Source organism: Anomaloglossus baeobatrachus, unplaced genomic scaffold (genome assembly GCF_048569485.1).
Source record: "Anomaloglossus baeobatrachus isolate aAnoBae1 unplaced genomic scaffold, aAnoBae1.hap1 Scaffold_133, whole genome shotgun sequence".
NCBI lineage: Eukaryota > Metazoa > Chordata > Amphibia > Anura > Aromobatidae > Anomaloglossus > Anomaloglossus baeobatrachus.
Window position 1 is genome coordinate 217419 of NW_027441903.1, and position 144179 is coordinate 361597.

Here is a 144179-nt window from a genome sequence, read left to right on the forward strand (position 1 = left end):
TATTGAAATATTAAGTGTTATTCACTTTAACTTTAATTTTAAAAGTGATGTGTGTATTGTCTATGCTTTGGAATATAACAATTAAGAAGTGGTTGTTCCAAATAGTGAATAGCCCCTTTAAGGAGTCCTTTCACATTTGAATTTGGTCGTTAATTATTTGTTTATTTTTTTTTTACGAAATCACAAAATAAAATTTGTACTGATTCTATATCTATGTTCCCCATAATAAATACCTATCTTATACATAGGCATATTGAAGATAAGAGCACTGTGTTTGGCACGGCGCTCAGTTACACCTCTTTGCGACTTCTCGGAGTGTCACAGGATGACCCAGATATGACCCGCGCCCGCAACAATCTTCATAGTAAGGGTAAGTTCACATCAGCTTTTAGCATCAATCCAGCGCATCTCACAACTGACAATCGTTTGCAGATAATATGTCAGTATATTTTTTCCATGCTTGATCCGATGTATCCAACTTTCGTTGCAGGAGGTGCCATTGGTATTCCTTCTTGGGGGAAATTTTGGCTATCTGTGCTGAATGTGTACAGTTGGGAGGGAATGAACACTCTATTCCCAGAGATGTGGTGAGTTTCTTTTTGGATTATTCAGACTTGATATGACTTTATTGGTGGCTGTGACCGTGAGATAATTATCTGTATCAATATTAGTAGCATTTACTAAAAATCAATTGTCTGTGGACCCAGTCCCCTGACACCGCGCTTAGAAACATTGGATTTCTACCTTCAAATGCTCTTTTTACTCCAGATTCTCTCTTCTAAAAATGCTAGTTAGTGTGGAAGTCAGGAACATCGCATCCTTCGTGGATAGTGAGAGTCTTTGAAGCCGGCTACACATACACCCGGCGTCAAAGAAGCTCAATGCTAATGGGTACAAAGCAGTGCGCATGCGCCCACTGGGGTGTGATACCAGGCTGAGTCGGCCGACTAGCCAGGGAACTAACGTCCCTGCAACTAGTCACTGACCTTATTAGCATGTCATAAACGATCTTAAGAAATACTTTTTCTAAAGATGTGTTTATGTATGCTACCGTGTTTTTCCTAAAATAAGACCTCCCCCAAAAATAAGCCCTAGCAGGGATTTTAAGCATTTTCATAGCAAGGCTTAAATATAAGCCCTCCCCCGAAAATAAGCCTTAGTCGCGGTTCAATAATGAAGTGTCAGTGCAGAAAGATACTACAGGACACTTCATTATAGAAAGCGGACACCCTGCAATTATACTGACCAGACGCTGAGCGGCAGAACCTGTAGTGATCGCACCCCCGCACACATCACACACACAATCACACACCATACACACAATCTCCCTTCAGATCGCTCACACACACTCACCACATCCAGCGATACCGATCCTGAGAAGCCGTACGGTGGAGCGCAAGGACCTGGGACACATGACTTACTCCCATCCCTTAGGCTGGGGTAGAGGCTAGAATGTACGGGCTTCTGACAGGTATAACCTGACGGACGCACTCTGTACCACTGGATGGAGTGTGTGTGTGTGTGTGTGTGTGTGTGTGTGTGTGTGTATGAGTGTTTGGGTTATGAGTATGTGTGTGTGTGTGTGTGTGTGTCCGTCCAGCAGCAGGAGGCAGCGTGCAGCATACTTGCTGGCAGCGGCTGCCGGAGATCACAGGGAAGATTTCGGAATTACTCAGCCTTCCAGGGTCTGGTAAGTATGAGTCTCCTGGGAAGTGGGGGGGTCTGTTTTTTTGGAAACCGTGTTTCTCCAAAAATAAGACCGCCCCCAAAAATAAGCCCTAGCGCTTTTTGGGGGGCAAAAAAAAGTATAAGACAGTGTCTTACTTTTGGAAAAACATGGTACTACATGAAGGGACAGTTAGTGAGGGATTCTAGATAAGCACCAGAACTACTAGTGGTTCTGGGGGCACTGGAAATCTGACAGAGCCCTTTAAAGGGAACCACTCAGCAGATTTGTCCCCTAAAAGCTGCGGCCACCACCAATGAGCTCTTATATACAGAATTCTACAATATTGTATATAAAAGCCCAGACCAATCTGAATAACGTAAAAAACAGCTTTTATTGTACTCACCTGCAGGGTGGTCTGGTCGGATGGGCATTGCTGGCCTTGATCCAGTGTCTCCTGTCTTCTTGCGATCGCTGTCTTCCTTCTTGCTTAGTGTGGATGACGCGTCTGACATCATCCACAAAGAGTCCTCAATTGCGTTTCTGTGCACGCGTACTGCTCTCTGAGGGCAGATCAAAGTATAGTGGGCGCATGCGTGGGCGGTCTTAATATTTCCTTGCGCACTACAATACTTTGCTCTGCCTGCAGCAGGGCAGAGAGAATTGCGAAGGAGCACAATGGAGGACTCTTTGTGGATGATGTAGGATGTGTCATCCACACAAAGCAAGAAGGAGGACGGCGATCACAAGAAGAGAGGAGGCATTGGCTCAAGGTCAAAGCACACTACAATACTTTGCTCTGCCCTCAGCATGGTATAGAGAAGTGCGCCTGTGCAGGAACACAGTGGAGGACTCTGTGTGCATGATTTAGGATGCGTCATCCACATGGAGCAGATAAGGAGGAAGGTGATGGAGAGAGGAGGCAATAGACTAAGAGCAGCGACGCCCATCGGACCATACCGCCCCCCAGACGAGTGTAATAAAAGCTGTTTTTTTACTTTATGCAGTGCGGCCTGGGGTCTTATATACAGTATTCTGGAATACTGTATGTAAGGGCTCACTGTTCGTTGCTGAAGTTTATAGGGGACAAATCTAGTGACAGGTTCCCTTTAATCAGCACCGCTCTGCGTTACATATAGTCTCCGCATATCTTCAGGTATTTTTCTAATAATCTTGCTGGGAAAGTAATGTGAATTATCCTTTCCCACTCTTCTCTAAAGCGGGCTTTACACGCTACGATATTTCTAGCAATTGCTATCAATATCGTACGCAAAAGCACCCGCCCCCATCACACATGCGATATCGCGTGATCGCTGCCGCAGCGAACATTATCGCTACGGCATCGTCACACGCACTTACCTGGTCGGCGGCGGTGCTATGACTTCCGAACAATCCCTCCTTCAAGGGGGAGGTGCGTTCGGCGTCACGGCGACGTCACCGCGACGTCACTAAGCGGCCGGCCAATCAAAGCGGAGGGGCGGAGATGAGCGGGACGAACATCCCGCCCACCTCCTTCCTTCCTCATTGCTGGTGGACGCAGGTAAGGAGACGTTCCTCGCTCCTGCGGTGTCACACACAGCGATGTATGCTGCCGCAGGAACGAGGAACAACATCTACTAACAACCATTAACAATTTTTGGTTTTAGGACGACCCCTCCATGGTGAACGATTTTCACCACTTTGGAGGACGTTTAAGGTCGCTGGTAAGTGTCACACGCCGCGATACTGTTAATGACGCCGGATGTGCGGCACTAACGACGTGACCCTGACGATAAAACATTAACGATATCGTAGCGTGTAAAGCCCCCTTAACATCTAGTGTTGTCTTGTAGGCTTCTTCCCCAGTGGTTCCCTGCTCACCCCAGCACCATATGGTGTCACTGCCGTCAGGTTTACTTACCCATGAGTTACTGCTATGCTACACGTCTGAGTGCCCGTGAGGATAACTTGATCCGCAGCTTGAGACAAGTAAGGGGCAGAACACGTATTTTATCACTTGTATTTTATCAAGTGGGACATGTATTTACACATTTGCTTCTCATGCAGGAGCTGTACGTGCAGGAATATAGCAGTATAAATTGGCCGGCACAGAGGAACTGTGTTGCTGCTTGTGACCTGTATACACCGCACAGTATCTTACTGGACTTTGCCTATGGTAGGAGGCATTGATTATCGTCAGTGCAGCATTTGTACCTATACAATTATGCAGATTTTTATGTGTGTTGTTTCTCTTAGAATTCAAAATTTAAATAAATTAAATTTAATGAGATTTTCACTTTTTATGATTTTAAAGGGAATCTGTCAGCAGGTTTTTGCTCCCCCATCTGAGAGCAGCATAATGTAAAGACAAAGACCCTGATTCCAGCGATGTGTCACTTACTGAGCTGCTTGCTGTCATTTTGATAAAATCAATGCTTTCTCTGCTGCAGATCTAGCAGTTATACAGAGTTCAGGAATATGCTGGACTACCTGCAGCATGCCAAGTAGTCCTGTAATGATAACCTACTGATGATTAATCAGTGATTTAATCAAAACTACACTGAGCAGCTCAGTAATTGACACATCGCTGCAATCAGGATCTCTGCCCCTACATTAGATTAGGTGGCAAAAACCTGGTGACAGATTCCCTTTAACTTTTCAGTTGAAGTATTTTATTCCCATAAGTCATTTTGTACTTTTCTTCTCAGTCCTGTTGAATGCATACGAGGCGTACCACATTCCTGCTCTTCGCCGGCGTGCTGTGCATGAATTATATGACCATGTAACAGCAGATGACCGCTTTACCAAGTGTATCAGCATTGGTCCAGTAAGTCTCCTGGAAACATGAATTATTTATTGATTTTTTTTATTTTTTTTTTAAAGAAAAATTCTAATTTTGAAATAAATCTTCTTCTGTAACAGATCTCTAAAGTGATTAATATGATGGTCCGTTGGCATGTAGATGGACCAGAATCTCCATCATTCCGGGAACATGTAGATCGCATCCCTGATTACCTTTGGTAAGTAGTGATCACATCCTGTGCAGAAATACAGTTCGTAGGATTAGTTTTCTTATCTGATTTGTTGCAACTTAACTTTTAAAATGTACCACTAATGAGCCACTTAAAAAATCTGATGATATTCGTCCAAAGGTGTTAATTAAAGTTTATGTTCTAAAAAGAAAGTGGGCGAACAATGCTGTTTATTGGCTTCATTCCCTTACTATATGCCCATTCTATTCTTTCCAATATCGGGCATAGTACAAGGAGCTCTGTACTTTCTCCCTGCAAAAGAATGCTCCAAGAATTGATAAATATGAGAGATAGGTAGATTATAAATACTTGCCCAATATAATGAAGTAGAATATATTTACCCAAACATGGGATTACAAGCTTTTTCTATGTCTCTAGAAGAAGCCTGCGAGATAATAGAATCCTGTGATTACAGCAGCCTCTGCATTATGTCAGACGGCAGGAAGGAGAAGTGTAATGGAAGTCTATGTGCCCACGGGGACAGTGTACTACGGATATATCCACAGGAGCTCCCAGAAATCCGCAGCACAACTTTTGTCTGTTTACATGCTGTGAATGTACAGCGGAACGTCCTGCGGATATGCTGCGGGCATTCTGCATTGAGGATACAGTACTATGGCTTTGGCACTGCATCCTCAATGCAGAACAAGTGCTGAGTGATCGGGGAGTTTATATTTACCTCCATCACGCAGCACTTCACTTTCCGGCATCTATCAGCGTCTGCACTGTGCAGGAGAAGGTGGGCGGGCCTGAACGAGCTCTGGCTGTCACATGACCGGAGATCGTGCAGGCCCCGCCCACCTCCTCCTTCCTGTTCCTAGCTCCACCGCGCTCCTGTGCTCCGGAAGAAAGTGACGGGCGTCTGCTATCAAGGCAGGTAAGTATGGGACCAAGGCAGATTTCCGCAGGTAAATCCGCAGGAATAATTGACATGCAGTTATGTGCGGCTGCGGGACATCTGCAGTATATTCCGCAACTGCACATTCCACAACGTGGACACAGACACTCCCCATGTCCCATAGGATAACATGGGGAGTGTCTGTACATTTTGAAACCTGCAGATTTATCTGGAAAATCCAGATAAATCCGCAGGTTTTCCGCAGAAAAATCCGCAGAAGCAAGCGGGACATGGGGAGTGTCTGTGTCCACGCTGCGGTATGTGCGGTTGCGGGATTTGCTGCGGATGTCCCGCAGCCGCGCGTAACTGCATGTCAATTATTCCTGTGGATTTACCTGCGGAAATCCTGGCGCTCCACTATGGAGATAGAGGCTTACCTGCCTTGGTCCCATACTTACCTGCCTTGACAACAGACACGCGAGTCAGGACGGCAGTGGAGCTAGGAGCAGGAAGGAGGTGGGCGGGGCCTGCACGAGCTCCGGTCATGTGACAGCCAGAGCTAGTTCAGGCCCGCCCACCTTCTCCTGCACAGTGCAGACGCTGACAGAGTGACACGGCCGGAGAGAAGTGCTGTGTGATGGAGGCAAGTATGAACGCCCCGATCACTCAGCACTTGTTCTTCATAGAGGATGCAGTGCCGAAGCCATGGCACTGTATACTCAATGCAGAAGGCCCGCAGCATATCCGCACGACATTCCGCAGCATGGAAACAGACAAAAGTTGTGGTACGGTTTTCGGGGAGCTCCTGCGGATATAACCGCAGGACACTTTCCCCGTGGGCACATAGCCTTAGGCTGCAGTTGTATTGTAACTTGACAATCACATACTTTACTAAGATGTGAATTGGGAAGAAGAGAAAGTGCAACATCCAATGCTCCATGCACACGCTGCAGTTTTTGACGCGTTTTTTGGTGCAGTTTGTGATGAACTTTTAGTCACCACAAGCTGCATTCCCCACTAAAGTTTATGAGATTTCAGATTTGCTGTGCGTACATTGCTTTTTATTATTTGGCTACAGTTTTGTGGTGACCACAAAATTGCAGCATGTCAGTTCTTTTTGCGTTTTTACCTGTGATTTTCACCCATTGGTGCTAAAACACGCATGGTCAAAAACGCACCAAAGCGCATGCTTTTTTTGGCCACAAGGTGCATTTTCTTTGTCTCTCCATTGGGAGACCCAGACAATTGGGGTGTATAGCTTCTGCCTCCGGAGGCCACACAAAGTATTACACTTTAAAAAGTGTAACCCCTCCCCTCTGCCTATACACCCTCCCGTGCATCACGGGCCCATCAGTTTTATGCTTTGTGTTGAAGGAGGCACACATTCACGCAAGCTCCACATTTTAGTCAGCAGCAGCTGCTGATTTTTATCGGATGGAAGAAAAGAGGGCCCCTCACAGGGCCCCCGGCATGCTCCCTTCTCACCCCACTAATGTCGGCGGTGCTGTTAAGGTTGAGGTACCCATTGCGGGTACACAGGCTGGAGCCACATGCCGTTTTCCTTCCCCATCCCTTAGAGGCTCTGGGAGAAGTGGGATCCAAACCGGTCACCAGGCACTGGAACCGGGCTCCCTCCGCAGCCCCTGGGGGAATCTGACGGACAGGAGACTGAGTCTTATCAGGGACAGGCCCTGCATCTAAATAGGTACTCTGTGTCCCCTTGGGGTCGGCGCTGGAGCGCCTGTGTAACAAACGCTGCAGCGGCTGCTGTGTTTTGTTGTGGCGCCGGGACTACCGCGCCGACCGCACCTGTTTGCCGGCCGCGGCTATTAAATTTAGTCCCCGGCTTCTGCGGCCTAGTACGATAACTCCCGCCCCCGGGCCTGCCAGTCAGGGGTAAGGGCGGGACGCTCGACTGCACGTCGGGAGTGAGGGCTGGAGCATACTTTGATATCCTCCTCCCCCCTCACTGAGCACTGTGGGGCATCAGATTCCCGCACTTTTTAGGTCACGCCCACGGCTCCCTCCTCCTCTCGGAACGCTGGCAGCCATTGTTATAACACTGCTGCCGGTGGAGGAATACAGAGCAAGCTCTGGGAGGCCCAGGCAGGGAATCTGGTGGTCACACAACCGCTTTGGGCGGTCGGTAAGCAGCACCGTTAGGTGCTGGCCCCCTTGGGTGCCGAAGTGTATATATATATATAGTTATACTGTATACATTTTCTCTGTTCGGCCGCATTATTGCCTGTGGCTATATACCCTCACTGATTACTCTAAGGGGAGACAACAGCATGTCGTCCGCAAAGAGCAAGGGTGCCAAGGCACAGGCTTATTTTGCAACCTGTACCTCTTGTGCGGCAATGTTACCTGCAGGTTCCACCTACCCTCATTGTGTGCAATGCTCGGCCCCTGTGGCACTCACTCAGCCGGAGCCCCGGGCACTGGTGGGACCCTCGGCTCAGGTAGAACAGACGGCTTCCACTGGCCAGGTGACAGGAACAGAGTTTGCAGTTTTGGCTGACAAACTCTCTGCGTCACTTTCACAATCCATGGCTCAGTCTATGGATAAATGGTCTGCTAAGATATTAGAAGCCTTGCAGTCCAGACCGGTAACACAGGCCCAGGACGCTGTGCGTTCATCGCCCCCAGGCCCATCTCGGTCGGCGCAGCAAAGTGCTCCTGAGGTGACACCTAGGTCCCACGGTGAAGACTCCGACTCGGACCACAGTACCAGACCGGCTAAGCGGGCTCGCTGGAGACCTTCCTCGACTTCGTCACGCTGCTCAGGGTCTCAGCATGAGGACTCCCTGGAGGATGAAGCGGAGGTCGCAGCTCAGGGCTCTGACCCTGACGTTGCTCTCAATCTTGATACACCTGAAGGGGACGCCATAGTAAATGACCTTATAGCGTCCATCAACCAGGTGCTAGAACTTTCTCCTCCAACTCCACCTATAGAGGAGTCGGCTTCACAGCAGGAGAAACACCAGTTTAGGTTTCCCAAACGTTCAAGGAGTGCGTTTTTCGATCACTCTAACTTCAGAGATGCTGTCCAGAAGCACAGAGCATTTCCGGACAAGCGCTTTACTAAGCGCCTTAATGACACACGTTACCCCTTCCCCCCTGACGTAGTTAAGGGGTGGGCTCAGTGTCCCAAAGTGGATCCTCCAGTCTCTAGACTGGCGGCTAGATCAGTAGTATCAGTGGCAGACGGCTCATCGCTCAAGGATGCCACTGACAGGCAAATAGAGCTCCTGATGAAATCCATCTACGAAGCCATAGGCGCGTCTTTTGCTCCGGCATTCGCAGCCGTGTGGGCACTCCAAGCTATCTCAGCTTGTCTGTCTGAGATTAATGCGGTCGCACATACCTCGACCCCGCAGGTTGGGTCTTTGACTTCTCAGGCGTTGGTTTTTTCGTCCTACGCCATGAACGCCGTCCTGGACTCTGCAAGCCGCACGGCGGTAGCATCCGCCAATTCGGTGGCAGTCCGCAGGGCCATGTGGCTACGCGAATGGAAGGCAGACTCTGCTTCCAAGAAATTCTTAACCGGTTTGCCATTTTCTGGCGACCGTTTGTTTGGCGAGCAATTGGACGAAATTATTAAACAATCCAAGGGAAAGGACTCGTCCTTACCCCAGTCTAAACCAAACAGACCTCAGCAGCGAAAGATTCAACCGAGGTTTCGGTCCTTTCGGCCCTCAGCCGGACCCCATTCCTCCACGTCCAACAGGTCACAGAAGGGCCAGAGGAACTCTTCTGCATGGCGGTCTAAGTCACGTCCTAAAAAGACCGCCGGAGGAACCGCCCCCAAGGCGGCATCCTCATGACTTTCGGCCTCCCCAAACCGCATCCTCGGTCGGTGGCAGGCTCTCCCGCTTTTGTGACGCCTGGTGGCCACATGTCCAAGACCGATGGGTGAGAGACATTCTGTCTCACGGTTACAGGATAGAGCTCAGTTCTCATCCTCCGACTCGTTTCTTCAGAACATCTCCGCCCCCCGAGCGAGCCGATGCTCTGATTCAGGCGGTGAATACTCTGAAGGCAGAAAGAGTGGTGATTCCCGTTCCCCCTCAGGAACATGGTCACGGCTTCTACTCCAACTTGTTCGTGGTGCCAAAAAAGGACGGATCATTCCGTCCCGTTCTGGACCTCAAACTCCTCAACAAACATGTCAGAACCAGACGGTTCCGGATGGAATCTCTCCGCTCTGTCATCGCCTCGATGTCCCAGGGAGACTTCCTAGCTTCAATCGACATCAGGGATGCTTATCTCCATGTGCCGATTGCACCAGAGCATCAACGCTTCCTGCGTTTTGCCATCAAAGACGAACACCTTCAATTCGTAGCACTGCCTTTCGGACTGGCGACAGCCCCACGGGTCTTCACCAAGGTCATGGCAGCAGTAGGGGCGGTCCTGCACTCTCAGGGCCACTCGGTGATCCCTTACTTAGACGATCTTCTAGTCAAGGCACCCTCCCGGGGGGCATGCCAACACAGCCTGACCATTGCCCTGGAGACTCTCCAGAGGTTTGGGTGGATCATCAATTTCCAAAAGTCAAAATTGACGCCGACCCAAACGCTAACTTACCTCGGGATGGAGTTTCATACTCTCTCGGCGATAGTGAAGCTACCGCTGGACAAACAGCGTTCACTACAGACAGGGGTGCACTCTCTCCTTCGAGCCCAGTCACACCCCCTGAGGCGACTCATGCACTTCCTAGGGAAAATGGTGGCAGCAATGGAAGCAGTGCCCTTTGCGCAGTTTCATCTGCGTCCACTTCAATGGGACATTCTCCGCAAATGGGACAGGAGGTCGACGTCCCTAGACAGGAGCGTCTCCCTTTCACGGGCAGCCAAAACCTCTCTTCAGTGGTGGCTTCTTCCCACTTCTTTGTCGAAGGGAAAATCATTCCTGCCCCCATCCTGGGCTGTGGTCACGACGGACGCGAGTCTGTCAGGGTGGGGGAAGTGGTCTTCCTCCACCACAGGGCTCAGGGAACCTGGACTCCGACAGAGTCCTCCCTTCAGATCAATGTCCTGGAGATAAGGGCAGTGTATCTAGCCCTAAAGGCGTTCCAGCGGTGGCTGGAGGGCAGGCAGATCCGAATACAGTCGGACAACGCCACGGCGGTTGCGTACATCAACCACCAGGGCGGCACACGCAGTCGTCAAGCCTTCCAAGAAGTTCGGCGGATTCTGCTGTGGGCGGAAGCCACAGACTCCACCATCTCCGCGGTTCACATCCCGGGCGTAGAAAACTGGGAAGCAGACTTTCTCAGTCGCCAGGGCATGGACGCAGGGGAATGGTCTCTTCACCCGGACGTGTTTCAAGAGATCTGTTGCCGCTGGGGAACGCCGGACGTCGATCTAATGGCGTCTCGGCACAACAACAAGGTCCCGGCATTCATGGCACGGTCTCAAGATCACAGAGCTCTGGCGGCAGACGCCTTAGTTCAGGATTGGTCGCAGTTTCGACTGCCTTATGTATTTCCTCCTCTGGCACTGCTGCCCAGAGTGTTACGCAAGATCAGGTCCGACTGCCGCCGCGCCATCCTCATCGCTCCAGACTGGCCGAGGCGGTCGTGGTACCCGGATCTGTGGCATCTCACGGTGGGTCAACCGTGGGTACTGCCAGACCGGCCAGACTTGCTGTCTCAAGGGCCATTTTTCCATCTGAATTCTGCGGCCCTCAACCTGACTGTGTGGCCATTGAGTCCTGGCTCCTAGCGTCCTCAGGGTTATCTCAAGATGTCATTGCCACTATGAGACAGGCCAGGAAACTAACGTCCGCCAAGATCTACCACAGGACTTGGAGGATCTTCTTATCCTGGTGCTCTGATCGGAGTTTTACTCCCTGGCCGTTTACCTTGCCCACGTTTCTTTCCTTCCTTCAATCCGGAATGGACAAGGGTTTGTCTCTCGGCTCCCTCAAGGGACAAGTATCGGCGCTTTCCATGTTCTTTCAAAAGCGTCTAGCCAGGCTTCCGCAGGTCCGCATGTTCCTGCAGGGGGTGGCCCACATAGTCCCACCTTACAAGCGTCCGCTAGAACCCTGGGATCTTAACAGGGTGCTCACGGCTCTCCAGAAGCCACCTTTCGAGCCGATGCGTGATGTCTCTCTATCACGCCTTTCACAGAAGGTGGCCTTCCTAGTGGCAGTCACTTCACTTAGGAGAGTGTCTGAGTTAGCAGCGCTGTCATGCAAAGCCCCCTTCCTGGTGTTTCACCAGGATAAGGTGGTTCTGCGTCCGGTCCCGGAATTTCTCCCTAAGGTGGTATCCCCTTTTCATCTCAATCAGGATATCTCCTTACCTTCCTTTTGCCCTCATCCAGTTCACCAAGGTGAAAAGGATCTGCACTTGTTGGATCTCGTGAGAGCACTCAGGCTCTACATTTCTCGCACGGCGCCCCTGCGCCGTTCGGATGCGCTCTTTGTCCTGGTCGCTGGCCAGCGTAAGGGGTCGCAGGCTTCCAAGTCAACCTTGGCTCGGTGGATCAAGGAACCGATTCTTGAAGCCTACCGTTCATCTGGACTTACGATTCCTTGAGGGCTGAAAGCCCATTCTACCAGAGCCGTAGGTGCGTCCTGGGCATTGCGGCACCAGGCTACGGCTCAGCAGGTGTGTCAGGCGGCTACCTGGTCGAGTCTGCACACTTTCACAAAACACTATCAGGTGCATGCCTATGCTTCGGCAGATGCCAGCCTAGGTAGGCGAGTCCTTCAGGCGGCGATTGCCCACCTGTAAGAAGGGGCCGTTTTTCGGCTCTTTTTATCGAGGTATTCTTTTACCCAACCCAGGGATTGCTTTTGGACGTCCCAATTGTCTGGGTCTCCCAATGGAGCGACAAAGAAGAAGGGAATTTTGTTTACTTACCGTAAATTCCTTTTCTTCTAGCTCCAATTGGGAGACCCAGCACCCGCCCCTGTTCCCTTCGGGCTTTTGTTCTTTTGTGTACACATGTTGTTCATGTTGAATTGTTCTTTTGGTTCATGGTTTTAGTTCTCCGAACATCCTTCGGATTGAATTTACCTTAGACCAATTTATAAGTTTCCTCCTTCCTGCTTTGGCACCAAAACTGATGGGCCCGTGATGCACGGGAGGGTGTATAGGCAGAGGGGAGGGGTTACACTTTTTAAAGTGTAATACTTTGTGTGGCCTCCGGAGGCAGAAGCTATACACCCAATTGTCTGGGTCTCCCAATTGGAGCTAGAAGAAAAGGAATTTACGGTAAGTAAACAAAATTCCCTTCATTTTTAGTTGTAAAGTTGATTGCTTGTTGCCTTGGTTACCGACCACTTTAGTGGCTTTTCCCTAGGCAAGAAGCAGGTGATTAAAGGCTTTTTACTATACAGTTTGTAAATGCCACTCTGAAGTTGTCTGGGTCCGGCCAGCTTCAGTGTCCTTGCACTTCTTCCATGCTGCAGAGGCAGAACTGCCCCTACTAGCCAGAAGGGAAAGAAGACGGTTTAGACCAGTAGTGCAACCATACTGGAGGTGTTAACTGTCATTGTACATTCCATCTGGCAAGCAGAAATCCTGGAGTCAGAGGCACGGTGCGCATCAGAAGACAGAAGATGTGCATACACATTTAAAGGGGTTGTCCACTACTAGGACAACCCCTTCTGTTTCACATTTCCCCCAGGTAAAATAATAAAGACTATACTTGTATCCCTTACTGGCGCCCTTCTAACAGTGCCGTGGTTCGCGTTCCCATTGCTCATGTGGGGTTTTGACATCATGAGAGCCCCGCATCCAATCTGTGCCAGCTTCCTTCTCCCCACCTTCGGACCAAACGAATAATCAACAGGAAGTGAGCTCACTTCCTGTTGATTAACTCATTTGGTCCTAAGGCGTTGAGAAGGAAGCTGGCGCTGATTGGATGCGGGGCTCGCATGACGTCACAACTCCATGTGATCTCCAGCACCTCGAGCCCGTACATAGCTAGAAGGGCGCCGGTATGGGAGGTAATTATATTCTTTATTATTTTACCTTCGAGAAATATGTGGAATTAAAGAGGTTGTCCTAGTAGTGGATAACCCCTTTAAGTACAGCCACAAATGGGATGTCTATAAGAAATGCCCCTCCTTATTTCCTACGAATGGGTGACCAAGCCATATTATATGTATTCCAGGAGACTGTGGTCCACAGAGAACCCCATTTACATGTTGATTATGTTTCTGCTCTGGATTTGAGGGCATATAATCAGCAACCTGTTATGTTGTGTATTTCTCATTTCATCCCTGGCGATCAGGCAAAATTTGTGCTGCTGCTCCCCAATACTGCTTTTATTTTTCATCTGTTGTAGAAAGGTCTTCTGGCCTCTGGGGACACCGCTAGTCTCTATGCTCCATAGAGTATACGTTTTTTTTTTTATAAAGGAACACTAATATAAAAGTTAACCCAAGATTTTATATATTTAGTATTAATGAATATTAATAAATTCTAGTTATTTTCATATCGTTTGTTCACTCTCACAGATGTTTGAGAAGGAAAGTGAAGTTCTAATGGAGATAAACCGAGCGACTGGATCTGCACTTAGCCCACTGACGTCAGAGCATTACGACCAAGAATAATATCACTTCCATGTCATGAGCTGCACGGAGAACAGAGAAAGCGGCGTCTGAGAAACGGGAATTATATACATACGTCATGCATCAATTATAGGACATGATGGTTAGCGATAATTGTAGGATTTTGCACTTTATACTATCCCAGATGATTCCCTAATCCATCATTACCAGCTGATTGCAATATTAGAATCACTATCCTGGGGATGAGTTCCATTATTAGGAGAGCCAAGAAACAAGGGAGGATTCTGATATTGCCGTGACTGTACATTATCCAGTTTGCAAATCTAATGGTGAATTTTTTTTACATTGGATAACAATTTTTCTTAGCCCAATTATACGTTGTCATGAAGAATGACATCGGCAAAAATGAGTTACATGATCTCAGTAGATTTAGACAAAAAGTTCTAAAAGTCTGATCAGAAGAGAAAGAAGACTGAGGCCGGGTCACTCGAGCGTATGAATATTCATCCGATTTTCATCCAGAAAGCTTTAACTCATGTTGTCGTCAATGTGTCCGTTTTTTATGTCCATGTGCAATCCCTTTTCAGACATCTACATTAAAAAATGTACAGGATCAAATAGAGTTTCCTTAGTTCATATTGGAGATTTAATATATTAAGCTGAATGTATGTATGAATGTGTACATGTATTGGAGTGTGTGTGTGTGTGTGTGTGTGTGTGTGTGTGTCTCCGCTAAAGGAATCCGCACAGTCTCATTTACAATCATGACATTTTTCACAGCCACCTCATGTGACTTAGGGAACGTCATAGATTATGTTTTGAGGGGAAAATTTAACCTCGTGTTTAAAATAAATAGAAATAGATGGACAGAGAGAGAGAGAAAGACAGACACAGAGAGACAGACAGACAGAGACAGCCAGGCAAGGAAAGAGGCAGGGAGAGAGTGAGAGAGAAACAGAAAGACACTTAGTTACTAACACTGGGTACTACAGCTAGTGTATTCATAAAAATCAGATTAAATCAACATGTGTGTGGAATCAGGGTTTTTTCTTTAGATCCATAGACTTCTATGGGTGAGTTTCATTCGGCATTCAGATAAGCATAGTGCATGCTGCAATTACTGAGCGTCTGTGTAAAAAAATGTCATCTGAAAAGCCCTATTGAGTCACACTGATTTTACTCAGATAGCACGCATCTGCATAATACTCAGGTCTGAACAGGCCTTTAGACTGAGGTCACACAGTACAGACGAGGGGCAGCACAAACAGTTTCCATGAACAAATTATTTGATAAGTTTTCCTCCACCAAAACCCTATGTAAATATAGTGGACCTTTCATGTAATGCATTTTAGGGCTGCACATTTCTAATCAGCAGTTTCACTGTTAGGTTAAGTTGAAGGCATCTAAGCAGTATCTGCACGCAGGCTCCCCCAACCTTCTTGTGACAATGATATTCCTGCTCATATCATATGTGGCACAGAGGTCTGTGACGGCAGAAAAGTAGTCTTTGTACCCTCCAGACTTGTTCTCCAAACAATATCTCACTACAGATGTATCCAAGTGTAACTTGATAAATATCGCCTCACCTTAATAACTCATTACAGAAAAAACATAATTTAAAGGGGATGTCCACCTCTGGGGACATTTTTTTTTTTTTTTTTACTTAACTGCATGTATGCAAAGCTAAAAATCACTTTTGTAGTTCAGTTTAATTAAAAAAAAAAAATAGTTTTGCTTATACAGGACAATCATTCATCTAGATGTCCTCAAGAGTCAGAAGGGCTTCATCAGAGAAAATAACTTTGCAGGAAGTACAAGTCCAGGGACTGGACGGGAGAGATCACAGACAGAAGAGGGCCCTTGTGCAAGAAGAATATATGGGCCCTTTGCAGCCCAAGAGCTCATAAAAATGCAAAGTTGCACCTGCTTTTGGGGTATAAATGGGCCCCCAGACCTCTTGGGTCCCTGTACGGCCGCACAGGATACACCAATGGTATCTCTGCCCCCGTGTGCAGTGCGCCTTTCTGATGCAGGGACGCGTACACCCGGCTTCAGAGGTTAAGTGATGTGAGGGAACAAAGCTGCGCATGTGCAAGATTTGTACAGGGCTGGCAATGACACCGGCTCTTGTAAATCATGTTATCAAGTCCACAGGGGCCTGATAACACACTATGTGGGCCGACTAGTCAGGGAAACTAACGCCCCCGCCCCTGTGACTAGTTGAAGGGGTAATGTTCATAAGATAAACTGACTTTAGAAATATGACCAGAAGTGTCGGTGACTTCGGATCATGTGTACTGAGCCTAAACCTGGCGTCTGAGTCCGTGACAACAAACACAGGTATGCGTATCACCACTGATGACGCTGGCCATTCAACAGCATGTTAGCCCCCAGGGGCGTGCTAAGAGAGCAGAATGAGCGCAGGAGCTACAGCCCTTGCGACTAGTCCCTGGCCTCATTAGCATATCATAAAGGATCTTTATAAATACTTTTTCTAAAGATCTCTTTATCTATGTTAGTGTATACAGGGACAGTTAGGTATGGATTAGAAATATGGACACTGCGGGGTCATGTGCACTGAGCCGAAATCCAGTGTCGGACGCGATGGCAGCGGAGGGTTGAGTGAGATCATCCTGTGATCCTGCGCATTCATTAGCATGAGAGCACGCCTACAGGGGCCCACAGGGACGTGCTAACATGCTAATGGGGCCGACTAGTCAGGGGAACTAACGCCCAGGGGACTAGTCCCCTCACTCATTAGCATATCAGAAAGGATCTTTAGAAATACTTTTTCTAAAGCTCGCTTTATCTACTGTATGCTAGTGTATACAGGGACGGTTAGGCAGGGATTAGCAATATACACCCAGAACTGCTCATGGTCTTGGATGCATATTGCACCTGGCAGGTTTAGTGAGCAGTAAGTAGAGTTTGAGCTGCAGGTGACATAATGGGGGTTTTTATTTGTGTCACAACAAAATTGAATGGGAGGGTCGTGAGAAATATTACAGAAAACCAGTTTCCTTTTATTTGTCAATATAAGGACTGGAGCTTATTCTCCGCTCCTCCGCCTCCCGGCAGCGCTGACCTCACACTGAAGCGACAGCTGCAGAGACTCGGGGACAGCACTTGACGGAACACGCTATTCTGTATTTGTCACCACCCATTGGCTGATAGCTGATGGCCCCGCCTACATGTATACAGCTATCAGCGCTGTGATTGGGTCCTGCTGTCTCTGCTCATGTCAGGATAGCGTGATGTAGGATCTGGCGGCGCGGTGTTGTCTGGGAAATGTAGTCCTTTACCGTATCTCGGGCTTTGGATTGAGAGGTTTTAAGAACTACAAGTCCTAGAATCCTCTGGGTCTTAATGCGTTACCACTTTGGGTTTTAAGGGATGGAGGGGTAGACAGTAACCAGGTGCAGAACAGAGAAATGAGCGAGGGGACGTGAGTATTAGGGAACTGTCCCTGCAATCACCGGAGAAGCAGCCTGGTGACGATCCAACATAACCTTGCGTAATGTCAGGTTTAGGTTCTTCATAGCCCTGAGCTGGTTTTATTGTATTCTAGTCAAATCTTCTGAGTATAAAGGGGAATTGCTATTTATGCAGTTGTCCAGTATTTCTGACACTATTATTTGCGGTTATTCTTAAAAGACTATCCCAATCTCCAAGATCTTATACCAATATGTTGTAGGTGTAATAATAATAATAATAATAATAATAATAATAGCAAATATCTCCAATTAGAAATGCAATATAGTTCTCCTGATATAGCCATGTCACTTACCTCATTTGCAGGGCATTGCAGCTTAGGTATCCATGGTTACGAAGACTCATATAGTGATAGTATGTTGCAAGTGGTCATAACTATGGATACCTAAGCTGCAATGCCCTGCACATGAGGTAAGAGACATAGATAATCAGGAGAACTATACTACATTTCTAATTGGAGGTATTTGCTAATATTGTTATTATTACATCTACTACATATTAGGGCAGGATCTTGGAGATGGGAATACCCCTTTAATGGTAATAATTAAAATTAAACTTAGAAAGTCATTTTGCAATTTTTTTTCCCCCAGGTGTCTGCGCAGAAGGGGGGGTCCTTACAAGAGCGATCCAGCCACAGACCTCACCCGCTGGCGCCTGTCCTGTACGGAGGGCAGACAGTGTTAGCGCTATGTGGAGGGAGACGACCGTCCACAATCCGCCCTGGAGGTGCACTCGCTGGGGCTGGACACGGTACCTAACACTTATTCACATGCAGCCTGTATTATTTTTCTAAGGAGTTTAGATAAGAAAAGATCCAGTATTGAAAACCTTATAAATAATGATACTTTTGTATAAGAAAGTGAAACACTCCCTTTAACTGCAGGAGAGCAGCACTAGGGGTTCTCCACATTTGAGGACACGTTTTTAATTTTATTTTTTGTGTACTTACATTTAGGACTAAAAATCATTTTTGCAATTGGAGTACATAATAAATCTGCATGATTTCTCTTTTTACCCGGAACCTTAAACTTTGTTGTGGTTTGTGGTCATAAATCATTAAAATATAAGCAAAGAAGTAAAATCCATAAAGTGGACATATATTAGAAAAAAAATCTTACATAAAAAAATCACCAGATTTCAATATCAAAGGGAAGTCTTCCTAAAGTCTATGATGCCTAATGCAGACACAATGGAGCAAATATAGAAAGGCAAAATTGCATGAAATTAGGTTTTTCAGTGCTACGCGCAGAAAATCGCAGAAAATTAAAAAATAAATCTCAAGGAATTTACCTTTCAAATTGTTCAATATATAGTATGATGTAAAACAAAAACTGTGCCCAGCCTTCATCCAATAACATAACCTTTGCATTGCTGGCTTAAAAATGAGTTAATAGCAATGTGTGACGCCGCAGGAGCGACGAACAACCAGCGGCATGCACAAACAACAATATTATGAAAACAAGCGATGTGTCAACGATCAACGATTTTTGACGTTTTTGCGATCATTGATTGTTGCTCCTTGGTGTCACACGCTGCGATGTCGCTATCGGCGCCGGCTGTGCGTCACTAAAGACATGACCGCGACGATATATCGGTAGCGATGTCGCAGCATGTAAAGCACCCTTAATGCTGTATTCACACATCCGTTATCCCTCGGACAGTGCACTGACCCGTAGCGTTTTATTGATCCATATACGTCGGTATAAGCTGACCATCAATAACGCGACTTTTACTTTCTCGTGCAGAGTGAATTTTTAAAAGACTTACCCAAGGCGAATACGGCCCAGGATGGAGCAGAAAATGGACTAACATTTTATTCTGCCTTACAAGCGGAGGATGGCCATTGGGCTGGGGATTATGGCGGCCCACTGTTCTTGATGCCAGGTGAGACTTGTCAGTGATACATGACCACCATCACTACATCTGACTCCCGTCTACTTTACTTGCTGTAAATCTGTGATACTCTTTAGGTCTGCTGATTGTATGCCACGTGACACAGACGCCCCTCCCTGACGCTACCAAGAAGGAGATGGTGCGGTACCTGCGATCTGTGCAGCTGCCTGATGGCGGATGGGGCCTGTGAGTATATGACTGACTGCACATACATAAGAGTGTGTGGACGTGCTGCGCACATTCAAGTCTTTGTACTCAGGATATGGCTGTGTAGCACCCAGGGATATGGGGTACTTGGTTCCGGGCGATGTCTCTCTTGGGGGATGTCACTGTGGTGGCTGTTGCCCGCTTCCGTGCCCTTTTTGTAATGGGATATATTTACAAGGGATTAAATTAGTGTTCACACGTGACCCCACTTGCGGTGTTGTGGCTATATAGATGGAGCCGCCGCTGCAGAATGTCACTACTGGGGCTGGTGTTATTTTCAGCTTGGATAGTAGACCCTCCGCAAGCAGGATCGGGCCCCAGAGGATGGGTGATGTGATAGGTGTTAGAAAAAGGGAGTCCACACTAAGGTTTAGTGCAACTGGTTTTTGTCCTTTGACAATACAGACAATCTGTGGTGGCCCTTGACAAAGGACACGAAACGCACGTCGGGCCTAGACCGTGGACATTTTTTGATTGCGGCATTCTGTGCCTTGTATGTACTGATGCACCCTGCATATTATATTAGTGTTACTTTTACCTTTGATCCTTTGAGATATTGACTTATATATGGGTCTGATAGATCCTCGCAGGAACTCATGGTTGATATTTTATATATGGTAGCATTCTGATTTTTAAACATAGCCAGAGTGGGGGTATATCCGATAACGTTACCCGCTTGGGATGTATATTGTGTCCCACTCTGACTGTTTTCAATTCATATACTGATGTCCCGATACCCACCCCTGTGGAGTTTTCCATCTCTTCTTGTAATTGTCTCCCATGCCCCACTGTGACCCAAAGTTTGTGTCACAGATTTGGTGTATACCATTTTTTTAATAGTTTGTATTTTGTACATCCTTAATAAAATTGTGTTTGACAATATTTACTCTTTCATGTGTTTTTGGACACATAGTTTTTTGGTTTCACTCACGGCAGGTTGGTAATAACTGGTTGCCCGAGGCCGGCTGGTTTCGCCTCCCTTCGTTCCAGTGCCAGTTTGGTGATTTGGTACCTTCTTCCCCTGCACCTGTCTCTGGTAAATGGGTCCCCGTGGCGTAGAGGAACTGGGGGGTTCCCGTTCGGTGGTTTGTCCATTTCTGTCCGCCTGACGGTAGCATGAACCCTGTGGGGATGTAGTCTCTGGTCCTGTCTCCGGCTCTCCCTTTGCTACTGAGTCTTTGGATTCGTAGGGTTAGCCAGGTCCTTCATGGTCCCCTCGCTGTGCAGGTGTTAACAGGCCAGCTTCGAGCTCTTTCCTGTCCTAGGGTCCTGTACCCCGTCAGTGCGTAGTTCCTGGGAGTACTCCACCGTACTCCATCGGCAACCACCTCTTCTGGGTACCAGGTCACCGTTAATCCGCGTCAGACCGTCACTTCACTTCCACCTTCACACACCACAGTGACCCGACTACAGACTCTCTCTGAGTGCACTGTCTCACTGCAGTTTCTCTTCTGACTACTGTCTTCCTGTCTGCTCTGTCCTCAGTCTGCCCCTCCCACCTGGTCAACTAGTGGACTGGCGTGGCTCCACCTATAGGTGGCCATCCGTTGACAAAAAACACTCAGATCAAAAATACAGACTTCTGGATGAGCTCTGTGTGTATGATTGCACGTGAAATACCCTACAGCGGGCTTTACACACTACGATATCGTTAATGAATTATCGTCGGGGTCACAGTGTTTGTGACGCACATCCGGCGTCATTAACGAGATCGTAGCGTGTAACACTTATGTGCGACCTAAAACGATCGCAAAAGCGGCAAAAATCGTTTGCTGCGGAGAGGTCGTCCTAAAACAAAAAATCATTTACCTCTCATTAGCGATGTTGGTCCTCGTTCCTGCGGCAGCACACATCGCTGTGTGTGACACCGCAGGAGCGAGGAACATCTCCTTACCTGCCTCCACCAGCAATGCAGAAGGAAGGAGGTGGGCAGGATGTTTACGTCCCGCTCATCTCCGCCCCTCCGCTTCTATTGGACGCCTGCCGTGTGATGTCTCTGTGACGCCGCACGACTCGCTCCCTTAGGAAGGAGGCGGGTCGCCAGCCAGAGCGATGTCGCAGGGCAGGTATGACGGGGTTAAGCGAGGTTGTGCGCGACGGGCAGCGATTTGCCCGTGTCGCACAACCGACGGGGGCGGGTACAATCGCTTGCGATCTCGCTAGCGAGATCGCAGCATGTAAAGCCCGCTTATAGGTTTATCTCGGAGTATGAGAGCACAAGCCAAAGGTCAGTTGATAAGTATGAAATGTATTTTTTCTGTTGACTTTGTAGTTACAATGAATTTATTAACCCCTGAAAGGGAACCTGTCACCAGATTTGTCCCCTATAAGCTGCGGCCACCACCACTGAGCTCTTATATACAGCATTCCAGAATACTGTATATAAGAGCCCAGGCCACTCTGTAAAATGTAAAAAAGACCTTTATTATAATCACCTGCGGGGAGATTGGGTCCAATGGGAGTCACTGGTCTCGGGTCCAGTGCTTCCTCTATCCTGTGCAGTCGTCGTCCTTCTTCCTAGCTCCATGTGGATGACACCGATGGATGTCGCTCGTAGAACGTAAAAAACACTTTTATAGTACTCACCTGCAGGGCAGTTCGGTCCATTAGGTGTCGCTGCTCTCCGATCCGGCTCCTACTCTTTGCAGTGATCTCCGTCCTCCTTCTACCCAGCCCAGTATGGATGACGCATCTACGTCATCCACACAGGCCAACACTGCAGTTCAGCGCAGGCACCCTTTGATCTGCCCTACTGAGGGCAGATCACAGTACTGGAAAGCGCAGGAGCGAGAAAAGGTTACAGACTGCCCGTGCATGCGCACTACAATACTTTGATCTGCTTTGCGCAGGGCAAATCAAAGTGCGCATGCGCAGGACCACAATGCGAGGGACGAGTTAATATTTTGACTAACATCATTGACTTAACCATATGACTGAAAAGTGGGAGAAAAAAACCCTCAATGTAGTGAAATGGCGGGTGGAAAAAAAGCCATTACTTTTTGGGCTTTTCTTTTTACTGCATTCAGTGTGCAGTATAAACCTACAGCATGATTCTTCCGAGTTGTTTTTATTTTTGTTTGTTTGGATCAAAAGAAAAATCATAATTTGTTTTAAATATTCATATATTTGGTTTGCGTTGCTATCCTCTAACACCCATAACTTTATTTCTTCATCGTTCCTTATGGGAGACCCAAACCATGGGGTGTATAGCTTATGCCTCCGGAGGACACACAAAGTACTACACTAAAAAGTGTAGCTCCTCCCTCCGAGCCTATACACCCCCTGGATGACAGAATCCAACCAGTTTAATGCTTTGTGTGCAGGAGGTCACACACACACACACACATCCTCTTTTGATTTTTGATTTTTATTTAAAGATTTGGAAGAAAAGCGGGTCCACCGGACTCCCGGCATGTCCCTTCTCACCCCACTGTGTCGGCGGTGCTGTTAAGGTTGACCTTAAGGCTGGAGCCTTCCATGCCGCGCTCCTTCACCATCCCTACGGGCTCTGGCTTGAAGTGGGAGCCTTCACGGTTCTCACTGCTCTGCAGGAGACCGGTCTCCATCCACAGCCCTTTTCAGGCCCCTGCTGGACGGAGCGCTCACCCCCCCCCAGGGACCTGGCCCTGCGTCTCAAAAGCTAAGTATTGAGACGGTATTCAGGGGTCCCTTCTGCATTTTATTGTGGGGAGAGTGTGTTATTTGGGCAATGCTGCTTCATAAGTCCCTTTACTGTGATTTCCGGCCGGTTCTCTGTTTTTTTCCTGAGAACCGCGCCGAGGGTGCCTGATCGTCGGCCGCATGGATAAATTTAGGCCCCGGCTTCGGCCTAGTTTCGTTTCTCTGCCCCTGCATGTCAGTCATGCAGGGGGGCAGTGCAGCGCCGCCCACCGGCCGTTCAGCACAGGGGAGGACACTCCTCTCTGAGGAGATGATTCCCTCCCCTGTATTTCTCCTTAGCCCTCCGGTTCCCGCTCTTGGATTAACCCCCACCCCCCCTCCTCACTCCAGCACCATTTTCTCAGCGTTTTTACACTGGTCGGCGCTGGCTGCTGCAGCACTGCAGAAGGAGTGAATTATCTGTCTGGGGATCCAAGCTGGGAATCCGGAGGGCACACAAAACGGTCTGGTAAGCCACAACCTCTGGTTGTGGACTTTTTATGCACTCTCTGGTGGCTTTCTGAAGGAGTGAATTCTCTACTACAGAACATCCTCCTCAGCAGCATGTCTCACACCAGGAGCAAGGCTGCAAGGCTGCACTCTATATGCATTGCATGTAAGCTCATACTGCCCGAACCGAGCACAGACCCACACTGTGATGCCTGCTCTAATGTGGTGGTGCCTCAGCCTGGAGTCTCCCCAGGGGTCCCTCCGGCTGCTCCAGCCCCGGTGGCTGAACCCCCGGCTTGGGTAGCATCTTTTTTTAAGGCTATTTCCCAGTCCTTTGCCGACTCCATGGGACAGTTGTCCCGGACGCTGCTGAGCATGCATCAGCCCCCTTCTCAGGGTGCCTCTGCTGCTCCGACTCGCTCTACAGAGCTCACAGAGTCTGTTTCCTCTGATCCCAGACCCCATCCTCCTAAACGGAGACGCAGGGACTCTTCTCCTTCCTCGTCCCACGGCTCTGATTCACGGGCCGAATGGCAAGGCGAGGAGGATGCCCTTACTGTGGGCTCAGACGCTACGTCTATGTACCCCATTGATATCGAAGGTGATGCAGATGTTAGCGATTTGATTGCGTCCATTAACTCCGTACTGGACCTTAATCCACCAGTGTCTGATGAACAAGCTTCTTTGGTAGAAAAACACCAGTTTACCTCACCTAAGAGAGCAAGGAGTACGTTTTTTAACCACTCCAGTTTTCAGGCCACTGTGACCAAACCCAGGGCCTGTCCTGACAAACGCTTTCCTAAGCGTAGTTCTGATGACCGTTTTCCTTTTCCACCAGAGGTGGTCAAGGAATGGGCTCAGTCACCAAAGGTAGATCCTCCGGTGTCTAGAATCTCAGCCCGGACAGTTGTGTCTGTGGCGGATGGCACCTCTCTTAAGGACTCCACTGACCGCCAGGTTGACCTTCTGGCCAAATCTGTATATGAAGCGGCAGGGGCCTCTTTATCCCCGTCTTTTGCAGCAGTGTGGGCCCTTCAGGCCATCTCTGCTTCCCTGGCGGAGATGCACTCCCTTACCAGGGACTCTATGCCCGAAATGGTGGCCTTAACTTCCCAAGCCTCGGCTTTTTCGTCCTATGCCATGTCTGCCATTTTGAAGGCGTCTCACCGCACAGCGGTAGCCTCCGCTAATTCCCTCGCGATCCGCAGGATCTTGTGGCTTCGTGAGTGGAAAGCAGACGCTGCTTCCAAGACGTTTCTAGCCGGGCTCCCTTTTTCTGGGACCCGACTGTTCGGTGAACAACTGGATGAAATCATTAAGGAAGCTACTGGCGGGAAGAGTACTTCCTTGCCACAAACTAAGGCCAGGAAACCTGTCCAGGGCAGGAACCAGTCGAGGTTTCGGTCCTTTCGTTCCTCAAACTGGTCCTCCTCTAAGCCCTCAGCCTCGTCCACTAACTCGGCTAAGGATCGAAAACCCAACTGGCACTCGAAGCCTCGTCCCCAGAAGAACGGAGGAGCCGCTGCCACCAAGGCAGCCTCCTCTTGACTATCGGGCCGCGCCGTACCTGGACGACCTTCTAGTCAAGGCGTCCTCGAGTGCAGAATGTCAGCGGAGTGTCTCGCTCACTCTTGCCACGCTTGTCCAGTTCGGGTGGCTTGTCAATCTGCCAAAGTCCACTCTGGTCCCGACCCAGAAACTCACGTACCTTGGGATGCAATTCGAGACTCTGCCGGCACTTGTCAAGCTGCCCTTAGTCAAACAGCAGTCCCTTCGGGGGGCGGTGCGCTCTCTCCTGAGGCCCTGCCGTTATTCCCTCAGGCGCCTGATGCAGGTGCTGGGTCAAATGGTAGCCTCCATGGAGGCGGTTCCCTTTGCCCAGTTCCATCTGCGTCCCCTGCAGCTTGACATTCTCCTCTGTTGGGACAAGCGGACCGCTTCCTTGCACACGCTAGTGGCTCTGTCGCCTCAGACCAGGAGCTCTCTTCAGTGGTGGCTTCGGCCCCTCTCTCTGTCTCAGGGACGCTCCTTCCTGACCCCGTCCTGGGTGATCCTCACCACGGATGCCAGTCTGTCCGGCTGGGGAGCAGTCTTTCTCCACCACCGAGCACAGGGCACTTGGACTCCGTCCGAATCAGCCCTCTCGATCAATGTGCTGGAGATCAGAGCTGTGCTCTTAGCTCTCGAAGCCTTTCACCACCTGTTGGCGGGCAAGCACATTCGAGTCCAGTCAGACAACGCGACAGCGGTTGCCTACATCAATCACCAGGGCGGGACTCGCAGCCGCCTGGCAATGTTGGAGGTCCAACGTATCCTTCAGTGGACGGAGGACTCCAAGTCCACCATATCCGCAGTTCACATCCCAGGCGTAGAAAACTGGGAGGCAGATTATCTCAGCCGTCAAACCGTGGATAGCGGCGAGTGGGCCCTGCATCCGACGGTGTTCCGGTCAATCTGCCGCAAGTGGGGCACTCCGGAAGTCGATCTCATGGCATCCCGGCACAACAACAAGGTCCCGGTTTACGTGGCTCGTTCCCACGATCCTCAGGCCTTGGCAGCGGACGCGCTGGTTCAGGATTGGTCCCAGTTCCGTCTAGCCTACGTGTTTCCTCCCCTAGCTCTCTTGCCCAGAGTACTGCGCAAGATCAGGATGGAGGGCCGTCGGGTCATAATCATTGCTCCAGACTGGCCCAGACGAGCTTGGTACCCAGACCTGCTCCGTCTGTCCGTGGAACTGCCGTGGCGTCTCCCAGACCGCCCAGACCTTCTCTCACAAGGTCCGTTTTTCCGCCAGAATTCTGCGGCCCTCAGATTGACGGCGTGGCTCTTGAGTCCTGGATCCTGACGGCTTCAGGCATTCCTTCCGAGGTCATCTCTACTATGACTCAGGCTAGCAAGTCGTCCTCGGCCAGGATTTACCACAGGACTTGGAGAATTTTCCTGTCCTGGTGTCGTTCATCCGGCCATGCTCCTTGGCCTTTTTCCTTGCCGACCATCCTGTCCTCTCTGCAGTCTGGTCTGCAGCTAGGACTATCTCTCAATTCCCTCAAGGGACAGGTCTCGGCTCTTTCAGTGTTGTTCCAGCGGCGTATCGCTTGGCTGGCTCAGGTGCGCACCTTCATGCAGGGCGCATCTCACATCATTCCTCCTTATCGGAGGCCCTTGGATCCCTGGGACCTTAATCTGGTCCTCACGGCCTTACAGAAACCCCCCTTTGAGCCTCTTAGGGAGGTTCCCTTGTTTCGACTTTCCCAGAAAGTGGTTTTTCTGGTGGCCATAACCTCTCTCAGGAGAGTCTCTGATTTGGCTGCGCTCTCTTCGGAGTCACCCTTTTTGGTTTTTCACCAAGACAAGGTGGTTCTCCGTCCGACGCCGGATTTTCTCCCTAAGGTGGTGTCTCCTTTCCACCTTAACCAGGACATTTCATTGCCTTCCCTTTGTCCGGCCCCTGTGCATCGCTTCGAGAAAGCGTTACATACTTTAGATTTGGTGCGGGCGCTCCGGATCTATGTGTCACGCACCGCTGCTCTTAGGCGGTGCACCTCTCTTTTTGTCCTGACCGCAGGTCAGCGCAAGGGGCTCTCGGCTTCCAAACCGACCCTAGCTCGTTGGATTAGGTCGGCCATATCCGATGCCTACCAATGTGCTCAGGTGCCTCCCCCGCCGGGGATTAAAGCGCACTCGACCAGAGCTGTTGGTGCCTCTTGGGCTTTCAGGCACCAGGCTACGGCTCAGCAGGTCTGTCAGGCTGCCACTTGGTCCAGTCTGCATACCTTTTCAAAGCACTACCAAGTGCATGCTCATGCTTCGGCAGATGCGAGCTTGGGAAGACGCATCCTTCAGGCGGCTGTCGCCCATTTGTGAAGTTAGGTTTTACCTACTTCTCAGTTATCTGTTTATTCCCACCCATGGACTGCTTTGAGACGTCCCATGGTTTGGGTCTCCCATAAGGAACGATGAAGAAAAAGAGAATTTTGTTTACTTACTGTAAATTCTTTTTCTTATAGTTCCGTATTGGGAGACCAAGCACCCTCCCTGTTGCCTGTTGGCAGTTTCTTGTTCCGCGTGTTATCACCGGCTGTTATTGTAGACAGAGGCTCCGGTTGTTCCGGTTCTTGCTCTGTTTTTACTTGTGGGTGGCTATTCTCCTTCAGCTTTTGCACTAAACTGGTTAGATCTCGTCCTCCAGAGGGTGTATAAGCTCAGAGGGAGGAGCTACACTTTTGAGTGTAGTACTTTGTGTGTCCTCCGGAGGCAGAAGCTATACACCCAATGTCTGGGTCTCCCAATACGGAACTATAAGAAAAAGAATTTACGGTAAGTAAACAAAATTCTCTTTTTCTGTTGAAAAAAAAGGTGATGGACACATTGATAAGTAACATAAAGTGCAGACTCTGGGTGTGCACTGCACTGGTGGTGAAGGGATTTATCTAAATACTTATCGACTATAACATTATTACCACTCTGCTAATATAATGTAGATCCCCTGACTCCTGCTTACCGGGCGACCTTCTTTACACTACTTTTTGTGGTTAGTAAACACTTTATTCAGGGAACACCCCACCTTTTACCCAGTCATATCACATTCACAATTTTGCTCTTATCAAAATTGCTCAGATCCCTATCCCTGGCCATTATTACTACTTCCAACACATCAGTGTCATGTCTGTGTCCTGCTTTGGGGAGACCTCTGGCTAATCAGGGACTAGAAGGTCACAACACCTTATGCGCAGGTCTACAACTTTTATTTGAGTGAATATACCGTACTTTCTTTTAGTGCTGGAGGGATTAAGGGTTCTATCCTATCTGGCTGTCCTTTGTAGCCTTAATCTCTGGTGCAGCTCTTTTGTGACCACTCCCATTCGCTATAAAAATTCACATGTCTTACCCTCTAATGCTGGTGATAGATTCTGATTCTATATTGACCACTTTGGATGGAGCCTGTCTCTGGAAGAAACAGAGGAGTCATGACTATTGCAGCTGTAGTGTTAGCTGCATTGGAGGAGCTTGGAGTGTTTTCATTTTGTGTCTATTGTCTTTCTGTCTATTCCTTGTGTTGTATTATTGCAGTGTTGAGACTAGTGTTCTTGCCGGCCTTCTCACTAGCCAGGGTGAGTTCAGGGCAAGCGAGTGACTAGGCATGTAACGGCGACAAGGGGAAGGACCCGTGTAGGGACGTTAGGGAGCGTAGGGTACAAACTCAAGTGACTTGCAGTGTGTGGCTTCTATCCCTGTCACCAGGGCCTTCCTTCTATACTATTCCCGATGTTACCTTTGTGTTGCACAGCACGCTGTGCATCTGTACACTGTTGTGACATTCAGTTTTAAAAGCACACTGTCCATGTGCCAGGTAACATCTACCCCGCTTACCAGGTGCCATGTTATTGAAATATTAAGTGTTATTCACTTTAACTTTAATTTTAAAAGTGATGTGTGTATTGTCTATGCTTTGGAATCTAACAATTAAGAAGTGGTTGTTCCAAATAGTGAATAGCCCCTTTAAGGAGTCCTTTCACATTTGAATTTGGTCGTTAATTATTTGTTTGTTTTTTTTTTACGAAATCACAAAATAAAATTTGTACTGATTCTATATCTATGTTCCCCATAATAAATAACTATCTTATACATAGGCATATTGAAGATAAGAGCACTGTGTTTGGCACGGCGCTCAGTTACACCTCTTTGCGACTTCTCGGAGTGTCACAGGATGACCCAGATATGACCCGCGCCCGCAACAATCTTCATAGTAAGGGTAAGTTCACATCAGCTTTTAGCATCAATCCAGCGCATCTCACAACTGACAATCGTTTGCAGATAATATGTCAGTATATTTTTTCCATGCTTGATCCGATGTATCCAACTTTCGTTGCAGGAGGTGCCATTGGTATTCCTTCTTGGGGGAAATTTTGGCTATCTGTGCTCAATGTGTACAGTTGGGAGGGAATGAACACTCTATTCCCAGAGATGTGGTGAGTTTCTTTTTGGATTATTCAGACTTGATATGACTTTATTGGTGGCTGTGACCGTGAGATAATTATCTGTATCAATATTAGTAGCATTTACTAAAAATCAATTGTCTGTGGACCCAGTCCCCTGACACCGCGCTTAGAAACATTGGATTTCTACCTTCAAATGCTCTTTTTACTCCAGATACTCTCTTCTAAAAATGCTAGTTATTGTGGAAGTCAGGAACATCGCATCCTTCGTGGATAGTGAGCGTCTTTGAAGCCGGCTACACATACACCCGGCGTCAAAGAAGCTCAATGCTAATGGGTACAAAGCAGTGCGCATGCGCCCACTGGGGTGTGATACCATGCTGAGTCGGCCGACTAGCCAGGGAACTAACGTCCCTGCAACTAGTCACTGACCTTATTAGCATGTCATAAACGATCTTAAGAAATACTTTTTCTAAAGATGTGTTTATGTATGCTACCGTATTTTTCCTAAAATAAGACCTCCCCCAAAAATAAGCCCTAGCAGGGATTTTAAGCATTTTCATAGCAAGGCTTAAATATAAGCCCTCCCCCGAAAATAAGCCTTAGTCGCGGTTCAATAATGAAGTGTCAGTGCAGAAAGATACTACAGGACACTTCATTATAGAAAGCGGACACCCTGCAATTATACTGACCAGACGCTGAGCGGCAGAACCTGTAGTGATCGCACCCCCGCACACATCACACACACAATCACACACCATACACACAATCTCCCTTCAGATCGCTCACACACACTCACCACATCCAGCGATACCGATCCTGAGAAGCCGTACGGTGGAGCGCAAGGACCTGGGACACATGACTTACTCCCATCCCTTAGGCTGGGGTAGAGGCTAGAATGTACGGGCTTCTGAAAGGTATAACCTGACGGACGCACTCTGTACCACTGGATGGAGTGTGTGTGTGTGTGTGTGTATGAGTGTTTGGGTTATGAGTATGTGTGTGTGTGTGTGTGTCCGTCCAGCAGCAGGAGGCAGCGTGCAGCATACTTGCTGGCAGCGGCTGCCGGAGATCACAGGGAAGATTTCGGAATTACTCAGCCTTCCAGGGTCTGGTAAGTATGAGTCTCCTGGGAAGTGGGGGGGTCTGTTTTTTTGGAAACCGTGTTTCTCCAAAAATAAGACCGCCCCCAAAAATAAGCCCTAGCGCTTTTTGGGGGGCAAAAAAAAGTATAAGACAGTGTCTTACTTTTGGAAAAACATGGTACTACATGAAGGGACAGTTAGTGAGGGATTCTAGATAAGCACCAGAACTACTAGTGGTTCTGGGGGCACTGGAAATCTGACAGAGCCCTTTAAAGGGAACCACTCAGCAGATTTGTCCCCTAAAAGCTGCGGCCACCACCAATGAGCTCTTATATACAGAATTCTACAATATTGTATATAAAAGCCCAGACCAATCTGAATAACGTAAAAAACAGCTTTTATTGTACTCACCTGCAGGGTGGTCTGGTCGGATGGGCATTGCTGGCCTTGATCCAGTGTCTCCTGTCTTCTTGCGATCGCTGTCTTCCTTCTTGCTTAGTGTGGATGACGCGTCTGACATCATCCACAAAGAGTCCTCAATTGCTTTTCTGTGCACGCGCACTGCTCTCTGAGGGCAGATCAAAGTATAGTGGGCGCATGCGTGGGCGGTCTTAATATTTCCTTGCGCACTACAATACTTTGCTCTGCCTGCAGCAGGGCAGAGAGAATTGCGAAGGAGCACAATGGAGGACTCTTTGTGGATGATGTAGGATGTGTCATCCACACAAAGCAAGAAGGAGGACGGCGATCACAAGAAGAGAGGAGGCATTGGCTCAAGGTCAAAGCACACTACAATACTTTGCTCTGCCCTCAGCATGGTATAGAGAAGTGCGCCTGTGCAGGAACACAGTGGAGGACTCTGTGTGCATGATTTAGGATGCGTCATCCACATGGAGCAGATAAGGAGGAAGGTGATGGAGAGAGGAGGCAATAGACTAAGAGCAGCGACGCCCATCGGACCATACCGCCCCCCAGACGAGTGTAATAAAAGCTGGTTTTTTACTTTATGCAGTGCGGCCTGGGGTCTTATATACAGTATTCTGGAATACTGTATGTAAGGGCTCACTGTTCGTTGCTGAAGTTTATAGGGGACAAATCTAGTGACAGGTTCCCTTTAATCAGCACCGCTCTGCGTTACATATAGTCTCCGCATATCTTCAGGTATTTTTCTAATAATCTTGCTGGGAAAGTAATGTGAATTATCCTTTCCCACTCTTCTCTAAAGCGGGCTTTACACGCTACGATATTTCTAGCAATTGCTATCAATATCGTACGCAAAAGCACCCGCCCCCATCACACATGCGATATCGCGTGATCGCTGCCGCAGCGAACATTATCGCTACGGCATCGTCACACGCACTTACCTGGTCGGCGGCGGTGCTATGACTTCCGAACAATCCCTCCTTCAAGGGGGAGGTGCGTTCGGCGTCACGGCGACGTCACCGCGACGTCACTAAGCGGCCGGCCAATCAAAGCGGAGGGGCGGAGATGAGCGGGACGAACATCCCGCCCACCTCCTTCCTTCCTCATTGCTGGTGGACGCAGGTAAGGAGACGTTCCTCGCTCCTGCGGTGTCACACACAGCGATGTATGCTGCCGCAGGAACGAGGAACAACATCTACTAACAACCATTAACAATTTTTGGTTTTAGGACGACCCCTCCATGGTGAACGATTTTCACCACTTTGGAGGACGTTTAAGGTCGCTGGTAAGTGTCACACGCCGCGATACTGTTAATGACGCCGGATGTGCGGCACTAACGACGTGACCCTGACGATAAAACATTAACGATATCGTAGCGTGTAAAGCCCCCTTAACATCTAGTGTTGTCTTGTAGGCTTCTTCCCCAGTGGTTCCCTGCTCACCCCAGCACCATATGGTGTCACTGCCGTCAGGTTTACTTACCCATGAGTTACTGCTATGCTACACGTCTGAGTGCCCGTGAGGATAACTTGATCCGCAGCTTGAGACAAGTAAGGGGCAGAACACGTATTTTATCACTTGTATTTTATCAAGTGGGACATGTATTTACACATTTGCTTCTCATGCAGGAGCTGTACGTGCAGGAATATAGCAGTATAAATTGGCCGGCACAGAGGAACTGTGTTGCTGCTTGTGACCTGTATACACCGCACAGTATCTTACTGGACTTTGCCTATGGTAGGAGGCATTGATTATCGTCAGTGCAGCATTTGTACCTATACAATTATGCAGATTTTTATGTGTGTTGTTTCTCTTAGAATTCAAAATTTAAATAAATTAAATTTAATGAGATTTTCACTTTTTATGATTTTAAAGGGAATCTGTCAGCAGGTTTTTGCTCCCCCATCTGAGAGCAGCATAATGTAAAGACAAAGACCCTGATTCCAGCGATGTGTCACTTACTGAGCTGCTTGCTGTCATTTTGATAAAATCAATGCTTTCTCTGCTGCAGATCTAGCAGTTATACAGAGTTCAGGAATATGCTGGACTACCTGCAGCATGCCAAGTAGTCCTGTAATGATAACCTACTGATGATTAATCAGTGATTTAATCAAAACTACACTGAGCAGCTCAGTAATTGACACATCGCTGCAATCAGGATCTCTGCCCCTACATTAGATTAGGTGGCAAAAACCTGGTGACAGATTCCCTTTAACTTTTCAGTTGAAGTATTTTATTCCCATAAGTCATTTTGTACTTTTCTTCTCAGTCCTGTTGAATGCATACGAGGCGTACCACATTCCTGCTCTTCGCCGGCGTGCTGTGCATGAATTATATGACCATGTAACAGCAGATGACCGCTTTACCAAGTGTATCAGCATTGGTCCAGTAAGTCTCCTGGAAACATGAATTATTTATTGATTTTTTTTATTTTTTTTTTAAAGAAAAATTCTAATTTTGAAATAAATCTTCTTCTGTAACAGATCTCTAAAGTGATTAATATGATGGTCCGTTGGCATGTAGATGGACCAGAATCTCCATCATTCCGGGAACATGTAGATCGCATCCCTGATTACCTTTGGTAAGTAGTGATCACATCCTGTGCAGAAATACAGTTCGTAGGATTAGTTTTCTTATCTGATTTGTTGCAACTTAACTTTTAAAATGTACCACTAATGAGCCACTTAAAAAATCTGATGATATTCGTCCAAAGGTGTTAATTAAAGTTTATGTTCTAAAAAGAAAGTGGGCGATCAATGCTGTTTATTGGCTTCATTCCCTTACTATATGCCCATTCTATTCTTTCCAATATCGGGCATAGTACAAGGAGCTCTGTACTTTCTCCCTGCAAAAGAATGCTCCAAGAATTGATAAATATGAGAGATAGGTAGATTATAAATACTTGCCCAATATAATGAAGTAGAATATATTTACCCAAACATGGGATTACAAGCTTTTTCTATGTCTCTAGAAGAAGCCTGCGAGATAATAGAATCCTGTGATTACAGCAGCCTCTGCATTATGTCAGACGGCAGGAAGGAGAAGTGTAATGGAAGTCTATGTGCCCACGGGGACAGTGTACTACGGATATATCCGCAGGAGCTCCCAGAAATCCGCAGCACAACTTTTGTCTGTTTACATGCTGTGGATGTACAGCGGAACGTCCTGCGGATATGCTGCGGGCATTCTGCATTGAGGATACAGTACTATGGCTTTGGCACTGCATCCTCAATGCAGAACAAGTGCTGAGTGATCGGGGAGTTTATATTTACCTCCATCACGCAGCACTTCACTTTCCGGCATCTATCAGCGTCTGCACTGTGCAGGAGAAGGTGGGCGGGCCTGAACGAGCTCTGGCTGTCACATGACCGGAGATCGTGCAGGCCCCGCCCACCTCCTCCTTCCTGTTCCTAGCTCCACCGCGCTCCTGTGCTCCGGAAGAAAGTGACGGGCGTCTGCTATCAAGGCAGGTAAGTATGGGACCAAGGCAGATTTCCGCAGGTAAATCCGCAGGAATAATTGACATGCAGTTATGTGCGGCTGCGGGACATCTGCAGTATATTCCGCAACTGCACATTCCGCAACGTGGACACAGACACTCCCCATGTCCCATAGGATAACATGGGGAGTGTCTGTACATTTTGAAACCTGCAGATTTATCTGGAAAATCCAGATAAATCCGCAGGTTTTCCGCAGAAAAATCCGCAGAAGCAAGCGGGACATGGGGAGTGTCTGTGTCCACGCTGCGGTATGTGCGGTTGCGGGATTTGCTGCGGATGTCCCGCAGCCGCGCATAACTGCATGTCAATTATTCCTGTGGATTTACCTGCGGAAATCCTGGCGCTCCACTATGGAGATAGAGGCTTACCTGCCTTGGTCCCATACTTACCTGCCTTGATAACAGACACGCGAGTCAGGACGGCAGTGGAGCTAGGAGCAGGAAGGAGGAGGTGGGCGGGGCCTGCACGAGCTCCGGTCATGTGACAGCCAGAGCTAGTTCAGGCCCGCCCACCTTCTCCTGCACAGTGCAGACGCTGACAGAGTGACACGGCCGGAGAGAAGTGCTGTGTGATGGAGGAAAGTATGAACGCCCCGATCACTCAGCACTTGTTCTTCATAGAGGATGCAGTGCCGAAGCCATGGCACTGTATACTCAATGCAGAATGCCCGCAGCATATCCGCACGACATTCCGCAGCATGGAAACAGACAAAAGTTGTGGTACGGTTTTCGGGGAGCTCCTGCGGATATAACCGCAGGACACTTTCCCCGTGGGCACATAGCCTTAGGCTGCAGTTGTATTGTAACTTGACAATCACATACTTTACTAAGATGTGAATTGGGAAGAAGGGAAAGTGCAACATCCAATGCTCCATGCACACGCTGCAGTTTTTGACGCGTTTTTTGGTGCAGTTTGTGATGAACTTTTAGTCACCACAAGCTGCATTCCCCACTAAAGTTTATGAGATTTCAGATTTGCTGTGCGTACATTGCTTTTTATTATTTGGCTACAGTTTTGTGGTGACCACAAAATTGCAGCATGTCAGTTCTTTTTGCATTTTTACCTGTGTTTTTCACCCATTGGTGCTAAAACACGCATGGTCAAAAACGCACCAAAGCGCATGCTTTTTTTGGCCACAAGGTGCATTTTCTTTGTCGCTCCATTGGGAGACCCAGACAATTGGGGTGTATAGCTTCTGCCTCCGGAGGCCACACAAAGTATTACACTTTTAAAAAGTGTAACCCCTCCCCTCTGCCTATACACCCACCCGTGCATCACGGGCCCATCAGTTTTATGCTTTGTGTTGAAGGAGGCACACATTCACGCAAGCTCCACATTTTAGTCAGCAGCAGCTGCTGATTTTTATCGGATGGAAGAAAAGAGGGCCCCTCACAGGGCCCCCGGCATGCTCCCTTCTCACCCCACTAATGTCGGCGGTGCTGTTAAGGTTGAGGTACCCATTGCGGGTACACAGGCTGGAGCCACATGCCGTTTTCCTTCCCCATCCCTTAGAGGCTCTGGGAGAAGTGGGATCCAAACCGGTCACCAGGCACTGGAACCGGGCTCCCTCCGCAGCCCCTGGGGGAATCTGACGGACAGGAGACTGAGGCTCATCAGGGACAGGCCCTGCATCTAAATAGGTACTCTGTGTCCCCTTGGGGTCGGCGCTGGAGCGCCTGTGTAACAAACGCTGCAGCGGCTGCTGTGTTTTGTTGTGGCGCCGGGACTACCGCGCCGACCGCACCTGTTTGCCGGCCGCGGCTATTAAATTTAGTCCCCGGCTTCTGCGGCCTAGTACGATAACTCCCGCCCCCGGGCCTGCCAGTCAGGGGTAAGGGCGGGACGCTCGACTGCACGTCGGGAGTGAGGGCTGGAGCATACTTTGATATCCTCCTCCCCCCTCACTGAGCACTGTGGGGCATCAGATTCCCGCACTTTTTAGGTCACGCCCACGGCTCCCTCCTCCTCTCGGAACGCTGGCAGCCATTGTTATAACACTGCTGCCGGTGGAGGAATACAGAGCAAGCTCTGGGAGGCCCAGGCAGGGAATCTGGTGGTCACACAACCGCTTTGGGCGGTCGGTAAGCAGCACCGTTAGGTGCTGGCCCCCTTGGGTGCCGAAGTGTATATATATATATATATATAGTTATACTGTATACATTTTCTCTGTTCGGCCGCATTATTGCCTGTGGCTATATACCCTCACTGATTACTCTAAGGGGAGACAACAGCATGTCGTCCGCAAAGAGCAAGGGTGCCAAGGCACAGGCTTATTTTGCAACCTGTACCTCTTGTGCGGCAATGTTACCTGCAGGTTCCACCTACCCTCATTGTGTGCAATTCTCGGCCCCTGTGGCACTCACTCAGCCGGAGCCCCGGGCACTGGTGGGACCCTCGGCTCAGGTAGAACAGACGGCTTCCACTGGCCAGGTGACAGGAACAGAGTTTGCAGTTTTGGCTGACAAACTCTCTGCGTCACTTTCACAATCCATGGCTCAGTCTATGGATAAATGGTCTGCTAAGATATTAGAAGCCTTGCAGTCCAGACCGGTAACACAGGCCCAGGACGCTGTGCGTTCATCGCCCCCAGGCCCATCTCGGTCGGCGCAGCAAAGTGCTCCTGAGGTGACACCTAGGTCCCACGGTGAAGACTCCGACTCGGACCACAGTACCAGACCAGCTAAGCGGGCTCGCTGGAGATCTTCCTCGACTTCGTCACGCTGCTCAGGGTCTCAGCATGAGGACTCCCTGGAGGATGAAGCGGAGGTCGCAGCTCAGGGCTCTGACCCTGACGTTGCTCTCAATCTTGATACACCTGAAGGGGACGCCATAGTAAATGACCTTATAGCGTCCATCAACCAGGTGCTAGAACTTTCTCCTCCAACTCCACCTATAGAGGAGTCGGCTTCACAGCAGGAGAAACACCAGTTTAGGTTTCCCAAACGTTCAAGGAGTGCGTTTTTCGATCACTCTAACTTCAGAGATGCTGTCCAGAAGCACAGAGCATTTCCGGACAAGCGCTTTACTAAGCGCCTTAATGACACACGTTACCCCTTCCCCCCTGACGTAGTTAAGGGGTGGGCTCAGTGTCCCAAAGTGGATCCTCCAGTCTCTAGACTGGCGGCTAGATCAGTAGTATCAGTGGCAGACGGCTCATCGCTCAAGGATGCCACTGACAGGCAAATAGAGCTCCTGATGAAATCCATCTACGAAGCCATAGGCGCGTCTTTTGCTCCGGCATTCGCAGCCGTGTGGGCACTCCAAGCTATCTCAGCTTGTTTGTCTGAGATTAATGCGGTCGCACGTACCTCGACCCCGCAGGTTGGGTCTTTGACTTCTCAGGCGTTGAATTTTTCGTCCTACGCCATGAACGCCGTCCTGGACTCTGCGAGCCGCACGGCGGTAGCATCCGCCAATTCGGTGGCAGTCCGCAGGGCCATGTGGCTACGCGAATGGAAGGCAGACTCTGCTTCCAAGAAATTCTTAACCGGTTTGCCATTTTCTGGCGACCGTTTGTTTGGCGAGCAATTGGACGAAATTATTAAACAATCCAAGAGAAAGGACTCGTCCTTACCCCAGTCTAAACCAAACAGACCTCAGCAGCGAAAGATTCAACCGAGGTTTCGGTCCTTTCGGCCCTCAGCCGGACCCCATTCCTCCACGTCCAACAGGTCACAGAAGGGCCAGAGGAACTCTTCTGCATGGCGGTCTAAGTCACGTCCTAAAAAGACCGCCGGAGGAACCGCCCCCAAGGCGGCATCCTCATGACTTTCGGCCTCCCCAAACCGCATCCTCGGTCGGTGGCAGGCTCTCCCGCTTTTGCGACGCCTGGTGGCCACATGTCCAAGACCGATGGGTGAGAGACATTCTGTCTCACGGTTACAGGATAGAGCTCAGTTCTCGTCCTCCGACTCGTTTCTTCAGAACATCTCCGCCCCCCGAGCGAGCCGATGCTCTGATTCAGGCGGTGAATACTCTGAAGGCAGAAAGAGTGGTGATTCCCGTTCCCCCTAAGGAACATGGTCACGGCTTCTACTCCAACTTGTTCGTGGTGCCAAAAAAAGGACGGATCATTCCGTCCCGTTCTGGACCTCAAACTCCTCAACAAACATGTCAGAACCAGACGGTTCCGGATGGAATCTCTCCGCTCTGTCATCGCCTCGATGTCCCAAGGAGACTTCCTAGCTTCAATCGACATCAGGGATGCTTATCTCCTTGTGCCGATTGCACCAGAGCATCAACGCTTCCTGCGTTTTGCCATCAAAGACGAACACCTTCAATTCGTAGCACTGCCTTTCGGACTGGCGACAGCCCCACGGGTCTTCACCAAGGTCATGGCAACAGTAGTGGCGGTCCTGCACTCTCAGGGCCACTCGGTGATCCCTTACTTAGACGATCTTCTAGTCAAGGCACCCTCCCGGGGGGCATGCCAACACAGCCTGACCATTGCCCTGGAGACTCTCCAGAGGTTTGGGTGGATCATCAATTTCCAAAAGTCAAAATTGACACCGACCCAAACGCTGACTTACCTCGGGATGGAGTTTCATACTCTCTCGGCGATAGTGAAGCTACCGCTGGACAAACAGCGTTCACTACAGACAGGGGTGCACTCTCTCCTTCGAGCCCAGTCACACCCCCTGAGGCGACTCATGCACTTCCTAGGGAAAATGGTGGTAGCAATGGAAGCAGTGCCCTTTGCGCAGTTTCATCTGCGTCCACTTCAATGGGACATTCTCCGCAAATGGGACAGGAGGTCGACGTCCCTAGACAGGAGCGTCTCCCTTTCACGGGCAGCCAAAACCTCTCTTCAGTGGTGGTTTCTTCCCACTTCTTTGTCGAAGGGAAAATCATTCCTGCCCCCATCCTGGGCTGTGGTCACGACGGACGCGAGTCTGTCAGGGTGGGGAGCGGTCTTCCTCCACCACAGGGCTCAGGGAACCTGGACTCCGACAGAGTCCTCCCTTCAGATCAATGTCCTGGAGATAAGGGCAGTGTATCTAGCCCTAAAGGCGTTCCAGCGGTGGCTGGAGGGCAGGCAGATCCGAATACAGTCGGACAACGCCACGGTGGTTGCGTACATCAACCACCAGGGCGGCACACGCAGTCGTCAAGCCTTCCAAGAAGTTCGGCGGATTCTGCTGTGGGCGGAAGCCACAGACTCCACCATCTCCGCGGTTCACATCCCGGGCGTAGAAAACTGGGAAGCAGACTTTCTCAGTCGCCAGGGCATGGACGCAGGGGAATGGTCTCTTCACCCGGACGTGTTTCAAGAGATCTGTTGCCGCTGGGGAACGCCGGACGTCGATCTAATGGCGTCTCGGCACAACAACAAGGTCCCGGCATTCATGGCACGGTCTCAAGATCACAGAGCTCTGGCGGCAGACGCCTTAGTTCAGGATTGGTCGCAGTTTCGACTGCCTTATGTTTTTCCTCCTCTGGCACTGCTGCCCAGAGTGTTACGCAAGATCAGGTCCGACTGCCGCCGCGCCATCCTCATTGCTCCAGACTGGCCGAGGCGGTCGTGGTACCCGGATCTGTGGCATCTCACGGTGGGTCAACCGTGGGTACTGCCAGACCGGCCAGACTTGCTGTCTCAAGGGCCATTTTTCCATCTGAATTCTGCGGCCCTCAACCTGACTGTGTGGCCATTGAGTCCTGGCTCCTAGCGTCCTCAGGGTTATCTCAAGATGTCATTGCCACTATGAGACAGGCCAGGAAACTAACGTCCGCCAAGATCTACCACAGGACTTGGAGGATCTTCTTATCCTGGTGCTCTGATCGGGGTTTTACTCCCTGGCCGTTTACCTTGCCCACGTTTCTTTCCTTCCTTCAATCCGGAATGGACAAGGGTTTGTCTCTCGGCTCCCTCAAGGGACAAGTATCGGCGCTTTCCGTGTTCTTTCAAAAGCGTCTAGCCAGGCTTCCGCAGGTCCGCACGTTCCTGCAGAGCGTGGCCCACATAGTCCCACCTTACAAGCGTCCGCTAGAACCCTGGGATCTTAACAGGGTGCTCACGGCTCTCCAGAAGCCACCTTTCGAGCCGATGCGTGATGTCTCTCTATCACGCCTTTCACAGAAAGTGGCCTTCCTAGTGGCAGTCACTTCACTTAGGAGAGTGTCTGAGTTAGCAGCGCTGTCATGCAAAGCCCCCTTCCTGGTGTTTCACCAGGATAAGGTGGTTCTGCGTCCGGTCCCGGAATTTCTCCCTAAGGTGGTATCCCCTTTTCATCTCAATCAGGATATCTCCTTACCTTCCTTTTGCCCTCATCCAGTTCACCAAGGTGAAAAGGATCTGCACTTGTTGGATCTCGTGAGAGCACTCAGGCTCTACATTTCTCGCACGGCGCCCCTGCGCCGTTCGGATGCGCTCTTTGTCCTGGTCGCTGGCCAGCGTAAGGGGTCGCAGGCTTCCAAGTCAACCTTGGCTCGGTGGATCAAGGAACCGATTCTTGAAGCCTACCGTTCATCTGGACTTACGATTCCTTCAGGGCTGAAAGCCCATTCTACCAGAGCCGTAGGTGCGTCCTGGGCATTGCGGCACCAGGCTACGGCTCAGCAGGTGTGTCAGGCGGCTACCTGGTCGAGTCTGCACACTTTCACAAAACACTATCAGGTGCATGCCTATGCTTCGGCAGATGCCAGCCTAGGTAGGCGAGTCCTTCAGGCGGCGATTGCCCACCTGTAAGAAGGGGCCGTTTTTCGGCTCTTTTTATCGAGGTATTCTTTTACCCAACCCAGGGACTGCTTTTGGACGTCCCAATTGTCTGGGTCTCCCAATGGAGCGACAAAGAAGAAGGGAATTTTGTTTACTTACCGTAAATTCCTTTTCTTCTAGCTCCAATTGGGAGACCCAGCACCCGCCCCTGTTCCCTTCGGGCTTTTGTTCTTTTGTGTACACATGTTGTTCATGTTGAATTGTTCTTTTGGTTCATGGTTTTAGTTCTCCGAACATCCTTCGGATTGAATTTACCTTAGACCAATTTATAAGTTTCCTCCTTCCTGCTTTGGCACCAAAACTGATGGGCCCGTGATGCACGGGAGGGTGTATAGGCAGAGGGGAGGGGTTACACTTTTTAAAGTGTAATACTTTGTGTGGCCTCCGGAGGCAGAAGCTATACACCCCAATTGTCTGGGTCTCCCAATTGGAGCTAGAAGAAAAGGAATTTACGGTAAGTAAACAAAATTCCCTTCTTTGTAGTTATGACAAAACTGCAGTGTGCAGACATACCCTAAGGCTACATGCGCACACTGCAGCGTGCAGACATACCCTAAAGCTACATGCGCACACTGCAGTTTTGTTGCCGCAACAAAACTGCACCTTGCCCCAGATTTGTAAAAAATATGCTTGTAAGGGCTTGTGCGCACATTGCGTAATTTCATGCATTTACGCTGCATATAGAACTGCAGCGTAACTGCATGCGTCTTGCATTCCCAGCACAATCTATGAAGATTATGCATAATCCGTGCGCACGTTGCTTTTTAGAACACAGCGATTTGAGTGTCAGAATTTTGACCCAAATCCGTGCGTTCAAAAAAGCAGCATGTCAATTATTTTGTGCGCTTTGGATGTAGCTCCCACTCTGTCTATGGTGGCGGCAGCATCCCGAGCGCATGAAATCGGCATTTATTCTGCTGAAACACTGCATCCATTACGCAGTGTTTCTGCAGCGATTTAAAGCTCACATGCACTGTCAAATCGCTGCAGAATATTCAGCATGTACGTGCAAACAAGCCCTTATGATGCTGCGTTTTTAGGGTCTGTGCAAACTGGATAGATGTGTTTCTTCAGCAAAACATGCTCCCTCTGGCAGAATTCCGCACCTGCGGCAAAAAAAACGCACCCAAAATCTGCATGCGGTTTTACCATTCTGCAGTTTGTTACGGTTTTGCCATGGTTTTCTCCCTGCGGTTTTTAACCATTATCAATGTCAAAACACAGGGGAAAACCGTAGGTACCTATGGAAAAGAAGTGACATGCTGCTTATTTTTGCTGCAGAAATTCTGCAGCAAAACCTGTAGGGGAAATGTGCGCACAGCATTTTGGATTTCTCATAGATTTTGCTGGGGAAGGACTGCATGAACTTTATGAACAAAAACCGCTCCTTTTCTGCAGCAAAACCCGCAGCAAATCCGCAGCAAAAAACGCAGTGTGCGCACAGGGCCTAAGTGCATTTTAGATGTTTTTTGACCATGCGATTTTTGATGCGTTTTTTCAGTAGAAGCAAGCCAAAAAAACGCAAAAAGATAGAACATGCTGCAATTTTTTTGTCACAAGTTCGTGACAAATAAACTGCAGACAAAAAAACTGCAACACGCGCACAGCAAATCTGAATTCTCATAGACTTTGCTGAGAAGTCAAAAGTTAGAAGTTTATGACAACAAAACTGCACCAAAAAAAGCATCAAAAATGCAACAAAAACTTCAGCGTGTGCATTTAGCGTAAAGCTGAGCTTTGAAGGGAAAGTCTTTGCAGGTACTATACAAGGTCACAAAACCATTGCAAATGTTTAATTTTTCATTAGAGGTACATGTTAATGTACAATTTAATATAAAATTGCATTTTCTTTATCGTTCCTTTATGGGAGACCCAGACCATGGGTGTATAGCTTATGCCTCCGGAGGACACACAAAGTACTACACTAAAAAGTGTAGCTCCTCCCTCCGAGCATATACACCCCCTGGATGACAGAATCCAACCAGTTTAATGCTTTGTGTTCAGGAGGTCACACACACACATGCATCCTCTTTTGATTTTTGATTTTTATTTAAAGATTTGGAAGAAAAGTGGGTCCACCGGACTCCCGGCATGTCCCTTCTCACCCAACTGTGTCGGCGGTGCTGTTAAGGTTGACCTTAAGGCTGGAGCCTTCCATGCCGCGCTCCTTCACCATCCCTACGGGCTCTGGCTTGAAGTGGGAGCCTTCACGGTTCTCACTGCTCTGCAGGAGACCGGTCTCCATCCGCAGCCCTTTCAGGATCCTGCTGGACGGAGCGCTCACCCCCCCCCAGGGACCTGGCCCTGCGTCTCAAAAGCTAAGTATTGAGACGGTATTCAGGGGTCCCTTCTGCATTTTATTGTGGGGAGAGTGTGTTATTTGTGCAATTCTGCTTCATAAGTCCCTTTACTGTGATTTCCGGCCGGTTCTCTGTTTTTTTCCTGAGAACCGCGCCGAGGGTGCCTGATCGTCGGCCGCATGGATAAATTTAGGCCCCGGCTTCGGCCGCGGCCTACTTTCGTTTCTCTGCCCCTGCATGTCAGTCATGCAGGGGGGCAGTGCGGCTCCGCCCACCGGCCGTTCAGCACAGGGGAGGACACTCCTCTCTGAGGAGATGATTCCCTCCCCTGTATTTCTCCTTAGCCCTCCGGTTCCCGCTCTTGGATTAACCCCCGCCCCCCCTCCTCACACCAGCGCCATTTTCTCAGCGTTTTTACACTGGTCGGCGCTGGCTGCTGCAGCTCTGCAGAAGGAGTGAATTATCTGTCTGGGGGTCCAAGCTGGGAATCCGGAGGGCACACAAAACGGTCTGGTAAGCCACAACCTCTGGTTGTGGACTTTTTATACACTCTCTGGTGGCTTTTTGAAGGAGTGAATTCTCTACTACCGAACATCCTCCTCAGCAGCATGTCTCACACCAGGAGCAAGGCTGCAAGGCTGTACTCAATATGCACTGCATGTAAGCTCATACTGCCCGAACCGAGCACAGACCCACACTGTGATGCCTGCTCTAATGTGGTGGTGCCTCAGCCTGGAGTCTCCCCAGGGGTCCCTCCGGCTGCTCCAGCCCCGGTGGCGGAACCCCCGGCTTGGGTAGCATCATTTTCTAAAGCTATTTCCCAGTCCTTTGCCGACTCCATGGGACAGTTGTCCCGGACGCTGCTGAGCATGCATCAGCCCCCTTCTCAGGGTGCCTCTGCTGCTCCGACTTGCTCTACAGAGCTCACAGAGTATGTTTCATCTGATCCCAGACCCCGTCCTCCTAAACGGAGACGCAGGGACTCTTCTCCTTCCTCGTCCCACGGCTCTGATTCACGGGCCGAATTGCAAGGCGAGGAGGATGCCCTTACTGTGGGCTCAGACGCTACGTCTATGTACCCCATTGATACCGAAGGTGATGCAGATGTTAGCGATTTGATTGCGTCCATTAACTCCGTACTGGACCTTAATCCACCAGTGTCTGATGAACAAGCTTCTCTGGTAGAAAAACACCAGTTTACCTCACCTAAGAGAGCAAGGAGTACGTTTTTTAACCACTCCAGTTTTCAGGCCACTGTGACCAAACCCAGGGCCCGTCCTGACAAACGCTTTCCTAAGCGTACTTCTGATAACCGTTTTCCTTTTCCACCTGAGGTGGTCAAGGAATGGGCTCAGTCACCAAAGGTAGATCCTCCGGTGTCTAGAATCTCAGCCCGGACAGTTGTGTCTGTGGCGGATGGCACCTCTCTTAAGGACTCCACTGACCGCCAGGTTGACCTTCTGGCCAAATCTGTATATGAAGCGGCAGGGGCCTCTTTCTCCCCGTCTTTTGCAGCAGTGTGGGCCCTTCAGGCCATCTCTGCTTCCCTGGCGGAGATGCACTCCCTTACCAGGGACTCTATGCCCGAAATGGTGGCCTTAACTTCCCAAGCCTCGGCTTTTTCGTCCTATGCCATGTCTGCCATTTTGGAGGCGTCTCACCGCACAGCGGTAGCCTCCGCTAATTCCCTCGCGATCCGCAGGATCTTGTGGCTTCGTGAGTGGAAAGCAGACGCTGCTTCCAAGAAGTTTCTAGCCGGGCTCCCTTTTTCTGGGACCCGACTGTTCGGTGAACAACTGGATGAAATCATTAAGGAAGCTACTGGCGGGAAGAGTACTTCCTTGCCACAAACTAAAGCCAGGAAACCTGTCCAGGGCAGGAACCAGTCGAGGTTTCGGTCCTTTCGTTCCTCAAACTGGTCCTCCTCTAAGCCCTCAGCCTCGTCCACTAACTCGGCTAAGGATCGAAAACCCAACTGGCGCTCGAAGCCTCGTCCCCAGAAGAACGGAGGAGCCGCTGCCACCAAGGCAGCCTCCTCTTGACTATCGGGCCGCGCCAGCAGCGTCCTTAGTCGGTGGCAGGCTCTCCCACTTTGGCGACGTGTGGTTTCAACACGTCTCCGACCAGTGGGTGCGGGATATCATCTCCCACGGCTACAGGATAGAATTTTCTTCCAGCCCGCCAAACAGATTTTTTCTGTCCACTCCCCCCTGCTCCAAGGCCGCCGCCTTCTCTCAGGCCGTGGCTTCCTTGCAGGCCAGCGGAGTAATTGTACCGGTTCCCGCTCCGGAACGGTTCAGAGGTTTCTACTCAAACCTCTTCCTAGTCCCCAAAAAGGACGGTTCCTTCCGGCCCATCCTGGATCTCAAGCTTCTCAACAAGCATGTTCAGGTGCGGCACTTTCGCATGGAATCTCTGCGATCACTCATTGCTTCAATGACCCAGGGAGACTTTCTTGCATCCATCGACATCAAAGATGCCTATTTGCATGTGCCAATTGCAGTTTCACACCAGCGTCGGCTCCGTTTTGCAATCGGGGAGGAACACTTCCAATTCGTGGCTCTCCCCTTCGGGCTAGCCACGGCACCTCGAGTATTCACCAAGGTCATGGCAACAGTGGTTGCGGTTCTGCACCTCCAGGGGTTGGCAGTGATTCCTTACCTGGACGACCTTCTAGTCAAGGCGTCCTCGAGTGCAGAATGTCAGCGGAGTGTCTCACTCACTCTTGCCACGCTTGTCCAATTCGGGTGGCTTGTCAATCTGCCAAAGTCCACTCTGGTCCCGACCCAGAAACTCACGTACCTTGGGATGCAATTCGAGACTCTGCCGGCACTTGTCAAGCTGCCCTTAGTCAAACAGCAGTCCCTTCGGGGGGCGGTGCGCTCTCTCCTGAGGCCCCGCCGTTATTCCCTCAGGCGCCTGATGCAGGTGCTGGGTCAAATGGTGGCCTCCATGGAGGCGGTTCCCTTTGCCCAGTTCCATCTGCGTCCCCTGCAGCTGGACATTCTCCTCTGTTGGGACAAGCGGACCGCTTCCTTGCACAGGCTAGTGGCTCTGTCGCCTCAGACCAGGAGCTCTCTTCAGTGGTGGCTTCGGCCCCTCTCTCTGTCTCAGGGACGCTCCTTCCTGACCCCGTCCTGGGTGATCCTCACCACGGATGCCAGTCTGTCCGGCTGGGGAGCAGTCTTTCTTCATCGTTCCTTATGGGAGACCCAGACCATGGGTGTTTAGCTTCTGCCTCCGGAGGACACACAAAGTACTACACTAAAAAGTGTAGCTCCTCCCTCCGAGCATATACACCCCCTGGATGACTAGATCCAACCAGTTTAATGCTTTGTGTTCAGGAGGTCACACACACACATGCATTCTCTGAATTTTGATTTTTGATTTCAAAGATTTGGAAGAAAAGCGGGTCCAATCTGGACTCCCGGCATGTCCCTTCTCACCCCACTGGGTCGGCGGTGCTGTTAAGGTTGATTTTACAAGGCTGGAGCCTTCACATGCCGCGCTCCTTCACCATCCTCTGAGGCTCTGGCTTGAAGTGGGAGCCATCACGGTTCTCACTGCTTTGCAGGAGACCGGTCTCCATCCGCAGCCCTTTCAGGATCCTGCCGGACAGAGCGCTCACCCCCCCAGGGACCTGGCCCTGCGTCTCACTAGCTAAGTACTGAGACGTTATTACCACAGAAAGTGGTCTTTCCAGGGGTCCCTTGTACTTTATATATTGGGGATAGTGTGTTATATGACTGTGTTAACATTTCCGGCCGGTTCTCCAGTTTTCACTGGAGAACCGCGCCGATGGTGCCTGCACGCTGGCCGCATGTTTAAATCTAGGCCCCGGCTTCGCCTGAGGCCTAGTTTCGATTTCACTGCCCCTGCATGTCAGTCATGCAGAGGGACAGTGCGGCTCCGCCCAGCGGCTGTTCAGCACAGGGAACGGACACTCCTCACTGAGGAAAGATTCCCTCCCCTGTATACCTCATTTGCCCTCCGGATCCCGCACTCAGAGTAGGCCCCCGCCCCCTCTCCTCGCTCCGGCGCCATTTTATCAGCGTTCTCAATGTCTGCATAACCACATTGTGACAAATGGGGGCCTGGGCTGGGGGATCTGGACGGCACAGAGATATCTCTATGTTAAACGGTCTGGCAAGCCACAACCTCCGGTTGTGGAGCTGCCTATATACTCTGTTTACTGGGGGTCATTCTGGACAGAGCTCCCACTTCTGCAGCATGTCTCACATCAAAGCAGGGCTGCAAGGCTGTTTTTAATATGCACTGCATGTAGACTCGTACTGCCTGTACCGAGCACATAACCACATTGTGATGCTTGCTCTAACATAGTGGTCCCTCAGCCTGGAAGCTCATCAGTGATCCCTCCGGCTGCTCCGGCTCCGGTGGCTGAACCCCCGGTTTGGGTAGAATCCCTCTCTCCAGGGGACAGCTATCCCGGACACTGCTGAGCATGCATCAGCCCCCTTCTCAGGGCGCTTCTGCTGCTACGGCTCGCTCAGCAAAGCTAACAGAGGATTCTTCATCTGGTCTCAGACCCCGTCCTCCTAAAAGGAGACGCAGGGTCCCCTTTCCTTCCTCGTCCCGCGGCTCTGATTCACGAGCTGACTCGCAGGACGAAGAGGATGCCTTTACTAGGGGCTCGGACGCTACTTCATGTACTCCATTGATCTGTCCGAAGGTGACGCAGATGCTAATGATTTGTTTGCGTCCATTATATTTGTACTGGACCACAATCCGCCTGTATCAGGGGAGCATCCCCCTCTGGCAGAAAGGCATCAGTATACCTTAAGAGAACAAGGAGTGTGTTCCTTAACCACTCAAGTTTTTCAGCCCACTGTGACCAAGCCCAGAGCCTGTCCTGACAGACGCTTCCCAAAGCGTGGTTCTGATGACTGTTTTCCCCTTCCACCAGAGGTGGTCAAGGAGTGGGCTCATTCACCAAGGGTGGACCCTCCGGTGTCTAGACTTTCAGCCCGGACAGTTGTGTCAGTGGCTGATGGCACCTCTCTAAGGATTCCACTGTCCGCCAGGTCGACCTTCTGGAAATCGATATATGAGTGGCAGGAGCCTCGTTCTCCCCATCTTTTGCAGCAGTGCGGGCTCTCAAAGCCATCTCTGCTTCTCTGGAGGAGATGCATTCCCTCACAGGGACTCTATGCCTGAAATGGTTGCCTTAACTTCCAGGCTTCAGTCTTTTCATCCTATGCCATATCTGCCATGCTGGAGACTGCCACCGCACTGCGGTGGCCTCGGCTATTTCCCTCGCTATCCGCAGGCCCCTGTGGCTTCGAGAGTGGAAGGCAGATGCTTCTTAAGAAGTTCCTTGCTGAGCTCCCTTTTGCTGGGACCAGACTATTCGGCGAACAACTGGATGAAATTATTAAGGAAGCTTTTGGCAGGAAGAGTACTTCCATGCCACAAACCCAGGAAACCTGTCCAGGGCAGGAACCAGTCGAGGTTTCGTTCCTTTCGTTCCTCTAACTGGTCGTCCTCTAAGCCCTCGGCCTCGTCCACTAACTCAGACAAGGACCGTAAACCAACTGGCGCATGAAGCCGCGTCCTCAGAAGTCCGCAGGAGCTGCGGCCACCAAGGCAGCCTCCTCTTGATTATCTGGCCGCGCCAGCAACGTCCTTTGGTCGGTGGCAGGCTCTCCCACTTGGGCGACGTGTGGTTTCAACACGTCTCCGATCAGTGGGTGTGGGATACCATCTCCCACGGCTACAGGATAGAATTCTCTCCAGCCCGCCAAACAGATTTTTTCTGTCAACTCCCCCCTGCTCCAAGGCCGCCGCCTTCTCACAGGCCGTGGCATTCTTGCAGGCCAATGGAGTAATTGTACCAGTTTCCGACTGGGAACGGTTCTGAGATTTCTACTCAAATCTCTTCCTAGTCCCCGAAAAGGACGGTGCCTTACGACCTGGATCTCAAGCTTCTCAACAAGCATGTTCAGGTGCGGCATTTTCGCATGGAGTCTCTGCGATCAGTAAATGACCCAAGGAGATTTCTTAGCATCCATCGACATCAGAGATGTCTATCTGCATGTGCCAATCGCAGTTTCACACCAGCGTTGGCTACGTTTTGTAATCGGAGAGGAACATTTCCAATTCGTGGCTCTCCCCTTCGGGTTAGCCACGGCCCCTCGTGTATTCACCAAGGTCATGGCAGCAGTGGTTGCGGTTCTGCACCTCCAGGGGTTGGCAATGATTCCTTACCTGGACGACCTTCTAGTCAAGGCTTCATCCAGTGCAGACTGTCAGCGGAGTGTCTCGCTTACTCTCGCCACGCTGGTTCAATTCGGGTGGCTTGTCAATCTGCCCAAGTCCACTCTGACCCCGACCCAGGAACTTACGTACCTAGGGATGCAATTCGAGACTCTGCTGGCACTTGTGAAGCTGCCCTTAGTCAAACAGCAGTTCCTTCATCTGGCGGTTCGTTCTCTGTTGAGGCCCCGCCGTCATTCCATCAGGCACCTCATGCAGGTGCTGGGTCAGATGGTGGCGTCAATGGAAGCGGTTCCCTTTGTCCAGTTCCATCTGCGTCCTCTGCAGCTGGACATTCTCCGCTGTTGGGACAAGCGGACTTCTTCCTTGCACAGGTTGGTGGCTCTGTCGCCACAGACCAGGAGCTCTCTTCAGTGGTGGCTTCAGCCCCTCTCTCTGTCTCAGGGACGCTCCTTCCTGACCCCGTCCTGGGTGATCCTCACCACGGACGCCAGTCTATCCGGCTGGGGAGCAGTATTTCTCCACCACCGAGCACAGGGCACTTGGACTCCGTCCGAATCAGCCCTCTCGATCAATGTGCTGGACATCAGAGCTGTGTTCCTAGCTCTCGTAGCCTTTCACCACCTGTTGGCGGGCAAGCACATTCGAGTCCAGTCAGACAACGCGACAGCAGTTGCCTACATCAACCACCAGGGCGGGACTCGCAGCCGCCTGGCAATGTTGGAGGTTCAACGCATCCTTCAGTGGACGGAGGACTCCAAGTCCACCATATCCGCAGTCCACATCCCAGGCGTAGAAAACTGGGAGGCAGATTATCTCAGCCGTCAAACCGTGGACAGCGGCGAGTGGGCTCTGCATCCGGCAGTGTTCCGGTCCATCTGCCGCAAGTGGGGCACTCCGGAAGTGGATCTAATGGCATCCCGGCACAACAACAAGGTCCCGGTTTACGTGGCTCGCTCCCACGATCCTCAGGCCTTTGCAGCGGATGCGCTAGTTCAGGATTGGTCCCAGTTCCGTCTGTCTTACGTGTTTCCCCCTCTAGCTCTCTTGCCCAGAGTCCTGCGCAAGATCAGAATGGAGGGCCGTCGGGTCATACTCATTGCTCCAGACTGGCCCAGCCGAGCTTGGTACCCAGACCTGCTCCGTCTGTCCGTAGAGGTGCCGTGGCATCTCCCGGACCGCCCAGACCTTCTCTCACAAGGTCCGTTTTTCCGCCAGAATTCTGCAGCTCTCAGATTGACGGCGTGGCTCTTGAGTCCTGGATCCTGACGGCTTCCGGCATTCCTCCCGAAGTCATCTCCACTATGACTCAGGCTCGGAAGTCTTCCTCGGCAAAAATTTACCACAGGACTTGGAGAATTTTCCTGTCCTGGTGTCGTTCTTCCGGCCATGCCCCTTGGCCTTTTTCCTTGCCGACCATCCTGTCCTTCTACAGTCCGGTCTGCAGCTTGGACTATCCCTCAATTCCCTTAAGGGACAGGTCTCGGCTCTGTCAATGTTGTTCCAGCGGCGTATCGCCCGACTGGCTCAGGTGCGCACCTTCATGCAGGGCGCATCTCACATCATTCCGCCTTACCGGCGGCCCTTGGATCCCTGGGACCTTAATCTGGTCCTCACGGCCTTACAGAAGCCCCCCTTTGAGCCTCTTAGGGAGGTTTCTTTATTTCGACTTTCACAGAAAGTCGTCTTTCTGGTGGCCATAACTTCTCTCAGGAGAGTCTCTGATTTGGCTGCGCTCTCATCGGAGTCACCTTTTTTGGTTTTTCATCAAGATAAGGTGGTTCTCCGTCCGACTCCGGACTTTCTCCCTAAGGTGGTTTTCTCCTTTCCACCTTAACCAGGACATTTCATTGCCTTCCTTTTGTCCGGCTCCTGTTCATCGCTTTGAGAAAGCATTGCATACTTTAGATCTGGTGCGGGCGCTCCGGATCTATGTATCACGCACCGCTGTTCTTAGGCGGTGTACCTCTCTTTTTGTGCTGACCACAGGTCAACGCAAGGGTCTCTCGGCTTCTAAGCCGACCTTAGCTCGCTGGATTAGGTCGGCCATATCCGATGCCTACCAGTGTACTCAGTCAGGTGCCTCCCCCGCCGGGGGATCAAGGCACACTCGACCAGAGCTGTCGGTGCCTCTTGGGCTTTCAGGCACCAGGCTACGGCTCAGCAGGTCTGTCAGGCTGCCACTTGGTCCAGTCTGCATACCTTTTCGAAGCACTAACAAGTGCATGCTCATGCTTCGGCAGATGCGAGCTTGGGCAGACGCATCCTTCAGGCGGCTGTCGCCCATTTGTGAAGCTAGGTTTTGCCTACTTCTCAGTTATCTGTTTATTCCCACACATGGACTGCTTTGAGACATCCCATGGTCTGGGTCTCCCATAAAGGAACGATAAAGAAAAAGAGAATTTTGTTTACTTACCGTAAATTCCTTGTCTTATAGTTCCGACATGGGAGACCCAGCACCCTCCCTGTTGCCTGTTGGCAGTTCTTGTTCCGTGTGTTTTCACCGGCTGTTGTTGTAGACAGAGGTTCCGGTTATTCCGGGTGTTACTCTATCTCTACTTATGGGTGGATGTCCTCCTTCAGCTTTTGCACTAAACTGGTTGGATTCTGTCATCCAGGGGGTGTATATGCTCGGAGGGAGGAGCTACACTTTTTAGTGTAGTACTTTGTGTGTCCTCCGGAGGCATAAGCTATACACCCATGGTCTGGGTCTCCCATGTCGGAATTATAAGAAAAAGAATTTACGGTAAGTAAACAAAATTCTCTTTTTTCTTTATGCTGTCGCATGTAATTGAAGTTTACTTTCTTTCTACATTTTTTCTTACACAATTACCTTCTTGCAGGCTGGGATTAGATGGGATGAAAATGCAGGTAAATATGACGTCTTTTTAATGTTGGAACTTTTAGGCTATGTCCGCACTTTGCGTCGAGGTAGTTGCAGTTCTAAACGCATCCTCTGGCAGAAATGGTTTTTGCCATAGTTGGTTTTGAAAAAACGTGATAAGTATGCGTGCGTTTTTACCGCGTTTTTAGTGCGATTTACATGCTTTTTCATTGCTTAAAGTCAAATGCGTTTTCAATACAAAGACACTACTATATAAAGTTTAAACATTCAAACACTATTGAAAAAACGGGAAAAATGATAATAAATATATTGATTAAAATCATACGCAAAATAAATATTTTTATTAAATATATAACTTTTTTAATATATATGCATAAAATAACATGAAATTATGGTATTTCATTAATTTAATTATCGGACTCTGTGTGTAAAGGGACATATTATTCCAATATTATAAAGTCAAAACCGCATGCGTTTATTTTGTCCAAAAAGCATATTTTCTGCAGCTAAAAAGCATGTAAAACGCTGGAATTTTGATGTAGAATGCGTTTTGACATTTCCCATTGCCTCCAGTGATAGCAAAACGCTGCCCAAATGGCAAAAAACAATTGACATGCTGCTTCTTTAAACGCTGAGTTTTTGCCCAAAAATATGCAAATTAAACGCAGCGTTTTGAACTGTATAGTGCGCACATGAAATCCCTTTTTCCCATAGAAATTGCTGGAAAATCAAAACGCATGCCTTTTGCCATGAAAACGCTGCAGTTCAAAACGCAGGTAAAAACGCAAAGTGCGCACATAGCCTTAAAGTTAATAACTGGAAACCCCTTTAGTAGTGTGTGATGAATAAAAATTTAAAAAAATTATACTCCATAAACTGGTCCCACAACACGGACTATAGAGGAATGGGGCTGGTTTTGGAGGTATAAATTTATTTTTTTTTCCTACACCTATTGTTGGATAAATCTTTTAAATTTATTTATCTAAATGCTGAAATCAGTGGCTCATTTTAGTGTTGTAATTTGGCTCCAAAGTTAAGATTTGGGGGGCTACAGCTGTATATACATACACTATGTTTTGAGGGGGGGGGTTTGGCTTGTACATCGGATTTCTTTGTTGCAGTATATTACTTTTTGGAGGTCCTGTTTGTTGTTCAAGCCATCAAATTGGCCACGTAGGTAAAGCCAATAGAGAGCCATGGCAGTGGGTTACTTCAATTCAGGTTTATGAACTTAGAATAGAATAAAGGGACTCCCACCATGTTTTTCTGTGAGGAGGTTGCAGTTGTCTTTTTGGAGGTGTTAGAATTGGAATATTATTGGATCTGCCATAATATTTAAAGAGGATCCATCTCAAGGTCAAAAGTGTTCAGGTTTTGCTCTGATTTTATTCCCGCTGCTCCCCTGATTATTCTATTTTCTTTTCCAGAGATATGGGCTTTTTCTATGTAGTGCCAATTTTCATGATCTTTACTAAGAGGGCATGGTCAGCAAGATAATTATGCAGAGCAGCCTAAGTACACGCCCCCAAAGAAACCTGTGAGCACCGTCCCCTTGGAAAGACCAACAAAACTTGCATTAGATAAAAAGGCCCATGTATCTGGAACTATATGGCAGATTAAAAAAAACCCCAACAAAACAGAATATTCAGAGTGCAGCAGGAATAAACTAAGGAATATTGGAAAAATGTTATAACTATAGGGACTTTTTTTTATTTCTTAAAGGAAAAAAATGACAATATTTATTGCTGAAGCCTCCAAAGGTTACCGCTAGTAGACCTTCAAGCTTCTGTAATGTTGGACTGTTATTCACTTAGGGTGTATTAAAGGGAATCTGTCACCAGGTTTTTGCTTCCCGTTCTGATAGCAGCATAATGCAGAGACAGAGACCTTGATTCCAGTGATGTGTCACTTACTGAGCTGTTTGCTGTCATTTTGATAAAATCAATGTTTCTTTATCGTTCCTATGGGAGACCCAGACAATGGGCGTTTAGCTTCTGCCTCCGGAGGACACACAAAGTACTACACTCAAAAGTGTAGCTCCTCCCTCTGAGCTTATACACCCCCTGGAGAACCAGATCTAGCCAGTTTATCGCTTTGTGTTCAGGAGGCATACATCCACACATGCATTCTCATCTGATTTTTGATTTTTGGAAAGAGTTTGAAGAAAAGCGGGTCCAAGCCTGGACTCCCGGCATGTCCCTTCTCACCCCACTGTGTTGGTGGTGCTGTTAAGGTTGATTCCAAGGCTGGAGCCTTACATGCCGTGCTCCTTCACCATCCCTCCTGGGCTCTGGCTTGAAGTGGGAGCCAGCACGGTTCTCCATGCTTGGCAGGAGACCGGTCTCCATCCGCAGCCCTTCAGGATCCTGCTGGACTGGAGCACTCATCCCCAGGGACTTGGAACCCTGCGTCTCAGCAAGCTAAGTACCTGAGACGTTTATATATTGGGGGTCCCTTTACTTTATTGTTGTGGGAGAGTGTGCTGAGTGAGTTTTCTGACATTTCCGGCGGGTTCTCTGGCTGTCGCCTGAGAACCGCGCCGATGGTGCCTGCGCGCCGGCCGCACCGCTCAAATTTAGGCCCCGGCTTCGCCGGAGGCCTACTTTCGGTTTCACTGCCCTCGCATGTCATTCATGCAGAGGGACAGCGCGGCTCCGCCCAGCGGCCGTTCTGCACAGGGGAGGGACACTCCTCACTGGGTACATGTCTCCTCCCCTGTAAGTCTCTTTGGCCCTCCAGATCCCGCTCTCAGAGTAGGTCCCGCCCCCTCTCTTCGCTCCGGCGCCATTTTCTCAGCGTTTTCTCTGCGATCAGCACTGGTCTGCAGCATCCCTGCGGAGGTGCTTGGGGGTCCGGGCTTCGGGATCTGGAGGGCACACAACACCGCTCCAGCGGTCTGGTAAGCCACAACCTCTGGTTGTGGACCTCTGTATATACTCTCTGGGGGTCATTCTGGCAGAGCCCCCACTCCAGCAGCATGTCTCACACGAGGAGCAAAGCTCCAAAGCTGTATTCAGTATGCACTGCATGTAAGCTCCTACTGCCTGATCCGAGCATCTATCCACATTGTGATGCCTGCTCTAACCTGACGATGCCTCAGCCTGGAATCGCACCCCCAGTGGTCTCTCCGGCTGCTCCGGCTCCTGTGGCTGAACCCCCGGCTTGGGTAGAATCCTTATCTAGGTCTATCTCCCAGTCTTTTGCCGACTCCATGGGACAGCTGTCCAGGACTTTGCTGAACATGCATCAGCCCCCTTCACAGGGTGCCTCTTCTGCTAGGGCTCTCTCAGCGGAGCTCACAGAGGATTCATCATCTGGTCCCAGACCCCGTCCTCCTAAGAGGAGACGCAGGGCTCCCTCTCCTTCCTCGTCCCGCGGCTCTGTTTCAGAAGCTGACTCGCAGGACGAGGACGATGCCTTTACAGGGGGCTCGGAGGCTAATTCCATGTGCCCCATTGATCTGTCCGAAAGTGACTCAGATGTTAGTGATTTGATTGCGTCCATTAATTCTGTACTGGATGTCAATCCGCCAGTATCAGAGGAGCAACCCTCTCTGGCAGAAAAGCACCAGTTTACCTCGCCTAAGAGGACAAAGAGTGTGTTCTTTAACCACTCCAGTTTTCAGGCCGCTGTGACCAAGCCCAGAGCCTGTCCTGACAAACGCTTTCCAAAGCGTGGTTCTGATGACCGTTTTCCCTTTCCACCTGAGGTGGTCAAGGAGTGGGCTCATTCACCAAAGGTAGACCCCCCGGTGTCTAGACTCTCAGCCCGGACCGTTGTATCAGTGGCTGATGGCACCTCTCTTAAGGATTCGTTGACCTTCTGGCCAAATCTGTATATGAGGCGGCAGGGACCTCGTTCTCCCCAACTTTTGCAGCAGTGTGGGCTCTCAAAGCCATCTCTGCTTCTCTGGAGGAGATGCATTCCCTCGCCAGGGAATCTATGCCCGAAATGGTTACCTTAACTTCCCAAGCTTCAGCTTTTTCATCCTATGCCATGTCTGCCATGCTGGAGGCTTCTCACCGCACTGCGGTGGCTTCGGCTAATTCCCTCGCTATCCGCAGGATCTTGTGGCTTCGAGAGTGGAAGGCAGATGCTTCTTCAAAGAAGTACCTTGCTGGGCTCCCTTTTGCTGGGTCCCGGCTGTTCGGAGAACAGCTGGATGAAATTATTAAGGAAGCTACTGGCGGGAAGAGTACTTCCATGCCACAAACCAAAACCAGGAAACCTGTCCAGGGTAGGAATCAGTCGAGGTTTCGTTCCTTTCGTTCCTCCAACTGGTCGTCCTCTAAGCCCTCGGCCTCGTCCACTAACTCAGCCAAGGACCAAAAATCCAACTGGCGCACAAAAGCGCGTCCACAGAAGACTGCAGGAGCTGCTGCCACTAAGGCAGCCTCCTCTTGACTATCTGTCCGCGCCAGCAACGTCCTTAGTCGGTGGCAGGCTCTCCCACTTTGGCGACACGTGGTTTCAACACGTCTCCGATCAGTGGGTGCGGGATATCATCTCCCACGGCTACAGGATAGAATTCTCTTCCAACCCGCCAGACAGATTTTTTCTGTCAACTCCCCCCTGCTCCAAGGCCGCCGCCTTCTCTCAGGCCGTGGCATCCTTGCAGGCCAACGGAGTAATTGTACCGGTTCCCGCCCGGGAACGGTTCAGAGGTTTCTACTCAAATCACTTCCTAGTCCCCAAAAAGGACGGTTCCATCCGGCCCATCTTGGATCTCAAGCTTCTCAACAAGCATGTTCGGGTGCGGCATTTTCGCATGGAGTCTCTGCGGTCAGTCATTGCCTCAATGACCCAAGGGGATTTCCTGGCATCAATCGACATCAGAGATGCCTATCTCCATGTGCCAATTGCAGTGTCACACCAGCGTTGGCTACGTTTTGCAATCGGAGAGGAACATTTCCAATTCGTGGCTCTTCCCTTCGGGTTAGCCACGGCCCCTCGGGTATTCACCAAGGTCATCGCAGCAGTGGTTGCGGTCCTGCACCTCCAGGGGTTGGCAGTGATTCCTTACCTGGACGACCTTCTAGTCAAGGCTTCATCCAGCGCAGACTGTCAGCGGAGTTTCTCGCTCACTCTTGCCACTCTAGCCCAATTCGGGTGGCTTGTCAATCTGCCCAAATCCACTCTGACTCCGACCCAGAGGCTCACGTACCTAGGGATGCAGTTCGAGACTCTGATTAAGGGCAACCTCACAAGTGACGGCAAACAGCAGTCCCTCCAACTGGCGGTGCGCTCTCTGCTGAGGCCCCGCCGTTATTCCATCAGGCACCTGATGCAGGTGCTGGGTCAGATGGTCGCGTCAATGGAGGCTGTTCCCTTTGCCCAGTTCCATCTGCGTCCACTGCAGCTGGACATTCTCCGCTGTTGGGACAAGCGGCCTTCCTCCTTGCACAGGTTAGTGGCTCTGTCGCCACAGACCAGGAGCTCTCTTCAGTGGTGGCTTCGGCCCCTCTCTCTGTCTCAGGGACGCTCCTTCCTGGCCCCGTCCTGGGTGATCCTCACCACGGTTGCCAGTCTATCCGGCTGGGGAGCGGTATGTCTCCACCACCGAGCACAGGGCACTTGGACTCCGTCCGAGTCAGCCCTCTCGATCAATGTGCTGGAAACCAGAGCCGTGCTTCTGGCTCTCCTAGCTTTTCACCAGCTATTGGCGGGCAAGCACATCCGAGTCCAGTCAGACAACGCGACAGCGGTTGCCTACATCAATCACCAAGGCGGGACACGCAGCCGCCTTGCAATGTTGGAGGTACAACGCATCCTTCAATGGACGGAGGACTCCAAGTCCACCATATCCGCAGTCCACATCCCAGGCGTGGAAAACTGGCAGGCAGATTATCTCAGCCGTCAAACCGTGGACAGTGGGGAGTGGTCCCTGCATCCGGCAGTGTTTCAGTCAATCTGTCGCAAGTGGGGCACTCCGGACGTGGACCTAATGGCATCCCGTCACAACAACAAGGTTCCGGTTTACGTGGCTCGCTCCCACGATCCTCAGGCATTCGCCGCGGACGCTCTGGTTCAGGACTGGTCCCAGTTTCGTCTGTCCTATGCGTTTCCCCCTCTAGCTCTCCTGCCCAGAGTTCTGCGCAAGATCAGAATGGAGGGCCGTCGAGTCATCCTCATTGCTCCGGACTGGCCCAGGCGAGCTTGGTATCCAGACCTGCTCCTTCTGTCCGTAGAGGTGCCGTGGCATCTTCCGGACCGTCCAGACCTTCTCTCACAAGGTCCGTTTTTCCGCCAGAATTCTGCGGCTCTCAGATTGACGGCGTGGCTCTTGAGTCCTGGATCTTGACGGCTTCCGGTATCCCCCCTGAAGTCATCTCCACTATGACTCGGGCCCGTAAGTCTTCCTCTGCCAAGATCTATCACAGGACTTGGAAAATTTTCCTGTCCTGGTGTCGCTCTTCCGGCCATCCTCCTTGGCCTTTTTCCTTGCCGACCCTTCTGTCCTTCTACAGTCCGGTCTGCAGCTTGGACTGTCCCTCAACTCCCTCAAGGGACAAGTCTCGGCTCTGTCAGTGCTGTTCCAGCGGCGTATCGCCCGGCTGGCTCAGGTCCGCACCTTCTTGCAGGGCGCGTCTCACATCATTCCGCCTTACCGGCGGCCCTTGGATCCCTGGGACCTCAATTTGGTTCTCACGGTTTTGCAGAAACCCCTCTTTGAGCCTCTTAGGGAGGTTTCTTTGTTTCGTCTTTCACAGAAAGTGGTCTTTCTAGTGGCCATAACTTCCCTCAGGAGAGTCTCTGATTTGGCTGCGCTCTCTTCGGAGTCACCTCTTTTGGTTTTTCATCAAGACAAGGTGGTTCTCCGTCCGACTCCGGACTTTCTTCCTAAGGTGGTTTCTCCTTTCCACCTTAACCAGGACATTACACTACCTTCCTTTTGTCCGGCTCCTGTTCATCGCTTTGAAAAAGCGTTGCATACTCTGGATCTGGTGCGTGCTCTCCGGATCTGTGTGTCTCGCACCGCTGCTCTTAGGCGGTGCACCTCTCTTTTTGTGCTAACCACCGGTCGGCGTAAGGGCCTCTCTGCTTCTAAGCCGACTTTAGCCCGTTGGATTAGGTCGACCATTTCGGATGCCTACCAGTGTTCTCAGGTGCCTCCCCCGCCGGGGATCAAGGCACACTCGACCAGAGCTGTCGGTGCCTCTTGGGCTTTCAGGCACCAGGCTACGGCTCAGCAAGTCTGTCAGGCTGCCACTTGGACTAGCCTGCATACCTTTTCAAAGCACTACCAAGTGCATGCTCATGCTTCGGCAGATGCGAGCTTGGGCAGACGCATCCTTCAGGCGGCTGTCGCCCATTTGTGAAGTTAGGCTCCGCCTACTTCTTAGTTTTTCTGTTTATTCCCACCCATGGACTGCTTTGAGACGTCCCATTGTCTGGGTCTCCCATAGGAACGATAAAGAAAAAGAGAATTTTGTTTACTTACCGTAAATTCTTTTTCTTATAGTTCCGTATTGGGAGACCCAGCACCCTCCCTGTTGCCTGTTGGCAGTTTCTTGTTCCGCGTGTTATCACCGGCTGTTGTCATGGACAGAGTCTCCGGTTGTTCCGGTTCTTGCTCTGTTTTTACTTGTGGGTGGTTATTCTCCTTCAGCTTTTGCACTAAACTGGCTAGATCTGGTTCTCCAGGGGGTGTATAAGCTCAGAGGGAGGAGCTACATTTTTGAGTGTAGTACTTTGTGTGTCCTCCGGAGGCAGAAGCTAAACACCCATGGTCTGGGTCTCCCAATACGGAACTATAAGAAAAAGAATTTACGGTAAGTAAACAAAATTCTCTTTTTTTATCTGCTGCCGATCTAGCAGTTATACAGAGCTCATGAATATGCTGGACTACCTGCAGCACGCCAAGTAGTCCTGTAATGATAATCTACTGCTGATTAATCAGTGATTTTATCAAAACTACACTAAGCAGCCCAGTAAGTGACACATCGCTGGAATCAGGATCTCTATCTCTACATTATGCTGCTCTCGGATTAGGTGGCAAAAACCTGGTGACCGATTCCCTTTAACACATGTTAGATTACCTCTCTGTGGCAATTTTAATAGAAATGTTAAAAGTAGGGATGGGCGATCCCCCTGATGGTCGGGATTGGGGAGACACGGCCGATCATTTTGTAAAGATCATGATCAGGATCAAGATAACACGATCTTGCGTCCCAATCACTGATCTTTGACTTTACAGTTATGGGATGGGGCGGGGGGGGCTATAAAATAGGAATACAGTTAATAATAAACATTGTCATTATACTTACAGGTCCCGCAATGCGTCCTGCAGACTGTCTCCCGCTGCTTCTCCTTCCGAGTACGATCATTGCTCATTGGCCTGTCAGTGCATCTCGCCAGTACGCAGTGCTTGCCCGAGCATCTCGGTATACTCGGCGATCGCTGTGTACTGGCGAGATGTTCGGGCACATGCTCCTCGTCCCTGCATGTCGGCGCTCTTTACAGAGTCAGCCCACATGCAGGGATTAGCTGCCACACGCCGATGAATAGCAGCGCCGGGAATCAGGTGATCGGAGATCACCATTGCTATAGTAACCCGCCCGTCAGGTTACTATGGCAACGGTGGCAGCGGTGATGTCACCGCTTACCGAACCGCAGCCTCTGCTCACCCATTGAGTGATTAGACAGCACGGAGAGGAGTAGCGTTCTTCCTCCCCTGTGCTGTGTGATATCGCAGAGCTAGATTGGTTGAAGAAGACAAAAGACCAGGATCGTGGAGGGGTAAGAGGGAGTCTCTAAGTGTGTCTGTGTATTTATTTCTAATAAAGTATTTTTCTTCTGTGTCTTGTTTTTTGTTTTTTTTTAATCCTTTATTGGAGATTCTTAATGGCCGATTCAAACTTGACTTGACATTAAGACTCTCTGGCTTAATACTAGCTGGTAAAACAAACTTGGTCTTAACCCCTTATTACCCAGCATGCCACCCGGCACCAGGGCCACTGGAGCAGTTAACACATTGAGATTGGGCCTCCAGAGAAAGAAGTCGCTCTCTTTCTTGAATCCTCCTGTTGTAAAATTCAAGAAATAATAATAATAATAATAATAATAATAATAATAATAATAATAAAAAAGGATATTATCATAACTAACATGCTAAAATAAAGTACAAAGGATGTGAAAATGCCGCATCTTACCTTTCTTCTTCTGCCTTCCTTCGTTTTTCCTCTTTCACTCTTCCAATCTCTGCCTTTATTTCTTCTTCTGCGACATTTCTTGAAAGATTCAGTACGACATCTGCAAGCAGCTGATCAGCAACTATAGATGACTCACTTAAAGGAACACAGGAAAATGATGAGAATTATTTATTTGAGCATGACAAATATTCAATTAATTAGAACTAACTTTGAATACATTCACTGTAATACGATCGGACGTTAAATAGGACCGAAATAGTTGCCATAAAAATTTTTTTTAACCTGGTGTAAATGCCGCTGTTCTCCTTAATATGGCGATGTTTATATTTTGCAACTGCATCTGACCTCCCCAGATATATAGTCCCTTCTTCCCTGTATGTAAATCAATTCTAGTTAGCCAAATGGGAGTGGTCATCTCTTCTGTATGGCAATCTTAAGATGACCATGCCCAGTTGGCTAAGCGGGCAAACAGAGACCAAATATCAGGAACAGAAAGGCGCAGGAGCGAAAATTAAACAATGCCAGACTCAGGAGAGCAACGGCATTTACAACAGGTGTAAAAAAATAAAATAAAAATCTAGATCTATTTATTTTTTTTTACCTGGTGTAAATGCCGTTGATCTCCTGAATCTGGCACTGTTTAACCCCTTCAGCCCCCGGGCACTTTCCGTTTTTGCGTTTTTGTTTTTTGCTCCCCTTCTTCCGAGAGGCGTAACTTTTTTATTTTTCCATCAATCTTGCCATATGAGGGCTTGTTTTTTGCGGGACGAGTTGTACTTTTAAATGAAACCATAAGTTTTACCATATAGTGTACTGGAAAATGGCAAAAAAAATTCCAAGTGCGGAAAAATTGCAAAAAAAGTTTGATCGTACAATAGTTTTTGGGATATTTTATTCACTGTGTTCACTATATGGTAAAACCGAGGTATCTATGTGATGCCTGAGGTCGGTGCGAGTTTGTAGACACCAAACATGTATAGGTTTACTTGTATCTAAGGGGTTAAAGAAAATTCACAAGCTTGTCCAAAAAACATGGCGCACGTTTTGCGCCATTTTCCAAAACCCGTAGCGTTCTCATTTTTCAGGATCTGAAGTTCAGTGATGGCTTATTTTTTCTGTCTCGACCTGACGTTTTTAACGGTATCATTTTTGTGCAGATGCTACGTTTTGATCGCCTGTTATTGCATTTTGCGCAAAATTTGCGGCGACCAAAAACCGTAATTTTGGCGTTTACTGATCAGATTCATTGATTTTATATTTTGATAGATCGGGCATTTCTGAATGTGGCGATACCAAATATGTGTGTATTTTTTATTTTTTTAACTCTTTAATTTTCAATGGGCTGAAAGGGGGGTGAATTGAACCTTTAGGTTTATTTTTTTTTTTAATTTTTTAAAACTTTTTTTTTTAATTTTACTAGTCCCTCTAGGGGGCTATAGTGATCAGCAATCCGATCGCTCTGCACTATCTGCAGATCTCAGCTACAGAGCTGAGAACTGCAGATTTGCTGCTTCACTTTCAATGCCGGCTGTATTCCGGCATTGAGGGGAAGTGAGTCATGTTAGCTACAGGCGTCATCACATGACCCTGTGCTACCATGGCAACCGCCGAAAGTCACGTGATCATGTGACTTCCGGTGGGGGCGGGGTAAGTGACTGTCATGGCGGCGCCCATATACATATCGCTGCCAGATTTTGGCAGCGAAATATAAGGGGTTAATGGCCGCGGGTGGAATCGATTCCACCCGCGGCTAGCAGGCACACATGTCAGCTGTTGATAACAGCTGATATGTGCGCGGATCACCGCCGCCTGCCGGCGGCAGGGGGCGGGACTTACCGGCACACGATCCATGACGTACCCAGTACATCATGGGTCGTTAAGGGGTTAATGTTTGCTCATGTGCCTCTCTGTTCCGGATATTTGGTCCTGAGATGTGTGTGTAATAATATATACATACATACATACATACATACACAGATCTGTCAAAAATTAAGAGACCACTGCAAAATTGTCAGTTTTTCTGATATTTCTCTTTATAGGTATATTTTTGAGTAAAATGTAAATTGCTCTGTTATTCTATAAACTACTGACAACGGCTCCGAATTTCCAAACAATAAATTTTGTATTTATTTTCTGAAAATGAGAAGTGGTCAAAATAATAAAACAATGCATTGCTTTCAGACCTCAAATAATGCAAAGAAAACAAGATCATAATCATTTAGAAACAACAATACTAATGTTTTAACTCAGGAAGAGTTCAGAAACCAATATTTTGTGGAATAACTGATTTTTTTAATCACAGCTTTCATGCGTCTTGGCATGCTTTCCACCTGTCTTCCACACTGCTTTTGGGTGACATTATGCCACTCCTGGTGAAAAATGTATGCAGTTTTTCTTTGTTTGATGGATTGTGACTATCCATCTTCCTCTTGATTACATTCCAGAGGTTTTCAATGGGGTTCAGGTCTGGAGATTTGGCTGGCCATGAAAGGGTTTTGATGTGGTGTTCCTTCATCCTCACATTGACTGACCTAGCTGTGTGGCATGGTGCATTGTCCTGCTGGAAAAAACAGTCCTCAGTGTTGGGGAACATTGCCTGAGCAGAAAGAAGCAACTGGTTTTCCAGGATAATCTTGGTGCGGCTTAATTCACACGTCCTTCGCAAAGTTTATGCTGCCCAATCCCAGCCTTGCTGAAGCATTCCCAGATCATCTCTGATCCTCCACTAAACTCCACAGTGGGTTCAAGACACTGTGGCTTGTACGCCTCTCCAGGTCTCCGTCTAACCATTAGACTACCAGGTGTTGGGCAAAGCTGAAAACTAGACATATCAAAGAAGATTACCTTACTCCAGGACTCTATGCTCCAATTGGTTAGAATAAACTTTGCGAAGGACGTATGAATCAAGCCGCATACAAGGTTACCCTGTAAAAACAGTTGCTTCCTTCTGCTCAGCCGATGTTCCCCAACTCTGAGGACTGTTTTTTCAGCAGGACAATTTGCCATGCCACACAGCTAGGTCAATCAATGTGTGGATGAAGGAGCACCACATTAAAACCCTGTAATGGCCAGCCCAATCTCCAGACCTGAACCCCATTGAAAACCTCTGGAATGAAAAACCAAAAAAGGCGACTCCGAGGAGAGCGCAGCCAAATCAGAGACTCTCCTGAGAGAAGTTATGGCAACTAGAAAGGCCACCCTTTTGAGAAAGACGATACAAAGAAACCTCCCTAAGGGGCTCGAAAGGGGGTTTCTGCAATACCGTGAGGACCAAGTTAAGGTCCCAGGGATCCAAGGACCGCCGATAAGGCGGAATGATGTGAGACGCACCTTGCATGAAGGTGCGGACCTGAGCCAGCCGGGCGAGACGCCGCTGGAACAGCACTGATAGAGCTGAGACTTGTCCCTTGAGAGAGTTGAGGGACAGTCCTAGCTGCAGACCGGACTGTAAAAAAAAGACAGAAGGGTCGGCAACGAGAATGGCCAAGGAGAATGGCCTGAAGAGCGACACCAGGACAGGAAAATTTTCCAAGTCCTGTGATAGATCTTGACGGAGGAAGACTTACGGGCCCGAGTCATAGTGGAGATGACTTCAGGAGGAATACCAGAAGCCGTCAAAATCCAGGACTCAAGAGCCACGCCGTCAATTTGAGTGCCGGCATCTCCACGGACAGTTGGAGCAGGTCCGGATACCAAGCTCGCCTGGGCCAGTCCGGTGCAATGAGGATGACTCGACGGCCCTCCATTCTGATCTTGCGCAGGACTCTGGGCAAGAGAGCTAGAGGGGGAAACACGCAGGACAGACGAAACTGGGACCAGTCTTGAACCAGAGCGTCCGCGGCGAAGGCCTGAGGATCGTGGGAGCGAGCCACGTAAACCGGAACCTTGTTGTTGTGACGGGATGCCATTAGGTCCACGTCCGGAGTGCCCCACTTGCGGCAGATTGACAAACACTGCCGGGTGCAGGGACCACTCGCCACCGTCCACGGATTGACGGCTGAGATAATCTGCCTCCCAGTTTTCTACGCCAGGGATGTGGACTGCGGATATGGTGGACTTGGAGTCCTCCGCCCATTGAAGAATGCGTTGGACCTCCAACATTGCCAGGCGGCTGCGTATCCCGCCTTGGTGATTGATGTAGGCAACCGCTGTCGCGTTGTCTGACTGGACTCGAATGTGCCTGCCCGCCAACAGGTGGTGAAAGGCTAGGAGAGCTAGAAGCACAGCTCTGGTTTCCAGCACATTGATTGAAAGGGCTGACTCGGACGGAGTCCAAGTGCCCTGTGCTCTGTGGTGGAGATGTACCGCTCCCCAGCCGGATAGGCTGGCATCCGTGGTGAGAATCACCCAGGACGGAGTCAGGAAGGAGCGCCCTTGGGACAGGGAGAGGGGTCGAAGCCACCACTGAAGAGAGGTCCTGGTCCGTGGCGACAGAGCCACTAACCTCTGTAAGGAGGAAGGCCACTTGTCCCAACAGCGGAGAATGTCCAGCTGCAGAGGACGCAGATGGAACTGGGCAAAGGGAACCGCTTCCATGGAAGCCACCATTTGACCCAGCACCTGCATCAGGCGCCTGAGGGAATAACGGCGGGGCCTCAGGAGAGAGCGCACCGCTAGCTGGACAGACTGCTGTTTGATTAAGGGAAACTTCACAAGTGCCGGCAAAGTCTCGAACTGCATCCCTAGGTACGTGAGACTCTGGGTCGGAGTCAGAGTGGATTTGGGAAGATTGACAATCCACCCGAATTGGGCTAGGGTGGCGAGAGTGAGCGAAACACTCCGCTGACAGTCTGCGCTGGATGCACCCTTGACCAGAAGGTCGTCCAGATAAGGAAGCACTGCTAACCCCTGGAGGTGCAGGACCGCAATCGCTGCCGCCATGACCTTGGTGAATACCCGAGGGGCCGTGGCTAACCCGAAGGGGAGAGCCACGAATTGGAAATGATCCTCTCCTATCGCAAAACGTAACCAACGCTGATGTGACACTGCGATTGGCACATGTAGATAGGCATCTCTGATGTCGATGGACGCCAGGAACTCCCCTTGGGTCATAGAGGCAATGACTGATCGCAGTGACTCCATGCGAAAATGCCGCACCCGGACATGCTTGTTGAGAAGCTTGAGATCCAGGATGGGCCGGAAGGTACCGTCCTTTTTTGGAACTAGGAAGAGATTTGAGTAAAAACTTCTGAACCGTTCCTGAGCGGGAACTGGGACAATCACTCCGTTTGCCTGCAAGGACGCCACGGCCTGCGAGAAGGCGGCGGCCTTGGAGCAGGGGGGAGTTGAGAGAAAAAAATCTGTTTGGAGGGCTGGAAGAGAATTCTATCCTGTAGCCGTGAGATATGATGTCTCTCACCCACTGATCGGAGACTTGCTTTAACCAAGCGTCGCCAAAGTGGGAGAGCCTGCCACCAACTAAGGACGTGGCTGGAGCGGGCAGAGAGTCATGAGGAAGCTGCCTTAGTGGCAGAACCTCCTGCGGTCTTCTGCGGACGCGCTTTTGGGCGCCAGTTGGATTTCTGATCCTTGGCTGAGTTAGCGGACGAGGCGGAAGGCTTAGAGAATGACCAGTTGGAGGAACGAAAGGAACGAAACCTCGATTGATTCCTACCCTGGGCGGGTTTCCTGGTCTTGGTTTGTGGCATGGAAGTACTCTTCCCGCCAGTAGCTTCTTTAATGATTTCATCCAGCTGTTCACCAAACAGCCGTGAACCAGCAAAAGGGAGCCCAGCAAGAAACTTCTTGGAAGAAGCATCTGCCTTCCACTCTCGAAGCCACAAAATCCTGCGGATAACAAGAAAATTAGCTGAAGCCACCGCAGTGCGGTGAGCAGCCTCTAGCATGGCAGACATGGCATAAGATGAAAAGGCTGAAGCCTGAGCAGTTAAGGTAACCATCTCAGGCATAGATTCCTTGGTGAGGGAATGCATCTCCTCTAGAGAAGCAGAGATGGCTTTGAGAGCCCACACTGCTGCAAAAGACGGGGAAAACGCGGCCCCCGCAGCTTCATACACAGATTTGGCCAGAAGGTCAATCTGACGATCAGTGGAATCCTTAAGTGAGGTGCCGTCAGCCACCGACACAACGGTCCGGGCTGATAGCCTAGACACCGGAGGGTCTACCTTTGGGGAGTGAGACCACTCCTTGACCACCTCAGGTGGAAATGGAAACCGGTCATCAGAACCAAGCTTTGGAAAGCGTTTGTCAGGGCAGGCCCTGGGTTTGGTCACAGCGGTCTGAAAACTGAAGTTGTTAAAGAACACACTCTTCACTCTCTTAGGCGAGGTAAACTGATGTTTTTCTGCCAAAGAGAGTTGCTCCTCTGACACTGGCGGATTGAGATCCAGCACAGAATTAATAGAAGCAATCAAATCACTAAGATCTGAGTCACCCTCAGAGAAATCGATGGGATACATAGCCTCCGAGCCCCCAGTGAGGGCATCCTCCTCATCTTGAGAGTCAGCTCTTGAGACAGAGCCGTGGGATGGGGAGGGGGAGGAAACCCTGCGCCTTCTTTTAGAAGGACGGGGTCTGGGATCAGATGATGAATCCTCCGTGAGCTCTGATGGACGGAGGTCAGAGGATAGGAGTCCTCTGTCAAGAGTATTAAAGGCACCCTGTGAGGGGGGCTAATGCATATTCATCAAAGTCCTGGACAAAAGTCCCATGGACTCAGCAAATGACTGGGATATGGACCTAGAAAAGGACTCTACCCAGGCCGGGGGTTCAATCACAGGTGCAGCAGCAGCCTGAGAGACCACTGGGCCTTGCTCCTTGTGTGAGACATGCTGCTGGTATACAGAGGTCCACAACCGGAGACCGGCTGTGGCTTACCAGACCGCTGAGCGCGGTGTTTTGTGCCCTCCAGATCCCGAAGCCCGGTCCCCCAGTCGCAGCACCTCAGCAGAGATGCAGAATGCAGGATGTCCCAGAGCAGAGTGAACTCTGCCTGAGAAATGACTAGGGGGCGTTCCTATAAAAGAGCTGGAACTGGAGGGCTATAGAGACCTGCAGGGAAGGAGGGACGCCCCAGCAGTGGGGAGTGTCCCTCCCCTGTGTAGAACGGCCGCCGGGAGGAGCCAAACCTGTCCCTCTGCATGAGTGACATGCGAGGGCAGGAAAATGAAACTAGGCCTCCGGCGAAGCCGGGGCCTAAATTTAAGCGGCGAGGCCGACAAGCAGGCAACATCGGCGCGGTTCTCAGGCAAAAGCTAGAGAATCCGCCGGAAAAGTTAAAACAATCACATACAGCATACTCTCCCCTTACAATAAAGAACCGGGACCCCCAACATAAACGTCTCAGGTACTTAGCTGCTGAGACGCAGGGCCATGTCCCTGGGGATGAGTGCTCCGGTCCAACAGAATCCTCAAGGGGCTGTGGATGGAGACCGGACTCCTGCCAGGCATGGAGACCGTGCTGGCTCCCACTTCAAGCCAGAGCCCAGAAGGGATGGTGAAGGAGCGCGGCATGTAAGGCTGCAGCCTTGTAAATCAACCTTAACAACACCGCCGACACAGTGGGGTGAGAAGGGACATGCCGGGAGTCCAAACATGGACCCGCTTTTCTTCAAACTCTTTCCAAAAGTCAAACAAATCAGATGAGAATGCATGTGTGGATGTATGCCTCCTGACACAAAGCAATAAACTGGCTAGGACTGGCTACCAGGGGGTGTATAAGTTCAGAGGGAGGAGCTACACTTTTAAGTGTAGTACTTTGTGTGTCCTCCGGAGGCAGAAGCTAAACACCCATGGTCTGGGCCTCCCAAAGGAACGATAAAGAAATATTAATTTCTGAACTCTTCCTGAATTAAAACATTAGTATTGTTGTTTCTAAATGATTATAAACTTGTTTTCTTTGCATTATTTGATGTCTGAAAAGCAATGCATTTTTTGTTATTTTGATTATTTCTCATTTTCAGAAAATAAATATAAAAAGTTATTGCTTGGAAATTCGGAGACATGTTGTGAGTAGCTTATAGAATAAAAGAACAATTTACATTTTACTCAAAAATATACCTATAATGAGAAAAATCTGAAAAACTGAAATTTTGCAGTGGTCTCTTAATTGTTTTGCTAGAGCTGTATATTTACATACACATATACACACACTGACCCAAATTGTCAGTCTTAATTAGAGACACTACTTGCAATGCTAAGCCAATAAGGGTATTACAACTAGAGGTACCCTAAATCAAACTATTAAAACTTAACGTTTAATCTATACTTAATTATAATAGTGACTAGGTATTTTAAAACATTGCTGGAAGAGGGATCTTACTGACATTCCTATCTCATGCTCGATTGAGTGCTGGTGCACATGCGTCCGGGAGCGGTAGCTCGATTGAGTGCTGGTGCGCATGCGTCCGGGAGCGGTGGAGGTCATCGCGCCGCCGCGCCGCCTCTTCCCTGTGTGACGTCCGCTCGCATGGTGGCCACGTGATGCGCACACGTGGCGGTCATGTGACCGGAACTGTCAGACGGGTGGCGGCGCGGTCAGGCGCTATGCGTCCCGCGCTACCTTGGATACAATTTGCGTCACTGACACGTCAACCGGCGCTGATTGGTTGACGTTCCTTTTTAAACCCACACTTCCCCTCACTTGTCCACGCTCCCTGACGAAGGCTTCACCGCCGAAACGGCCGTCGGGAAGGACACGGACGCCTCTCTCTGACCTCCCCTAGTCTCCCAGGTATAGTGTGCCACTGGTTGATTCCATCTACACAAAACTTTGAAAACTTTGAATTGTTTCCCTGACTCTGGATGTAAGTTTACACGCAGTTCTGGTATGGCAGTGTCCAACCTTAATTTTTTAAGCTATAGTTTAGCCTTGATCAGGGACTTTCATAGATAGGATGTGAATGAATTTTCTCTTCCGTCCTACAGTGTCACACTCTTGCCTGTTTGACTTGTGTGGTTATATATCCACTTATTTACCATTTTTTGCTATCTTCATATTTATGATGGATATCATATATGTACAATTGGTTCCAGGGACCCATATGGATATGATGTGAATATCCTATAGTGATACATCTTTGCCTGGTTGAATTCTATGTTCTTTGTGGCTATATACCCACTTTTTCCAACCTTTCTGTGGTTTACATTTACGATTGATTGAACATACATGTGCAAATGATTAGACTATATGTCAGTTTATAATATTTCTTGACACTGTCTATATATTTTGGTCAGAGATTGATGGTTCGTGCCCTCACTTGTTTCGTGCCGCCCCGCACCTACCCCTGTGTCAATAAAGATTATCACTTTGCAATTTGGATACTTGGTCGTGTGTTTCTCTTTATTTCTCATGTGAGGTAACAGGCCGCGGACCTGTGACTCCTATTTGCTTACTGGTGACTCCCTAAATTGGTTGTTAAGCAGGTTGTTAAAAGGTTTCAGCTACTAGCTTCCCCAAAATGTTTCACCATGTCTGGCTTTATCAGGGGGCTAAACCGAAAGAAACGCGCCACCCTTTTTAAAGGTTTGGTAGTGATGTCATATCAGAATCGTCCAATCATTACATAGTACTCAGGGCGAATAGTAAGCAAGCTCATTATTATAATTAAGTATAGATTAAACATTAAGTTTTAATGGTTTGATTTAGGGTACCTCTAGTTGCTTTGGCAAATTGTGTTTATTGTAATTTAACCCTTTACTACCTTGGTAACAGTGGGGGTTTTTGTGTTTTAATAAGGGTACTTACACACACACATATACACACACACCAATTATTTGCATTGCTGGATACTGCTGGAGTATAACTCATTGCTTACATACACTATTGGAATAACAATTTCAGAAAATATTCTATGAAAAATAACGCTTTTAAACTGCAGAATGCCCTTAAGCTGCTTGTCTACGATCAGTGTTCACAGCGTTTTGGATGCAGCATGTTTCAGCTGCGACCAAAACACTGCAACGTACAGCACAAGTACAGTGTACGGGATTTCTAAGAATCTCATGCCCACGGTGTGTACAGCCCATAGCGTAACCTGACCTGCGGTGTAGCTCTCCAAGCCGCAAGCATGTTACTTTTTTGCTGTGGAGTCGCAAGCGTTCTCCACAGAGAAAACAGAAGAGAGAGACCGCAGCGCCCCAAACCCTGATCGTGAGCACAACCAGCTACAGTCTCCTGCGGAGGAAACTCGCAGCCCCGCAGGTCAGGACCTGCCACGTCCAGGATGCAGCAGGTCCTGATCGTGTTCACATACCCTAATAGTCATTTGTCAAAAATTTTCCTCAAAGACTTGAATGTGGCAAAACAGTAACATTGTTTAGGAAGAATAAATAAATACAAAAAAGGAACACTAGGAAGAATTTGCTAAAACTATTTCTATAAAAAAAAGCTTGCAGACTCAGAAAATGCTTCCATATTATCCCCCTGTTTGACAGTGATCTATCTGATAAGTGCAGGTCAGCTGAACCTCACCACCACTAAAGTTAAATGGGACCTTCACTGTCATGCAGGTTACATAAATAAACAGTACAAAAATTCACACTGGAGGTGAAGGATCTTACAAGGATATCAGTCACGTGGTAAGTCTCGCGGAAACAGGAAAGTATGGGGAATAAAAAGACTTTATACCTTGCAATAAATTACTTATTAGAAAAATCAGTTTAAGATGCATGTAGTAGAGGTGTGTATTCAGCAGAGGTGTGTGTATGTGTGTGTATACAGCAGAGGTGTGTGTGTGTGTGTGTGTATATGCAGCAGAGGTGTGTGTGTGAATATGCATCAGAGGTGTGTGTGTGTGTATATGCATCAGAGGTGTGTGTGTATGCATCAGAGGTATGTGTGTGTGTCTGTATGCAGCAGAGGTGTGTGTGTGTGTCTGTATGCAGCAGAGGTGTGTGTGTGTGTGTGTCTGTATGCAGCAGAGGTGTGTGTGTGTGTGTGTGTGTGTGTGTGTGTGTGTGTGTATGCAGCAGAGGTGTGTATGTGTGTGTATGCAGCAGAGGTGTGTGTGTGTGTGTGTGTGTGTGTATATGCAGCAGAGGTGTGTGTGTATGCAGCAGAGGTGTGTGTGTATACAGCAGAGGTGTGTGTGTGTTTATGCAGCAGAGGTGTGTGTTTATGCAGCAGAGGTGTGTGTGTGTATGCAGCAGAGGTGTGTGTGTGTGTATGCAGCAGAGGTGTGTGTGTGTATGCAGCAGAGGTGTGTGTGTGTATGCAGCAGAGGTGTGTGTGTATTACTGGAGTGCTATATATAGTAAGGTGCTTCCTATAAACTGAAAAGGAAGATTTTTGTGTACTCACTGTTAAAATCTTTTTCTCTGAGACTTCATTGGGGGACACAGGACCATGGGTGTATATGCTACTGTTGCCAGGAGGTTGACACTAGGCAAACTAAAGAGAAAAAAGTTAGCTCCTCCTCAGTGTACAACCTGTGACTGACCGGGAACTAAGCCAGTTTAGTGTAAAAGTAGTAGTAGGGGGGAGGGGGGAAAACGTCGTGGCAGAGTCTCCCTAGTATTGGACTGTTTCGGTCTAGGCTGCCATGACGAAGTGGGTTTCGGGGAGAACTGAGAAGGTCGGTCCCTGCGTAGTCCGCGGCTGGTGGCGGGGACAGCACGGGATGTCGACCAACCAAATGAGTTCCGAAAGGAGCGGAACGAGGACTGTGGACGTCTGGTGAAGGACATCCTGGACTTCAGCTGGGGGAGGGAGGTACTCTTTCCTCCCGTGGCGTCAGAAATGAGCTTCTCTAGACGTTCGCTAAACAATCGGTCTGGAAAAAAAGGGGAAGGCCCGTGAGAGACTTCTTGGAGGCAGAGTCCGCTCGCCATTGTAGGAGCCAGAGAGCTCTACGGATGGCTATGGTATTTGAGGCGGCAAATGCTGCGCAGGTAGCAGCGTCCATGGAGGACTGCATGAGGTACTCCGCCGCAGCGGCAATTTGAGCTGTTACCTCTGTGAAGGTATGAGTGAACTGGGATTCCTCAAGCGAAGTGTTAAGGGATTCTGCCCAGACCGAGATCGCCTTTGCGACCCACACAGCGGCAAAGGAGGGCGAGAGGGAGGATCCCGCAGCCTCAAAAGCAGAGCGGGCGTGGTGCTCCACCTGTCTGTCGGGTCCTTGATGGAGGAACCATCAGGTAAAGACAGGAGCGTTTTTGTGGTAAGGCGGGAGACCGGGGGGGTCGACCGAGGGCGGATCGGCCCAGCCCTTAGGGGCAGGTGAGGCAAAAGGGTACCGGGACTCCATGAGTTTTCGGTTACCGAAGCGCCTGTCAGGCTTCTCCCTTTGCTTTGTGAGGATATCGTGAAACTCTGGGTGATAAGCGAAAACCTTTTGGGGTTTCCTTGCCCTCTTAAGGGAGACCGCATGGCCAGTGGTAGTGGATGGGGGATCCTCCACATGCAGAGTTTGGTTGATTGCTGCTATAAGGGAGTCTATTGCAGTTTGATCATCTGGGGAGGCTGAAACCAAGGAATCCTCTTGGTATAAACAGCATTCTCCCTCCTCCAGCTCTTCAGAAGCTGTGGAGCGTGTGGGAGAGCCTGCCCTGTGTGCTCCCGAGGGAGAGCCCGCTGGAGACACCCGGCCGTGTGCTCTTCTCCTGATCCCTGCAACCGGTGAAGCATATGCCCGGATTACCTCAGAAGGATCCTCCATAGGGGTATCCTCAGGCTGCGTTCCGTCCAGGGACCCAGAAAGGAGTGGAGGACGACATTGCATAGCCAGCACCAGGTTCTGTGACAGTCTTTTTATGGATTGGGACAGAAACTGTGCCCATTCCGGTGGGCTGGGAGCCCAAGGCTCTGGGCTGACTGTTGCGGCGGTGGTGGCAGGGGGGTCTTGGGGGGCTATAGGGGCACAGGACTCACAGAGAGAAGAGGTGTGTTTACGTGGTAACTCAGCGTGGCAGGCAGTGCAGGCTGAATAATAGACTATGTGGGCCTTAGCACTCTTAGTGCCCTTAGAATTCTGCATGTTCCTAATAGGAGTATGCCAGGAGGGGGAGTAATGCTCAGCAGAGCTACAAGTGAAGCAAGCACCTCACCAGAATCAGCGATGGCCCTGTCCTCAGGAAGGATTAAGCTCTATGGACATCTTCGCACGCTTTCCTGGGGGGGTGCGGGGCTTATCGCGGCCGCGGGGGGCTTAGCGCTAAAAGAGCGCGAAGATGAAGTCAGTGTACCCCCCTCTGCTGTGGGTAGTAAAAAAACGGCGGGAAGGGAGCTTCTGATAGTTTTCCTCCCTCTCCCTCCAGTCAGCACACAGCTTGTCACTGGTGGTTATCAGCCGCCTTTTCTGCTAGAGCAAATAAACAGCGTGGGTCCCTGAGCCCTGGGCCCTCCCCCTACCACCGGGAAATTATCTGCAGGACTTTCTGTAAACAGGAGTGACTTCCCCCCTCCTCCAGCCAGCAAGCTAGAGAAAAGTTAACACTGTGTGTGCAGGATCCTTGGGGCTCTCCTCATTGCACTCAGTAAGAGACTTTCTCATAATAAATACTGTAAATATCCTGGGAGCCTTCCCTGCAGCGTCTTTTCTCCCTTTTTCTAGGAAGCCAGTCAGGGGGGATCTCACCTTAAAACACTGCTTCAGTCCAGGCAGTGAAAATAGCAGAGTCAGCTTGCTGTGTTTGGTCACACCGGTGCCATATTCAACTCAGAGCCTGCAAAGAGGGGCTGAGGAATTGGGCTATAGGGGCACATGCCTCTACCCTGGGCTTTGGAAAATCGGTGTCTGTGGAACCCGTCGTCCAGCCCAGGATCCAGCGTTGCAGGAGGGGGTACGTGGAGGCGACACTCCACGTTCCCACCCGTTGATGGTAGTGGGAGAACGGTCCCAAAAGGAAACCGTCGCTCTCAAAAAATAACAAAACTTGAAAGGAAGTGCCTCCTACAGACACTAAGCTAAAACTGAGCTTGCCTGGCCCGGCCAGGGGGTGTATACTGCAGAGGAGGAGCTATGCTTTTGTATCTACTTAGTGTCCTCCTATGGATAGGCAGCATAACACCCAAGGTCCTGTGTCCCCCAACGAGGCGTCAGAGAAAACTGGATTTTCTCGCTAATAGCACTGGAGGATATCGCACCATGGGGCATCATAGATCAAATGTCCCAGAAAGCGAGTAATACCAAAAAACTTGACCGTGCAGATCACAAAGGGCATGGTGGCTCTCAACACTTGGTGATCACTAACACTTAAGCAATAGAATAAACAAGTGTGAGAGCTGAAAAAAAATAAAAATAAAAGGGAGCTCCCAGTTCCGGGAGACTGAGAGGTGTGATGGGAGAACAATGCTCCACAAACGGAGAGACTGTTTTTGGAGGTTAGCCCCTATCAATGATAAAAAGACTAGCCTTGAAACAAAGTTGGGTAAAATCAACAATGGAGATTTCTGGAAAATAGGACAAGTCTAACATCCAAATTAATTCACAAAGGTGGATTGATGGGAGCAAAGATCATGAGGGTTCACCAAGAGAAGAGAAAAGTCTCCTAGTCATTCTCTGGAATGAGAGGAGTATTGCCAAGAGCTAAGTTAGAGTTTGCATTAGAGGTGGTAATTTGAAAAAAGCAGTTTCCATAAAAGAGACACGATGTAGAGTCTCACCTACTGGCTTAAATGAGACGGCGAGCTTCAAGCCCCATTTATAAATATGCAGAAAATTGTAATCCTTTTTAATCTACTTTTTAATTTATATAATTTAATCCTGTGTGCACCACAATATGTTTATTTTTGCAACATAGTAGTCTAATTTTTGTTCCATCTAATTCTAGCTCCTATGATTTGCATGAAGCAGCACTTTAAAATCTTCATTTGCTGATATACCTGATCATCAGTATGGCTGAATATTTTATCCATTATTACATCTAAAGGCCCCGTTACATGCAACGACATCGCTAACGAGATGTCGTTAGGGTGACGGAATTCGTGACGCAAATCTGGCCTCGTTAGCGACGTTGTTGCGTGTGACACGTATAAGCGACCACCAACGATGCAAAATACTAACCAAATAGTTGATTGTTGACACGTCGTCCATTTCCCAAATATCGTTGTGGGCGCAGGTTGTTCGTCGTACCTGAGGCAGCACACATCGCTACATGTGACACCCCGGGAACAACGAACAACAGCGTTCCTGCGTCCTCCGGCAAAGAGGTGGGTGTGACTTTCATGCGGCTGCTCTCCGCCCCTTCGATTGAACGTCTGCCGTGTGACGTCGCTGTGACGCCGCATGAACCGCCCCCTTGGAAAAGAGGCTGTTCGCCGGCCATAGCGACGTCACTAGGAAGGTAAGTATGTATGACGGGTACTAGCGATTTTGTACGCCACGGGCAGAGATTTGCCAGTGACCCACAAACGACGGGGGCGGGTGCTTTCAAGAGCGACATCGCTAGTGAGGTCGCTGCATGTAAAGCCCCCTTAAGGCATTGAGATCTAATACAAGAAAAGAAGATGAGGGAAAAGAACCCACTGATTTACTACATCATAATGTCTTTTATACTCTATCGAGTGATGTATTTATATATTTCCTTGTGTCTTCATTATATCTATACATTCTATTTACTATTGTGATTTTTACTGTTTCCCTACAGTCATTTGGATATGCTGTATATATTTTGGACAGGTGGTGGCACATATTGGGCATGCGCTGTAGTGCCGTAATTGAAAAGTGCCCCTAAGTTCATCTTGGCCGGATACATGTGACCGTGTGGTCATATGAGTGGAGACACACACATGCTCCTTCGTTGCCCAGGTCCCGGATGATGCCAGAATGCGGGTCTTCCATCATGTCGTGTCATCATAACGATGTTGTGCCCACACACCACCTGACCTATCGCGACTGACACACCGCATTTTATGCTAACATGCCCCTTTCGGCCATCTTTTTCTAATACATCTCTAGTTGCTCTATACTCTATAGAACCTGCATTGTGTACCATGTGTAATGCTCATATGCCCCGTAGTAATTATTTTACAGGAGATATATATATATAACACTTACTCTATACACTTATTTCCTGATGAAACTAGTATAGCGGTGTACCGCACGTTGGGTTCATCTGTGCCTATCTGCATGTCACAAGGTATTTATAGGAGGCTGTACATATGGATCCTTACAACACATCATAAAATACTAACCATGTATACTCTATGCGATATTTTTTTGACAAAAATCCTATTAAGCAGAGCTGTCATTCCATGTCTTATTCTCTGTGCATGTTGTTTTCCTAACACACTAATTGTTATTATAGTTCTTTTACAATCATATGCGCACTGATCATTCTCCGCTAATTCATATATTATGGACATTGGCAGATAGACCTTTGTTTACCGTGTCATTGTTGCTGCACCTATTTTGGGTACTGTGCTCCTCCTCACCTATAATATTTGATAGTATGACAATCATGATCTGTACTTAACTATATAGTTCCTATTTTTCTAATCTAATTAGCAACTACAGAAAAAATAAAATCAACTGTGGTTCTCGGTTATATCGATAAGTTTGCACATTTGTGGTTTTGAGAGAATAGTAATTTACCGTATTTTTCGCTTTATAAGACACACTTTTGTTCCCCCAAATCTTGGGGGAAAGTAGGGGGTGCGTCTTATAATCCGAATATACGGGGGGGGGTGTATATTTATATATACACACACTACAGAGTCCAGGGGAGGTGCGGGCAGCTCTGGAGCTCTGCTGGGGGACTTGTGAAAGCTGGGAGCAGCAGCGTTTGATCTCCTGCACCCGCTCATATAATATGCACAGCTGCTGTCCACCACCATGGTGCTGAAAGTGCACCGCGGCGATGGGCTGGGGCAGCAGTGTATATTATATCTGCCTGCCCCTTCTTTGATTGCACATGCCCCCTCCCCCGTGTTAGCTATGGCCCCCATGCTGCTGCAAACAGTAAAATAATAAACTTTTTACTCACCTCCTCCAGCGTGTCTGCCAGGCCTCCCTCCTGCTGCTGTGATAAGGCACAAGAGATTTCACTCTGCCGTGCCGATCACATGACCGGCCGAGAACCAGGAAATGCAGGAGGCCGGAGCTCAACCCCGAGGAGGGGGACACAGACAGGACAATGCTGGAGAAGGTAAGGAAAGTTTATTTTCCTAAAAGCAGCAGCATGGGGCGATATATAACACAGGGAGCTGTGTGCCAGCAATAGTGGGCCATGTGCCAGCAATAGTGGGCCATGTGCCGCCACATGGGGCCGGGTGCCGCCACATGGGGCCATGTGCCAGCAATAGTGGGCTGTGTGCAGCCACATGGGGCCGTGTGCCGCCACATGGGGCCATGTGCCAGCAATAGTGGGCTGTGTGCAGCCACATGGGGCCGTGTGCAGCCACATGGGGCCGTGTGCCGCCACATGGGGCCGTGTGCCGCCACATGGGGCCGTGTGCTGCCACATGGGGCCATGTACCAGCAATAGTGGGCCGTGTGCAGCCACATGGGGCCATGTGCCAGCAATAGTGGGCTGTGTGCAGCCACATGGGGCCGTGTGCCGCCACATGGGGCCGTGTGCCGCCACATGGGGCCATGTGCCAGCAATAGTGGGCCGTGTGCAGCCGCATGGGGCCGTGTGCCGCCACATGGGGCCGTGTGCCGCCACATGGGGCCATGTGCCAGCAATAGTGGGCCGTGTGCAGCCACATGGGGCCATGTGCCAGCAATAGTGGGCTGTGTGCAGCCACATGGGGCCGTGTGCCGCCGCATGGGGCCGTGTGCCGCCACATGGGGCCGGGTGCCGCCACATGGGGCCGGGTGCCGCCACATGGGGCCATGTGCCAGCAATAGTGGGCTGTATGCAGCCACATGGGGCCGTGTGCCGCCACATGGGGCCATGTGCCAGCAATAGTGGGCTGTGTGCAGCCACATGGGGCCGTGTGCCGCCACATGGGGCCATGTGCCAGCAATAGTGGGCCGTGTGCAGCCACATGAGGCCATGTGCCAGCAATAGTGGGCCATGTGCCGCCACATGGGGCCGTGTGCCGCCACATGGGGCCGTGTGCCGCCACATGGGGCCATGTGCCAGCAATAGTGGGCCGTGTGCAGCCACATGGGGCCGTGTGCAGCCACATGGGGCCGGGTGCCGCCACATGGGGCCGGGTGCCGCCACATGGGGCCATGTGCCAGCAATAGTGGGCTGTGTGCAGCCACATGGGGCCGTGTGCCGCCACATGGGGCCATGTGCCAGCAATAGTGGGCTGTGTGCAGCCACATGGGGCCGTGTGCCGCCACATGGGGCCATGTGCCAGCAATAGTGGGCCGTGTGCAGCCACATGAGGCCATGTGCCAGCAATAGTGGGCCATGTGCCGCCACATGGGGCCGTGTGCCGCCACATGGGGCCGTGTGCCGCCACATGGGGCCATGTGCCAGCAATAGTGGGCCGTGTGCAGCCACATGGGGCCGTGTGCAGCCACATGGGGCCGTGTGCAGCCACATGGGGCCGTGTGCAGCCACATGGGGCCGTGTGCAGCCACAGTGGGCCGTGTGCCGCCACAGTGGGCCGTGTGCCAGCCACAGTGGGCCGTGTGCCAGCCACAGTGGGCCGTGTGCCAGCCACAGTGGGCCGTGTGCCAGCCATAGAGGATGTGTGCCAGGCATAGGGGACATGTGGCATCACTGGGCCATATCCAGATTCAGAGGGCTAATTTTAGGATGGGGGGGGCTATGAGGGACATATACCCTATATGATTTGTCAGACGGACACTGGCATTATAAGACGGACCCCATTTATTAAAAAATTCTCTATTCCTTCACCAAATTTGGGGGTGCGTCTTATAATCAGGTGCGTCTTATAAAGCGAAAAATACGGTAAATATTTCAGTAATTAGTTTTTATTTTAGGTTTTTAACTTGGTTATAAGGAGAAAAAAAAAGAAAACACTTTCCCGGTGGCATCCTTTTTACTTACCTGTTGGTATTGCAGGTTCATAACTGCTGATACTTCCAGTATATTTATTCTGGGCATCAAAGCTGCAAACCGGCATATGCAAAAAAAACTGTGGGAGTGGAGCTCCATTCACAATTTCCCCTATAGACATTTGTCGCTTAGAACTGATATAGGAGCTCCTCTTTGGCTGCAAAGGAACCAAAGGCTCAACAAATGCAGCACGATTCAGCTCTACAAAACTTTCAAGAAAAAAAGAAAACAAACATTAATTATCAAAGACAATTAAGACTGTATATTCCAGAGATTTCCAATCTTAAGACACACTTACCCTTCACTAACACTTAAGCCATAGGATGCAAGAAAATCTATAGCTTCCTCAGTATCATGGAAAGAGAGGAGACGAACCATATTTTCTAGAGGAAATAGTGTGGGTCTCTGATAACTGGCTGTGTACGCTACATTCAAGGCACGCAATGCATCTCTTCGTATCTGGGAGAGACACAGATAAAGCATTAAATTGCACCCAGAAACAAATTAAAAAAGTTTAAGCTTTGACCAGAGTAATCTATTACCTGGGGGAAATAACAATGTAATATGCAGCTGTTAAGGTAAGATGCAGAACGGACAAGCTTGAAGAATCGGACAAAGTTAGTGCTATTTAGCGCAGCGAACACTTGGACGGCATACTTCACTTCTTCTGCGTTGCGAACAGACTCTGGAAACTGTTGCACTTCTCTGAGGAAAAAAGAAAAAATGTATTCAATTTAGGGAATTTCAAAAGGAAGATTTTTGTGTACTCACCGTAAAATATTTTTCTCTGAGCCTTCATTGGGGAACACAGGACCATGGGTGTATGCTGCTGTTGCCAGGAGGTTGACACTATGCAAACTATTAAGAAAAAAAGTTAGCTCCTCCTCTGCATTGTACACCCTGTGACTGACCAGGAACCAAGCCAGTTTAGTGCACAAGCAGTAGGAGAAGCTGTAGCTATAGTTATTCAAGAAATAAGAAATTACCATTCCAAACAGGGCGGGTGCTGTGTTCCCCAATGAAGGCTCAGAGAAAAAGATTTTACGGTGAGTACACAAAAATCTTCCTTCCTTTCTCTCTTGCCTTATTGAGGGACACAGGACCATGGGACTTCACAAAGCAGTCCCTGGGAGAGAACAAACCCTTAACAACTGGTAAAGTCAGAACAACAGACTGACCGTTAACTATTAAAGGTAGTAAAGAACTGAGACGATTCCTTCAGAGTCAGAGGTGAGCCTCCGCCGCTTGCAGAACCTGTCTTCCCCAGGGCAGCATCCGCAGAGGCCTGCATATGCACCCTGTAGAACCTGGTGAACGTGTGGATGCTGGACAGGGAGCGGCTTTGGAAAGTTGAACAGCTGAGGCTTGATGGCGAAAAGCCAAGGAAGCTCCCACCACTCGGGTGGAATGAGCCTTCACCCTTCCGGGGAGGCTGGCACCCCTGACCCTGTAGGCCTCTTGGATAGCTGATCTAATCCAACGGCCAATTGTGGATTTCGAGGCTGAGGCACCTTTCCTCTGCCCCTCCACTGAGGACAAAGAGTGTCTGATTTGCAAAACGGCGCGGTCCGAGAAACAAATCCTCAGAGCCCTCACAAGATCCAAGTTATGCAGAGCCTTTTCAAATGAATGGACCGGAGCCGGACAGAATGAGGGCAGGGTGATTTCATCATTAAGGTGAAAGGGAGAAACTACCTTTGAGAGGAAGACAGTGAAGGCTGGAGAACTACCTTGTACTGGTGGGAAACCAGGTAGGGAGCCTGAAGTGAAAGGGCTGCCAATTCCGAAACTCACCTGACAGACGTGATAGCCATTAGAAACGCAACTTTCCAGGAGAGTAATGAGAGAGAGATTTCGAGCAGAGGTTCAAAAGGCGATTGCTGGAGGATCCCTAAAACCAAATTAAGGTCCCACGGATGCAGAGGCTGATGATCATGAGGAACTAGATGGGCTACACCCCCTGAAGAGGTAAGCGGCGACTTTCCACGTTGTTCACACCATGAAAGAAAAGATCTTCAGGTTCTATGATAAATGCAACCCGAGGAGAGCTTTCTGAGATTTATCATAGTGGAAAAGACCTGGGGGGGGAGTAGACCAGCTCTGGCTAGAATCCAGGATTCAAGGGCCACGTCGTCAAACACGGCCTTGCGGAGTTCTGGTGGCAAATCGGCTCCTGTGACAGAAGATCTGGGCAGTCGGGAAGCCGTCAGAGAGTGTCGCCTGGTAATTGGACGAGCTCCGAGTACCAGGCCCTCCTGGGCCAATCTGGTGCCGCCAATATCACCGAGAGTCCCTCCGCCTTGACCTTCTTGATCACCCTCGGAATGAGGGGAAGCGGAATATGTAAGGGAGACGAAACTGCGACTACGGCAGGGCCAGGGCGTCGGAGTGCATTGCGTGTGGGTTGCAAGATCGGGCTAGGAAGGGGAGGAACTTGGTGTTTTGGCGAGATGCCATGAGGTCCACGTCTGAAGGACCCCACCTGTGACAGATCTGTTGGAACACCTCGTCGTGGAGGGACCACTCTTCCGCTGCCAGACCTTGTCGGCTTAGGAAGGCCGCGGCCCAGTTCTCTACTCCTGGGATGTGAACCGTGGAGATGACAGAAGCATGAGTCTCTGCCCAACGAAGAATCTTTTGAATTCTTCATCGCTGCTAAGCTGCGGGTCCCTCCTTGATAACTGATGTATGCTACAGCAGTGGCATTGTCGGATTGAATCCGAACAGGGAGACCAGAGAGGAACCCTGATGGGCTAGAAGGATGGTCCTCGACTGTAAAATGTTGATCGGTAGGGTGCGTTCCAGGAGAGACCAGCGACCCTGAACCGTGTGATGATGGAATATAGCTCCCCAATCTATCAGGCTGGCCTCTGTTGTGACTACTTGCCAGTGAATCGGGAGGCAGTATCTCCCTTGGGAGAGCGAAGAGTGATGGTCCCACCAGAGTAGGGGGTGAATCAGCCTCTGGGAAAGAATAACAGGTCGGTCTAGGGAAGCCAGTTTCCTGTCCCACGCCGAAGGGAGAACCAGCTGAAGAGGACGAAGGTGAAACTGAGCGAACGGGATGGCTTCCATCGCCGCCACCATCTTCCCCAAAGTTCTCATCCCGAACTGCAGAGGTAGCCTGCTATTGCGCCGGAGGAACTGAATGCCCTGCCTCAGAGAGGTCCGTTTCTCTACTGGTAGAAACACCCAAGCTCGAGAAGTGTCTAGGACCATGTCCAAAAAGACGAGACGTTGAGATGGGACTAAAGACAACTTTTGGCGGTTGACGAGCCAGCCCAACCTCGAGAGAGTCTCCAAGCAGATTTGCACACTCTCTGAGAAGGCAGGAAATGACTGTTCGTTTATTAGGTCATCCAGATACGGGATGACTACAATACCTCTGGGACAAAGCACGGTCATGACAGCGTACAAGTAGGCGTCTTGTATATCAAAGGAGGCCAGGAATTCTCCCGGTTCCATAGACACAATCACAGACCTTAGTGATTCCATGTGAAAAAGAGTCAAGTCCACAATGCCCTGTTTACCCTCTTGAGATTTAAAATAGGACTGGCTGAGCCGTTCTATTTGGGGAACCACGAAAAGATTCAAGTAAAAGCCTGTGTAAAGTTGTTTGGTGGGAACTGGTATGATGACGCCTGCATCGCGAAGTTCTGCAATAGCCTGAGAAAAGGCCCGATTTTGGGCCGTGAATTTGGGAATGCGTCTCATAGAGAAGGTGAACTCGATTTTGTAACTGGTGGATACCAGTCCTCGCACCCAGGCGTCGTCTATGTAGGAAAGCCAGGCATCCTGAAACAGGGAAATCTCTTGTGAGGTGTGCGCTTTGGGCGCTGTTGTGGAAGAGAGGTGCTCTTACCCCCTGTAGCAGCATCATGATCCTATCAAGTGTTTCGCCGAAAAGGCGAAAACCATGAAAGGGTAATCCCATCATGCACTCCACCCTTTTAGCCAGGGAGTCCGACGAATCACCACCGAGTTGCTAGCCACCGTGGCGGCATAATATGCAGAGTCTAGGGAAGCGTATATAAGGTATTTGGCGGCCATGGATATTTGGTCAATTAGCTCAATCAACTCGGAAGGCAAACCTTCTGCATAGAGGCCTCTCTGTAAACTCTTGCTCCAGACCGCAAGAGCTTTAGTAGCCCACACTGTGGCAAATGAGGGACAGAGGGAGGAACCCGCCGCCTTAATAGACCGAGCCAGAGCCTCAACGGTGCGGTCGGTGGGTTCTTTGAGAGAGGCACTGTCTAGAATAGAGAGTACTGTGTGCTTGGCCAGTCGAGACACAGGAAGGTCAACAGGGAACTCTGCCCAATCCTTCACTAGCTCCGGTGAGAACGGATAGAGAAGGGAGAGGCACCGTTGCAAGGAAACGTTTTTTCTGGGTGAGCTCTCTGCTTGACCAGAATGGCGGTAAAGTCGGGATTATTAGAAAAATATCTCAGGGCTTGCTTAGGTTTTTTCAAAGAAACCGTTTTTGAAGCCGCAGGCGGATCTTCCTCCACCGACAGAGTTTGGTTAACAGCCGAGATTAAACTGTCGATCGTCTGCCGGATATTGGATGCCTGCTCCGCGTCCAATTCCAGGTCGGAGTCCAACTCTGGAGACATATCGTAGGCCGACCCTGACGCAGAGACTCGGAGTCATCCTGGGATGAGGTTGGGTAGTGTGGAACCGTTTGGAGGATTTCTTCTAGATCCTAGTGGGGACCCTATCCTGAGCCTGGGATGCAGGGTTGTTCTGGTTATCTGCGGCGGAGGGGGGATCCTGGGATGACACCGCAACTGGGGAATTGCGGTCCAGACACAGGGGGGATGACTGGCCTGAGAATTTCTGATTTCAGGACGTGCAAGCTGAGTAACGCACTATAAGGGGAATCTGTGTCTTCCGCACTTTGGATTAGATATAAAGTAAAGCAATGTAGTAATCTGCTCGCTTCCCTTAACTTCTATGAAAGTTATAGGGTCCCCTAGTGTTGAGGATAAAGAATTGAGTATCCAAAAATACTTAATTCAGCCATTTCATAGACTCAGTTATATAGTTCAGTAGATGTGAACTAACACTCATATTTGTGAATGCTTTTGTTTCTTACTAACATGTATATATGTATATTGCATATTCAGTGTATTTTCCTTAGACACAGTATATACCAGCACATGTAATTGTAAAGATGGCCGCCATTTCCTGTTTTGCACCCAAGACAGATGGACAAAGGAAATTCCTGGAGTCTGGACTGACCAATCCAAGGAGGATGTGTAGATCTCTCTACGTCATGAAGCCTTGCCCTGCGATACTTGATTGGACTAAAACTTTTGTTTACACCCCCTTACTGCTTGGTCTAGAGTTTCTTTCAAATAATAAAGCACTTGGTTGAGAGCCAGTCATGGAGATAGATGTAACTGACTTGCTGTCCAGTTATTTAATCTCACGTGCACACATGACATTTTAATTAGACACAGCAGCCAGATCCAGAGAGATCCTTTGAGTCTCATCATCATCGTCATTTTAACCTTGACACTAGTACAGAGAAAGTCTAAATATTTCAGTAAATAGCTGAAGCCCTGCAGCACCGAGCCTCCTGAGCAAGGAGAGCTTACCCCGTTCAGGCCCTGGCGCAGAAGCCGCTGGCTGTGTCCCCCCAAGAGAATAGCCGATTTCCCAAGATGGCGCTGCTGTCGTGGGCGTATCTGCAGCCTGAGGGTGCTAAGCGGGAAAACAGCGGATGGAGCCCCCACCATTGTGGAGGAGCGAATATCGGCCTGTATTCCCAGCGTTGTGGGAGAGAGGCAGCGGCTGCCACCTTTGTGGAGGAAGGATTATCACCCTGTATTATCACCCTGTATTCCCAGTGTTGTGGGAGAAAGGCAGCGGCCCCCACCTTTGTTGAGGTGGAATTATCGCCCTTTATTATCGGCCTGTATACCCAGCGTTGTGGGAGAGAGGCAGCGGCCCCCACCTTTGCGGGGACGGGGCTTTCTGCCGCGCAAGAACAACAGAGGAAGGGGGCATGGCCCACGACCGAGCAGGCCGTAGCCGGGAGCTAAATTAGCGCCTGGTCTGCAATACGCCAGGGATAGCGCAACACTGCAGCACAGCGGGCGCTGAAGCAGGGAGACCTTCTCCCCTGCCGCTCCAACGCTGATCTGGACCTGCCTGGAGTCGATAACGCTCCCTACCTGAGTCCAGGAGGTCCGTTGGAAGCCGCGCCGGCTGGGTAAGAACCTGGAGGGAAGCAGACTTTGGGTCAGCTGCCCCATGCAACAGGTAGGCGGACGGCAGACTTGCATCCCAAGTCCTGGAACTGCCGAACGTTACCACTCTCGGCGCTGCTTGCCTAGAAGCGCGTTGAGGGGGAGCCTGGTCAGGAAATAGAAACGGGGGGGCTCTGAGCACCAGGGTGACGCAGAGCATAGATCGTCCGGCCACTTAGGAAGAGGGGAGACCTGGCGGTGAAGCCACCCTGTGTCCCTCTTCCCCCATACGGGGAGAGCAGGAGTGTGGAACACCCTGTCGCCCATCTGAGAATAGAACAGAAGAAAGGTTAGTGGGCTAAAAAATGAGCCCGAATAGGGAAAAAAACGGAAGAGAACGGCATCAAAACAGGCCCATGTCCACCTCCTAGGAGATTAAGCAAAAAACTGTCTTGGTTCCTGGTCAGTCACAGGGTGTACACTGTGGAGGAGGAGCTAACTTTCTTTCTTAATAGTTTGCATAGTGTGAACCTCCTGGCAACAGCAGCATACACCCATGGTCCTGTGTACCCTAATAAGGCAAGAGAGAAATATTTCTAAACAAGATGTGTAGCACAAGGAAGAATAAAAAAAAAAAAATCCTAGATAAAATTAGGTAATCATTTATGGAACACTCACAATACAGCAATCAGAGGCAGTTTTACCTCTACACCAGTGAAGTGCAAGGGAACCAAAGACGTCTGGGTCCAGCAATCCAGGTAACGTCAAACCAGTGATTACAAGCTTTATGGAAAGAGCTTATAAGCACCATATTCTTTGCCTAGGAAACCGTCCATCTGACAGGCTGCATCGGTGGTCGGTAATCTAGGCAACCAGCTTTACACGACAGAATTAAAAATCTCTCTTTGTTCTTGGGAATGGATGGTATTTTTAATAAGAAGCAAAATAGTAAAGGTTGTGGTTTTTACAAGCACTTTCCAAGTATAACCATTGAAGATGTTGAGAGAAGCCTTTGTGTGGACTCTAATGGGATCTTTACACTAAATCAAAAAAGTTGCACTAGATATATTACAGCAGGGTTGAAAAACAATAATCCTCCTTTTTAGCCAAGGAAGAGTATGTGGCTGTTTTGCTTCACACAGAATTAATGATTTGAATGAAACAGTGAAGTTGTAGTAGAAAGGTCTGTAATAAAAATTACATTTATCGATCCGCTCTGTGCGTTCCAGTGAGCTTCAACTTTTCTGCAGACCCATCTACAGATCCACCATCCAGTACATTTTAATGTAAATGATATTGTTTAGTTTTGCACATCACAATGAGCCTTCACACCAGACTGAGTGGCCCTAAGGGCTATGCTCTACCTACTGCATTCCTATGGCTTACAGCAACCAGAATGATGACAGCAAATCCGCAATCCCCGTACATTCGGCTGATAGATCAGGTCCAGAGACCTGGCAGTTGTGCCGGTATTGTGATCCAAACATGGTGCGTGTTTGATAGATGTGTGCAATCCTACTAATAGTGACCGCTGAAACCCTTTGGAAATTCCCCAAATCCATCAATAACAGCGGCAGACTCCTGCAACTCCCCCATAAGAACAGTACTGGCAGCCCACCCTTACACCCCCTATATTTCTATAACAAAGACAGTTGCAGACTCCTGATACACCCCCTGCCCAATATTTTCATAACAGCAGTGACACACCACGGTTACTTACCGGTAGCCGATTTTTCCAGAACCCATGACAGCACCACGTGAGAGAGGGATCCGCCCAGCGAGGACAGGAAACCATTCTGAATAAAAGGGCGGTACCTCTTCCCTTCGTCAGTTGATTACTGAGAATGAGAGGACCTCCAACAATCGTTAGAACTTACTCCATCACCACTTAACACACAGAAGCACCCCCAGAAGTGCACACCAAGGATGAGAAAGGGAGGGATTATATGGGTGCTGTCATGGGTTCTGGAAAAACCGGCTACCGGTAAGTAACCGTGGTGTTTTCCCCTCACCCATGACAGCACCACGTGAGAGATTTCCAGAGAAAACCTAATTAGGGAGGGACCACCGCCTCAAGCACCCGTCTACCAAACGAAAGAGCAGCCGAGGAGGATAGGTCCAACCGATAGTGCCGGAAAAAAGTAGACTGTAAGGACCAGGTAGCGGCCCTACAAATTTGTTCAATAGATACCTGCGCACGTTCAGCCCAGGCCACCGGTTTTTAGAACGGGGGTCCCCCATCAAGGACAGGAAACCAACTGACGAAGGGGAGAGGTACCGCCCTTTTATTCAGAATGGTTTCCTGTCCTCGCTGGGCGGATCCCTCTCGCACGTGGTGCTGTCATGGGTGAGGGGAAAAGAAGGGAATTTTGTTTACTTACCGTAAATTCCTTTTCTTCTAGCTCCTATTGGGAGACCCAGACAATTGGGTGTATAGCTTCTGCCTCCGGAGGCCACACAAAGTATTACACTCAAAAGTGTAACCCCTCCCCTCTGCCTATACACCCTCCCGTGCATCACGGGCTCCTCAGTTTTGGTGCAAAAGCAGGAAGGAGGAAACTTATAAATTGGTCTAAGGTAAATTCAATCCGAAGGATGTTCGGAGAACTGAAAACCAGGAAACAATTGAACATGAACAACATGTGTACACAAAAGAACAACCAGCCCGAAGGGCATAGGGGCGGGTGCTGGGTCTCCCAATAGGAGCTAGAAGAAAAGGAATTTACGGTAAGTAAACAAAATTCCCTTCTTCTTTGTCGCTCCATTGGGAGACCCAGACAATTGGGACGTCCAAAAGCAGTCCCTGGGTGGGTAAAAGAATACCTTGATAGCAAGAGCCGACACGACTCCCTCTTACAGGTGGGCCACCGCCGCCTGAAGGACTCGCCTACCTAGACTGGCATCTGCCGAAGCATAGGCATGTACTCGATAGTGCTTCGTGAAAGTGTGCAGACTAGACCACGTAGCTGCCTGACACACCTGTAGAACCGTCGCCTGGTGCCGCAATGCCCAGGACGCCCCCACTGCTCTGGTAGAATGGGCTTTCAGCCCCGAAGGAATCGGAAGCCCCGAAGAACGGTAAGCTTCAAGAATCGGTTCCTTGATCCACCGAGCCAAGGTTGACTTGGAAGCCTGCGAACCTTTACGCTGACCAGCAACAAGGACAAAGAGCGCATCTGAACGGCGCAGGGGCGCTGTGCGAGACACGTAGAACCGGAGTGCTCTCACTAGATCTAATGAGTGCAAATCCTTTTCAAATCGGTGAATTGGATTAGGGCAAAATGAAGGTAAGGTGATATCTTGATTGAGATGAAAAGGAGATACCACCTTAGGGAGAAATTCCGGGACAGGACGCAGAACCACCTTATCCTGGTGAAAAACCAGGAAGGGGGCTTTGCATGACAGCGCTGCAAGCTCCGACACTCTTCGGAGTGATGTAACTGCCACTAGAAATGCCACCTTCTGCGAAAGACGTGATAATGAGACATCCCGCAGCGGCTCAAAAGGTGGTTTCTGAAGAGCCGTTAGCACCCTGTTAAGGTCCCAGGGTTCCAACGGGCGCTTGTAAGGTGGGACTATGTGGCAAACTCCCTGCAGGAACGTGCGGACCTGCGGAAGCCTTGCCAGGCGCTTTTGAAAGAATACTGAGAGCGCCGATACTTGTCCTTTGAGAGAGCTAAGTGACAACCCCTTGTCCATTCCGGATTGAAGGAAGGAAAGAAAAGTGGGTAAGGCAAAAGGCCAGGGAGTAAAACCATTATCAGAGCACCAGGACAAGAAGATCCGCCAAGACCTGTAATAGATCTTGGCGGACGTCGGTTTCCTGGCCTGTCTCATAGTGGCAATGACATCCTGAGACAACCCTGAAGCCGCTAGGAGCCAGGACTCAATGGCCACACAGTCAGGTTGAGGGCCGCAGAATTCAGATGGAAAAACGGCCCTTGCGACAGCAAGTCTGGGCGGTCTGGAAGCGCCCACGGCTGACCCACGGCGAGATGCCACAGATCCGGGTACCACGACCGCCTCGCCCAGTCTGGAGCGACGAGAATGGCGCGGCGGCAGTCGGACCTGATCTTGCGTAACACTCTGGGCAGCATTGCCAGAGGAGGAAACACATAAGGCAGTCGAAACTGCGACCAATCCTGGACTAACGCGTCCGCCGCCAGAGCTCTGTGATCCTGAGACCGTGCCATGAATGCCGGGACCTTGTTGTTGTGCCGTGACGCCATGAGATCGACGTCCGGCGTTCCCCAGCGGCGACAGATCTCTCGAAACACTTCTGGGTGCAGGGACCATTCCACCGCATCCATGCCCTGACGACTGAGAAAATCTGCTTCCCAGTTTTCTACGCCCGGTATGTGAACTGCGGAGATGGTGGATGCTGTGGCTTCCACCCACTGCAGAATTCGCCGGACTTCCTGGAAGGCTTGACGACTCCGCGTGCCGCCTTGGTGGTTGATGTATGCGACGGCAGTGGCGTTGTCCGACTGGATACGAATCTGCCTGCCCTCCAGCAACTGCTGGAAAGCCAATAGGGCCAGATACACTGCCCTTATCTCCAGGACATTGATCTGAAGGGAAGACTCTATCGGAGTCCAGGTTCCCTGAGCCCTGTGATGAAGGAACACCGCTCCCCACCCTGACAGGCTCGCGTCCGTAGTGACCACAGCCCAGGTTGGGGGCAGGAAGGATTTTCCCTGCGATAGAGAAGTGGGACGAAGCCACCACTGAAGAGACGTCTTGGTTGCAGGGGAAAGAGAGACGTTCCTGTCGAGAGAGGTCGACCTCCTGTCCCATTTGTGGAGAATGTCCCACTGGAGTGGGCGCAGATGGCATTGCGCGAAGGGCACTGCCTCCATCGCTGCCACCATCTTCCCCAGGAAGTGCATGAGGCGTCTCAAGGGGTGTGACTGACTCTGAAGCAGAGCTTGCACCCCTGCCTGCAGTGACAGCTGTTTGTCCAGCGGTAGTTTGACTATCGCTGACTGTGTATGAAACTCCATCCCAAGATAGGTCAAAGACTGGGTCGGAGTCAACTTGGATTTTGGGAAGTTGATGAGACACCCGAACCGCTGGAGGGTCTCCAGAGCGACGGAAAGGCTGTGTTGACACGCCACCTGAGAAGGTGCCCTGACCAGGAGATCGTCTAAGTAGGGAATCACCGAGTGGCCCTGAGAGTGCAGGACCGCCACGACGGATGCCATGACTTTGGTGAAAACCCGTGGGGCTGTCGCCAGGCCGAAAGGCAATGCCACGAACTGAAGGTGTTCGTCCCTGATGGCGAAACGCAAGAAGCGTTGATGTTCTGGTGCGATCGGCACATGGAGATAAGCATCCTTGATGTCGATCGATGCGAGGAAGTCTCCTTGTGACATCGAGGCGATGACAGAGCGGAGAGATTCCATCCGGAATCGTCTGGTGCTCACGTGTTTGTTGAGCAATTTGAGGTCCAGAACGGGACGGAATGATCCGTCCTTCTTTGGTACCACAAACAGGTTGGAGTAAAAACCGCGGCCCTGTTCCTGAATGGGAACGGGGGTCACAACTCCTTCTTTTTTCAGAGCGTCCACTGCCAGAAAAAGTGTGTCTGCCCGCGCAGGGGGCGGGGAGGTTCTGAAGAAACGAGTCGGAGGACGAGAGCTGAACTCTATCCTGTAACCGTGAGACAGGATGTCTCTCACCCATCGGTCTTGAACCTGTGGCCACCAGGCGTCGCAAAAGCGGGAGAGCCTGCCACCGACCGAGGATGCGGTTCGGGGATGCCGAGAGTCATGAGGAGGCCGCCTTGGAGGCAGTGCCTCCGGCGGCCTTTTGGGGGCGTGACTTAGCCCGCCACGCATAGGAGTTCCTCTGGCCTTTCTCCTGTCTATTGGACGAGGAAGATTGTGGCTTGGCGGAGGGACGAAAGGACCGAAACCTCGATTGTATTTTCCGTTGCTGAGGTCTCTTAGGTTTGGACTGGGGTAAGGAGGAGTCCTTTCCCTTGGATTCCTTAATAATCTCATCCAATCGTTCGCCAAACAATCTTTCGCCCGAAAACGGCAAACCGGTTAAGAACCTCTTGGAAGCCGAGTCTGCCTTCCATTCACGCAGCCACATGGCCCTGCGGACTGCAACAGAATTAGCGGATGCCACCGCTGTACGGCTAGCAGAGTCTAGGACTGCGTTCATGGCGTAGGAAGAAAACGCCGACGCCTGAGAAGTCAAAGATGCAACCTGCAGAGCAGACGTACGTGTGACCGCATTAATCTCAGCCAAACAAGCTGAGATAGCTTGTAGTGCCCACACGGCTGCAAAAGCCGGAGCAAAGGAAGCTCCCGTGGCCTCATAGATGGATTTCACCAGGAGCTCTATCTGCCTGTCAGTGGCATCTTTTAGTGATGAGCCATCTGCAACCAAAACCACAGATCTAGCCGCCAATCTAGAGACTGGAGGATCCACCTTGGGACATTGAGCCCAACCCTTAACTACGTCAGCGGGGAAGGGGTAACGTGTGTCAGTAAGGCGCTTAGTAAAGCGCTTGTCCGGAACCGCTCTGGGCTTCTGGACGGCATCCCTGAAATTAGAGTGATCAAAAAATGCACTCCGTGTACGTTTGGGGAACCGAAACTGGTGTTTCTCCTGCTGAGAGGCCGACTCTTCTATAGGTGGAGGCGGGGGAGAAAGATCTAACACCTGATTGATGGAGGAGATAAGATTATTCACTAAAGCGTCCCCTTCAGGGGTATCAAGATTGAGGGCAACGTCAGGGTCCGAGCCCTGAGCTGCTACCTCCGCCTCGTCCTCCAGAGAGTCCTCCAGCTGGGAACCCGAACAGCGTGAAGAAGTCGGGGAAGATTCCAAGCGAGCCCGCTTAGCTGGTCTGGGACTGTGGTCCGTGGAGGAGTCCTCCACATGAGATCTAGGGCCCACCCCGGCCGGGATGGACCGAGAGGGACCTGGAGGCGCCGATCCAACAGGGTCCGGGGCCTGTGTAAGGACCGGTCTGGACTGCAGGGCTTCTAGCAGCTTGGCAGACCATTTGTCCATAGACTGAGCCATGGATTGTGAGAGTGACTCAGAGAGCTTTTCAGCAAAAACAGCAAACTCTGTCCCTGCCACCTGGAGCGGGGGAGCATGGGGGTCTACCTGAGCCGAGGGGCCCACTAGTGACCGAGGCTCCGGCTGAGCAAGCGTAACAGGGGCCGAGCATTGCTCACAGTGAGGGTAGGTGGAACCCGCAGGTAACATAGCCCCACAAGAGGTACATGTCGCAAAAAAGCTCTGTGCTTTAGTGCCCTTGCTCCTTGTGGGCGACATGCTGTTGTCTCCTAGGAGCGTGATCACTGAGGGTATATGGGAAAGGGTATACAGCCCGGCCGAACAGAAATATGTATATATATACGTATCTATACCGGCACCCCAGGGGGACCAACACCGAGTGACCGGTGTGGCTTACCGACCGCTAAAAAGCGGGGTGTGTGTCCTCCAGATTCCCTGCCTTGGTCTCCCAGAGCTGCAGAGCTGTTCTCTGTGATTCTCCACCGGCAGCATGTCAGAAAAAATGGCTGCCGGAGCTCTCAGGGGAGGAGCGGAGCCGTGGGCGGCGTCTGGAAAAGTGCGGGAATCTGGGGTCCCCACAGTGATCAGTGAGGGGGGAGTGAGCATACAGGATGCCCCGGCCCTCACATCCGACGTCAGGTCGGCTGTCCCGCCCCTATTCTGATAGACAGGTCCGGGGGCGGGAGTTTTTGCCACTAGGCCGCGATGAAGCCGGGGACTATATTTAAGACCGCGGCCGACAAGCAGGCGCGGTCGGCGCGGAAGTCCCCGGTCTGCACAAATCATCAGCCAGTTGTAGCGTCCGGGAACCAGGCGCTCCACACACAGTCCCCATGGGGACACAGAGTACCTCATAGTTGCAGGGCCCGGTCCCTGAGGCTAGATAGGCTCCTGTCCAGCAGATTCCCACAGGGGCTGCGGAGGGAGCACGGTCCCAGATCCTGGATGACCGCTTAGGATCCCACTTCTCCCAGAGCCGCCAAGGGATGGTGAAGGAAACACGGCATGTGGCTCCAGCCTGTGTACCCGCAATGGGTACCTCAACCTTAACAACACCGCCGACGTAGTGGGGTGAGAAGGGAGCATGCCGGGGGCCCCGTGGGGGCCCTCTTTTCTTCCAACCGATAGGATCAGCAGCTACTGCTGACTAACATGGGAATGCATGAGTGGATATGTGCCTCCTTCCACACAAAGCATAAAACTGAGGAGCCCGTGATGCACGGGAGGGTGTATAGGCAGAGGGGAGGGGTTACACTTTTGAGTGTAATACTTTGTGTGGCCTCCAGAGGCAGAAGCTATACACCCAATTGTCTGGGTCTCCCAATGGAGCGACAAAGAAATTGTTCTCTGTATAAAGGCAGCAAAGGAAAGTTTTCCTCTTGCTGAAATAGATGGTAGATGAAATAACTCCTATTTCAAATTCCAGCCCGGCCGCTGTTTTGCAAGTTGGGTGGTAACCCACGTCTTGTGTATGGTAATACGCATGTGGCTTTTTTTTTAAGGGTTTCTCCATATAATATTTATATATATATATATATATATATATATATATATATATATATATATATATATATATATATATATATATATCTATCATATGGCCTTTATAAACATCCATTTTAAGCCCTAACACTTTCATAATTTGCTGTATTGTAAAATTCTCTTCCGTTCTCTTTATCCGGTCTTTTTTTTTTTTTTCTTTACTTCCTGTGATGTTCCATTTAAGGAGAATCTTAAAAGGACGTCACAGAAGGATGGCCCTGCGGTAACTTTCCCACAGCTTCTCTCCCACCCGAGATAGGACATCATAAGGAGGAGGTGGTGCTGCCATCAGTTACCATCACTTCTGTCAGTCTTCCCCTGATGATGTCCAATTCTGATGATGCAGAAGTGACAACAGTTTCAGTAGCCACCACACTTCTATCCCGGTCACCCTCATCTTCATTCATCGGAACCACAATCCCTGCTTCTAACACTGCAGTTTCTTTCCATAAACTAAGACGCCATCATAGGGCAGTGATAGAAGAAAGATGAGTGACAGCAGTGCCGTCCCACAGCTATTATTACTGCCCTAAAACGAATAGTCATCATGAGGGATTTGCTTATGTCACTCACCCTGCTTCTATCAACACCCCTTCATGCCTCATTTCAGGCAAAAAGATGGCTGTGTCAGAAGCAGGGTGTCACGATGTGACTCTAGGAAAACGAGTCACACTAGGCTATCCCTAACTTTAGGATTACCCCTAATGGTGAAGCTGACCAAGTGTCGTGCCTGGCTATGCTCCTGACCCGAACTAATCTGATTTCCCCCCTCCCACCAGGGAAGGAAGGGGCAAGAGGCAGATAAAACACATATAAAAGGCAGACAGGGGAAAACCAAAAAACTCTGACATACTGAAAATTCAAGGAACAAACAAACAATGAGAGACTCAGGAGAAAAGCAAGCGCAGGAAGGTAGCAACAAAAAGACGACAAGGGATACCTTCACAACTGCACTCAGAAACAAATACTACAGCCACCAGTTAGTCTGGATCACAAAACCTCCCCAGATCAGCTTAGAGAAACTACAGTGGGCATAAATGGTAGGATCTAGGCAGCATATATAGGAGGGGAGCAGATGTGATTGGCTCCCACACAACATGTGATTAAAGGAGACTAACAAACAGACCAGCTGAGATTAACTCTTGCTAGTCTGCCTATGAACTACCAATCTGTTGGTCGAAGCCAGAGTCACCCTGCACTCATCAAAGACATCAGAGAAGTTATCAGGCGGAGTGTCAGAATCTGTAGTCTGAAACAGATCCCGCCGCCATGATGGTTGGTGATGTATGTAAAAACCTCCATGTCACACAGGGCCTGAGGTGGTGGCGAGCAAAGATGGCGGAGGCAGAAGTGTGGTGTTGGCCACTGAAAATGCGGGAAGCAGCGGTTAAAAACTAAGGTCACGTTTTCCATCACCCCTCCTAAAACAGACCATCATCAGGAAGCAGCAATGATAGTAGCTGTAGTAAGAGACCTCAGCGCTGCCTCCAAATGACGTCCTTTTCCAGGAGGGGTGATAGAAGCTGCAGAGAAGTGACTTCAGGGCCAGCCTCCTATAGCGTCCTATTTGAGACATCAGGACAATGACCCAAAGCACACCTCCAAATTATGCATGAACTATTTAGGGAAGAAGCAGGCAGCTGGTATTCTATCTGTAATGGAGTGGCCAGCCCAGATCTCAACCCTATTGAGCTGTTGTGGGTGCAGCTTGAAGGTATGGTGTGCAAAAAGTGCCCATCAAGCCAATCCAACTTGTGGAAGCGGCTTCTGGAAGCATGGGGTGAAATATTTCCAGATTACCTCCGCAAATTAACAGCTCGAATGCCAAAGGTCTGCAAAGCTGGAATTGCTGCAAAGGAGCATTCTGTGACGAAAGCAAAGTTTGAAGGAGAAAATTATTATTTCAAGTAAAAATCATTATTTCTAACCTCGTCAATGTCTGGACTATATTTTGTATTCATTATGCAACTCATTTGATAAATAAAAGTATGATTTTTCATGAGAAAAGACAAAATTGTCTTGGTGACCCCAAACCTTTGAACTGTAGTGTGTACATATATAGTACAGGCACCATTGACACTTCTATGGGCATTATTGTGACTTGTATGTACTTTATCGCTTTGGGAAACACAGGAGACCACGTGTGTATGCTGCTGACACTCGGAAAAAAAAGTTGACTCCTTTTCAGCATAGTTACCCACCAACCGGCGCCAAGGTGGTCAGGTTTGGCTTCCTGAAAGTAGGAGGTGGACATGGCGTCTGGGTTCCGACCCGTCTCTACCTTCAATCTTTCCAATTTTTCTTTCAGATTCTGCTTGTGAGGCAAACAGTGTAATTACCCACTTATCCCATCTAAAGTCTAAGAGAACAGGGTGAAACCTGTCACACAGTACCCTTTCTGGTTTGCAGGGCAAGACTCCAACCTCCAACACATGAAGAGGTGAGCAGGCAGACAGTCCTTGCCCCTTCCCCTCCAGCGCGATTGTCCACCACAGCGAGATGGTGCCAGGAGCAGACGGTCCACACCCCCAGGATCTCTATCCAGTCACTCAATGCATGAAAAGAAAGCAAGATTTTACCTGAGAATATCTCCCTTGTTGAGGTTGAGTAAAACACTGTAGCCCCTAAACTCAGGTTCACAAGGACAGGTCTCGCCATGATTTTGTAGGTCCTGGTACATTTCCTTTAGGCTCTGCAAACACTTTGTCAAATTCTCATTATTTATTTTGGGATCAAATGAGGACATCGGCTCCTCACAAAGCTCATATGCACAGTGAATGTGAAACCGCATACACTTCTCCATCAAAGACACAGTAAATTTATCACACAAGTGCTGCTGTGTAATATCCTAAAAAGAAAAGAAAAATAAGAAAAATTCTACACACCTAATATAAAACATGAGTCATTGCTAACCCTCGTTGCCCTGCTTTACCGTCCCATATCCTCCCCTTTAAGACTGGAGGGGAAAATAACATTTTTCACCTTTTTGCCTCAATCTGTCATTCCTTGTACAATTTCTCTGTATTTATATACTTCTCTATATTTTTACTTTCTTAAGGTCATTAATTAATTCATCTGCTTCTGGCACTTCACTGACTACCCACTTCTTAAAGGGATTGTCCAGATTTGAGATGAAAGTCTGCAGTCACTCTGGAGTTCTGAATCTTAACAGAGCATGAACCGTAAATCGGTCAGGATTCCCCGATGCCAATAGCAAAAGTGGGTGGTCACATGACCACAAATATAAGATATACATACTTACGGCCACACTCAGACTAGACATGAGCGGCCTTGCTCAATACAAGTGAATTGAGTGAGGTCGAGTAAGTCTAGTCGGCACGTGAATGCATGTATGCAAACTGAATACTAGTGGTCATATAAATACTTGCTCTCATCACCGGAGAATTCGGAGCGTGCATGCACTGTAAGGACTCAGAAGTTTAGTCACTAAAAGTGACTGCAGGCTTTCATCTAAAACCGAGACAAACCCTTTAACAAACTGAAGCCTTGCTTGAATAATGGTGGTGTCACACACAGCGACGACGACATCGCTGCTAAGTCGCCATTTTCTGTGACGTAGCAACAACTTCAACAGCGACGTCGCTGTGTGTGACACATTACAACGATCAGACCCCTGCTGCGAGATCGCTGCTCGCTCTTGAATATTTCAGGTCATTTTTTGATCGATTCTATCCCGCTGCGCCACATGCATCCTTGTGTTTAACACAGCAGCAGCGACGGTCGCGACGACTTTGAAGGCAGTGACGTAGGACTGAAGGCAGAACACGGGCGTGTTTTTGCGGTGTATTTTACAACGCCCCCACGACTCCGATTGGTGGTCATAACAGCGTTCCGATTGGGTAACTTGCCGAAGGCGTTACAGCGATTTAATTTTTTAAGTTCCATTCTTTGTTCCACGTAGTAGAGTCTCTGTCTGGTGTTGCTAGTGTGTCGTTCTTTGTGTCTTCCTTTGTTTGGCATGGTCACCCAATCAGGCGCCGCTGTAGTGATCACCAATCGGAACAGAGGGGCGTGAAAAAGGCAACGCAAAAGCGCTGTAGCGATCACCAATCGGAACAGAGGGGCGTGAAAAGAGGCAACGCAAAACATGTCTAGGAGTAAACACCCCGCCTCTATCAAGGTCTGAGTCGTCGCACAGCGACGCGTGTGACACGTCCCAACGACCGTCGAGGTCGCTATGATCGCTGCTCCGTCTCTGCTGAAAATTACATGTTTGACAGCTAACTAGCGATCATGTAAGGTTGCTGTTACGTCACAGGAAATGGTGACGTAACAGCGACGTTGTTGTCGTTGTGTATGAACCCAGCTTAAGGGATCTATTAACACCATTTCTTTTTCTCTTTGTTTTCTCTAATCCAGTTATCACAAAAAAATAACAATTCTAGCAGCAAAGGGATCACATCATTCTGATTTATTTTTTTATTCCTAAACTACAGTAATATCTCTAAAATTAAACTTAGTTAACAATTTGACATTAGTCTGGTTAAAAAGTCATCCGGATTAGCCAAGAAAAACTATTTGATAAATACATAGCTTTCAGTAAAGCTTCTCACCTTCCGTATTCCACGTGTTCGGTTCCAAACAAAATCATACCAATCTCGGTAATTATCCTCTCCCTGATCCATGATATTGGTCACCATATAATCCATAGTCATACACAGCACTGGTAACGGGCGCAATTCATGTGCTAGGGGCTCCTCTTGATCTGCAGAAGATCGACTGTATTCTTTTATGGCAGCCGCATGGTCCAACTTTGAAAGGAAGGAATTATGCAATTTATTTTCCATCCATAATGTAGACCATTAATAGTAAACAGAACATTAAAAATTATACCAATAACTGACCTTTTTTGGGTGATAAACATGACATGCTCAAAACATTTGGAGGAAGGAAGAGGAAGGATACAGTTGTAAAAGTGCTGTAGAATATGTTGGCGCTACTGAAGTAAAAGTTAATTTAATAATTACCTTGTCTGTTCCTGGAAGGAACTCATAGATGCTAAGTTGATTGCGAGTATCCCGCATGTATCTCTCCTTTTCAGGGCACATGTCAGGACAGGTTCCCACAAAAACTTTGGCTTGATCTAACCCAGTTCGTTTAACTCGAGCTACAAAAATAGGAGAAACGTGATTAGAAAATGTGCATTTCTTTTATGGTTACAAAAAAAAACTTCTTTAGTTACTCAAATAATTGCAAAACTTTCACAGATCCTTTCAATACCTTGTCTCAATATCTTGTCCCTCTGGTCTAGGAGACGATATTTCTCCTCGGAGGTCTCTGCTGCCATTCCCACAAGATGCAGAAGTGAAGGAGGCAAAGACACCGCAGAGTCAGAAGGTGGTGATGGGATATCAGTATTTTGAACACCAAACTGAAGATTTTTGGGAAATGTAGCCTTTTTAAGAGAAGATCTGAAATACAGCCAAAAAATAGTTTAGAATAAGGGTGAAAAAAAAGGTTGTAATTGTATGATTCTGAGTGTTTTAGAATTACCCCTTTAGTCCTTGGAGAAGAGGTTTGCATACAGGCGAAACGGCTGGAATACCTTTTTGCTCACTTTGTCTGACTTCTCTCTCCACCGTTTGAGCCCCTTTTTTCTTTGCAGGACCTAAAAAGAAGGGAATTTTGTTTACTTACCGTAAATTCCTTTTCTTCTAGCTCCTATTGGGAGACCCAGACAATTGGGTGTATAGCGTCTGCCTCCGGAGGCCACACAAAGTATCACACTTGAAAAAGTGTAACCCCTTCCCTCTGCCTATACACCCTCCCGTGGATCACGGGCTCCTCAGTTTTGGTGCAAAAGCAGGAAGGAGGAAACTTATAAATTGGTCTAGGGTAAATTCAATCCGAAGGATGTTCGGAGAACTGAAGACCATAACCCAAAAAAATAACCAGCCCAAAGGGCACAGGGGTGGGTGCTGGGTCTCCCAATAGGAGCTAGAAGAAAAGGAATTTACGGTAAGTAAACAAAATTCCCTTCTTCTTTGTCGCTCCATTGGGAGACCCAGACAATTGGGACGTCCAAGAGCAGTCCCTGGGTGGGTAAAAGAATACCTCAATAAAAAGAGCCGAAAAAGGCCCCCTCTTACCGGTGGGCAACCGCCGCCTGGAGGACTCGCCTACCGAGACTGGCGTCTGCCGAAGCATAGGTATGCACTTGATAGTGCTTCGTGAAAGTGTGCAGACTAGACCACGTAGCTGCCTGACACACCTGCTGAACCGTTGCCCGGTGCCGCAATGCCCAGGACGCACCTACAGCTCTGGTAGAATGGCCTTTCAGCCCTGAAGGGAGCGGAAGGCCCGAAGAACGGTAGGCCTCGAGAATCGGTTCCTTGATCCACCGAGCCAAGGTCGACTTGGAGGCCTGAGAGTCCATACGCTGGCCAGCGACAAGGACAAAAAGCGCATCTGAACGGCGCAGGGGGTGCCGTGCGAGACACGTAGAACCGGAGTGCTCTCACTAGGCCCAAAGAGTGCAAAACCTTTTCACACTGGTGAATTGGATTAGGGCAACAGGAAGGCAAGGAGATATCCTGATTTAGATGAAAAGGAGATACCACCTTAGAGAGAAATTCCGGGACAGAACGAAGAACCACCTTATCCTGGTGGAAAAACCAGGAAGGGAGCCTTGCATGACCGTGCTGCAAGGTCAGACACTCTCTGAAGAGATGTGACTGTCCCCAGGAAGGCCACTTTCTGTGAAAGACGGGAGAGAGAGACATCCCGCAGCAGCTCAAAAGGCGGCTTTTGAAGAGCCGTCAGGACTCTGCTAAGATACCAGGGTTCCAACGGACGTTTGTAAGGTGGAACCATGTGGCAGACCCCCTGCAGGAACGTGCGGACCTGCGGAAGCCTGGCTAGACGCTTTTGAAAGAAAAAACACGGAGAGCATGGATACTTGGCCCTAGAGAGAGAGTCGAGGGACAAACCCTTGTCCATTCCAAATTGTAGGAATGAAAGGAATGTGGGTAAGGTAAACGGCCATGGAGGAAAGCCGTTATCAGCGTACCAGGATAGAAAGACTTGCCAAGACCTGTAATAGATCTTGGCGGACGTTGGCTTCCTGGCTTGTCTCGTGGTGGCAATGACATCCTGAGATAACCCTGAAGACTCTAGGAGTCAGGGGCCAATGGCCCCTAGTCAAGTTGAGGGCCACAGAATTTCAGATGGAAAAAACGGGCCTTGTGACAGCAAGTCTGGGCGGTCTGGAAGTGCCCACGGTTGACCCACCGTAAGATGCCCCAGATCCGGATACCACGACCGTCTCGGCCAGTCTGGGCGACGAGAATGGCGCGACGGCAGTCGGACCCGATCATGCGTAGTACCCTGGGCAGCATCGCCAGAGGGGGAAACACATAAGGCAGTCGAAACTGCGACCAATCCTGGACAAAAGCGTCCGCTGCCAGAGGTCTGTGATCCTGAGACCGTGCCATGAAGGCCGGGACCTTGAGAGATCGACGTCCTGCGTTCCTCAGGGGCGATGGATCTCTTGAAGCACTTCTGGGTGCAGAGACCATTCCCACGCGTCCATGTCTGATGACTGAAAAACGACTGCTTCCCAGTTTTCTACGCCCGGGATGTGAACTGCGGAGATGGTGGAGCCTGTGGTTTCCACCCACTGCAGAATCCGCCGGACTTCCTGGAAGGCTTGACGACTGCGAGTGCCGCCTTGGTTCGTGAACGGCACTGCCTCCATAGCTGCAACCATCTTCCCCAGGAAGTGCATGAGGCGCCTTAAAGGGTGTGACTGACTCCGAAGAAGTGATTGCACCCCCGCCTGCAGGGAAAGCTGTTTGTCCATGGAGAGTCCCAGAGCAACGTGTTGACACGCCACCTGAGCAGGGGCCCAGAGGTTCTGAAGAAACGAGCCGCAGGACGAGAACTGAACTCTATCCTGTAACCATGAGACAGAATGTTTCTCACCCATCGGTCTTGAACTTGTGGCCACCAGGCGCCGCCAAAGCGGGAGAGCCTGCCACCGACCGGGGATGCGGCTAGGGTAGACCGGGGGCCTGAGGAGGCCGATTTGGAGGCAGTGCCCCCTGCGGCCTATTGGTGTCGTGACGTGGGCCGCCACGCATATGAGCTCCTCTGGCCTTTCTCCGGCCTGTTGGACGAAGAAGAATGTGGCTTGGCGGAGGGACGAAAGGACCGAAACCTCGATGGGATTTTTCTTTGCTGAGGTCTCTTAGGTTTGGACTGGGGTAAGGAGGAGACCTTTCCCTTGGATTCCTTAATAATAACATCCCATCGTTCGCCAAATAAACGGTCGCCAGAAAAAAGGTAAACCAGTTAAGAACCTTTTTTGAAGCCGAGTCTGGTTCCCATTCGCGCAGCCACATGGCCCTGCGAACTGCCACGGAGTTAGCATATGCTACAGCCGTGCGGCTAGCGGAGTCCCGGACGGCGTTCATGTCGCAGGACGAAAAGGCTGATGCCCGAGAGTCAAAGACGGAACATGCGGAGCAAAATTCCATGTGACAGCATTAAACTCCTTCAGACAAGCCTAGATTGCTTGGAGAGCCCACACGGCTGTGAAGGCCGGGGCGAAAGACGTGCCCGTGGCCTCATAGATGGACTTCGCCAAGAGCTCTATCTGTCTGTCAGTGGCATCCTTCAGGGATGAGCCATTTGCAACAGACACCACGGACCTAGCAGCCAATTTGGAGACTGGAGGATCCATTTTGGGAGAATGAGCCCAACTCTTACCGACGTCAGATGGAAAGGGGTAACGCGTGTCAGTGTGACGTTTAACCCATCCCTGAAGTTAGAGTGATCAAAAAACGTATTGTACGTTTGGGGAACCAAAACTGGTGTTTCTCCTGCTGAGAAGCCGACTCCTCTACAGGAGGAGGCGGAGGAGAGCGAACCAGCACCTGGATGATGGATCGAGATAAGATCATTTACTAAGGCGTCCCCCTCAGGAGTATCAAGGTTAAGGGTGAAGTCAGGGCCAGAGCCCTGAGCTCCCCCGTCCGCCTCGTCTTCCTGAGAGTCCTCAAGCTGGGATCCTAGCAGCGTGAGGAAGTCGGGGAAGAGTCCCAGCGAGACCGCTTAGCCGGCCTTGGACTGCGGTCCGGGCAGGAGTCCTCCGCCTGAGACCTAGGGCTCAACCTGGGAGCGCGCTGCGGCGCTAACCAAGCGGGGCCTGAATGAAACAAGCTAACCGGGCCAGGGCCTGTGAAAGGTCCGGTCTGGACTGCAATGCCTCAAGGAGCTTAGAAGACCATTTGATCATATGAAAATGACTGAGGGCCAACACCGGTGACTCTGTCCCTGCAGCCTGCTCAGGGGGAGCAGGGGGGTCTACATGAGCTGAGGGGCCCACCAGTGCCCGAGGCTCCGGCTGAGCAAGCGAGGCAGGAGTCCAGCATTGCTCACAGTGAGGGTAGGTGGATCCCGCAGGTAACATAACCCCACAAGAGGTACAGACCGCGAGAAAAACCTGTGCCTGTTGTCTCCTAGGAGAGAGACCACTGAAGGTAAATGTGCTTGCACCCCTGAACAAAGGGTATACAGTCTGTCCGAACAGAAATATATATAATATATACATATGTATCCGGCACCCTAGGGGGACCAGCACCGAGTGCTGCGTTCACCCTGAGCTCCCCTGAGAAGCACCCACTGGCAGAATGCCAGAAAATGGCCGCCGGAGCTCTCAGGGGAGGAGTGGGGCCGAGGGCGGCGCCAGCAAAGAGCGGGAGTCTGAGTTCCCCACAGTGGTCAGTGAGGGGGGAGGAAGACATGCAGGATGTTCTAGCCCTCACATCCGACGTCATGTCGGTAATCCCGCCCTTACCCCTGACAGGCAGGCCCGGGGGCGGGATTTTCGCGACTAGGCCGCGGTGAAGCCGGGGACTAAATTTGAGGCCGCGCCCGACCAGCAGGCCCGGTCGGCGCGGAAGTCCACCTGCCTCCTCAGTTTTACAACTACCGCGGCTTCCGGGAAGAAGGTGCGCTCCCTGTACAGTCCCCAATGGGGACGCAGAGTACCTTTAAGTAGCAGGGCCCGGTCCCTGGGGTTGAAGAGGCTCCGATCCGGCAGGTTCCACCAGGGGCTGCGGATGGAGCACGGTCCCATTCAATGGATGACCGCTCAGGTCCCACTTCTCCCAGCCGCATAAGGGATGGTGAAGGAAACGGCCTGTGACTCCAGCCTCCGTACCCGCAATGGGTACCGTCTGGGGTCCCCACAGTGGCCAGTGAGGGGGGAGGAAGACATGCAGGATGCTCCAGCCGTCACATCCGACATCATGTCGGCAATCCCGGCCTTACCCCTGACAGGCAGGCCCAGGGGCGGGATTTTCGCGACTAGGCCTCTTTGAAGCCGGGGACTAAATTTGAGGCCGCGCCCGACAAGCAGGCCCGGTCGGCGCGGAAGTCCACCTGTCTCCTCAGTGTTACGACTACCGCGGCTTCCGGGAAGAAGGTGCGCTCCCTGTACAGTCCCCGAAGGGGACACAGAGTACCTTTAAGTAGCAGGGCCCGGTCCCTAGGGTTGAAAAGGCTCCGGTCCGGCAGGTTCCACCAGGGGCTGCGGATGGAGCACGGTCCCAGCAAATGGATGACCGCTCAGGATCCCACTTCTCCCAGAGCCGCATAAGGGATGGTGAAGGAAAACGGCATGTGGCTCCAGCCTTTGTACCCGCAATGGGTACCTCAACCTTAACAACACCGCCGACATAGTGGGGTGAGAAGGGAGCATGCCGGGGACCCCGTGGGGGTCCACTTTTCTTCCAACCGACAACTAAGTTATGAGAATGCATGAGTGGATGTGTGCCTCCTTCCACACAAAGCATAAAACTGAGGAGCCCGTGATCCACGGGAGGGTGTATAGGCAGAGGGGAGGGGTTACACTTTTTAAAGTGTAATACTTTGTGTGGCCTCCGGAGGCAGAAGCTATACACCCAATTGTCTGGGTCTCCCAATGGAGCGACAAAGAAATATGAAGTATTAGGCTAGGTTCACAGGTCCTGCAACCATCCGTTATCATGGATTTATTAGCAAAAAAATTCTGCAAAAACAACTTTTTTGTCTGTTAAATAACGGATGTCGGCCGGATCAGTTTTTAACATGTGGAGTCTACGGGGGATGGTTGTAAAAGGATAAGGCACAGCCAATATAGTGGAGGTATATCGAGGTGCACTTGTTGGTTTCCAAACCGTAAGTCAATCAAACAGGTTCAAGGCACTCTCAAGGGTTAATTTTCATATAATTTATTCCAAAATAGTTTTAAACATGTGACGTTTCAGCCACTAGATGGCCTTCATCAGACAACTGGTATCATAAACTGGCCAAAATTGGAGTGTCAAGGCAACGGTGTCCACCGCTATGCTGCGTCCACAGCATAGCGGTGGACACCGTTGCCTTGACAGTCCAATTTTGGACAGTTTATGATACCAGTTGTCTGATGAAGGCCACCTAGTGGCTGAAACGTCACACGTTTAAAACTATTTTGGAATAAATTATATGAAAATTAACCCTTGAGAGTGCCTTGTACCTGTTTGATTGACTTATGCGGGATGGATCCGTTAATGGATTACTATTTATCGTCCATTTGTAATGGATCCGTTAAGAAAACAACAGACCCGTTACAAATGCAAGTACAACGGATGTCTAAATAGCAATCCATTAATGGATATGTTGTCCATAGACTCCCATGACAAAAAAAAAAACCACAACGGATCCAGCAGAAATCAGTTTCCCAACCAGATGACTACAGGACACATGAACTTAGCCTTACAGAGATTAAGAGCCCAGGCACATCATGGCTCTAACACTAGAACTGTAATATGTCACCTGTATGTCTGTATATCAATCATGTCTGCTCCATTCCACGCCATTTGATTGAGATTCTTCAATAAAAGTGTTGTTTCTCTTGCATACTAACTTAATAATGAGATTCTATACAGTGGCGCCACATGGCGGTACATACATCTAACACATAAATGAGGCGATTTAAACACTCACTAGTTTTTTTCCGTTGCCAAAAACCAACAGCGTCTTTGTATAGTTCTTTTACTGATTTCTTGGCCACAGCTGCAGAGTTCTGTAAAGACATAGACAACATCCCAAATGTGATTCTATTTTTCCCAAAAAAATCATTAAATAAGTTAATTTTTTTTCAAGCAAGTGAAAACTTCAAGTTTTTCATGCAGATACCACTTCAGGAATAAACAGATTTTTTTTTGTTTTCAAATCCTGAAGAATTTGGTTACCATTTTGTTAATGTTACCTGAAGCAACTTTTTAACGTTTCTTGTTGCTACTCTATATAAATGTTTTGGAGGGGGTGTTTTTTTTACTTTATAAACAATAAAACATGCATTTTTTTCTGCAAAAAAAAATGCTAAAACAAGAAAAATCTCCAGGCATTTTGCAACCATTTTCAAAGGGAACCGGTCACCAGTTTTTCAGCCTATAAGCTGAGGCCACCACCACCGGTGCTCTTATATACAGTATTCTAACATATAAGAACGCAGGCCGCTGTGTAGAACATAAACACTTTATAATACTCACCTAATGGTCACGCTGCGGTGGATTTGGGTCAGATGGGTATCTCCGTTGTCCGGTGCCTCCTCTTTCGGCCATCTTTGTTGTCCTTTTTCTGTCGCCGGGGAGCATGACGCGTCATACGTCATCCACACTTGCCGGCATTGAGGTCCTGCACAGGCGCACTTTGATCTGCCCTGAGCAGGGCAGATCAAAGTATTGCAGTGCGCCTGCGCGGGACCGGCGAGTGTGTATTACGTAGGATGCGTCATGCACAGAAGCTTCAGAAGGAGGACGAAGATGGCCGAAAGAGGAGGCGCCGGCTCAAGACAACAGAGACGCCCATCTGACCCAAATACACCGTAGCGCGACTGTTAGGTGAGTATTCTAAAGTGTTTTTTATGTTCTACACAGCGGCCTGGGCTCTTATATACAGCATGTTAGAATGCTGTATATAACAGCCCGGTGTTGGTGGCCATAGTTTATAGGCCGAAAAACTGGTGACAGGTTCCCTTTAAGCCTTCTTATTGACTTGTATTGTAACATTTGGAGCGTCTTCCTAGCAGAAAAAGCCCGAAGAATGGTCTGCTCACTTCTTTTACCCACTTTTTTTGAAAAAAGTTAAAAGACCCTCAAAAGCCTGAACTTATGAAAAGCAAGTCACTTTTACATCAAAAAGAATAGGAAGATTGGAGGGGTTTTTTAAGGCAATTTTCTGAGATAATCTGATCAAAACAAGGTTTAAAAAAAAAAAAAAAGAAAAAAGCCATGTTAACATACCCTTATGTATACAGATTTACAAATACATATGTTTTACCTGCCTAAGAGGACTAAACCACTAAGGTTTGGTTAGTAAGTGTACTAATAGGGCCCGATTCTCAAATTTTTCATGCCTACTGGTGTAAAGTTTTAAAAAGTTGTCATGTTTTGGCAAAAAATTTTGCAGCTTTTGGTGTTGTCATCTCACACTATTTTTCTTCAGCTAGAAACAAAGTGAATAGAGCCGGGGCATGACAACAAGCCGTGGAGTTTGCTACACCACAAAACTAACGCTAGCAGGGAGTGGGGTAGGATTTAGGGCAAGGCGTACACAAAGGTTCGCGCCACTTCTCTGACTGAACTGATCCAGGAAGAGGCATGCCCCTCAACAAGATAGGGGTGAACAATGCTGGTCTAGTGGTCTTGATAAATGAGGAGAGTCTGACTCCAGTACAGCCCCTCAGCAAGACCGGGGTGAATAGCGCTGGTCTATTGCTCTTGAATCAGGCCTATAGTTCCTAATCAAACTACAATTCTGCAAGAATGATTCTAGGAAAGCTGCAGAGCAAACAAAAGGGTCTTATCTAAGGAGACAGGGGAGAATAAACAGGATTCGCTCTCCTTGTGAGGTTGTGAAGACGCAACACTGATGAGATCTGGATGGTGTGGCAGCTGTTGCAAGGACCATTTGGTTAGGGCAAGTTCACACACTGCATTTTTTTGACGCTGCGTTTTTTGCCGCAAAAAACGCACAAAAATGCACCCGTGGCAAAAAAACGCAGCAAAAAAAAGCATGTGTTTTTAATGCGTTTCTGTGCATTTTTTGCTTCGGTTTTACTCACTGCATTTTTATGTTGTTTTTTTTTTATGAGTGAACAATGCCATTAAAGATTGTTGAAAAAAAAATGTCTGATGTCATTTCCTTCTTCAATATGTTCTTCATTCTCCACTAGTGTATGCAGGAGAGCAGACAGCTGCAGAACTACAAGGCTCAACATGCTCCATCCAGGACCGTATGCAGGAACGAGAGGCAGGAGGAGCAGAACTACAAGGCTCAGCATACTCCATCCACCAGTGTGTCAGGTTTCCGGGTTTTCCAGTTCTCTTTTGCATGAGCTTGCCCTCGGTTATCATGGAGTTTTATGTTCTGTTGCCCTACTTCCTGTCCAGCTGCTTAAAAGGCCGCCTCTAAGCCTAGTCCAGTGCCTGAGTATACTGCTTGCTGTGTGCTCCTGCTTTGCTGCTGCTGCTACTTCTTGATTACCTTTGGATCCTCCTGAAAGTCTACCGATCGACTCTGGACCATACCCGGTTTCTTCAAGCTGTGCCCGGACTCCGTCTGCCGTCTTTGGTCAGCACGTCTGCCCGGTTTCTTCCGGCTCATAACCATTCTGGACTTTCATCCCGTACGGACACTTCTGGACTTTACCATTTGCCCCTTGTGTCCCGGCTGCGGCGCATTTAGGCCTTCCGGGGTTGATTGCCGGACAGTCCCTGTATAGGGGTTCGCTCTGGTGGTCTCCCTGGGGGAGTCCGGTGCGTGGCCCCGGGAATCCCCTTCGCTCCGTTTCGGAAAGGTATTTTCATGTGTTTGTTATACTGTGTATTTCTGTTGTGTATCTACCGTGGTTACATATTATAAACATCTTGTACCACAAACTCGTCTCTGGTTGTCATTGCCCTAACGCTATCGAAATCCTCAGAACATACAAGAGTATTACATTATACTCAGGCTCTAAGAGGATTTCGCTGGGGCAATGTCTGAGACACGAGTAGATCAGCTTTTTTCCATGATTAGCTCCTTGCAGCAGGAGATGGAGGCGGTGCAAACTAAACTTAGAGATGTGGAGGCACAGCTGGGCCATGATCACCAGGTACTGGGTCCGGCTATACAGGATTTGCAAGTCAGAGTGGAGGCTCAGGAAGCCGGCCCCACTACGTCCGTATCAGCTGCCGGTATGCCTAGGTTACCCCCATTCCGTTTCAATGGTGACCGTAGTCAGTTTCGGGGATTTGTGAACCAGTGTATACTGTTTTTTGATGTACATGCTGATTATTACCGTTCTGACCGGTCAAAAGTGTTATGTATAATCATGTTATTAACCTCACGAGCACTGGCTTGGGCTAATCCTATGATAGAGAATCGGGACATCCGTTTAAATCACCTGGATGACTTTCTGACCGCAATGGCGCAGATGTTTGATGATCCGAATCGCCGTGCTACCGCTGAATCGGCTCTCCTTTCCTTACGTCAGGGAAAGCGGTCTGTCGTCGAATACGCCACTGAATTTAAGAGGTTAGTGGTAGACACCGACTGGGGAAACAATGCATTATTGTCTGTTTTCAGAAAGGGTTTGTCCGGTACCATCAAGGACGAGTTAGCTCGTTCCGAATCTCCAGGGGATTTTGAACTGTTTCTCCAGCACTGTGTGCGTATTGATACCCGCTTGACGGAACGTAGACAGGAAAAATGGGCAGCTGTAAACCGTGTAAACAACTTTGCATTTCCTTCCAGAGAACCCGCTCTCAGGACGCCACGGGAGGCCGAGGACGTTCCTATGCAAGTGGACTCTCTGCAAAAGCGAGAGACCAATGAACGTCGCGAACACCGGCTCCGTGAGCGTTTGTGTTTCTATTGCGGTCAATCGGATCATTTCTTGATCGACTGCCCGAAACGTCCGAATCGCCCAAATAAGATATTGGCAGCCATGGCAGAGTGTGACAACACGGACGCAGAGTCCGAGATCTCTGAGGCAAGTGGACACTTGGATGCGGTATTTCCCTTGACTGTAATGTCAACCTCACCGAAGGACTCGGAAGGGAAATATACCCATTGTTCGCTCCCCATTCAGATCCGGTGGGAGGGACAGCTAATACCTACCTCTGCAATGATAGATTCTGGGGCAGGGGGAAATTTCATGGACTCCTCTTTTGCCAGGAAACACGGTATCCGGACTCAGCAAAGATCCTCACCGGTTACCATGGAGACGGTAGACGGATCTCCGTTAATCTCTGGACCAGTTGATCGGGAAACCGTACCGCTAGAATGCGTCATGAAGCCAGGTCAGCAGGAGACCCTTGTTTTCATGTTAATTTCTTCTCCTCATTTTCCGATTATTTTAGGTATTCCGTGGCTACGGTCTACAAATCCGGTCATCGATTGGGAAACTAAGGAAATATCCTTCCCACCGCAGAGTATTCCGACCATTAGTCCAACTGTTCCGGTTTCAGTAACACCAAATGCGGAGGGCACTGTACAGGTACCTGTTCTACCCCCGGTGTATAATGACTTTGCGGACATATGCGACAAAAGAAAAGCCGATCGGCTTCCACCGCATAGACCGTATGATTGCCCCATAGACTTACTCCCAGGGGCGGAGATCCCGTTTGGTCATGTCTACCCGTTGGCGGCACCTGAGCTAGAAGCACTAAAAGAATACATTGATGAAAGTCTAGCTAAGGGATTTATTCGTCCGTCTACCTCACCAGCAGGGGCACCCATCTTTTTCGTGAAAAAGAAAGAGGGGACTCTGAGACCCTGTATTGACTACCGGGAACTGAATAAAATAACCATCCGGAACCGGTATCCGTTACCGTTGATTCCTGAGCTATTGGAGAGGGTCCAACAGGCAAAAATATTCACCAAATTGGATCTCCGTGGGGCATACAATCTACTCCGCATACGTCCCGGAGACGAGTGGAAGACCGCGTTCCGATGTCGGTATGGACATTTTGAGTACCTAGTGATGCCTTTTGGACTTTGTAACGCTCCCGCGGCTTTCCAACATCTAGTTAATGATATTTTTAGGGATATCATGGACCAATTCATGGTGATTTATCTGGACGATATCCTAATCTTTTCTGATTCCCTACAGGAACACCAGGAGCACGTCAAGACCGTACTTACCCGGCTGAGGGACAACCACCTGTACATCAAACTGGAGAAATGCGAGTTCCATTGCTCACGAATACAATTCTTAGGTTATGTCATCTCTCCTCAGGGACTGAACATGGAGTCTGGCAAAATACAAGCAATTCTAGACTGGCCGGAACCGGGGAACATCAAAGAGGTACAACGCTTTGTCGGTTTTGCCAACTTTTACCGACGTTTTATCCGTAATTTTTCAGAGATCGTTCGTCCCATCACTCTGTTAACCAAGAAAGGACAGAAGTTTGTGTGGTCCGCCCAGGCCCAGGAAGCCTTCCATCGTCTCAAGGTTTGTTTTACCTCAGCGCCGATATTGGTACATCCGAATCCCGCACTTCCCTTTATCGTGGAAGTCGACGCTTCCGACTACGCATTAGGGGCCATCCTTTCTCAAAGGACTGGGGACAAGAGTCTCTTACATCCGTGTGCTTTCTTTTCCCGCCGGTTGTCCCCTGCAGAAAGGAACTATGACATTGCGGACAAGGAATTGTTAGCGATTATTTCCGCTTTCAAGGAATGGAGACACCACTTACAGGGAGCCGCGCAGCAAGTGATAGTACTCACAGATCATCGTAATCTGGAATTTCTTAAGTCTGCCAGGTGCCTGTCTCCACGGCAAGCCCGTTGGAGCCTATTCCTTAACCAGTTCAATTTTGTCGTTACATACCGTCCAGGTTCACGTAATGGGAAAGCCGATGCCTTGTCCCGAATCCACGCCGTGGACTCCGTGCCTGGAACCCCGTCTCAGACCGTGTTATCGGATGCCAATTTCGTTGGAGTAATCCAGGACCAGGACTTGTGGAAGGACATCAAGCTGGCCTATGATGGTGACGTATTTCTTGCTGCCCCCCCGAATGATGTAACTCTTGTTCTTCGGAATGGTGTGTGGTTGACAGAACGACGCATTTATGTCCCGGAGGCCGTAAGACTTCAGGTTCTCAAGTTGGTCCATGACTCCGTGTTGGCTGGTCATAGGGGGGTACAGAAGACGCAGGAATTCCTCAGCCGTTTTTTCTGGTGGCCTACCTGTTTAAAGGATGTAAAGGACTATGTCCACTCATGTGTGGTTTGTGCCCGGTGCAAGGTTCCTCGTGTGGCTCCTACGGGACTCCTCCAACCGTTACCCGTGCCATCTCGCCCTTGGGGGTCTATCTCAATGGATTTTATTGTGGAGTTGCCCGTCTCAGACGGTCACAATACCATTTTAGTGGTGGTGGATCGGTTGACTAAAGCTGCTCACTTTATTCCGTGTGCCGGTCTTCCCTCAGCCGCAGAGACAGTGGATTTGGTTATCCAGAACGTATTCCGATTGCATGGGGTACCAGACGAGATCATCTCTGACCGGGGCGTGCAGTTCACGTCTAGGTTCTGGAAGGGGTTTTGTACGGCACTCCAGATTGATGTCTGTTTGTCTTCTGCATACCATCCTCAGACAAATGGGCAAACCGAACGGACCAATCAAACCCTGGAACAATACCTTCGATGTTATGTCAGCCATCTGCAGGACGATTGGTTGAAGATGCTTCCGTTGGCGGAGTTTTCGTATAACAACACTCAGAGCAGCTCCACTAAGGTAACGCCCTTTTTTGCTAACTTGGGTTACCATCCGACTATTTTGCCTAGGTCACCGGTTGCGGTCTCAGTGCCTGCGGTGGAGGACAGATTGACAGAGCTACGACAAAATCTGGAGGTTCTGAAAGACACTGTGGCTACAGCTCAGGAGCGTTACAAGAGGTCGGCAGACACTCACCGGAAACCGGCACCCATGTATAAGGTAGGGGACTCTGTATGGTTGTCCACCAAGAACCTGAGATTGGGTGTCCCTTCGCAGAAGCTGGGACAAAAATTCATCGGTCCGTTTAAGATCACCGGGATCGTGAGCCCTGTGGCCTGTCGGCTGCGGTTACCGCACCATCTCAAGGTACACCCGGTCTTTCATGTTTCTCTCCTCAAATCCGTCTCTCCCAATACGTTTCATGGTCGTGTCGTGCCTCCTCCTCCGCCTGTGATGGTCGACGGCGAGGAGCAGTTCGTGGTTGAGGACATTATTGACTCCCGGCTCCATCGTCGTCGGCTTCAGTATCTGGTACGTTGGCAGGGGTACGCCCCCGAGGACGATTCCTGGGAACCGGTGGGTAACATTCGAGCTCCCCGGAAGATCGCTCAGTTTCATCGACGGTACCCGGACAAGCCAGGCCCTGACCCGTCCTGAGGCCGTTTCTGGGGGGGGGAGTGATGTCAGGTTTCCGGGTTTTCCAGTTCTCTTTTGCATGAGCTTGCCCTCGGTTATCATGGAGTTTTATGTTCTGTTGCCCTACTTCCTGTCCAGCTGCTTAAAAGGCCGCCTCTAAGCCTAGTCCAGTGCCTGAGTATACTGCTTGCTGTGTGCTCCTGCTTTGCTGCTGCTGCTACTTCTTGATTACCTTTGGATCCTCCTGAAAGTCTACCGATCGACTCTGGACCATACCCGGTTTCTTCAAGCTGTGCCCGGACTCCGTCTGCCGTCTTTGGTCAGCACGTCTGCCCGGTTTCTTCCGGCTCATAACCATTCTGGACTTTCATCCCGTACGGACACTTCTGGACTTTACCATTTGCCCCTTGTGTCCCGGCTGCGGCGCATTTAGGCCTTCCGGGGTTGATTGCCGGACAGTCCCTGTATAGGGGTTCGCTCTGGTGGTCTCCCTGGGGGAGTCCGGTGCGTGGCCCCGGGAATCCCCTTCGCTCCGTTTCGGAAAGGTATTTTCATGTGTTTGTTATACTGTGTATTTCTGTTGTGTATCTACCGTGGTTACATATTATAAACATCTTGTACCACAAACTCGTCTCTGGTTGTCATTGCCCTAACGCTATCGAAATCCTCAGAACATACAAGAGTATTACATAGTGTATGCAGGAGAGCAGACAGCAGCTGCAGAACTACAAGGCTCAGCATGCTTCATCCAGGACTGCATTCTGGAGGGAGAGGCAGGGGGAGCAGAACTACAAGGCTCAGCATGCTCCATCCACTAGTGTATGCAGGAGAGCAGACAGCAGCTGCAGAACTACAAGGCTCAGCATCCTCCATCCAATACTGTATGCAGGAGTTTTTTGCCTTAAAAAAAAAATAGCGTGTGCTTCGCCATATTTTTGTATGCTAGCCAGGTACCGCAGGCAGGTACGGGCTGCCCCCAACTCCCAGCTGCCTATTTGTACCCGGCTGGGAACCAAAAATATAGGGAAGCCTTTTTTTTTTTCAATTTTATGAAATAATTAAACAAAAAAAAAATGACGTGGGCTTCGCCCAATTTTTGAGTCCAGCCAGGTACAACTAGGCAGCTGGGGATTGGAATCTGCAGTACAGGGTGCCCAAGTTTTCTGGGCACCCCCGGTGCGAATTGCAGTCTGCAGCCGCCCCAGAAAATGGCGCTTTCATATAAGCGCCATCTTCTGGCACTGTATCCAACTCTTCCAGCTGCCCTGATGCCGGGTGGCTTGCTGGGTAATAATGGGGTTAGGGCTAGCTGTATATTATCAACTGGCCCTAAGCCAGAAATTCATAGTGTCACGCCAATATTAGACAGGGCCACCATGAATTTCTAGTAACGATAAAAAAAACACGACAGAAAAATATTTTTATTAGAAATAAAACACAACACAATTAGTGACTCCCATCTTTATTGATATAAAGAAGACCCCCCTCCGCAGTAATCCTGGGTCAGGGTCCCGCGATATCCAATCCAGATCCAATATCATCTGATCAGTTTGCTGGAAGGCAAAGCGATCAGATGATGTGTCAGGTTCAAGGATGTGAATCACATCACACATCAGCTGATTGTATAAACGGCGTTTATACAATCAGCTGATGCATCAGTAGGAAAAAAAAACAAAAAACTACACATCTCTGTGCTGACTCCCGTCCGATCGCTGCAGGACCCTGCGGTAATCAGCTGATGAAGTCTCCTGACCGCATCAGCTGTTTAAAAGCCGGCCGGGTGGTAAAAAGCTGGCCTCACCGCGAGACTTATACGATCAGCTGATGCGTCAGGTGACCGCATCCGCTGATCACCGCCAGGTCCTGCAGCTATCGGACGTGCCCGGGAGTCTGCACACAGCCGGAGCAAGGGTGGCAGTACCGGGAGAGGAGCTGGGAGCAGACATGTCGGGAGTCTGCAGACAGGTGAATATGACATTTTCTTTTTCTATCATTCACTTCTGATTTCGCAGCTCCTTCCACCTCCGGTGGCAGTACCGGGAGAATTCACGCTTCTGTGTTTACCAACAGAAGGAATCCTCTTCCTGTACATGTCACTGTACTACCCACCCCTTGCGTTTATAGCTGCGTTTTTAGTCATAGAAACGCACTAAAACGCAGCTATATTTGCGTTTTTCATTGCGTTTTTCAACATCTCATTGAATTCAATGGGAGGAAAACGCAGTGAAAAGCGCAAACAAAATTGACATGCTGCATTTTTGTGGGCACCACAAAAACGTAGCTAAAAAAAACTCAGACTTTGCTAGTGAAGCAAAGTCATGCAGTGTTCTGAACAAAAACGCACTCGAAAAACGGGCAAAAACGCCGAGAAAAATGCACTGTGTGCACATAGCCTTACATGGTGAAATCCTGATGAAGAAGTTGGATTACTTTCAAAAGCGTCGAATAAACGGCCCATAAACTGCATCTGTGTACTTGGATCCCTTCCTGCAGGAGCGCAGATTAAACTACTTTTTTTCCTCAATATCCTTTAATTGTGAAAGAATCACGGGGATGAATCTGTAGAATTTAAATGAATAAAACAGGTGCACGATACCCATCACTAACGCTTGGAAGCTGGGAGATATGTAAAAACGTGATGTCACCAACCTCACTCAGATCCCAATACAAAACCAAATTACCTCTTTAACCAATGACGCTGCAATCAATGGTATAAGCATATTATTATTTTTTTTTTTACTCACATGGTTATTAAATTGGATAGATGCCATTTTTTGCTTTATCCTGCAGTTTATACGCAGAATCTTCCCATATTTCTTAAAGAAATCCTCCATGATGTTTTTTTTATTAAATTTATTAGGCACATTCCTAATAAAAAAAGTGGTCATCTCACTGGGGGAGACTGGAACAGTGTGTTGAGCACCAGCAGAACGTTCTCCTTTGCTAGCCACAGAGCTTGAGGGGATAGCTGTTAAAAAAAAAACAAGACTTTACAAAAGAAGGAGACATATATAATGACACAGACAAATAAGGGTTTTCCCATTCTAAAATGGTGTGTGTATAGGTTTACTCTAGGAGAAAAATAAGATTAAAGTTAGTAACCCTCCGCAGGTGCAGCTTTCTGATGCTTTCCCCACTCTGCGGTAGTGACATCACAGGGCTCAGTGGTGATGCTCATGAAGACACAAGACACTGAGCCGAAGGATTGACTGCAGCCATCATGTCTGTTGTAATTGTGACGTCACCACTGCAGCCCATCAACAAAGACTGGCTGGAAAAGTGGAGGGTCAGTAACAGATTTTTATCTGAGCACTGTGTAGCCTCCAAGACAATATCAGACAACGCTACAGTTCAGGATTTATTTTTTTATAATATAATTGGTTACGGACATAATATAACAGAAAATGTACTTTTGGAAAAAAAAGCTCTCACCTTGAATTTCAGGCAGCAGCTCACCTTCTTCCAGTAAGGGTCGAATTCTTCCAGGTATCAACTCACTAGGACCAGGTGAAGAATAGTCTCTGGGAGATCCTTGCTGGTTTGGCCCCAAAAAGGAAACCATTCTGGTAGATGTTGTATGACCTGTATCTTGCAAATGGGACTTATTAAAAGTCACTTGACTTGATAAACTCGCTGGGCTAGTTTTAACAGATTCAGTTTGATTGGGAGTAGAAATTGGTCTTACAATTGGTTGAGTTTTTGATGGAGAATCGGCATCGGTCACCTTGGCCTGTGGAGTAACGTTATCTGTTTTTTTAATTTCTTTTCCCCGATGAGTTTTCATTTGACTTTTTACAACATCAAACAAGCTCCTGACATAGATGTTTGCTCCTCCTTTTAAATCCCGGTTCAATCGACCAGCCCTCTTGACAGGTGGATGTTCGCTATGGGGATCTGAAGAAGCTTCACCTGAGATGGCGACATCATTTCTACGTGGTGAACGAACATACTCCGGTTTTCTTTTTACTCCTTTTTGTCCCTCCTCTCTTCTTGGCTCTTCAACAAAACTAGTAAAACTACTATTGGCACTTGCAAATGAAGGTCTGGGTGTTCCTGCTTCACTTTTGTTTTTCTTCTCTGAAGACATAGAGAAGAAGTTGATGTTCCCAGATGTCGATGACGTTGTAGGAGCTCCAAATAGGGGTGGATCTTTTGACTCGTTTTTACTTGACATGCTAAAAGATGATGCCGATGTTTCATCTAATTTATTTGCTCCCGGTAGGATTGGTTTGAAAGTTGTATGAGCGGGAGGTTTGAAACTGTGCTCTGAATTGGAGGCTACCTGTGTAAAAGTGGAGTCCGCAGCACTAGAACTGGTACTTATTTGTGTCGTGGTACCAAATACACTTCCAGTCTGCACAGTGGAAATATTTGAGGACTGACCAAAAATTGACATTTTCTCAGTGGCTGCTGTCTTGCTAACTTGTGCAGATTGTGCAATTCCAAATGCAGAAGATGGTTGTGCACTGATAGAACCAGATTCTTGCTTACTAAATGGAGGTTGGAAGCCAGGAGACTGACCAAAAATATTACTTTGTCCACTGTTTACCTGTCCAAATGCAGACACTTGGCTACTACTATTTGGCCCAGATTGCGTAGAACCTGCCTGACTAAAACTTTGTCCAGTCACATTCTGCGCAAACATAGGTGTCTGGGTCGGGTTGGAGGGTGTCTGGCCAAACAAAAATCTATTACTAGGGGATTGTTGTCCAAATTGTGGACCTTGATTTGAGCCATCCTCAGACTGTCTAGATGCTGCTGATGACTCAGATGTTGCCTGGGAAAATATAGAAGTATTGCTTCCAAAGGGGGAGGCTGACTGGCTAGTTGTAGGCTGTGTAAAGAAAGATGCAGATTGGTTAGTAGTCGCTTGGGCAAAGAGAGATGTAGATTGACTAGATGGTACTTGGGCAAAAGGAGATGCAGATTTACTGGGAGTAATTTGTCCAAATATAGATGATTGATTGTTACTGCTTTGTCCAAACGATGGCGCAGGTGGCCCCGTAGAAGTCTGCCCAAATGCAGGTAGTGTTTGAGTATTGGTTGTCTGTCCAAAGAGGGAAGATGACTGTCCGGTAGTTGCCAGCCCAAACACAGGACCAGTTTGTCCCAAAGACTGTTGTGCAAAAGTAGTAGAAGCCTGATTATTAGCAGTCTGTCCAAAGGTAAAGCCAGACTGTCCTGTTGTAACCTGTCCAAAGGCTGGTGCAGATGGAGCAGAAGAAACCTGGCCAAATGCAGGAGCGGTTAGACCAGATGTTGTCTGTCCAAACACAGGTGGTGACTGACTAGGGGTGCTCTGCCCAAATATTGGCGTAAACTGTGCAGACGTGCCCTGCCCAAACGCAGGTGCCGACTGATTAGTGGATTGTCCAAATGAAGGAGCAGACTGCCCTGAGCTGGACTGTCCGAACAGCGGAGCTGTCTGTCCAGATGTTGCTAGTCCAAACACTGATGTATTAGCTGTGTGCCCAAAGGTAGGAGCAGACTGCCCAGCGGTGGCCTGCCCAAATATAGAATTAGACTGGCCAGAAGGAGCCTGACCAAACAGTGTCCCTGAAGAAGAACCCTGGCCAAATGTAGGGGCCTACAGTCCACCACTTGCCTGGCCAAATGCTGGAGTAGTTTGAACAGAATTAGTCTGTCCAAAGATAGAAGAAGATTGGCTTAAAGTATTCTGACCAAAAACAGACTGGTTGTTACCGAGCTGTCCAAACATAGGGGCTGACTGGCCAGTAGAGGCTGTCCAAATGTAGGGGCAGGCTGTACAGTTGCATTTTGGCCAAATAATGTTGTCTGCCCAAACATAGCTGCATTCTGATTTTGTGTATTGGGGTTTGTGGTTTGTTGTCCACCGAACACATTGCTATTGTTCATGGTTTGTGAGGAAAGAAAACTTGCGCCTTGTACACCTAAGAAACATATAGAAATGTAAGATTAAAATCTCAAGAAAGGTTGATCCTATCTAGACAGTATTGTACTGTGACAGTTCTCAATTCAGCAACATTAAAGGGAACTTATTTCTTACAAAAATACAATTTACACCAGTGCATAGAGTGGTAATCAGCAGGTAAATAGCATTGAAATCCTATCTGCCAGGTTTAGTGGGAGTGATTAAGTTCAAATGCTTTTTAGCTAAAAATTCATGCATTTAAAAATCATAAATTCCCATCTTCAAGATCCTATCCCAATATGTAGATGTAATAAAAATAATAACATTAGCAGATACCTTCAATTAGAAATGTAATATAGTTCGCCTACTATAGCTATGTCTCTTACCTCATGTGTGGGGGTGTGGGTGTCACGTTAAACTTAAGCTGGGTTTACACACTGCAACATCTCAAACGACATCGCTGTAACGTCACCGGTTTGGTGACGCAATAGCGATGTTGTTTGCGATGTTGCAGTGTGTGAAACCTATCAGCGACCCGGCCCCTGCTGTGAAGTTGCTGGAAGTTGCTGATCGCTACAAATCGTTCAGGACCATTCCTAGGTCCTTTGTTTCCAGCTGTGCAGCATGCATCGCTGGAAAGTTTCAGTGTGTGAAAGACTTTGCAGAGACTTTGTTAGCAACTTCCCTTTCAAAAGGCTGCTTATCAACGCCCCCAACAACCAGCTAGGTCGCTCTGCAGGTCCGGATCGCTGTTGAGTTGTTGGCCAGGTTTGCCTGTTTGAACAGCTCACCAGAGACTTAGCAGAGACTTAGGGAGGTCGCTGTTACGTCACAAAACCGGTGACGTTACAGCGATGTCCTTTGCGATGTTGCAGTGTGTAAACCCAGCTTTAGGAACCAGTACTCCACTAACTACCTGGTAAATATTTCACTACCATGTGTATCTCTGTGTCGATTCTGACACTTTAGATCTGAAAATAAGGAGCGCTGATAGTGTAACACCAAAGTGATCAGTGGGGTACACCTGGAAAATATACACTCACCTGGATCAGTTGTGACAGTCACAACCACTAGTGCGCATGAGATAATGGCGTCTGCTGCAGCCCCACGTGGATAAGCATACAAGATAAGGCAGAAAAGGGGTTAATGCTGCGCATCAGCCAAATGAAGACGTATAATGTTGATGAAGATGAGTATTCTTTTATTTCATAGGTCTACGCGTTTCAAGGTGACAACCTCTTCCTCAGGACCAATGCATCAACAACAAGTCGACTTGTTGTTGATGCATTGGTCCTGAGGAAGAGGTTGTCACCTTGAAACGCGTAGACCTATGAAATAAAAGAATACTCATCTTCATCAACATTATACGTCTTCATTTGGCTGATGCGCAGCATTAACCCCTTTTCTGCCTTATCTTGTATGCTAGATTCTGACACTGACTGTTTTGTCGTTATATAGAACTGGTTCCCTCTATGACTTTCACGTGTAATCTGACGTCTGGGTAAACTACTCTGGTTATAATGGCTGCTTTGGTGGCAACAGGCGCTGGACTTTTTGTGGCATGACCTCTGGCCACACTTTCTCTAGTGCTTGATGTTCTTACATACAATTACATTTAAACAACCTTCCTTAACCCTTGCACTTTACCCATATCTTTGTATGTTTAAACATACATTTATCTTCGTGACGCCCTTTTCTTCCAGCTAATGGTTGTGTTTTTTAAAAAGTATATGCATAAAATGTTTAATTGTTTTTAAATGAATATTAATAAAGAAAATGTGTTTTTATGACCATTTGTTCAGTTTCCTTTTTTGGGGAATATATATATATATATATATATATATATATATATATATATACATATATATATATATAAATCCGAATGGTCCTATTGGTCCAATATACCCCCACACTGATTATTATAATCTTATGATTGCTATACAATATTATTAGTGGTTTTCATATATTTATTGGTGTGGTATGGGTATTGTTCTCTAACAAGTGGTGTTTCTCTTACCTCATGTGCAGGGCATTGCAGCTTCGGCATCCATGGTTACATCCACTCATGTAGCGACAATTAGTAAGTTGCCATGAATACCTAAGCTGCAATGCCCTGCACATGAGGTAAGAAACATGGCTATATATCAGGAGAACTATACTACATTTGTAATTGTATGAAAAACAGGAGGAAAGGAAGTACAATGTGCAAATATTTTTATTATCAAAATAAGGGGGGGGGGGGAGAAGGGGCTCTGGTGAATACACATAAAAATTGGGTGCTTAATAACATAACAGAGGGAGGGACTTGAAATGGGCATACAATACATGATATACACATGATCAAACTCATAAATCTATAAGGGGTACAGTCACATCAGAATTGCATATATACAGACAAGATCTTACATTAAAGTGACTAGTGCATATAAATCAACATGTCTCCAAAAAGAAGATTTCTGGGTACTAATTGTAAAATCTCTTTCTCCGAGTCTTCATTTGAGGACACATGAAACCATAGGGTATATGCTGCTGCCACTAGGAGGTGACACTAGGCAAAAAAGTAGATTTTGGCTAATCACCTTAAAATCTCTTTCTTGGAGCCTTCATTGGGGGACACAAGACCATGAGTTGTATGCTGCTGCCACTAGGAGGCGACACTATGCAAAAAAGGTTAACTCCTCCTATGCAGTATACACCCACCAACTGGCAATTGTACCTCAGTTAGTGAGAAAGCAGTAGGAGAAAATAATACGAAATAACAAACAATTTTACAGAAAGTCAACAGTATTATCAACCGTCAACAGTAACAGGTAACCAACACAAGGGCGGGTGCTGTATCCCCCCAATGAAGGCTCCAAGAAAGATTTTACGGTGAGTACCCAAAATCTATTTTTATTTATCGCTTCATTGGGGGACACAGAAGACCATGGGACGTCCTAAAGCAGTCCCATGGGTGGGTATATTATCACTCTCAGGGCTGACCTCGGGCCACTGCAGCCTGCAGAACCCATCCACCGAGGGCTCGCATCTGAGTAGGCATAGGTGTGAACCCTGTAGAACTTAGTGAAGGTGTGAAGTGAAGACCAGGTTGCTGCCTTGCAAAGCTGCAACGCTGGGGCCTGGTGGCAGGCCGAATGGGCCGTAATCCTGAGTGGGAGTGCTCTGTCTGTTACCCGGTAGACTTCCAAGACGGCAGAGCGGATCCATCAAGTAATAGAGGACTTGGAAGCGGGAAGACTCTCCGTGGACCAGATGGAAGCTCGAACAGAGAATCTGAGTTTCTGAAGCGAGACGTCCTGGAAATTTACAGCCGGAGGGCCCTAACAAAGTCCAGCTTGTGGAGAAGAATCTCACGAGGGTAAGAAGGGTTCGGGCAGAAAGAGGGAAGGACAATGTCTTCATTGAGGTGGAAAGAGGAGACCACCTTAGGAAGAAAGGACGGGACTGGCCGAAGAACTACCTTATCCTGGTGGAAGACGAGATAGGGAGAATGGCAGGAAAGTGCCGCAAGTTCAGAAACACGATTGACGTGATGGCTACTAAGAAGGCGACCTTCCAGGAGAGGAAAGATAGAGACACCTCTTATACGGGTTCAAAGGGGGAATGCTGGAGAACAGACACGACCAAGGTAAGGTCCCAAGGCTTTACTGGAGGCTGGTGGGGGGGGGGGGGACAGAATGGGCGGCCCCCTAAAAGGAAAGTGTGAACCTGTGAGTGAAAGGCCATCTTCTTCTGGAAGAGGATGGAAAGCGCTGACAATTGACCCTTAAGGGAGCTGAGAGCCAGACCCGCATCAAGACCGGACTACAGAAAAGACAGCAGAACAGGTAAGGAGAAGGTCATGGTCACAATCTGATTAGATTCGCACCAGCGGAAATAGGACTTCAACGTACGGTGGTAGATGCGGGAGGAAGAGGGTTTCCGTGCTCTGATCATTATTTGGACAACTCGGTCAGAGTGTCCCGAGGAAGTTACTACTGCTGTTGATAATAGCCATAAGATGAAATACTTAATTAACCTCTGGACATAGAGCACTGTGAGAAGTGTGTTCAATTAAATCAATTCTCTATACATAAGCCAGTCACTCTTAAGAGCAAGCCAAGATGGCCACCGATGACATCACAGACCAAACCATCAGCATGGATCCACCAGATGACGTCCCTCCCATCACCATGGTATCATCCACTGAAGTCAGACCCGCCCATCAACAGCAACACGGATCTCCCCATTGGCTAGCCCATGAACTGTCCCACTAAATGGGTATATCTGAACTTGTGTACGCCCCTAGCCTATATCAAGAGGACGCATGCTCTGTACTCGCTCTGTTCGGTGCCATTTTTACTGTGACCAAGAAGAGATTTCATATCCGACTGTGTCTGGTGTGAATTCTTGATGCATGCACTTGGTATATACCAATTAGGCCAGGCAGTAGGCAACTAGTGATCTCTGATTAAGAGTTCACCTCAACACTGCGGCTTCAACAGCCATGCCGTTAAATTGAGCGACTGTGAATTCTGGTGGAAGATTGGTCCTTGAGCGAGAAGGTCCTGAATGTCTGGGAGTCTCCACGGGACGTAGGCAAGAAGGTGCACAAGTTGTGAATACTAAGGCCGACGGGGCCGATCCGAGGCCACGAGAATTACCGGAACTCCTTCTGACTTGATCTTCTTGATTAGTCTGGGGATGAGCGGAAGCGGGGGAAAGAGATACGGAAGGGAGAATAGTGACCAAGGGATCGCTAGGGCATCCGTTGCGACCGCCAGTGGATCTCTTGCCCTGGAAACAAACCGGGTTCCACCTTGTGGTTCCACCTGGATGCCAAGTGGTCCACATCGGGGGTCCCCCACCTGAGGCAAATTTGCTCGAAGATGGTGGGATTGAGGGACCATTCTCCCGCTGAGAAAGTCGGCGGCCCTATTGTCCATTCCTGAAATGTAGACGGCTGAAATCGCTGGGACGTGTTGCTCGGCCCAGCTGAGAATGAGACACCACCTCCATCGCTGCTCGGCTTCGGGTTCCTCCTTGGTGGTTAATGTAGACCACCGTCGTCGCGTTGTCGGACTGAACTCGAATTGGATGTCCGAAGAGCAGGGTCTCCCAGTGTGAGAGGGTCAGTCGGACCGCCTTGAGCTCCAGAATGTTTATAGGAATTGTCGAATCCGGCGCAGTCCAGCAACCCTGGACTGTGAGGTTCTGAAATGTGGCTCCCCAGCCTAAGAGGCTGGCATCTGTCATAATGACCTTCCATCGACGGGGAAGAAATGATCTCCCGTGCAAGATGAGGGGGGAACGTTTCCACCATTCCACCGACTCACTGACTCATAGAGGGAGCACAACTGGGCGATCCAGCGACTGAAGAGACCTGTCCCACCTTGATAGGAAGAAACCCTGGAGAGGACGAGAATGGAAGTGGGCGAAGGACACCGCTTCTATTGACGCCACCATCTTCCCGAGAATGCTCATGCAATACCGGAGAGAGCAAGGAGGAGGGCGTTGGCGGTTCCGAATTCCCTTGAGAATAGCTGAGTGTTTGACTTCGGGTAGGAGAACTTTTGCCTGTGCAGTGTCGAACACCATCCCGAGAAACTAGATGTGTTGTGCCGGCATAAGAGATGAATTTGGTTTGTTGATCAACCAGCCAAGACGGGCTAGAGTATCTAGGGTGATCCTGAGGCTTTCGCGACACTCCGCGGCCGAGGCAGCCTTGACCAAAATGTTGTTCAGATAAGGGATGGCTAGGATTCCCCGGGTCCGAAGAATAGCCATGACGGTTGCCATTATCTTGGTGAAAACTCTGGGCGCTGTTGAAAGGAGAGCTGTGAATTGAAAATGGTGATCCTGAACCGCGAAGCGTAAGAATCTCTAATGAGCTGGGAAAATCAGAATGTGAAGGTGGGCATCTTGGATGTCCACCGAACAGAGGAACTCCCCGGATTCCATGGATGCTATAACTGAGCGAAGAGACTCCATGCGGAAATGGCGGAGACTGACACGACTGTTGAACCACTTCATATCCAGAATGGGGCGGATGGTGCCGTTCTTTTTTGGAACTACAAAAAGGTTTGAATAAAAACCCTGAAACCGGTCTTGCGTGGGGACGAGGGTGATAACCTCGGAATTTCGCATGGACTGGATGGCCGCAAAGAATCCCCTGGTGAGGGAGGGATCCTTGGAAGGATGAGACTCGACGAAGCGTGGACGTGGGACTGAAGAAAATTCTATCTTGTAGCCATAACAGACGACGTCTCGGACCCAAGCGTTGTCTATCAGGGAAAGCCACACGCTTCTGAACATCCGGAGGCGACCGCTGACCCTGGCGGAGAATCCGGGAATGGGAGCCCAGTCATGCGGAGGAGAATCTATTGGATCTGGGAGTTGGAAGGCTTGGACTGCTGACCGCAGGAATGCCAAGAACACCAAGAGAAAATAGAAAAAAACTGTGGAAAAAAGAAGCGCAATAGGGTCTTACCCCGGTAGATTGGGGGGGTATCAAGAGGAATAGTGGTACTCACCTATAGGGGTTGTGACAGTCACAACGCCTATAATCGCATGTATGTAACTCCACAGTCACGGCAGAGGTCCCCGGGTATGGCAGATAAAAGAGAGTAGTAGAATCGGGTATCCTAGCCGCGCCAAATGACCAATCGATCATGGAAGTAGGAGATAATTGTAACTTTAATTGAGCAAAAAAAAAAAATCCTGACCCAGTAGTCCCAGATAGCAAAAGTACAACAAATCTGCTGTAGAGAGTAGTCAAAAGATCCAGATCAACTGATCTAAATATACACAATCCCTGTAATGATAACTCCTTGCCCCTGATGAAGCTGCTCTAAGCGACACGCGTTGGGCCAGGTCTTCCTTATTATAAGCTAAGTATTTATCATTACATTGTGTATATTTAGATCAGTGGATCTGGATCTTTTGACTACTGGGTCAGGATTTTTTTTTTTTTTTGCTGCCTCAAACTGGGGTCCAGTCAAGGACTTATAGGTACTAGTATCAGTGTACTATATTATCCTCTGATGATTAGGTTATTAAGTCTGTACTGTATTGTTTGAATTCCAGTGCTTTTTGATATGAAGTAAACGGCTTGATATTCAAATTTTTATATAGATCCAATCCCTGTGAACCTTATGGAAAATTCACTATAAATAATTTTATAGGAAGACCAACTGGGTATTGCTTGTTGTCTTTGGTGCTTTATCACACTTTGTGCACTTTGTCATGTTTGTTATTGTTGGTTTTAATATTTTGTACACAAATAAAATTGTTTTTTAACCCTTTATATACCTTGTGGAGTGAGTGCCTTTATGGTCAAGCTTCTTGTTTCTCCTGGCCAAAATGTGTTTTGCTTGACGTGTGCACCCCCATTTCATGGTCATTATCTGAATTCCTTGGCTGTGCATTCTAAAGCTGTTGTTTTGCCTAGTGCATTAGATGCCACTGTGAGGGAGTTGTGTGTGCCGGATACCAAACAGAGACTTTATTGTTGTTTCTGGATATGATTAGGTCAACATCTGGCTTGTTCCAATATTGGCTTATCTGATTAAAAACTGTGGAGTGTAGTGACTATTTTCCTGATGTCAGGCCTTCATGGCTTAGGTAATCTGCCGCCCAAATCTCTACTCCTGGGCTGTGACCTGCTGAACTTTGTTACGTGGTTCTCTGCCCAGGTTAGTATCCTTGATATTTTTACCATGACTCTCAGGCTTCTGGTGTCCTTGGTGAATTACATACTGTACAGCTTATGGCTTTGTCCCATAGTATACAGATTGTTCAATTTGATAGTGACTGCAAACGATAATGATCCCGAGCGAGGCTTCGTAAATCTCCCGACATTGAAGAATGAAGTTTTCAGGAAAACTGCTTCCCAACCTGCGAGGCTGGTGTGATCACTACCTAGTGAACAGGAAGGAATGAATGACTGTGTAGAAAAAAGTGGTGACTGTAGCCACCACCTTAGGGACTGATGAACCTGTGACTACGTTGACTTGTTTCACATATAAATAAATGCTAATTGTAAAGGCCCTGTCACACACAGAGATAAATCTTTGGCAGATCTGTGGTTGCAGTGAAATCATGGACATATTGTTCCATTTGTACACAGCCACAAACCTGGCACTGATTGTCCACAATTTCACTGCAACAACAGATCTGCCGCAGATTTCTCTCTTTAAGGTTCTGCTGTTAAATTGGCTGAACTAAAGCGTGTAGGAGTCAGCCACCATCTTCCTAGATATTTACATGTCAGTTCAGACAGGAACAGATCTGTACTGTATGGGTAATCGACTATCTTGTAGTAATGCTTACGTCTTCTATTCTGTAAGGAACAGTGTAGCTTGAACCCTGTAGATAGCACACTCAGCAATATTAGACGCTGTTTGGGAATCATGGACGATTTTGTTGTGTTGATTATCCACACGTCTAAACTAGGCTTTCTGTGGTGATATCCAGACTTTGAAGACCTGATTGATGAGATGGACCTTTGATGAGTATGTCGTCTAGATAAGTATAACTATGATTCTTCTGGCTCTGAGGATGGCCTATGTTGCTGATACTTGTGTGACGACTCCGAGAGCACTTGTTAGACCGAAGATTAGTGCAATAAATTTAAATGTGTCTGGTCTTCAGCAAAGCGCAAGAATCTTTGATGTCTGTGGTAGATGGTATGTGTAAGCACTCATCTCAGATCTCTATTGAGCCCATAAATTCTTAAGGATCCATCTGTGAGATCACTGCTTGAAGAGGCTCCATCTTTAAGTGGAGTATGCGATAAATTGAATTTACGCAGTGGGATCCAGAATAGGGCGTACTGTTCTCTTTCTTTGGTACAACTAAATCTTAAAAGGATTATCCCACCTGGAAGGTGGAACAATATGAATAACAGATACCAGATTGACAGGATGACCAACAGGACCAAGGCGAGGGGGTTTTGTTTAGGCAAAAGATATTAATAACCCTGGTAGGGGGCTACAATGCATGCGAGTGCAAATGATATGCAAATACTGGAAAGACAATCGTATAATATGCACTGATGGGCAATAGGGGACAATACTGGGAATAGTTTAGGCAGAAGTAATCCAGAAAAAGCCTTATTGAGGCGCTACAATACAAGCAAGTGCAAGTGGTATACAGACACTGGAATGACAGACCTATAATATGCACTAATAGGCATTAATGGGAATAGTTAAGGCAAAATTACTGCTAAGGAGCTACAATGCCTGCAGGTGGAGGATGTGTAGTGACACTGAAATAACAGTCGTTTGATATACACTGAGTAGCAATGGGGGACAATGCTGGGAATGATAGGAGCAAAGATTATCCAGAAACATATTGTAACCACATGTTAGAACGAAATCAAAATGTCAGCGGAGGAGCTGGGCAAAGTTGCCCATGTGGGGAACATAATTACCTGAGTCCGGTGGTGAAGAAAGGCACGACGTACGTTTCGTGGTTAGCAGCACGTTGCTTACCGCTTCATCATGGGGGGGAAGAGTAGTAGGTGATGCACGTGTCCGGTTGTGCAACTCCTAAACACCTCCGCGGTAAGTGAAACCCCGAATAGGATTCACAGTTCCTGGAGGCAGTCGGCGCATGCGTGGGCCAGCCACAACGCCCCCCTTTGCGCAACCCCGGCAGTCAAGCAGTCAGGCGCATGCGCAGGGGTCCGAGCATTAAATGCCCGAGCCACTGCGCACGCGCGGACTCCATAGAGACGCCGGAGCGCGGCCAGGGGATGGAGAGAAGTGTCCATTTAATATGCCCGCCCTACACTACTTCCGCCGGCGTCATCCTCTGTAGTGACGCATGCGCAGTTGCTTGCCACAACACCGCGGGCGGGAAAAGCCGTCAGACAGACACGGCGCATGCGCAGGAACAGAGACTCGTCATTCTGTTCCCACGTACGTGCCGCCGCCACATAGACAGCAATCCGCCAGCGGTGAGGCAGAGACCAACAGCGCATGTGTGCAAGAGGTGATTTTCACAGTGAATATAGATAATATTAGACAGGTGTTGCCATTCCATATATCATATCATAAGTTAGAACAACAATACAGTAGTGTTAATGTAGCACCCCACTGGGCCTTAAGCGGGCGTCACCCAAGCGATCGTACCCGCCCCCGTCATTTGTGCATCACGGGCAAATCGCTGCCTGTGTCACACAAAGTCGTTAAACCGCCGTCACACGTACTTACCTGCTGAGCGACCTCGCTGTGGGCGGCGAACATAGTCTTCCTGAAGGGGGAGGGACGTTCGGCATCACAGCGTCACACAGCCGCCGGCCAATAGAAGCGGAGGGGCAAAGTTGAGCGGGACGAAAACATCCCGCCCACCTCCTTCCTTCCGCATAGCCGGCGGGTGCCGCGGGACGCAGGTAAGCTGTGTTCATCGTTCCCGGGGTGTCACACACTGCGATGTGTGCTGCCCCGGGTACTATGAACAACCGGCGCAAAGAAAAATAAACGATTTTTTAAACATAAGAGACGAGTACACGACTCATGATTCAGCGTCGCTCGGAGGTGTCACAAGAAAAGACGTCGCAAACTATGCCGGATGTGCGCATATACACATACATATACATATATATATTGTGAGACTGTGACCGGGGTTATCTATGACGGCCGGTATGTCTCGCCCCGGTTGTGCTCACTCCATGATAGAAAGTAAATCCACTCTAGAGTTAGGCGGGCTTTGCACACTGCGACATGGCAGGTGCGATGTCGGTGGGGTCAAATTGAAAATGACGCACTTCCGGCATCGCATGCGACATCGCAGTGTGTAAAGTCTCGATGATACGATTAACGAGCGCAAAAGCGTCGTAATCGTATCATCGGTGCAGCGTCGGCGTAATTCATAATTACGCTGACGCGACGGTCCGATGTTGTTCCTCGCTCCTGCGGCAGCACACATCGCTGTGTGTGAAGCCGCAGGAGCGAGGAACATCTCCTACCGGCCTCACTGCGGCTTCCGTAGTTATGCGGAAGGAAGGAGGTGGGCAGGATGTTTACATCCTGCTCATCTCCGCCCCTCCGCTCCGATTGGCCGCCTGCCGTGTGACGTCACAGTGACGCCGCACGACCCGCCCCCTTAACAAGGAGGCGGGTCACCGGCCACAGGGACGTCGCACGGCAGGTGAGTGTGTGTGTGAAGCTGGCGTAGCGATAATTTTCGCTACGCCAGCTATCACCACATATCGCTGCTGCGACGGGGGCGGGGACTATTGCACTCGGCATCGCAGCATCGGCCTGCGATGTCGCAATGTGCAAAGCCCGCCTTAATGCGGTTTCCCTACAGGCTGAAGGAAGGGTTAAATGGAAAGAGTAATGAGGGCAGGTGTGCCGGGTGTGGGGGAGTGAACAGAACTCCCTGAGTTATCTGCTGGAGAGGCACATGTATATTGTGGTGGACTTTTGTTTGGACATTAAACCGTGTGCTGTGAACCTTAATGCCTGGATCCCGTGTCTTCTGCTGCGCAGCTGACCGCGCTACCTCACATATGGTGGAGAATCGGCGGGCATGCCAGCCCGGTGAGGTGTAGCTTCCATTTCTGGGGACCCGGTAGCACATGTCCTGGATTCGAGCGGCTATACTACAGCCCAAACCCGGTGACGCCATGGAGGACATACTAAAGCAGCTGGCTCAGGCTAATGCACAGCAACAACAGGCTAATGCACAGCAGCAACAGACCAATGCACACCTGCTCCGGGCGTTGGAACGTCAGCAGCAATCCTTGCAAGGGCAGGACACAAGGCACCAAGAACAGCTGGTTCAGGCCAATGCACGTCAGCAGCAAGCCTTGCAGTTGCAGGAACAAAAACATCAAGAACAGATGGTTCTCCTGGCCAAGTCGATCCGGGCCGGACCGGCAGCAACAACCCCGGGACCGGGTGACGACGGCAGCGTCCGGAAAGCGGTGAGACAAATGTTGCAAAAGATGACCCCGGGGGATGATGTGGAAGCGTTCCTGGCGGTGTTTGAGCGGGTGGCCGAGCGGCAAAAGCTGCCGACCCCCCAGTGGGCTGAGGTATTGTCACCCTATCTGACGGGGGAACCCCAAAAAGCGTACCTGGACCTCTGTACCGAGGACGCCATTGACTATGTGACCCTGAAAGCCGAAATACTGGCTCGGTTGGGGGTGAATACCTATGTACGGGCTCAGCGGGTAAATCAGTGGTTCTATGAGGAAGCCAAACCCGTACGCTCCCAGGCCTATGACTTGTTGCATCTTGTAAAAAAGTGGTTGCAGCCTGACACTCTGAGCCCGGCGCAAATGGTGGAAAGGGTAGTAGTGGATCGTTTTGTGCGCACTTTACCCGTCACCGTTCAACGGTGGGTAGGACAGGGTGACCCGAGTACCCTCGACCAATTAGTGTCCCTGGTAGAGCGGCATGTGGCTACGCAGGACTTGATACGGGACACTGAGACTTTGCGTACCGCCCGTCGGTCCGGCCCCTCCAAGCCTAGGGCCAAGGACCCACCGCCGACACCGGTGCAGGAGTCCGCTACTGTCCCGTCGGAGGCCGCGCCCGCCGTCCCTGAGGTCCGGAAGATCCAGTACCCTAAAGGACAACTCGTCAAGGGGGTTTCCTTCCCTATTAGATGTTGGCGGTGCCAGCGGGTGGGACATATGGAAGCCCAGTGTCCACTCACCACGGAGCCCATGGACTGTGGGGTCACCCGGCGGGGTTCAATGTATGCTCAGGTGGTGTGTACCGCTGACCTGGTCCCCCCAGAGACTGAGCCCCACTTGTGCCAAATACAGGTGAATGGATGTCCGGTTACAGGCTTGTTGGATTCCGGAAGCTTAGTGACCCTTGTGCGATCAACCCTAAGGGCTAAAGTAAAGGCCACAGGACGTACCGTGGGGGTGGTTTGCATACATGGGGACCGCCGAGACTATCCCACGGGGACTGTCACCATCACAGCACCTTGCGGTCAGGTGCAACATGAGGTGGGACTTATTGACACTCTTCCCTATGACGTGATCCTAGGAAGGGATCTGCCCTATTTTTGGACTTTATGGAAGGGACCTCCTAAGTCCCCTCCGATATTGGTCAGTCCGGGACCTGAGCCCTACAATCCTGAATCCGGGACGCCTGCCGTAGGGGTCCCCATGATAGGGACAGAGTGTGAACCCGATAGGTCGCCCCTAGAGGTATTGGCAGGAGAGGCTGAGACGGTCGAGCCCATCCCGGAGTTGGAGGCATCCCCGGATACGTTTGGGACAGCCCAACTCCAGGACCCTACATTAATACATGCCCGGAATCGGGTGATAGTAATTGACGGGGTGGCACAGCCGCCCGGTGCCCAGGTAAGGTACCCCCATTTCGCTCTTAAGCAGGATTTACTCTACCGGGTAGATGAAATACGGGGCGTGGGGGTAGAGCAGTTGGTGGTGCCCCAGCCGTATCGCCGACGGGTCCTAGACTTGGCTCATAAACACCTGATGAGTGGCCACTTAGGGGTCAAGAAAACGCAGGAGCGAATATTGCAAAGGTTCTATTGGCCCGGGGTTTTTGGGGAGGTAAAACGGTTCTGCGAAACCTGCCCGGAGTGTCAGCTTACCGCACCCCTGGTCCACTTTCGCAGTCCGTTGGTGCCGTTACCCATTATAGAGGTCCCTTTTGAACGGATAGGGATGGATCTGGTGGGGCCCCTCGTAAAGTCTGCTCGAGGGCACCAACACATCCTAGTGATCGTAGACTATGCCACCCGGTATCCAGAGGCGATACCTCTCAGACATACTGCGGCGAAGCTTATAGCTCGGGAGTTGTTTGCTGTGTTCTGCCGGGTGGGGTTGCCCAAGGAGATCCTTACGGATCAGGGGACCCCATTCATGTCTAAAGTGACCAAAGAACTATGCCGGCTACTCCAGATCAAGCAGTTGCGTACGTCTGTGTATCATCCTCAGACGGATGGGTTAGTAGAACGATTCAATAAAACCCTGAAAACCATGCTAAAAAGGGTGATCTCCAGAGACGGAAAAGACTGGGATATGATGCTTCCCTATTTGATGTTTGCCATACGAGAGGTGCCACAGGCATCCACGGGGTTTTCGCCTTTTGAATTGTTATACGGGTGACATCCCCGGGGATTGTTGGACCTGGCAAAGGAAACATGGGAGCAAGAGCCCACCCCCCATAAAAGTGTGATTGAACACATTTTGGGTATGCAGAACCGCATAAGCGCGGTCATGCCAATTGTGAAGGAGCATTTACAGGAGGCTCAGGCCGCGCAAAGCGGCCGCTACAATAGACAAGCCACCGTGCGGACCTTTAAACCCGGGGATCGGGTGTTGGTATTAATCCCCACGGCGGAGAGTAAATTCCTGGCTCAGTGGCAAGGCCCCTACGAGATAAAGGAAAGAGTCGGGGTGGTTAACTATAAAGTATTGCAGCCCGGTAGGCAGAAACCTGAACAAATATACCATGTCAACCTATTAAAACCTTGGCAGGAACGGGAAAGCCTGATGGCTGTTTTTTCCCCATCTCCCTCCTCTTCGGGTCGTTCACCTCCGGCTCCAGCGACCTCCGGAGAGGACGAACCGGAAGTAAGGATTGGAGAAGCCCTCACCAAGACTCAGAGGCGAGAGGCCAGACGGTTGGTTCAGCAGAACCCCGATGTCTTCTCCGAGCTGCCCGGTAGGACCAGTCTGATACGACATGATATTGTTACCGAGCCCAACCTGAAGGTACGCCTGAAGTCATACCGGGTACCGGAGGCTCGACGACAAGCCATATCGGAGGAAGTAAAGACAATGTTACACCTGGGGGTCATCGAAAAATCCCGGAGTGAATGGGCTAGTCCGATTGTCCTAATACCAAAACCCGATGGCTCCTTAAGGTTCTGCAATGACTTTAGGAGATTGAACGAAATATCCAAGTTCGATCTCTACCCCATGCCCAGGGTGGATGAGCTGATTGATAGGCTGGGACAGGCGCGGTATTTTACCACGCTCGACCTGACCAAGGGGTACTGGCAGGTGCCACTGACTGAGTCCGCCAAGGAGAAGAAGGGAATTTTGTTACTTACCGTAAATTCCTTTTCTTCTAGCTCTTATTGGGAGACCCAGACGATTGTGTGTATAGCTACTGCCTCCGGAGGCCACACAAAGCAATTACACTTAAAAGTGTAAGGCCCCTCCCCTTCTGGCTATACACCCCCCGTGGGATCACGGGCAATTCAGTTTTAGTGCTAAAGCAAGAAGGAGGAAAGCCAATAACTGGTTTAAACAAATTAACTCCGAGCAATATCGGAGAACCGAAAACCGTTCAACATGAACAACATGTGTACCCGCAAACAACTAAAAATCCCGAAGGACAACAGGGCGGGTGCTGGGTCTCCCAATAAGAGCTAGAAGAAAAGGAATTTACGGTAAGTAACAAAATTCCCTTCTTCTTCGGCGCTCTATTGGGAGACCCAGACGATTGGGACGTCCAAAAGCAGTCCCTGGGTGGGTAAGAAAATACCTCAAGTTAAAGCTGCAAGACAGCCGTCCTCTACGAGGAGGCCACTGCTGCCTGCAGGACTCTTCTACCTAGGCTGGCATCCGCCGAAGCGTAGGTATGCACATGATAATGTTTGGTGAAAGTGTGCAAGCTCGACCAGGTAGCCGCCTGGCACACCTGCTGAGCCGTAGCCTGGTGCCGTAAAGCCCAGGACGCACCCACGGCTCTGGTTGAATGGGCTTTCAGCCCAGAAGGAATCGAAAGCCCCGCAGAACGGTAGGCTTCCAGAATTGGTTCTTTGATCCATCTAGCCAGGGTGGCTTTAGAAGCCTGCGACCCCTTGCGCTGGCCAGCGACAAGGACAAAGAGTGCATCAGAGCGGCGCAGGGGCGCCGTGCGGGAAATGTAGATTCTAAGTGCTCTCACTAGATCTAACAAATGCAAATCCTTTTCATACCGGTGAACCGGCTGAGGACAAAAAGACGGTAAGGAGATATCCTGATTAAGGTGAAAAGAGGATACTACCTTAGGGAGAAACTCCTGAATGGGGCGCAGCACTACCTTGTCCTGGTGGAACACCAGAAAAGGAGCCTTGGAGGACAGAGCTGCCAGCTCAGACACTCTCCGAAGAGACGTGATCGCAACAAGAAAGACCACTTTCTGTGACAGGCGCGACAGGGAAACCTCTTTCAGAGGCTCGAAAGGCGGCTTCTGGAGAGCAACTAGTACTCTGTTCAGATCCCATGGATCTAACGGCCGCTTGTACGGGGGCACGATATGACAAACCCCCTGCAGAAAAGTGCGCACTTTAGAAAGATGTGCTAGACGCTTCTGAAAAAACACCGATAGTGCCGAGACTTGCCCTTTAAGGGAGCCGAGCGACAAGCCCTTTTCTAACCCCGATTGTAGGAAGGAAAGAAAAGTAGGCAATGCAAATGGCCAGGGAGACACTCCCTGAGCAGAGCACCATGTTAAGAATATCTTCCACGTTCTGTGGTAGATCTTAGCAGACGTGGGCTTCCTAGCCTGTCTCATGGTGGCAACGACCTCTTGAGATAATCCTGAAGACGCTAGGATCCAGGACTCAATGGCCACACAGTCAGGTTCAGGGCCGCAGAATTCTGATGGAAAAACGGCCCTTGTGATAGTAAGTCTGGCCGGTCTGGAAGGGACCATGGTCGACCGACCGTGAGATGCCACAGATCCGGGTACCACGATCTCCTCGGCCAGTCTGGGGCGACGAGTATGACGCGGCTGCAATCTGCTCTGATTTTGCGTAGTACTCTGGGCAAGAGTGCCAGAGGTGGAAACACATACGGGAGCCGGAACTGCGACCAATCTTGCACTAAGGCGTCTGCCGCCAGAGCTTTTTGATCGCGCGAGCGTGCCATGAATGCCGGGACCTTGTTGTTGTGCCGAGACGCCATTAGGTCGACGTCCGGCACCCCCCAGCGGCGACAGATCTCCTGAAACACGTCCGGGTGTAGGGACCATTCCCCCGCGTCCATCCCCTGGCGACTGAGGAAGTCTGCTTCCCAGTTTTCTACGCCCGGGATATGCACTGCGGATATGGTGGATGCCGTGTCCTCCACCCACATGAGGATTCGCCGGACTTCCTGGAAGGCTTGCCGGCTGCGCGTCCCTCCTTGGTGGTTGATGTATGCCACCGCTGTAGAGTTGTCCGACTGAATTCGGATCTGCTTTCCTTCCAGCCACTGCTGGAAGGCTAGTAGGGCAAGATACACTGCTCTGATTTCCAGAACATTGATCTGCAGGGTGGACTCCTGCTGAGTCCACGTCCCTTGAGCCCTGTGGTGGAGAAAAACTGCTCCCCACCCTGACAGACTCGCATCTGTCGTGACCACTGCCCAGGATGGTGGTAGGAAGGATCTTCCCTGAGACAAAGAGGTGGGAAGAAGCCACCACTGTAGAGAGTCCTTGGCCGTCTGGGAAAGGGAGACTTTCCTGTCTAGGGACGTTGACCTCCCGTCCCATTGGCGGAGAATGTCCCATTGAAGTGGACGCAGATGAAACTGCGCAAAGGGGACTGCCTCCATGGCTGCCACCATCTTCCCTAGGACGTGCATGAGGCGCCTTAAGGAGTGCGACTGGCCTTGAAGGAGAGACTGCACTCCTGTCTGTAGGGAACGCTGCTTGTTCAGCGGAAGCTTCACTATCGCTGACAGAGTATGAAACTCCATGCCAAGATACGTTAGTGATTGGGTCGGTGACAGATTTGACTTGGCAAAATTGATGATCCACCCGAAAGTCTGGAGAGTATCCAGCGTAATATTCAGGCTGAGTTGGCATGCCTCGAAAGAGGGTGCCTTGACTAGTAGATCGTCCAGGTAAGGGATCACCGAGTGTCCCTGGGAGTGCAAGACTGCTACCACTGCCGCCATGACCTTGGTGAAAACCCGTGGGGCTGTCGCCAGACCGAATGGCAAAGCTACGAACTGCAGATGGTCGTTTCCTATCACAAAACGTAGAAAACGTTGGTGCTCCGTAGCAATTGGCACGTGGAGATAGGCATCTTTGATGTCTATTGAGGCGAGGAAGTCTCCTTGAGACATCGAGGCAATGACGGAGCGGAGGGATTCCATCCGGAACCGCCTTGCGTTCACATGCTTGTTGAGCAGTTTTAGGTCCAGAACAGGACGGAAGGAGCCGTCCTTTTTTGGAACCACAAAGAGATGGGAGTAAAATCCTTGCCCTCGTTCCTGAGGGGGGACCGGGATCACCACTCCTTCTGCTCTTAGAGAGTCCACCGCCTGCAGCAGGGCATCTGCTCGGTCGTGGTGTGGGGAGGTTCTGAAGAACCGAGGTGGAGGCCGAGAACTGAACTCGATTCTGTACCCGCGAGACAAAATGTCTGTTACCCACCGGTCCTTGACCTGTGACAGCCAAATGTCGCAGAAGCGGGAGAGCCTGCCACCGACCGAGGATGCGGAGGGAGGAGGCTGAAAGTCATGAGGTAGCCGCTTTGGAAGCGGTTCCTCCATTTGATTTCCTGGGGCGTGAGTGAGCCCGCCAGGAATCTGAGTTCCTTTGCTCCTTTTGAGTCCCTTTGGAAGAGGAAAATTGGGCCTTGCCCGAGCCTCGAAAGGACCGAAACCTCGACTGCCACTTTTTCTGCTGAGGTTTGCTTGTTCTGGGCTGTGGTAAGGAAGAGTCCTTACCCTTGGACTGTTTAATGATTTCAGCCAATGGCTCACCAAACAGTCTGTCTCTAGATAATGGTAAGCTGGTTAAGCATTTTTTGGAACCAGCATCTGCTTTCCAGTCCTTTAACCACAAGGCTCTGCGCAAAACCACAGAGTTGGCGGACGCCATAGAGGTACGGCTTGTAGACTCTAGGACAGCATTGATAGCATAGGTAGCAAACGCAGACATTTGCGAAGTTAGGGACGCCACCTGCGGCACTGCTGGATGTATGATAGCATCCACCTGTGCTAAACCAGCTGAAATAGCTTGGAGTGCCCACACGGCCGCGAATGCTGGAGCAAACGACGCGCCGATAGCTTCATAGACAGATTTCAACCAGAGGTCCATCTGTCTGTCGTTGGCATCTTTAAGTGAAGCGCCATCCTCTACTGCGACTATAGATCTAGCTGCAAGCTTGGAAATTGGGGGATCCACCTTAGGACAGTGGGTCCAGCGTTTGGCCACGTCAGGGGGAAAAGGATAACGGGTATCCTTAGAACGTTTAGAGAAACGCTTATGTGGATGAGCGTCGTGCTTCTGGATTGATTCTCTGAAGTCAGAGTGGTCCAAAAAAGCACTTAATTTACGCTTAGGATATAGGAACCGAAACTTCTCCTGCTGTGCAGCTGCCTCCTCTGCTGAAGGAGCTGGGGGAGAAAAATCCAAGAGTCTATTGATGGCCGCTATAAGGTCATCAACCATGGCGTCACCATTAGGGGCATCCAGATTGAGAGGGGTTTCAGGGTTAGAATCCTGATCACCATCCTCAGACTCCTCACAGAGAGACTCTCCTCGCTGAGACCCTGAGCAGTGCGATGACGTCGAGGGTCTTTCCCAGCGAGCTCGCTTAGACTGCCTGGGGCTGTCATCTGAGTCAGAGACTTCAGCCTGCGATGCCTGGGACTCCCTGGAAGTACGGATTAGTTCCAACTGAGGGGGACCTGGGGGCAAAGGCATAGCCGTGTCCATGGTCTGCATAACTGGCCTGGTCTGCAAGGCCTCAAGGATTTTTGTCATAGTCACAGACATCTTATCCGCAAACACTGCAAAGTCTGTCCCGCACGCCAAAAGTCCCCTAGTCCGGGTCTCCCAGAGCCTGCGTCCTTCCTCCAGCCAGACCGCATGTAATGGCTGCCGGCGTCCTGAGGGGATGGGGCGGGCCCTGGGCGTTCCCTGACCAAGAGCGGGAAGCCTGCTTCCCTCTGTGCCTAGTGAGAGGGCTGGAGCATGTAAATAAGGCTCCAGCCCTCGGCGCTGCTCGTGCAACAGCGCCCTTCCCCTACCCTGAGTGACAGGGTGGGGGCGGGAACGAAGCGGCACTAGGCCGCAGAAGCCGGGGACTGGATTTTACAAGCGCCGCCGCCGTAAAAGCGCGGTCGGCGCCTAATCCCCGGCGAACTACAAGTCCCAGCCGCGCCGCCGCTCCCGGAGCGTCCGGCGCGGTAGTTCCCAATACACAAAGTCACTCAGCATAGCTGCAGTGACTGTAACCCTTTACTGTCCCCGGCGCACTAGCACTCCCAGCAAGTCTGGAGTGTGCTGTGCCTGTGTGTACGGGGACACAGAGTACCTGTAATGATGCAGGGCCATGTCCCTGAACGGTACTCCCGCTCCAAATCCAGCAGGTTCAAATGGGTCTGTGGATGGAGCCCGGCGTCAGAGCTTTGAGGCCGGCAGGATCCCACTTCCACAGAGCCCCTCAGGGGGATGTGGAAGGAAAACAGCATGTGGGGCTCCAGCCCCTGTACCAGCAATAGGTACCTCAACCTTACAACACCATCAACGGGTGAGAAGGGAGCATGCTGGGGGCCCTATATGGGCCCTCTTTTCTTCCATCCGAAATAGTCAGCAGCTACTGCTGACTAAAATCTGTGGAGCTTATGCGTGGATGTATGACCTCCTTCGCACAAAGCTTGAAAACTGAATTGCCCGTGATCCCACGGGGGGTGTATAGCCAGAAGGGGAGGGGCCTTACACTTTTAAGTGTAATTGCTTTGTGTGGCCTCCGGAGGCAGTAGCTATACACCCAATCGTCTGGGTCTCCCAATAGAGCGCCGAAGAAAACCGCTTTTGTTACACCGGAGGGTCTCTTCCACTATCTTGTCTTGCCTTTTGGGTTACATGGCGCTCCGGCCACGTTCCAGAGGTTGATGGACTTAGTGCTGGAACCCCACCAGGCGTATGCATCAGCGTACCTTGATGACATCATTATTTACAGCTCCGATTGGCAGACCCACTTGGAACAGGTACAAGCGGTGGTGGACGCGCTTCGAACAGCCGGATTGACAGCCAATCCCAAGAAATGTGCGTTGGGACTCACGGAGGCCCGCTACTTGGGCTACGTGATAGGCCAAGGAGTGATTAAGCCCCAAATTAACAAGGTTGAGGCGATCCAGAAGTGGCCTAGACCCCTGACCACGAAGCAGGTTAGGGCCTTCCTGGGTATCGTGGGGTACTACAGGAGGTTTGTAAAGGATTTTGCGGGACTATCAGCCCCCTTGACGGACCTTCTCAAAGGCAAGAAGTCCGTCATGGTGCGCTGGACTCCGCAGGCCGAAGACTCCTTCCGGGCCCTGAAGGGGGTCCTGTGCGGACAGCCCGTTCTCGTACACCCTGATTTCCGGAAGGAGTTCATAGTACAGACTGACGCCTCAGAGGTCGGCCTGGGGGCAGTATTGTCTCAGGTGGTTCAGGGGGAGGAACACCCCGTCACCTTCTTAAGTAGGAAGCTCACCCCTCCCGAGCGGAATTATAGCGTAGTGGAGAAGGAGTGCCTGGCGATCAAGTGGGCCTTGGAGTCCCTACGCTATTACCTGCTGGGACGGCAGTTTCGCTTGGTGACGGATCACTCTCCACTGGTCTGGATGAGGTCCGCCAAGGAACGAAATGCCCGGGTTACCCGGTGGTTCCTTTCTCTGCAGAACTTCCGGTTTACGGTTGAACATAGGGCCGGTGGGTTGCAGGGCAACGCCGATGCCTTGTCCCGCGGCCCGTGTTTGATGGCGGGAGTTCAACCCCGCACGCTTGAACTGAGGGGGGGGGGTATGTGAGACTGTGACCGGGGTTATCTATGACGGCCGGTATGTCTCGCCCCGGTTGTGCTCACTCCATGATAGAAAGTAAATCCACTCTAGGGTTAATGCTGTTTCCCTACAGGCTGAAGGAAGGGTTAAATGGAAAGAGGAATGAGGGCAGGTGTGCCGGGTGTGGGGGAGTGAACAGAACTCCCTGAGTTATCTGCTGGAGAGGCACATGTATATTGTGGTGGACTTTTGTTTGGACATTAAACCGTGTGCTGTGAACCTTAATGCCTGGATCCCGTGTCTTCTGCTGCGCAGCTGACCGCGCTACCTCACAATATATATATATATATATATATATATATATATATATATATACATACACACACACACCACCAGACTTACCAGACTTGTCGTGAACGACTTCAGGAAGATCTCCACAAGAAGGAAGTCGGATAACCTTACTTATAGACAACGGCAAGCTCTGGAAGAATTAAAATCATATAAAGTTGTCGTCATCAAGGCGACGGACAAGGTGGGCTACATGGTGATCTGGGCTATTGAAAAATATGAGGAAGAGGCCTTGAAACAGCTGAGGGACAGGGACACTTATACTAAGCTTTCACATAGTCCTTTGTCTACTTTCACCAAAGAGCTGGCACAAATACTGGAGGCGGCACTTGAGAAAGGTATTATTACCAAAAAGATGATGGAGGGCCTCCTTAATACATCCTTAAAACTACCTACAGTATATTTTCTACCCAAAATCCACAAAGATGGTGTCAATTCTCCGGGGCGGCCGATTGTGTCTGGCATAGAGGGGTTATGAGAACCAATTTGTAAATTAATTAATCATTATTTAAAACCTATTGTTGAGACACTGCCCTCTTTTATCAAGGACACCACGGACGTCCTGAAAAGGATTGATGGCATTTTTGTGGAGGAGGATGTCCTCATAGTCACAGCAGATATCGAGAGTTTATACGCCAGTATTGGACATGAGGATGGTCTGGCACCGGTCCGCTTTTTTCTCGGAATGGACAGTCGGTGTGGCAGGATGGGGGATTTAATTCCTGAGTTGCTCCACTTTGCCCTTACTCAAAATTGATCTTTGAACAGAAATAAATTATCTTTAGAGGCGGGGCACTGCGATAGGCGCAACCTGTGCGCCTTCGTACGCCAACCTCTTCCTGGGTTTCTTGGAGAGGTTGGTATTTGGTGACGGGGGCTCCAGGGCTAGCGCCCATGTGCAGTGCTGGCTAAGATATAGTGATGACGTTTTAATTTTTTGGCAGGGCACTATGGAGCAACTTGAGTCTTTTATTGGGCAGCTTAACTGTAATGACCTTAATATCAAGCTCACTTACAAGCATAGCAGCAGTTGCATTGACTTTTTAGATATCAGGATTGAGGTGGGAATGGATCGCCTTATTCAAACTGATGTTTTCCTTAAGGACACCTCTGTCAACGCTCTACTGCATCCATCATCTGCTCATACTCCCTCTACTATCCGACCCATAAAGACTGAACAATTTCTGAGGATGAAGCGGATTTGCTCGTCAGACCAAACGTTTGAGGCTCAATCTCGTGATCTCAGACGTCGCTTCCATGATCTTGGCTAC

At 49.6% G+C, this 144179-nt stretch overlaps 2 protein-coding genes and 1 pseudogene across 2 annotated transcripts; 2 read left to right on the forward strand and 1 right to left on the reverse strand.

The window, feature by feature from the left end:
- Positions 1–254: 254 nt before the first annotated feature.
- LOC142260567 (lanosterol synthase-like) lies at positions 255–14089 on the forward strand. Its single transcript, XM_075331994.1, has 7 exons — positions 255–370; positions 491–587; positions 3499–3634; positions 3713–3821; positions 4354–4472; positions 4568–4665; positions 13963–14089. The coding sequence occupies exons 1-7, from the start codon at positions 337–339 to the stop codon at positions 14087–14089; spliced, it is 720 nt and encodes a 239-aa protein (XP_075188109.1). The 5' UTR covers positions 255–336.
- Positions 14090–17454: 3365 nt separating this feature from the next.
- On the forward strand, positions 17455–33778 carry LOC142260571 (lanosterol synthase-like; annotated as a pseudogene).
- LOC142260570 (uncharacterized) lies at positions 33669–120868 on the reverse strand. Its single transcript, XM_075331996.1, is given in 15 exon segments — positions 33669–33792; positions 61718–61810; positions 61940–62074; positions 80813–81030; positions 81120–81280; positions 81364–81526; positions 98181–98449; positions 100176–100373; positions 100590–100729; positions 100843–101033; positions 101116–101230; positions 107593–107671; positions 117736–117959; positions 118424–120733; positions 120736–120868. Coding segments are annotated over 13 exon segments (4215 nt in total). The 3' UTR covers positions 33669–33792; positions 61718–61810; positions 61940–62060.
- Between the last annotated feature and the right edge of the window lie 23311 nt (positions 120869–144179).

Excerpts from the sequence above, each read along its gene's own strand:
- LOC142260567 (XM_075331994.1), top strand. The coding sequence starts at position 337 with ATGACCCGCGCCCGCAACAATCTTCATAGTAAGG. Across the intron at positions 371-490 it reads CAACAATCTTCATAGTAAGG|GAGGTGCCATTGGTATTCCT; the intron begins GTAAGTTCACAT and ends CTTTCGTTGCAG. Across the intron at positions 4,666-13,962 it reads CGCATCCCTGATTACCTTTG|TTATTTTCATATCGTTTGTT; the intron begins GTAAGTAGTGAT and ends AATAAATTCTAG.